General features: G+C 48.0%; 1 long non-coding RNA gene and 1 other non-coding gene across 2 annotated transcripts; one reads left to right on the top strand and one right to left on the bottom strand.

The window, feature by feature from the left end:
• The first annotated feature begins 37,275 nt into the window (after positions 1–37,275).
• On the top strand, positions 37,276–136,542 carry LOC144167261 (uncharacterized). Its single transcript, XR_013321910.1, has 5 exons — positions 37,276–37,408; positions 64,549–64,709; positions 92,069–92,151; positions 124,610–124,696; positions 136,105–136,542. It is a non-coding gene; the product is annotated as an uncharacterized LOC144167261 (long non-coding RNA).
• On the bottom strand, positions 113,749–113,820 carry Trnar-ucu (transfer RNA arginine (anticodon UCU)). The gene has a single exon. It is a non-coding gene; the product is annotated as a tRNA-Arg (tRNA).
• Positions 136,543–144,179: the final 7,637 nt, after the last annotated feature.

The raw sequence follows: 144,179 nt of genomic DNA, 5'->3' as shown, positions 1-144,179 counted from the left end.
TGTGGAACGGTAGACGTTACAATATTCAGGTCATGATCAGCGGTTGGAGGACTCTTACGATTTCTTTTTCTTATCTTGCTCTGCTCTTGGTGGGTCGTTTTGTTTGGGGGCAATTACTTAGTGTTCTTTTTGACGATGCCGAGTGTGGCACTACCGCTTGTCGCTAGAGGAACGTCCAGCTTTGTTACGCGGTTGTTTTGTGGGACGGCTTCTGTACTTATTTTTACAGCACTTTTTATCTTTACGCGTTGCGCCATCTGTCGTTTGCCAAACCGAGATTGCAGCGGAGAGGGAACTGCGTAAATATTGAAAAGCATTTTAAAAACTTATGTGATTAGACGCTATCCAGTGCGCTGAGTTTATCTTAGTTCTTCTATGGTTATAATCATGCCTACCTTGATTTCTGAGAGACCGGTGTTAATTCTTTTCTCCCTGCTTCACGCAATGTTAGGTGACGCAGTGTTGGTGCCGGCATAAGTCCCGTTGGAAAACATACCCAGGTGACTCATTGGGTAATGCGTTGAGCTAGTGATCGGAATGACGCGGGTTAAATTCCCGGGCAAGGGGGCTGTTTTCCTGTATTACGTAGAAAAAAAGAACGCCTGTCCGTCCAGATATTGGCGCGAGTTTAAGATCATACAGTGGCCTAAATTATTCCGGAGACATCCACTACGGCGTACCTCGTAGGCCACGTGAAGCCTCAGGGCATGAATTACCGGATATGTGTATTTTTTATTTTCTGGTGTAACGACGCTTTGGTGTGATGGCGCAGTTTCCCCGCACGGCAGGCGACCGTGTCTGCCGGGCATGCTACCGCGGAATGGGCTTAGAACAAACTTCAATTCACCGCGCAAGCGCGGGACCTGTTGAAAGCGCATGTCTTTTCGTTTGCACCCAACGTTGTGTCGTTGTCCTCCTTTTCGAACTTTTGCGACCGTGACGACAAATTTCGCATTCAGCGGAGCTTTTGAACCTTGCTGCATCAGTCGTACTTCCGTGTAGCAGCGGGGACGAATTTCCGTGGCCGCCTGATGAGCATGTCTGTTAGCCGACGGCTAGGAGCCACGGCGAAATCGAAAAATGAGCTTAATAACGCTACCTCGTTAATAATTTGCTAAAGTAAACCCAAGGTGGTTACCAATCACTTGAGTGTTCCTTAAACCAAGCACGTTATCTCTCGTGCCCTTGTATCAGTAGGTTTTGCTGTTTCTAAAACACTCCATCTTTCGGTCGGCATTTATGGATTGCCGTGAAATCTCTTGCGGTTGACAGCCTAAACTGTCTGACTTCTCAGTATTTATGTACAAAGGCCTGCATTTAACCCGTAAAAAGAAATTAAGTGACCACCAGTTTATGAAACTTTAGTAGTGCGTGAGCGGCGCGTGTGTCTCGCAAGTGATCTTGTAGCTCAGTGTAATACACATGCCACGCTCTGTGTTCAGAAGTCCACAAGGCAGCTTTTCTTACACGTCTCATGTGCACAATGTAACTAGTGCTTACTAGTATTTCTTTATCAGTGGTAACGTTTGCTCACTTTTTCAGCGGCATACGTAACCAATGACGCAGTTAAAACCTTTTGTTGATTTCAAGAAAGGGGAAAATGTTCCACTTCTTTTAGCAAGGGTTTTTTTTTTGGAGGGGGGGGGGGGGGTAGGGAGGCAGGGTAGGGCGCTTAATAAAAGAACAGTGCATCCAGCCAGAGGTAATTATTCCTTTGAGTAATGTTTTTGAGAACAACACACAATTTGTGGCTCTTAAACCCACGGAGGAAAGTACAACGTGCACCATGCATACGTACCGAAGCCGGTATACCTCTCGCTGCGGGCGACACAAAAGGCGGTATGTGGCGTAGTTGTTTTTGTTGCAGCAGCAGCAGCGATAATCATCTATCGTTTTATTGTGACACCTTTATTGGCTTGTGAAGCATCTTTGTGCTTTGCAGCGATTACTTCATTTGAAATGCCTGCAGCTTTTTCTTCACCATTTGCTTTTTAAGCCTCTCCAACGAAGACATCGACATGCGCAATAATAAAACCCCACCACAATCGTGAATTTTGGTAAATGTGTCGAATCAGTGCCGCCTAGTGTACACTGTGCCATCTTGCGTAGGGTAAATTTTTGGGTGCTGCCTATGATACTTTCATGTTATTTCTCTCTAAATATCTGCGTTGACGCAGCAAGTAGCTCTCTCGACGACAAGCAGAAAGCAAAATGCAGTCGTGCCATTTGGAAACTGCGACAGCAAGCAGCCTGACGCACTTATTCTACACGGCGCACAAAAGCAATCCTAAACAACATATCCATCGCTACGGTATGCCAGCCTTTAGCTCACGGTTATGATTGTTTCGTTGCAGGATTGCTCGAGGGTGTATAATAATGCGTTACTTTCATCGAGGGAGGTTAACACAACCGTCAGCATGACTGTGGGCTGTTTCCGAAAAAGTCACATTCTACAGCTGGTTTTACTCATCTGGCTAAAGACATGTTAAGCAGGCCGCTCAGCAGCTGTTAGATACGATGGCTGTCATTTTAATGTATTAACTGAATTCAGTGGAATCCACTTTGGCCTGGTTCAGGCAGGCCTGGTGAGTGAAGTATCCTAATACTAGGAGAAACCAAGGGGTCTGGCCACATCGTTTCTAGTGTTAGCAAAATTAAGCTTCGTTACAAGATCGCTGCGGTACATACAAGCGATAGCACTAAAAACACTTCAATCACAACCAAAACAGAAGAAACCTGACGATTTGTGGTAAGGCAAGTTTAGCATTTTTCATGGCTGCTGGGGTTTTGTATCGCCGGGGTGCACGCGGTTTCGTGACTTCACAACATTTTTCTGACCTCTAATAATACTAGTTCACGACCAGTCTATAATTAGCAGTGGTAGTGGTATAATTATAATTAGTAGTGGTATAATTAGCAACAAGAACAGGATAATTTGGTTTTTGCGGCTCTATAACAATAAATATATGATGGTCTTGCACTGGACCAGGGCAGCCTTTTGGAGATGATGGGGGTTATATTCTATGCGTTTTTCTAACTTAGGTCGGGAGATTGTTTACTTGCCCTCTAGCTTTAGAAGGAGTCTGCAAATACTCATACGTCATCAAAGTGATTCGAATTTGAAATAATGTAGAACGACTAGTTCAAATTCATTTCTTTCATGCAACAAACGTACATCGACAACATGGGAGAAGGGATGGTGATAGATGCGCTAATTTTTTATTCAATGGCGTCATCTGTGCACTGAAACTCCCCCAACAATTTTCGCAAAAATATAATCAGGTTTAGAGGTCATCTACAACGAGCTTCTTTTATGTATAGAAAAGGACGAACGTTTATTCAGACATCTCCATTTTGACTACCTTTGTGGCACACACAACCAAAATACAGGTCGAGAATACGGTAAGGAATAAAATATTTGAAGCCTTTCGTTCTAAATTAAGAGTTTTCTAAATTGGTATAAGTGCAACATTGTGGTTTATTCTTTTCAATTTTTAAGCACATAGTTTATGCAGTGTAAGGGATTCAACCGTGGAGGCGGTCTGGGATTTTTTCTAGAATGACTTACATATTTAAGGAATTTAACCGCTTTCCATGCTATAGTATTCGGTATATTTTCAGGTGCTTTCTTTTCCTATGCTCTGTGTAAAACAGCGTATAGAAATAAGATATATTTCACTCACATGTACTGGTTTTTAAAGTATCAACTTGGTTTTTTTTTTGTTTTTACCGCAAGTCTCATTTGCGGCGGCACTCCGTTTGCACGTTGCCGCAATTTCGTCGTCATCGTCGTGGTCGAAACAAGCGCCTAACCTAACACAGGTCTAGAAACTAGGCAATCTCCAAATGCCTACCTTTTAAAGCGAAGCTTTTAACCTCTACCCCCAGAGGGCTCCGCGTGACATTTGGTGAAAACAGAAAAGTGCAGCGAAAAAAATAAAGGTAGTTACTGGCACGGCCAGCAATCGAACCTTTAACGAATAGAGAAACGGAGCGAGATCCCGTTCTCTTACCGATTGAGCTACGAGCCCACGAGTAGACGGCGAAGGCAGGCGGTGCACTCAGCGAGGAAATCCGCGGGTTTACCCACTGTGTTCTCGTTAAAGGTCATAAGGTCGTGTGATAGTGTAACGTGATCTCTCGCGCCACTGTGCGCTCCGCCCATCTCACTTGTAGCAGCCGTGTGCTCGCCATGCGCATGCGCTTAGACAAAATTATAGGAAGCTCACGTAACCGCATGACATCGCACTTGTCCGTCTGTGTCAGCGATCTCGTTACCTCCGTCGGCGGAGCCAGAAACAGAGAAGTGACCTGTTCTCACACCTGGTTGGAGATTCCTTTAACTGTATAGAAAAAAGAGACTCCACTTATGTTCTTCACTATTACAACTCAACCAACAACAGTTAATGAATCATGCATTGATTTAACTCTAGAAGATAATGTGTTTGCCGCAATAAATAGTTTCGTTAAGGCCAATACACGTGTATCTGGTTTCACTCTTTGTGAGCCACGTGTGCGAATTCAAGTGACGTCGCCTGGTAATAGTTGAGGATGTCATTTACAGCTTTTCTTTCGAAGCACCTTCACAGGGTGGATTTGGGCGCATATTATCGGTTATCTTCTGAAGGTTTCTTTACCACTATTTATACGCTAGAGTTCTTAACACGTTCTCTTAATATTACCGCAGAAAACAAACCCCTCTCTACTATAAATTAAAACAGTGGTGTTTCTGTCAGTTACGTATGTACGTTTTGCCCCGAATTTGTCTAATGTTTGGTTTTTACTAAACTATGCTGATATCTATGAAGAATTTTGAAGTTTTTTAGTTGTTTTGAGAGTGTTGACTTTGATGCTGTTTATTTCCAAACATTCGTTAAACTTTTGGCCATGCACCTGCTTTGAGTGGCAGATAGAATGTTGAAAACTGTGTAGTTACAGTGTTAATGAACCACGGCCATCTTTAAAAAAACAATATGCTGATTTGAAACCCAGGTACATTCAAAAGTTTCTAGTTTATTCAGGACTGATTTGCTACCGTCAAATGTCTCAAAAATATCTAGGCGCGTTGTATTGGGCTCTCTTCAACACCATCACATTTCGCAAAAAAAATGGGAAAATTGGGAAAACACAATTAACTCCTGGTGCTGCAAATGGCTAATGTCGCTTATCTCTAAAACAAAGTGCATGACTTTAACGGTGACAAGTCTCGAATTGTAAATACTTACTTCATTAACAACAGCCTGATTACCTCTTGAGACAAAGCTGTTTTGGTAGGCCGGTAGGGGAGGGGGGATTGCGTGGTGGATTTCAAAAGCTAGATCGTTTGGGAAAACAAGACGTGTGATTATTATTTTCATTTGCACTCCAAAACTCGGTTTATTTCATATGTTTAACCCACTGCAGTGGCTAGGGTGGTGTGCTGTGGAGGCGAATGTCGGTTAGATACCGCTTGGTGTGGCCGGTTTTCAGATTTAGGCAACACGTAAAGACGCCCGTGTTTTTAAATTTCGGTGCGCACAAAAATACCCAGGTGGTCAAAATTAATGCAAAGACTTCCCCTACAGTGCTCCCCATATCCCAAGTGTAGCTTTGGCGTGTTAAACCACCGTTTGTTTATTTTCATGTTTTTGGAATATTACCTGCTGCTGTAGCAGGGCCAACATAAAGGTGAAATTATATATATTGTTTCCAAGAGCTAAATATAAAGGCCATATTGAAGTGCTTTTATGGGTCTATCTCATAGCAGTAGTGAAAGGTTATATACTCTAGTGCCGGTTGAGAACGGCAATGGCTCATGTAGTGTAGTCCAGTGTTTGACAAAATGCCGTGTAGGCAGGTAAAAGCATTATTACAATGATGAAACGTAGGTCACTGACCAAGTCAAGAAAGCCATTTAACGGTTTTGTGCTTGTTCACGGTGAGCATGTGTCGTAGAAAATGCAGCTATATATTGGGCATTACGCGCCGCAATGACTTTGCATAGATATGGTGCAGGTTGCCATCCATTATCTTGATAATGTTGGGCGTCGTCTGAAAGATGAGGCACTCGAGCAGTAATCGAGAAGATAAAATGCACTCAGTTGTCAGTAATTTCGCCTTGTTCCAGTCGACCACGTGTCTCATCCTCTCACGGTGCTCTGCCAGTGCACTTGTTATTGCCCGGACCTTGTTCACTTCGTTCCCGTGCTGCGTGAATCTTCTGTGCAGATTGCCCGTTTCGCCAATGTACACTGATTTGCATTCAGCGCACGGAATCTTATAAACAACACCCGGAAGCTTGGAGCGCGAGAGGGGGTCTTTCACGCTGACAATGTCAGAACGCAGCTTGCTAGTGGGCACATGCGCGATGTATGCACTTCGTTTCTTGAGAATGCGTGCGAGAGTTTCATTGATATGTGGGACGTAGGTAATTGCTGCACGTTTTGATGCAGTCCTTGTGGCTGCCTAAAACATTATAAGTAAAAAAGAAGCGAACAGGGCGGCTAGCAGGAATCCGTATTTACATTAGCAGGCAGAAGCGTCCACAAGGCCATGTCAAAACGTGCTGCAATTCTCGTCCTACACATCAATCAAGCTTTTGCAAGCATTTTCAAGAAACACAGTGTGCACATCGTGCACGTGCACACTAGCAAGCTACGTTTTGACATTGTCAGCGTGAAAGACCCTCTCTCACGCTTCAAGCTTCCGGGTGTTGTTTATTAGATTCCGTGCGCCGAATGCAAATCAGTGTACATTGGCGAAACGGGCAATCTGCACAGAAGAATTATGTAGCACCAGAACGAAGTGAACAAGGGCCATGCAAAAACAAAGGCTAAATCAGCCCTGACACCAGAGAAGGTCGCAGCCCTGAAAAGAGTTGCATGTGATATCTGGCATGAGAACTCATTGCTAACTCATAATTTAGCTAAAGCAAGAATCCCCTGATATGAAACTTCGGGCACAATAAATTGTCTCACATTGTGCCTGAATGCCATTCATGAATAATGGTTTGCTGCGGGCTCAGAATGTGTTAGCTTACAAGAAGAAAAGCTGCAGGGTGTTAGTTTATTCCCCATAGTGTTGCTTTTTACTGGCAACCTGTTCGGCAATATTTGTTACCCTTTTACCACATTGTCTTTTGTTCACAAGGTCATTGAACCCTTAATTATTCTCTCTATCTGCAGCTCTTTTTCAGATCTATGTGGTCAGGACTGCGTCTGCGGAGCCCATAAAGCCAGGCTAAAGGTGTTGTGAAAGCACCTTTCGCAAAAGCACGGCGACATGCAGCGCAAATAAATGAGTCAGCAGCACAAAACGAACTTCTTTATTTTTATTTTGCTAAAAGGCCTACATGCTTGCCAGACTTGTAAACCAGTTTCACACATCACAGCATGTGTCCCAAGTCAATCTTGTCATCGGACTTATAGGTTCACCAACAGACTACATTCAGACCCAACAGACTGCATTCAGACCAACAGACTGACATCAGACCAACAGACTGCCATCAGACTAACAGACTGCCATCATACCGACAGACTGCCATTAGACCCACAGACTGCCATCAGGCCAACAGGCTGCCATCAGACCAACAGACCAATATTGCCGAATTTCCGGATTGGCTGTCAGTCCAACAGCCTGAATGTCTGTTGGTATTTATCTTGGCGTATAGAAACATTCGGTTTCTATCCTCGATCGGTACAAAGAAGCGGAGCCAGCGTATGTTTGGATACTCCCACAACTGAAGGGCCGTGTTTGATGCGTTCTATTAGTTGATGCTTTACCATCCTGAATTACCTTGAAAAGTTGCTGCCGAAACCATACTTGTTTTCTTAGCAGCGCTGTTTTACAGCTCGCTCTCTGTTCCCACATCCTCTTTTGCGCCGACTAAAAGCATAATAACGTAAGTGTTTTCACTCAGTGACCTGTCATGCGCGTACAGAAGAAATAAAAGTAATACGAAGGATGCACACGGCCTCCGACGCATGCTCCACCGTTTGGCTGCAAAGTCAGTAAAACTGCTGCGTGCATGCGCAGTTCTTCTAGAGTGTTTCGCTGTGTGGCCAACTCTTAAAGGAAATGTTTGATGAAGAAGCGCGCCGGTTATTATTATAAGGCACCTTTTTACCCTCTGTCGCCACTGAGCAGGATTCGAGTGCCTGTTATGTACCATATTCGGGAGCTAAATGCCGAGCAGGCTGATTTCAGCTACCAAGCTGCCTTTTAATCATCATCCTTCACACTGGCGACGCAGCGTGAAAAGGCGCCTCAAACTAAAAGACCGGCGTTGGTTCTTGATCAAGAGGTTCCTATAAAAGGTGGCTGGACTCTTCACAACCTAGAAGAAGTGCGCATTTGCGCCGTTTACTAACGTTGCAGCGAGATGGTGCAGCATGCGACGGAGAATGTGCGCTCCGTTGTTCACATTTCTTTAATCCACCCTGTACGTTTCGAGATTAATGCTAATGCGTGTACAAAAGTCGTCTCGCCCACCGTCCACTCCACGTGAACAGTTTGACGACTTCTTGGGTCTGCGCTATGTGCTCTGCCGCAGGCCCCTGCGAAGATGGAGCTCGAAGTGATGCAGATACTTCGGTGTCGGAGTCCACGTGTGCTCATTTTACGCGGTCCAAGGAAACCACGTCGGGATGATAACCTCTGTCGATCGTAATGTGCTTGTCTCCCCGTTGCAACACCTTGAAAGGCCCGTCATATCGGGCCCGGAATGAACGCTTTACTGCGTCGTGCCTCAAAACCGCGTGAGAGCCGGAAGAAAGTTCACGGTGCACGTGGACAGGCCGGGCTGCTGGCAGACGCGGAGGAACAGAGCGTAGCTTGCTCATGATGTCTCGCAGTCGCACGGCGTAGTACGTGTTCGCGTACATTATCTCGTAATGACTGCCAGCCAAAAACTATTCTGGGGGCGAAGCGTTGTTCCGTACACCACTTCAGCAGAGCAGCATCGAATATCTGCTTTCAAAGGCGTCCTAACTCGCAACAGAACCAACGGCAGTGCCTCCACCCGATCGTGACTTGCAGTAGCCGTCAGGCTCGTCTTCAGCTACCATACCATTGCGTATCGGATGGTAGGCAGTTTTTGTCTGATACGTGAAGTACCCAAGAGCCGGGTGACGCTTGCGAATAGCGCGGACTCAAACTACATTCTGGGATCCGTAGTCACGGTTCCTGGCACTACGACGCGGGCCACCCAGTGGTAGATAAATGCGCGACCAATGGTATCAGCAGCCATGTCTGGGATGAACGCAGCCTCCGGCAATCGCGTAAAGCGATTGATCTAAGCTAGCAAGTAGATTTGCCCCTGACACGGGGCAGTGGTCCCACAATGTCCACATACACAAGGGCAAATCGAGAGTCCGGCAGAGAGCACGATCCCTAGGGAGTCACGTTATGTCGCTGAACATTTGAGCGCTGGCATCCGAGGCAATCTCGTCATCAGTTACGGACATGCCGGTTTGTTCCGGGCAACACGAACCTCGCTCTGTGTAGCCGTTTCGTGCCTGGAATTCTGGTACACGCCAGGCTGTGCAGCGAGTCAAAAATGCTGCGACGAAGGCTCGAGGGGACGAATAATAGGGCCCTGCCCGTAGACGTGTCGCAGCATATGGGCCTGTGGGTTCTGTGAACCATTGCCGCTTCAAGGCGTTGATTGAAAATGTCAGCAGACGCTTCAATTCACCGTCACTGCGTTGAGCCGTCGTTAGTGTGGTGAAGTCCACGCCGCTCGGCAGACTGATGATATTTACTGTACTGCACGAATGAGCGTCCGCAGCGGCACTATCCGCCCCGCTGACGTGGCGTACATCTTTCGTAAATTGTGTGATTTGGGACATTTGGCGGAACTCCCGTGTCACGTGCGCACCAAGATTGGAGTTCGTCCGCAATGCGCAGGGGAGCGTCGTGTGATCCGTGTGCACATAAAATTCTTGGCCTTTTACATCACGGCGTAAATGTCGGATAGCCGCGTATGTGGCCAGGAGTTCCGAACCAAAGGTGCTGTACGTTCGTTCGGACGGGCTACTTTTTTTGGAGAAGGAAATTGGTCGCCAAACTCCGCTCACCTTCTGCTGCAACACAGCTCCAAATCGCTGCGTCGGAGTCGTCCACCATTAACACCTGGTGGCGGGTACGTGAGCATGGTAGCTTTTGTAAGAGCTTCCTTAATCATACGGAGTGCTTTTATGGATTGGTCGTTGCACTGAATGGCAGTTGCCTTAGTTCCTGAGGCAACGAGTATCTGTGGAGAGGCTGAAGGATGTTGGTGCAATTCAGGATAAACCTACGATACAACTTTTTTTATTTATTTATTTATTCATTTTGTTTTTATTTTGTATTTCTTCATGTATTTATTTATTTAGTTATTTATTTATTTACTTATTTATTTATTTATTTATTTATTTATATTCATTATTTATTTCTTTTTTCTTTATTTTTATTTTTTTTATTTATTATTTATTTATTTATTTATTTTTACATACTGAACTGCAGCGCCCAATTTGGGGCTATGGCAGGAGTGAGCATTCACGGAACAAAAAATAGCAATTGAACAGATCGACAGACCAAGAAAACAAACGAACATTTAGCGCAAATCAGCAAGGGCAAGTAAAAAATTTCACGGGAAAATTTCACGGGAGTATCACGGGACAATCCTTTCCTGAGTTGGGCAGTGAAAGGGAAAAAACTAAATTTGAATACGTTGGTTCGACAATGGTAACGCTTGATATTAAGGTCGTGATTACTTCTAGTTATGGACGGCGAGGCAAGTGAGATGCAGGTATTGTCGGACATGCGATATACTGAATTAAGAAAAGAGTAAAGCAATTTCATAGAATCCTTTAGTCGGCACATGCGTAGGGTGGTGAGTTCAAGAGAAGACAAAGCAACGGAAGGTGAAAAGTTGCGATCATAGCGATTACAAATAAATCTGATTAGTTTTTTTGTGAATAGCGTCGATTCTATCGATTTCAGCCTGCTTGTGTGGGTTCCATACGGGGCATGCGTACTTAAGTACAGGACGAATCAGTGTTTAATACAATAGTAATTTAGTGCTTTTTGGGGACTGGGACAGTGTCCGTCTTAAATAACCTCATTTTTTAAAGATTTTGTGCAGATAAAGATAATATGCTGAGACCAAGATAGATCGCTGGAAATAACAACACCAAGATGTTTATATTCTGTTACTTTTTTAAAGGTGGATCAATTAAACGAGTACGTGCAGCAGGAAGGGGACTTGAAATACGTGAAATACATCTGCACGGATTTGTTAAAATTGATACTCCATTGCCAGGTTGCAGACCACTCACAAAATTTAGTAAACGAGTCATTTAGACGATGATGAGCTTCAGGAGACTCAATGGGTTCATACAAAACACGATCATCCGCGTACAGACGAATTTTAGAGGTGACGTTATTAGGCAAATCATTTATATACAGTAGAAACAGTAACAGGCCAAGCACATAACCTTGTGTAACGCCTGAACTAACACTAGCAATATCGGAGTCAGTGGAGTTATAACAAACGTATTGCGAGCGCTCAGAAAGAAAATTAGAAATCTAAGTAACTAGTACTGGGTTGTTTAAAATGGTGTTTAATTTTTTGGAGTGAAGTACAGTGTCGAACGCTTTCGAAAAGTTAATGAATAGTGCGTCAAATCTGGTTACCAATGTCCATGTTACTAGTATTGTCGTGCACAGGTTCGGTTAACTGCGTAACAGTACTATAACGCCATCTGAATCCATGTTGGAAGTTAGACAACAGATTGTTAGATTCGAGAAATGCAATAATGTGTTGGTATATAATATGCTCTTATCCTCGGTATTTAATTGCGTGGAATGCATGCAGGCAACCAAGCGTGCGCCGCCATATCTGTGGCCAAGCGCCTGTTGCTAGGCGACCATCGAGATAATATACTGACTCTAGAGGGAAAGCGCGCAGCTGAGCCAATGCATTGGAACCGTACGACACACAGTGGCAGACATGATACAACAATTTGAAGGTTGCCAGCTGAGCTTTTGCTTACTAAAAACGGCGAAAGCGATGGGTGGTAATCTGGCAACGTGCTACTGTGGAGTTTCCGCGTCCGGCTAGCAAAGCATGCCGGGATTAATTATAACATGGCGGACCGCTGGCCAGGCGGATTTTGTGTAGGCGGCGTCGACAGCATTGCGTAGTTTATATCCTGTGGGTAGGTAACCGACGTGCTTTCGGTTTAGCGTACGTGTGACTTATATATACTGAGACTATTTGAGCAAGATGTGGCAACGCTCACACAACACTTGCTCGCAAGATCGAATGGGACTAATCGCATGCGCGAGGACGCCAAGGAGTCAGATGATCCGTACTGGCCGCAGAGAAAAATGAATCTCCATATGATCTCCTTGCATTTTTGGCCTGTGCCGCATTATTTATCATTCTGTGACGTATTGCGAGTCGCTCAATGCTTTTCAAACGAAGTGAAGTGAATTGTGGCTTTAGCTCAATGTAAAACCTTTATTGACACACACACATACAAAAACATCGCATGGGCCAACGCTGATATTGCCGGTGAGTCGCGGCGCTTTGAAGCACAGGAACGAAAGAGCGCGGTCGATCGCAGGCCAACGGAGTGGAAGAATGCGAGCCAAGGGAGAATGCAAAATACAGTCCGAGGCGTGTCCCGTTTTCCTTTGTGTCTGTATTCGTCCAGTTCTAGCTGCTTTCCACCACTTCAAAGGGAAAGCTTGCGGGACTGAATGCGCAGTATTGAATGGGCAGTAATTTACCGCACAGAGCGCGCGAGGAGAGAACACGGACTTATTGATTTATTGTGACTGATTAAAAACGAAACTGCATTTTGTTACCTATTTTTTCGTTCTACCTTTACGAACGTTTGCGCGAAAGTTCGAAGCACGAAGAGCTGCAAGAAGTTCCATGAATAAAACAAGTGGAACCGAACGATTATAAAAGCTCCTTTCATTTCTCTTCGAACGGGAACGGGAACGTAGCCTGTAGTGAACTTGCGGTAGTCAAGGTAAGATCGGAATCACTGTTCCGGCGTCAGTTCAGGGGAAATAGGTAGGGTGCTTAACGTGAAGAAACGAATGAGAGCCTCGCAAGCGCCCGGGGAGGCACTTGCTCAGCGCGTGCATCCGAGTTGTATAACTTGTGTACGTTTTGCACGCGCGCAGATCTGAGCCGGAGACTGCACACACACACTGCGTAAGTCAGGTGCAAGGGCCTCGGCCCTTCCTAGCACACTTGAAAAAAATCGAAACCAAAACTGAACTACGCACTTACTCTTTCTCCGCTAATTAGAGCTTAGCTACACTAAAAGTTTTTTATGAAGCTAGTTTTAATTACCGAGGAAATTTTGCTTTGGTTCTTTGCTTTATTTGCTTTAACTATTTTGCTTTAGTTCTTTGTTTTAGTTAAATAATTACGGCAGAACGTTTTAGAAGGCTGAATACAATTGATCTGGAAACAATGGGAATTGTATCATGTCAGCGCCCACGATTCGTACGGTCTCAGGGGCCCTATTCTCGACTGCACAAATTGCCGGCAATTCAGGCAATTTTCCGGAAGTCTTTTCTGATTGGCTTTCAATTTTGGTCACGTGCTTCCGGTTGACAAAGCGGTTGTGTGTGCTGTCGTCATTTTGACGTTTCATGTCGTCTACGGACACAAGTTGTAAAGTTTGCCTTATTTCTCGTTACTAAAGGCGCATAATTCTTGGCCGGCAATTGAAAACCAGACTAAATGCAGCGGACATGACAACGTAAGCCTGTCTTTGCTATTCAACAACAATACTGCTTGTAATACACACCCCCTCTGTGATTGGCTGAGAAGGCGTGACGTAATTTAAACAGTTGGCGGGAACAATTACGTCATGCATTGGCAACTTCAGCCTGCGTAAAAGTGACGTAATGCTACGTAACAGCTTGAAAATGGAGGCTGTTTTTGTCGCAAAATACAAGCAAAATAGGGCACAATATTGCCCTGGCTTACGGCGCCGCGAAATGTGCGGCAATTTGCAGCAGGCGCAGTTTCGCATGCGCGCTGTTTAAAGCATGTTTCCTACCGAAACAAATTATGTTTCAACTGCTTCCAAGTCAGCGATCATGGAACATACAAATAACATGCAGTATTTTGCTTTTATGTTTGGCAATGAAATAAAAATTATTTCTTTGGCGTAACCGCAACATAAGAGGGCAGTACAAGCCTCTCCATGACAAAGAGAACCCAATGCATGGCATTTGTCCATACTTGTCCTAGTAAGCTGTTGGGTCACATGATCGAACTCAAGAGAAAAATAACAATGAAAAGTGACTATTTGGTTCATTACAGCGCTGATTGCAGTCGAGCTTGACGAATGAGTGAATCGGCGATATCGGTGCGCTCCGCGGTTATCAGGCGTAGCGCTTCGCTGCTGTTATGTGTCATAGAAGCGATGGTCGCGGCCGTCTTTTTCTGTGATCACGCCATAAACTTGTAACATAGCAGCAGACGATATGGCGTGGCGGCGGTGGCGGCAGGGAAGGTGATAACGCAACAAAGCTTGCAGTGAAGTAGAGAGCCCAGCTATGTCAATAAAAGCAATTGAAAGAAATAAATAGATACGGTAAAAAATTGTGTGATGTTCTTTAGCTCGACATCCGCCTTTCGCTCGCTTTTGGATCAACGTTACTCGATTCCCTTGTGGTGTTGGCACCAAATTTGACCTCCAGAAATGTGTTTTTCTTGTCAGCCTCAGCTACCGTCTTAATTTTTATAATGCCAAGTGTTTTTATATCTTTCTTGCACAATATTTGATACCTTGGTAGCGATCTTTATGAGTGACTCGTCAAATTACACTGCATGTCGTCATAGCTATAGGTGCAGTACGTCACTGATTGCTTACGTCGTGCTTACGCAAAAAAACATGGGCGAAATGCCGGCAATTTGTGCAGTCGAGAATAGGGCCCCAGAGCTCGCTTTACCCCCCTGTAGGCGACGTTGTGCGCACGGTCCGCAGATCAGGCACCCCTCTTCTCCTCCACGCAACCATGTGAGTGCGCCGTCACTTGTTACGTCGGGGTTCGCGGGACGGCGGCACTTGTCCAACTAAGCACGACTGTGAAACACATGACTGTTTCACGTTACGATCTCTTCGCCGAACACAAAGTATTGCGCCGAGTTCACTGTGGGTGCGATTAATAACATTTCTGTTGGCGCCACAGTTTAGAATCGGATTGGAACGGAGCAGATGACGCACGCCAGTGTTTTTTTTTTCTTCGGCGCGCGGCCGCAGTGGCCCAGGCTGCGCCGTGTCCGTGACGCATCGGCCTTGTCTGTGGCAGTTTCCAGAGTTGCAAGGCGACAAAATTGACCGCTAAACTTTTCAACGAATACCGTCTATAGCTTGCAGAAATGAGAGGTAAGAGAGATGGGCCTGTAATTGCTGAAAACGTGCTTGTCACTATATTTATGTAAAGGTACATTTTGCCATTTTTCCAAGATCTGGGAACGGTACCAAATTTTACGGATTTATTGAAAATTATTGTAAGGTATTGAGAGGTCCAAAGAGAGTAGTGAACGAGAAACATGTTAAGGACACCATCGGGTCCATAACATTTTTTAGTGTCCAAATTAGGTATAAGATTTGACACGCCCTCTTCAGTTATAACTACGTCGCGGATTGGAGACGTAGGATTTTAGGTGGAAAAAAAAGGAACAACAACATTGTCGACTGTAAAGACAGACTGAAAGAACGAGTTAAAAGTGTTCGAAATTTCCGCCGCATCATCAACGATTCAGTCGTTTATTTTGAACGAATTGCAGGAAGCATGGCGGAGCAGGACCTAGCGCCAGAACTTGCAAAGATTGTCCTATAAAAAACTTTGAAGTTGAATACGAAAAAAGAACTCTACCTATATATTGCTGCTCTGAAAGTTCCCCTCTTGGCCTCAGTAAACCTGATAATACTTTCTGGATTGCTAGACGATTTGCAGCGCCGAAGTCTCCGGACTTTACGAGATAAGTGTGAAAGAGCACGGTTCATCCAGGGAACATCTGTTTTTCTTTTTAGTCTTTGTAGGGATAAACTCTGAAATGCATGATTTTATTACCTTTTCAAAAGTGGTAGTTAAAGTGTCAATGCCACCTGAAGCGCTGAGTAGCCCAAAATCATAATACGCATCGGGCAAAGAGTCTAAAACAGAAATGTCATCCGCACGTTCAAAGTCAGGAAACGAAGTGAAATTATATCGCGGTTTATTGATTACGCATGCGAGGGAAACAAGAACAGTCTGATGCTGAGACAGGCTGTTGAATTTATTGCGTCCCATAGCAAAGTAACGGAGAGGAAGAAGAACACATGGCCCGAGGACGCTAGGGAAAAAAAGAAGATAAGAATGAAGAGAAACTTTCGGACACCAAGAAAGTAATGACAAGCAAGTCAATGTGATTTAAATACAGTTATTCTGTCGTTGCGTTTGCTTCGGACTCCATTCTACCGCAACACAGGCCATCAATTATTTCGAAGTTATAGCCATTATCCGAAAGGGCGGAGCATAAACATACGAGATCGAGAACGGAATTCAACCTTGTGGAACCATGAACAATTTGAGTTAAGCCGAAAGATACTGTAGAGTCTATAAGTTATTTGCAAATAATTATTCCGCAACCATCACACGTAAGGGAAGCCAAGTGGATTCCTGGGGCGTTAACATAACCTATGCAAATGAAGTTCGACGCACTAAAATTGCGCTCGTGCATGAAGTTATTAGGAATTTGTAATGTTTCACTAGTCGAGGCAGGAGGGCGATAGAAAACGCTAGTGACAATTGCACATTTTTCGAGGCAAATCTTGCACCAAACAGACTCGGTGTCGGCGGGGCCTGGAATTATAGCAAATTTTATGTCCGAACGGATGAGAAGAGCAACACCACCCACTTTCCCCTCGAGTCGGTAGGTGCGAACTGCTATGTACCCTGGGGGAGTGAACTCGGAATCGAGAATATCATCTTGTCGCCGCGTTTCGGTTATGCCGATGACGTGAGGACAATACACTGAAACAAGGAAGAGAAGGCTAGGTAATTTTTTTATTGCGTTTCTAGCGTTTAAATTTAGAAGGACGAAATTTGCATTCCTACCGGGACGACGTCAACCGGAGACAAAAGGCGCTGCTGCCGGGGAAGGTTCACCAGGAGAGGAACGGAGTTCCTAACCAGATGCAGCCGAGGAGGGCATCGCACCGGAATTATTTGGCAAACTAGGTGCTTTGATAAGAAAATTCAGTGTTTCATCCCAGCAGTACCGAGCTTTCTTTATTAGAATTTAATCAAACCTCAAGCTAGTAGAATACCCTATATCACGAAAAAGAGCAGCGGCGTCCCACATTTTTTTCCGCAGAGCACGAATTCGGGGAGATAAATCTTCGTTAATATAAATGTTTGTTCCTTTAAGCTTTGCAACGTTCTTAAATATGGTAATTTTATACCGATAATCAAGGAGCTTAAGAATACCATGAAGGGAACGATCTAGTCGCTGCCTGTCGAGTCTGTGACAACCTTAAATCTGATGACACTCGATCTGCAGCATTTCAGTAAAAAACGACGCAATCTTAGTTGCCAAACAATCACCGTCTTCGAAGGCTTCCTGTGTCAGCCCATAAATTACGATATTGTTGCGGCGTGAACGTTTCTCAAGATCATCAATCTTGGAAGTGAGTTCGGATATGCATGCGTTAGCCGACGCTATCTCGGAGCGGAATCCGACAGAAGCAGTTTTGCAGCTGTAACCTTTGAAAGCTTTTTCCAAAGCACATACTCGAGACTCGAGTGCATCAACTCGGTTGTCAAAACCGAGCTTAATTTCAGCAATATCACTTGCGATTCCCAGCTGAGTAGCCAGCAGTTGCGACAGCATAGCAGCGACATCAGGTTTGTCTGATATAGTGCAATCAGCTATTCGGGAACGTGCACCGGGCTCAGGGGTCGAAATAGAATTGCCAAAGGGATGACTAGCGGGGCGAGTGCTAGGTTGGCGGTTTTTAGTTTCAGACGCAGGTTTTCGGGGGCCGGGATTAAGTTCGACGTCACCACACAATAAAGGACTGTTAAAGAAAAACTGCATCACAACATGACAAAACACGTGTGGGCAGAGCAACAGCAATAAAAACGGTCATCGCTGCGGAGTAGGTACGAGTCAGGATAGTAACATACCTGCGTCAAAAAAGGCATCGTTTTAGCATAGTGTTCTCGTTGCTGCCACTATGCCCACTGAAGCTGAAGCCGATGGCCGGTTCCTTTATAGCTTCGCTGCGGGACGTCACATGCCGTGCGTTGGTGAGTACTGTATGATCGATGACTGCGTTGAAGGAGAGCATGGATTGGGAGCTTCGGTAAGTCACACGGATGGACACATCACAACTATCGCGCACGGGGGCGATAGGAAAGTCCAGGTGCGTGCCGCCACCGACGACCACATGACCTTCCAGGCAGAATGTCACGGCAGAAGGCGATTAAGCACTCAAACCAGGAACGGCACTTGCGCAGAGCGGGGATCCGATCAAGCTGACAAGGAGCTGCGTCAAAAAAGGCATCGTTTTATCATAGTGTCCTCGTTGCTGCCACTTTGCCTACTTCACGTATTCCAGGAACTTTCGAAGCTGGCGGATGTTTTTCGGCTGTGGAAGCAGCCGTACTGCGTCCACCTTGTCCTTCTGGGGCTGTACTCCGGCGCTTGAAATGATGCGGCTCGAAAATGATAACCTCGGTACTCCAAGCACGCACTTTGCCGAATTGATAACGATGCCGTTCTCTGCCAGTCGCTGAAGTAGGCAGCGCAGATGCCGCTTGTGCTCGTCAGGAGTGCTGCTAGCAATCAGAAGATCATCGAGGTGTACACTGCAGAAATCGAGGCCACGGATCACGCCATCTATGAACCGTTGAAAAGTTTGGCCGGCGTTGCATAAGCCGAGAAACCCATGTAGAAAATCGAACATTCCGAAGGGCGTTGTTATTGCGGTCGTTGGAATAACTCCGGTGCTACGGGTATCTGATAATATGCTCGTACTACATCTATTTTAAAGCAAATTGTAGCACTTTGCAGGGAGGAGGTCATGTCACGAATGTACGGCACTGGGTAACGGTCTGGTACGGTTACCCGGTTCAGCACTCGATAGTCCCCGTAAGGACGCCAATCACCGTCTGTTGATTTGTGACCATGTGAAGAGCTGACGCATATGGGCGGGATGAAGGACGTACTATTCGGAGTTCCATCATGTGGGCAAACACCTGTCGGGCCAGCCGCAGCTTCTCAGGTGACAAGCGCCGTGGTCGCGCATAGACCGGTGGGACTGTGGTTTCGATGTGATGCTGGACGCCGTACTTTACTTCAGAAAATGCATACGGGTTTTGCGTGAGCTCTGGGAACACTGGGAGTCGAGACATCGCCACACGCATCTCTTGAAGTTCGTCTCGAGACTGTTGCGCTTGAACGGCGGCTACGGGTGTGGGCGGGTATATCACTACCAGTTGGTCGACAAGCTCGGCGGCCGTGGGTAAACTTTTTTGCTCTAAGCCCGCGACGACCACGAGGATGCCTAAAGGCATTTTTTGCAAACAAAAATTTTGGGAGCAATGCTCCGTCTAGCGTGCTTGTTGTCTCGCCGAGCAACTGTTGCATGTGCCACAAAAGGTGCCTAGGAATATGGTCGCCGAATTCCGTGCCGCGAAGCCATTGCTGCAGTGCTTATCGTTCGGTTGGCCTAACTCGTCGAACAAGGGTTTTTTTAGCATTGCATACGCATTTTCGACAGGTGGTGCGAGCAAAAGATCCCTTACTTTACTGTGTATGGCGGACGGCAGACTGTTCATTACGTAGTGGCATTTCGTAAGGTTCGAGGTGAAGCTTCGGGCTGCCAACTGCGATTCCACTTGTATGAGCCAAAGTGGGTATCCGCAGTCCAAAAGGTGGTCATCTCTCAAAAGATGACTTTCCCTTGGGTGCGCATGGGCTCTTTGCACCACACACGGAAGCTCCGCTTTGCTTCACCACAATAGCGTCTTCCACTATCTCCTATTTTCCACGCCAGATTAACAAAATAAGGGGGAAGAAGTAAGGATTAGCTAGCACCGAAAGAGTCACCTGCTTTTATACTATGGGAGGGACAACTCATTTTCAGCGCTCTGGGCCGCCACGGCACGGGCAGAAATACCTACTGGCTAACATGCTCGCTTTCAAAAATCCAGCTGTCTAAAACATGGCCGCACTTAAGCGTGGTCCACCTGTTACAGGAAAAGTGCTATTACTCCAAATGCAATTCCAGAACCCGCATTGTTCGTTCAATGACTCGTGTAGTCGATCGGACGTTCAGACTCAGCGAAGGTCAATCCTGCACCTTGAGCGTTTCAGAAGTTAAAGCGTCTAATCGCTCGTACGTAACGCATACCCAGCTTTCTCGCTCAAAATTAGAACCACTCGGGAACCTAGAAAAACCGCTTTAGGAAAATTATATTTGGCATAAAGCTAGAAGTTAATATGAAGATTAAAACGCTACAAGAACATTTACGGTTTTTGAGTATGTTTTTGTGTAATTCGCTGTCAAATCTAACTCCCCGTGCATTTCTATGGGACAGTTCTCATGGCTCAGGAACCCAGTCGCGCAACGTGTGCGACTTGAAACTGTGCACAAAGCAAGTATTCACCTCAAATATTAGCTGTGCAAAAGAATATTTTCATGTCGCTAAAATATTGCAGAATAATCACTGTTGAAAGGACTGCCATGAGCGGGAAAGCTGCACATGGAGGCGCAGGTTAGCGGAGAGGTTTCTAGCAGGAAGACTCAGGTCTCGGGCCACCAGAAAAGTGTAAGGCATGCCCTCACTTGCGGCAAAAAGTGTGCACAGCACCACACGTGCAAGAATGCGCCCCGCAAAACGCCCTTTTGCGGCAAGACTCCTCTGCCACCCAAGGGATGAGCCTGGTACTAATTTTTGGCGGTGGAGCGCTTTGCGCCAAAGTCAACGCACCAGTCAACGCCCAGGTCACGTGAGCTGGAAGGTCAGTGCTTTCTCCAGGGAGCTCGGCCGGCGCGAACAGCCGCTGAGAGCGCAGACCCGTTTCACCCCTTCTCCTCGTCGGAGAGGGCGAGGTTCCCTTTGCTCCGCCGCTGCCACCACGTTTGCGCGCACGCGCGCTCCAAGTAGTGTGGCCTTCAAAATTTGGCGGAGTTTCTGAGCGCGGGGCGCAGCGCGAGATGATTACCGCAAGTGATAATGTATCTTTACACGGAAAACGTGACTGCACTTCAGATCGCTGCACCTGCGCGTTTGGAGCCTGACTGCGCAGAGAAATTCCTGTGTTGTATCTTGCTGGCAAGAGTATGCCCGTTCACGGTGCGCTCTGAGAGCAAAAATGCCGCTTTCGCGCAACCAATTCGCTTTAGTTATTACAACCACGGCGATTTTTATTCCTAGGTTGTTTCCGCGTACGCCAAAACGCGGTGTCCATTAGAGCTGACGCAGTTGCGACGAAACTGTGCTGAAGGGACCATGATAGTATTGAACTACCACAAGCACTGCGATAAATAATGAAAGCTGAGCCTCCGACCTGTCTTAGCAATGACCTGGACATTGAATGCGCCTTTCCCCAGTTTCTCCGCTTTGTGTGAACAATGCTGATTGCTTTCTGTAATTAGTGAATTAGTGAACTGCCTGTTTTCAGAATAGGTGGTCCCTTTGCGTCAGATATTTACGTGGTTTTTCGTTTTAGTTTTGACAATTTTGCAGTCTGGTTGGTTTGCGTGGCCTATATTTAGTTGGGGACAATACGAAGTCACCAGGCTCTAATTTAAAGTGGGCGCTGTGGGTGAAAATTATAAATGTAGACAATTTTTGTAGCTGAATTACCCAAATAAGGGAAGTGCGTTATTACAATAATTTACCCACAGTCGTCTGCACAAGCTATGCCGGAAATTTTGTAGCCTGGAACGAAGGCAAACTATTACAAATAAAGAATATCCTCGGACATTAGATATGTAGCAGTAAGGTCGTAATCAAAGTAAAAAATTTCATGCAGCAATAAATAAAAAATTTTTAATAGGTAGATCGATGTTTTAAAAAGGGGAAACGAGATTTAGGGAAAATCCCCAACGTGGAGTAAGTTTCCGCGAAGGAAAGTTCGATATCCACCAAAACGCAGCCCTACAGCTGCAGAGGAAAGCTAAACAGCTTTCTCGGAAGCTTCGCAGTTGAAGGAAACTTCGTCGTAGTCAAGGATTCGAACCCGGAAATTTCCGAGCAAGCTGTATAGCTTTCTTTTGTAGCCGTATAACTGCGTTGTGGTGGGTGTCCAACTTTCCTTCGCGGAAACTTACTCCACCTTGGAGATTTCTCCTAACTCTCGTCGATTAATGATAATGTTATGGCGTAAAGGGTTAATGTACACTGATAAATGGGCGCATGGGCATTGAAGGAGGCGTCCGCTGGTCCTGCGGTGATTCCGTGTGCGTTTCATACTATGCTTTCTCAACTCATCGCCTTGACACATACCTAGCATGGGGATTGGTTGTGAGCAGTTCAACAGTAGCGCTGCACGGTTTTTAGCGTAACATTTACCACTTCGCAGACGATGCCCCTCGGGTGAATGACAAAAATGTCACAGGTGAGAGTGGAATGTCATCAAGCGGGCGACGTGAGCAAGTTGAGTTTTGCGTCGAGGGTAATTAAGTGAGAGATAAGGTAGGTGGCATCACGTAAATGGTCGGCGACAGCGTATGGTCCTGCGTAATGAGATAGGAACTTCCTGCAAAAGCCCTGTTTACGGACAGGCGTCTACAACTATACCATTTTGTCTTTGACGCATGAAAGCCGTTTCGAGCGGCGTTGAGAGTCCCGGGTACGTCAACGAGTGAGGCGAAGAGCTTCTTCAGCGCGACACAGTGTGCGAGAAACAGATATGTTGTGAATCAAAGAGATGGAACAAATCGTATCCAAGCTAGGACGTGTAGTGGCGTAGAGCCAAAAGAACGGGCTACGCTGGTTGTTTCACGTTGGGCCGTGTTGTACGCGTATATGATGAACGCCAAAACCTCACCCTACCTTTTGTGGCGACGGGCAACATATTCCGAAATAATGTTGGCGAGTGTTCTCTTGGTACGCTCGGTTAAGCCGTTGGTTTTGGAATGCTAGGGAGCCAAGTGACGAAAGTGAGTCGAACAAAGGCGCAACATGTCTTCCAAAATATCACCGACGAATTGACATCCGCGGTCACTGATAATCAAACGTAGGAGCACCATTCTAATAGACGACGAGACGGCGCATGAAAGTAAAAACGACTGCTGCCTTCGCAGCTGCACAGCCGCAGGTTCTTTTTAGCGCATCAGATGATCAATGACGTAGTAATTACTGGTTGAAGAGCTTGGAAACGGATTCAAGAAATCAACGCCAACTTGTTCAAAATGAATACGAGAAGGTTGTATAGGTTGGCGCATCCCAGATGGAGAGCTCGTAGGACAGTTTTAGTGCACACATTGGAGGCAACTCGACACATATTATGGAACTTCACAGCGCATTTTGGGTAAGACGAATCTTTCTGGGGCACGGTGGAAAGGTGTTATGTAACCCATCTGAACGGAATTAGCATGATCATACATAGTACGTAGAAATGACGCATGCAGAGGTTTTGACACGACAAATAGAAAGCGTGCTCCCCAAGGCATGTAGTTAACATTTTATAGAAGCCCGTCATGAAACGAGTTCGGCTGGGGAACCGCAAAATATCTTGCAGCACCCAATAGGTGTTGGATGCTTGGACCTTTCTGCTGTTCTGAACAAAAAGCAGCAACATCTGGGAATTTTGTGTCCATTGCTGCCAAACAGTCGTCGAAGTGGTCTTCTTCATGAACAGACCGCGCATCTGGCAGCCGGCAAAGACACTAAGGAAATGCGTGCTGACACCAACTCTAGTACGGTACAACGAATTCGACTCTCGTAGCTTCAAGGCCCACCTTGCCAGTCCACCGTTAGCGTAACGCAGGCCACTCAACCAGCAGAGTGCGTGGTGGTCAGTGATTATTGTAAAAGAACGGTCGTACACATAAAAACTAAACCTATGGATCGCAAAGATAGCAGCCAAGCAATCGTGCTCTGTGACCTTGTGGTTTTTCTAAGCTTTGATGTGGTAGCGGCTGCCGTAAGCGACCTGATGCTCGGCAGTGCTATGCTGCTGATTGAGCCCTTCGCGAAGTCTAACGGGCTGCAGCCACTAGCGCCGGCATGTATTTCTGTTGGAGCGCTAGGGCCCAAGTGTTGAAGGATAGGGTCCGACTTGAGAAGACATTTAGGTGACAGTAAGAGGCTTCACACTCGGCGTTCCAGGTTCCGGCAACATCTTTGTGCAGAAGGCTATTGAGGGAAGACGCCGAATCTGTAAAGTAGGGCACAGACAGACTGAAATATGAACAAAGCCTCAAAAAGCTGTGTAGGTCTCGCACTGTTTGTGGTTGCCTAAAGCTCTCGACGGCGGCGATCCTCCGAGGGTCTACTTTAAAACTATTCTATCAACAAGGGGTCCGAGTACCCGCGTTTGACGCTAACCAAAATGACATGTATTGGGGTTGAGCCCTAATCTGGCACCTTTAAGGCAACTATGGGTGGTCTCTAGTCGTCCGTTTTGGTCGTGAAAATTGCGTCCGAGGACTACTAAGTCATCTAACTTACAAATAGTTATGTCTCATTTCAAATCATGCAGTATTCTTTCCATGAACAGTTCAAATCTCGCTGCGTCGCCGCACAGGCCGAATGGCATCGCGTTCACGACCAAAAGCCCATCCGAAGTGGCGAATGCTGTTTAAATCTCTGTGGTTTGTTTCATGAAAAATAAGAAACCCCAAGAAAATTTTGTCAGTTGCTTTAGCCGCACTGTCTCCCCGTGAAGCGCAAGATACCAGTGACTTACTCGCTCGCGGGCTGGCCACCAGGCTTATGTCGTTGGGAGTTCGACCGTTCGACCACTCGTTTTATAACTCGGGTATTTTTTTCCTGTGTGGGGAACAGAACTAGAAACCGCGCTGTCACCTTTTCAGTCATCGGCTACTTTGCCGGGTGAAGTCACAGTACGCATGCTGCGTAGGAAATGGATGCCCAAAATTACGTCATGGTTTGACTTGGCGAGAATAGCAAATTTTGCTCCGAGTCTCCGTCCTTTGATAAAAACATTGAGTGCCCAAACACCACGAGGGTGCACCACCCCCTGCCTACTTCTCGGAATCGAGATACCCTGGTCTCGTTTGAATATTAGTTTACGACCCAGGCGATGTTTAAAAGCGTTTCTCGTTACTGAAACGTTTGCCCCAGTGTCACATAAAGCCACTGTAGAAACACCCTTCACAAGCACATAAACTTTGTAGTCATAAAGACTGGGAAAGGTTGTTTATCTACCGAAGGCTGTCCTGCTACCTCCCCTCCATCCGCCGCGCTGCCTGTTTCCCGGCGAAGAGGAGGCTGTGCGGCGCCTAGGCGATGGGGTGCGGCGCTGCTGTCTAGCTGGTGGTGTTACGCCACGATCAGTGGTGACCGGAGAATCGCTGCTCGGCAAACTGGTTGTGTGTGGCCAGCGGGGTCTGAGACCAGTAACGTTCGACACTGTGGTTAGGAAGGGCGTACAGCAGTATACCGGAGATTCTGTGTTTGCTCTCCATGGTGGCGACGGCAAACTCACGCAATGCGGCCCGTGATTCCACACAAGGAGCACGCGGGTTGCCGGGCGATTCCTGTCAGGTTGATGAACCAGGTAGGTTGTGTTTAAGGTCTCAAGGCCCGTCGACCTTCTCTGTAATATTCGTCATCACAGCGTTACTACACACAGCGTGGTGAGGAGAAGTTGTTTACTTTGGCTGGGTCGAATGAGCAACGAAGGTTGTCGAAGATTTCATGGACGGGTGGAAACGGTGGTTGTGGGAGCTAGGAGAGTTCCCGGTAGGGTGGAACTCCGTAGCCGCCCATACACGCCGAGGAGTATCGTCTAGCGGCGGGTAGTCACCGACGGATGCATGGTGGCGGATCAGGGCGTCGTGTGGCGGGTTGCAGTCACTAGTGGTATCAATGCGACGCACCGATTCATCATGTAGACGGAGTTCTTCCCAAACTATTCGCTTTATATTTGATGACAAGTATATTACTACGGTGTCGTCTACGCTGAGTATAATGGTTACGTTTGACCAGCGGCCACACTTCGGTGTAGTGCGACGGGTCTTTAGGGCTGCGAATGTCTGAAAATGTCGCATGACGTCTGTTACTGTGTTGACGCTCTCCATACTGATGAGGAAAGGATACACGTCTTCGGCGATTCCCTTACGAATGTGTCTAACTCGGTCGCCCTCGGAAATTGCGGGATTCCCAATCCCACACAGTTTTGATGCCTATGCACTGTAGGTCGTACAAGACTTCCGAGGTAATTGTGCTGATTTATGTAGCGCCTGCTCCGCTTACTTTTTTTGCCTTCAAATTGCCAAAAAATTTCTATGTCCTTGTCGGGGAGAACCCCGAAGGTTCTTTGTAACTGAGTGGCGACTGGGACTTAGCTCAGTGCCAATAACTAGACGAGTGCTTTTGCAAAGAACTTACCAAAATATATATTGTTGAACAAACGCTCGCACGAAGCCAATTGCAAGTCAAAGCTAACCAACACGTGCATAACCCTAAAAAATGCCGAACCTAAAGAAAGCAAAATGAAAGTCCCAACCGACGTTCAGGGTGTTGAGGCGTTGTCCGCAGGGCATTTTGGGTTCTGGTGACTATGCGAGTCGATGCGTTGGGGGCTACGATGACGGCGTTAACGTGGTGGAGCGTCGACGAGGAAGACGCACCGTTCTCCTCGTAGACAACTGTGTGCACGGCACCCGCGCATGATACGGCATCATGAAAAAGCGGGCTCGATGCAACCAGCCACTGCCGGTCGACGACGAGCAGCACGCAGCGGGTTGTGCAAGAGCGGAGCATGCCGATGTTGTGCGCTTCCGCGTATCAGGAGTCAGGCCTCGGCCTTAGGATGCTAAGGCGCAAGGTAGACCCATCTCGTGAGTGGATCCCGAAAACCCGACGAGCTTCGAGTATTTAACATGGACATCGCGCTCCTCGAACTTGCGCCGTCCACTACCCCCGGCTTTGTCCTCCCGTTCCAACCTCCTCTGTCTATAAGGAGGGCAATCGCCGCAGCCAGCATTCACGCCACGAGCACTACGTGGGCATGTTCGCGCCAAGTTGTGGTTATCGTCGTCATCGTTGTCGTCGAGACAACGAGTTTTTCATCTTACAGTGCTGTACTAGTTGGTCCGATGTGGTTAGCGTTGCGTTGTGGTTTTTAAACCACGTCAAAGCTGTTCCCGACAAGAATAACCCGATGTTTGCCAGCGTGGCGGCCGCATCTCACTGGTTAAACTTGTTCACCTAGGCGTAGTAAACGGGCCATTCAGTGATGTCATCCCCATCGTTCCCAGTGTATGTGGCTGGCTCCCTGTATGGTTGCCAGTTGGCCGTTGGCATGGCTTTGAGTGTTTCGGTAGAACCGGTCAGGGGTACACGCTGAGGTGAGAGACCTGCGACTCGACGGCTTCCGCGAAGTTCAACTGGCCCCGCCGTCCCTGAAGGCTACCCTACAACTCAACCACAAACTGCTACGGTACAAAGAGTTTATATTGTCGCGAACCATACATTGGGTTTGTTTATTTGTGTTTTGCTTTTACGCCCGGCTGCGCCAGTCTGTGTTATCTCTGCGCCAAGGGAAGCGCGTGTTCCATTCTTTCTTTCTGTGCCGCATGTGTTATCTGTTGTGATAGGGAGAGCATTCCGATCTAACGTGAACAGCCCAGAATAATCTTCTTGGATCTACTATGTTCTCGATGCGAATCGACGTTTCGAGAACCACGCGTGCCGAAAGATAAAAAGCCTGCAGTGCGGACGCCGAGGCATTCGATTCGACGACACTCGCCTGTGCAAGTCACTTTGTTGACCACTGCTTCGCCGCCTCTGTATTCTTTTGAGTTGGTAGGGGAGCACAAGTTCGCTCCAATAAACGTGTTTCTCATTCAAGGCAACTGCATCGTCCTTGTCTTCGTGACATCTGGTGAAGGTGCTGCGTACGCACCCTTCATGCCCACTACAACCTCGGGAAGCCGCCAAGCCAGTCCAACAAGAACCAGCCTCCGCCTGCAAGATTTACCACCCGAGTTCGGTTTGATGCCAGAAGGGCCCAAGAAAAGGAACGCTGCAACCAACACCATGGTGCAGGAAACAACGTCGCCAATCGTCCTGCAGCCCCGGGAACCGCCATCGTTCCGGCGAGCTCCCGCTGAAGACCCCGAAGAATAGTTGGAGAAGCTGGAGCGCGACCGCATCTTCAACAGGTGGGACGACGAAGAAACTTTCCGGCATGTCTTCTTTTACTTAGAAGATGCTGCTCGAACTTGGTTCGAGAACCATGAGAGTTCTTTGACCGACTGGACTTACTTCAAAAGGGAGTTCCTTAAGACATTCACTACCGTTGTGAGAAAAGAGCGAGCTGCGCTTTTGCTTGAAACTCGGACACAACACCCCAACGAAGGGGTCGTGATGTTCGTTGAGGAGATGAAACAACTATTTCGCCGCGCGGACCGCGAAATGACGGAAGAAAAGAAGTTACGCTTCTTAATGCGCGGTGTGAAGGAGGAGCTGTTTGCTGGACTTGTCCGCAACCCGCCCAAAACCATCGCTGAATTCGTGACCGAAGCCAGCACGATTGAGAAGGCTCTAGAAATGCGTGCTAAGCAGTATGACCGGAACTTTGTTGGCGCGGCCAGTGCGAACTACGTCGACAACATGCGGATTCCGGCTGATAGCCTACGCGAGACCATCCGCGCAGTAGTGAGAGAGGAGCTGCGGAAACTTTTCCCGACGACGCCGCAACCCTAAGTCGCTTGCCTAACTGACGTGATCCGGGAACAGGTTCAAAATGCTTTGGGAACTTCTGTGGCATCCGACGTACACTGCGAGCCCCAAGCTATGACGTACTCCGCGGCTGTTCACCGACCCCGCCCTGCTCCAACACGTCGTCAAGAGGCCCCGCCCTACCGTCGCCCACTGTCGCCCGCCCGACCCCCGGTAGCACAAACCCAGACGCCGAGGAAGAGTGACGTATGGCGATCACTGGATAATCGTCCTCTGTGCTACCACTGCGGAGAGGCCGACCACATCTACCTTCGCTGCCCATACAAGAGACTCGGACTACGTGGTTTCTCCGTCGACACACCACGCCCCCGACCCGGCCAGCACCCATCTGAGATTGAAGAATACCTGTCGAACACCAGCCGTGGACCAGAACGTTTCAACCGTTCGCCGTCGCCCTACCCGTACCAGTCGCCGGACCGCCGTAGCCGTGCTGACTTCGCACGTGGAAGATCTCCCAGCCCACGCGGGGAAACTAAAGGCGGCAACTTCTGGAGGGGAAGTTGCTCTACGGCGAAAAACTGGAAACCCTTCAACGACGCAAGGACGCGCTGAAGACAGTGATTCACGACATGCCCTCATCCCGACGACCCGACCTAACCCTGACGAGACTCCCGAACACGACGACAGCTACACGGAGCGACGCGTACCCGACCTGACCGAGACGTCCGTTGAGAAGGCGACGACAACGACGATGCACAGTGCCCGACCATCAACACGTAAAAGCAGAGATACGACGCCCCGACAAACCCGGAACTCGAGGAAGACTGCATCTGACGTCAAGGTGTCCATCGACGGCTTTGACGTAGTCGCCCTCGTAGACACAGGAGCTGACTATTCGGTAATGAACAGACCATTTGCGTCTAAACTGAAGAAAGTTATGACCAGATGGGACGGTCCGCACATACGCACAGCAGGAGGCCACCTCGTGACGCCAAGTGGAACGTGCACATCGCGCGTCACCATAGACGGCACAACGTACCCTGCGGCGTTCGTAAGTTCTGCCTAACTGCTCCCGCGACGTAATTGTTGGAATGGACTTTTTGATGGACAACGGTGCAATAATTGATCTGCAGACTAAGTCAATAACTTTTTCCCCCCCATCACTCCATGACGCCGGAACTGAACCCCGAACGGCGTGCTCCTGTAAGGATTGCCGATGATCATGTCACCCTGCCACCCCGCGCAAGCTTGGTGGTCGCAGTCTACTGTGAAGATGCTGCTCTTGACGTCGACGCTATCATAGACACTGATCAAAGGGTAATTGTCGACCATGGTGTGTCTGTCGCAAGAGGCATTGCGCACTTCAAGGAACACCAATCCCACATTTTGGTTACTAATTTCACCGAGGAGTACCAGAATATAAACAAGGGCGCGCCAATTGCATTCCTCGAAGAAACGCAAGAAGCAGGTGACGTGATCGCGGTCACCGACTTTGAACGCACAACCGTAGAAACCTTCAAGCTCCCGCAGCCATTCGACGTGAATCCGGCGCTACCGCAAGAGCAACGGAGAAAATTATTGGCTTTGCTGCGTCGCTATAGCGAATGTTTTTCGATGAGCGCAAAACTACGTCAGACCCCTCTAGTGAAGCACCGAGTAATAACCGAAGATGGAGCCCGACCTACCCGACAGTCACCGTACCGCGTCTCTTCACACGAACGGAAAGCCATCCGCACTCAAGTCGACGACATGCTCAGCGACGACATTATACAGCCATCGAAAAGCCCCTGGGCTGCGCCCGTTGTACTCGTAAAGAAAAAAGACGGCGCATTAAGGTTTTGCGTTGACTACCGGCGACTGAACAAAATCACGAAAAAGAACGTGTACCCCCTCCCCCGAATCGACGACGCCCTCGACCACCTCTGCCACGTGAAGTACTTCTCATCGATGGACCTGAAGACCGGTTACTGGCAAATTGAAGCGGACGAGAGAGACCGAGAGAAGACTGCATTTATAACCCCAGACGGCCTATACGAGTTCAAGGTGAGGCCGTTTGGGCTGTGCACAGCACCAGCTACGTTTCAAAGAGTCATGGACACTGTGCTAGCTGGCCTTAAGTGGCACACCTGCCTCGTATACCTCGACGACGTAGTGGTATTCGCCCGGACTTTCGACAAACACCTTGAAAGGTTGGAGTCTGTACTCGAGGCCATTCGTTCGTCGGGGTTGACGCTGAAGCCTGAAAAGTGCAGTTTCGCATACGGGGAACTGAAGTTCTTGGGCCACGTCGTCAACTCCGTGGGAGTCCTACCTGACCCGGCAAAAACTTCAGCCATTGCGAACTTCCCAATGCCGAAAGACAAGAAGGGCGTGCGAAGATTTCTCGGGCTGTGCGCATACTACCGGCGCTTCGTCGCAAACTTCGCACGCATTGCAGAGCCACTCACGCACTTGACGAAACATAGCACCCCTTTCAGCTGGGAAAACGACCAAGAAAAAGCATTCTGCGAGCTACAAAAACGCCTGCAAAGCCCACCCGTGCTCGCTCATTTCGACGAAAATGCCGAAACGGAAATGCACACGGACGCCAGTGATATAGGCTTGGGTGCCGGCTTGTCAAAAAGCAAAGCGGCTGCGAAAGGGTAATCGCCTATGCCAGCCGTGGTCTGTAGAAGGAGGAGAAAAACTATCCTGCCTCTGAGAAAGAGTGCCTGGCTAGTATATGGGCGATTTCAAAATTTCGCCCATACGTGTATAGAAGGCCATGCAAGGTTGTAACAGACCACCATGCGCTGTGTTGGCTCGCCAATTGGAAAGACCCCTCTGGCCGTCTTGGGCGGTGGAGCTTGTGCCTGCAGGAGTTCGATGTTACAGTCGTTTATAAATCCGGCAGGAAACACGCCGACGGCGACTGCCTGTCCCGCGCCCCCGTCGACACACCACCACAAGACTATGATTAAGACAGCGCGTTTTTCGGGATCGTGGCGGACAGCGACCTAGCCGCCCAGCAGCGTGCCGACCCCGACATACGCGTCTTAATCGAGTACCTCGAGGGATGCAACGTTGCCGCTCGTAGGACCCTCAAACGCAGCTTACCAGCATTCAGCCTGAGAAACTCCGTCCTTGTGAAGAAGAATTTCAGCCCCAGAACAAGAGCGAATTACCTTCTCGTCATTCCCGCGGACTTTCGTGACGAATTTTTGGAAGCGTGCCACGACGACCCGTCTTCCGGACATCTGGGCACAGCCCGCACTATTGGAAAAATCAAGTCGAGGTACTACTGGCCCGGCCTTACCTCTGACGTCACCCACTCCGTCCGCAGCTGCCGTGACTGCCAGCGACGAAAAACGCCGCCGTTAAGACCCGCCGGACTTCTGCAACCGATCGCCGTCCCATAGAGACCATTTCAACAGATTGAAATGGACCTTTTAGGCCCATTCCCTACGTCACGATCACAGAACAAGTGGATTGTCGTAGCGACAGACTACATGACGCGCTACGCAGAGACCGCCGCTCTTCCGAGGGGGACTGCACAAGAAGTGGCGAAGTTCTTCATAAGCCAAGTTGTGCTGCGACATGGAGCCCCGGAAGTCCTAATCACAGACCGCGGAACGGCATTTACTGCGGAGCTGATGCAAGGAGTATTACGCTACAGCAACACGGATCGCCGAAGCACGACGGCGTACCACCCACAAACGAACGGACTAACAGAACATCTGAACAAGACAATCGCAGATATGCTGTCAATGTACGTTGACGTTGAACATAAGACTTGGGACGAAGTGCTCCCGTATGTCACGTTTGCGTACAACACGGCTATCCAGGAGACGACGCAGCTGACGCCGTTCGAGCTTGTCTACGGTAGAAGGCCGACTACGATGCTCGACGCCATGCTTCCGCACGTAGAAGACGACGACCTCAACGCCGACGTCCACGGATATCTTCAACGTCCGGAGGAGGCCCGCCAGCTCGCTCGAGTTCGTATAACGGACCAGCAGCTGGTTGATGCGGGCCGCTACAACCTCTGACGCTGAGACGCCGAGTACCAACCAGGGGATCGTTTGTGGGTTTGGACTCCCATCCGACGACGCGGACTCAGTGAGAAGCTCCTGCGACGGTATTTTGGACCCTACCAGATTCTACCACGTGTTGGCCAACTTACCTACGAAGTAATCCCCGATGGTGACTCCGGCACATCGCGACAACGCACGCGGCCTGAAGTCGTCCACGTGGTTCGCTCAAAACGTTTCTACGGACGATGACGAACTTTTATTTTCATTTGTTCGGACTATCGCTTATGTTAGCATCGGGTCGACGCACTCTTAGAGGGGGGGTAATATCGCGAACGATACATTCGGTTTGTTTATTTGTGTTTTACTTTTACCGCCCGGCTGCGCCGGTCTGTGTTATTTCTGCGCCAAGGGAAGCGCGTGTTCCATTCTTTCTTTCTGTGCCGCATGTGTTATCTGTTGTGATAGGGAGAGCATTCCGATCTAACGTGAACAGCCCAGAATAATCTTCTTGGATCTACTATGTTCTCGATGCGAATCGACGTTTCGAGAACCACGCACGCCGAAAGATAAAAAGCCTGCAGTGCGGACGCCGGGGCGTTCGATTCGACGACACTCGCCTGTGCAAGTCACTTTGTTGACCGCTGCTTCGCCGCCTCTGTATTCTTTTGAGTTGTTAGGGGAGCACAAGTTCGCTCCAATAAACGTGTTTCTTATTCAAGACAACTGCATCGTCCTTGTCTTCGTGACAATATACACTCATAAATGGCGACAAGAGCGTTAAAGGAGTAGGCTACTTGTCCTGCGTAAAGTACAAGTGCAGTGTGTCCTCTGCTTCCTCCTGAACCCATACCCTTGACCCATACCTTGCATGGGGATTGGTGGTTGGTAAGCAACAGTTAAACAGTAGCTCACCACTTTCAACTCTGACAGTATCATTTATATAGAGTGGAGTCGCAGTTAAAATAAATTTGCGAGAACGCTCACGCTTAAAGTAAAACCAGCTACAACAAAACGTCGTAAGGAAGAGTTTTTCTCAGTGACAGGTGATTCTCTGACTTCCAACCGAATACATTAAGACGGAGAGCTCAAGGATATATGTACTTTGAGACGGCGTACTCTTTCCTCTGCAACCCGCCGCGGTGGGTCAGTGGCTAAGGCATTGCACTGCTGACCCCGAGGTCGCGGCTTAGATTCTCGGCCGCGGCGACTGCTTTTCTGATAGAAGCGAAAAGCAAAAACGCCCGTGTGTACAAGATTTCGGTGCATGTTAAAGATCCCTAGGTGGTCGAAATTTATCTGGACCCCTCCACTACGGCGCGTCTCATCGCCTGCGTTGCGTCGGCACGTTAAACGTTACTATCAATCAATCAATCTTTCCTCTGCATCGCACATCGCTCATCATATCAACGTCGGCAAATTCACTAATATCAAGAAGATATTCAAATTGGTTTGAAAGCTAGTATGGACTTAAACATCGACATATTTCATCGTGTACCCGTCAAAAAAGGCCAGAACATCAAATGTCGCTGTTCAGTTCCCTACAAAGCAAAAACGGGGCAATGTTCTCGCACTGAAAGACATAAAATTAACCTAAGGGCTCCATCTCGGCGCAGAAGAAAACGGGCGTTGAATACGCTACTTTCTCAGGCAAGAGCACGAATACGCAAACCGGACTGACACAAAGCCTTATTACTAAGCGGCTGAACAATGACTATGGTAATTGCGAATTCGTATTGCTGAAAATAGTTCAAAAATCTTATATAAGCTCGGGTACACCGCATTCAAGCAAGCCCTTTTAGTATTTTGAAATTTGTTCCTTCTTCCAGATAAAAGTGCGGCTGCGCTAGAGTGATTTATTCTGTTGCTACAAACAGAGAGGGTAATTCTTATTTACTACCTGCTCTACGTTGTCATAGTGAAAAAAGCAAGGCAAACACAGGAATATTGAAGCATACTACGCTTAACCTATACACTGATAATGTTCCTTCATGTTGGTGAAGAACCGCCTCAAAACCATTTTAATTTAACATGGAGCGGTATGGAAACTGAGACACCGGAATTCCGGTGCCATCGGCCTCCCTCATTTCGAGCTATAAATCAGTCGCCCACTTGCACCGCAGAATACAAAAAAACACTATGTTCTCAGTAAATGATCTAACAAATATTCTGTGGGTGCAGCGTGCCCATAGGGGGTACCATGACATCAGGGCTGGGCTATAAGGCGAAGTATTGCGCCCTTCTTTTGATAAACACAGGATAGACATGACTGAGTGAAGTATTCGAGTGAAGAAAAAGAAAACAAGGCGGACTGGGGATATTTTGAACACATCTACGCGCTTTCGTCCTATGAGCCTGCCACAGGAGGGTTGTGTCTGCCCTTCACTCTTAAAGTGCGGCGACCAGCTGGTTTGCCTGCGAGCCAGCTAAGCGGTAACATTTATTTCGTGTTTGTTCGTGACTCTACTTACATATATATATATATATATATATATATATATATATATATATATATATATATATATATATATATATATATATATATATATATATATATACATTTATATATATTAAAAGTGTTCTGTATTTCGTTTTCTAAATTTTGAGATCTCAAAAAATATAGGTCACACATTGATGAGGTACAAAGCTTTTGGCCAATTCTCCGCGTGGGTACATTTCATGATCTGAGGAAACCAACCAACCAACATCTGGGTGTTCCCCAGCATACAGTCTTGTCCGTCAGAAGGGGAGAAAGAGGTGGAAAGGGTATAGATAACAGGGAAATGGGTCAGAAAAGGAACGAAAAAGAAGAAAGTTTCAGGCTTGCACGCAGGAGGCAGGCTACAATCGCAGTGTAAGGCCGTCCTCTTCCAAGTGGCCAGGATAATACACACGGATTCCCGACCGAATGCTTGGGGATCCGAAGGAACAGTATGTCCTCCATAATGCGATTTGGCAGACCCAAATGCTCATGTAAATTCTGTACCTGTGCCAATGGGGCGTGGTGCTGGCGGAAGGACCACGCAGGGCAAGTGTTCCAGCGTGCCGTTCTCAGAGAAGTAGGCGTATGTGGTGGATGGCCGGAGGCCGTGCTGGTGTAGAGAGGTCGCCGTGTTGCAGCAGTTCAGCGCATGCGCAGGAGGAATCACCGGGTGTCCCGTCAGATGCGCCATGACCGGGCCCACGCGGCCTGGCCCCAGTAGACTCTGGTGGTAGGGTACATCGCCTCCACTTCCCCGGCCTTCTGATAACGGGGCTACCCCTGAAATCAGTCGATTTATCATCGTGTGAACCAGGCATTGCTGTTGCCAGGGGAATATATCTGTGAAAGTGGCGTCCATGGTGGCGTGCAGAAGCAGAGAAGCGGTGCCGAGGAAACTGGCTCAGCAGGAAGGAGAACGGGGGAGGACGGAAAGAGTCAGACATATAAAGCTTCGTCGTATAAAACATATACAGCTTCGCCGTACAACTTCACTGTACCAAACTTACCCGACATTTACGGATCAGCGGTATCTCATTTATTGTGGCCTCCTGAAATTCGCGCAAATAAATCGTCCGCAAGCAGCAGTTTAGTGAAAACTATGTGCTAGGCGCACTGTTCTCACGGGGTAACTATTCTTCAAGTTTTGGATCAGATACCTTTTGTTGAGGGTTGTTGGCTATTTAATCAATTTACGGAGTTAAATTCGGAATTTTCCCATTTTTGATATCTACAGGCATTACAAACAGGTGCCAAATTTTTTCAAAGGCACTCGTATATTTGTTCTGGAGTCAACCAACACTTAGGTGCTTCAGTACTTCGGGAGCTTTGTAAATATGAACTCTTGATATTCCCACAGCTAGAATTTTCTAAGATTTACGTGTAATATAGGCACCATACGCCTACTATAGACACCATGTAGTACATACATTGCACGTTTATTACATTATCATGTGGAAGTGGAAAGCTTGTAGAACAATTGTGGGTTGCAATATACATGTCGAAAAAAATCTGAAACCGAAGCCTTGCAGGAAAAATGTGGTGCAAAAAAATGTGATGTTTTCCGACTGAAACCTTTGAAAGATACCACCCCGCCTACGCATGGTATTTTTGTTTAAAAGTAGATGACCTGACGGAAAGTAGTATGTTGTGTTATAGGTCGCACAAAAAATTCTTTGCTGCTCCCTGCTTACTATTTGAAGTCTGTGTAAAGGTTATAATCAAGTGAGGAATAAATATTTAAGGGTTTGGGGGGACAGTGTGAACTGCTACCGGCAAGTATGGTTTTTCAAACTCTAAATTTAACAGTTCACTAAACTTTTAAAAACTATTTCCTTTGTTGTTTTGGTTTCGATATTTAAGTGGCTGCTGCATTGCCTGATAAAGCTTGCAAATTTTCTTGTGAACCCGAAAAAGAATGTTCATTTTAAAGAGTAGCATCTTTTACCTTCTAGCTACAATCTCTTCCGCCACCCAGAGCAGCTACTCTGAAACTTCAGAAAAAAATTGTATTGCGAAAGAGTGCGTGAACGGCTGGCGAGTAAGTCACCATTATACTTTACACTTTCATTTCGGTGGTAAGCAGCCGTGTAAAATGTTTACCATAACGCAGCACAAAGTATCTTAGGCTACCAGCTAAAATATTGTCACGGGACGGGACAATACCCGCGCCGGCATGGCCGGTGCTATTTCGTACGTGACATCGGTGACTTGTCGGATGACACGGTAAGGACCAGAATAGGGGAAGAGGAGTTTTTCAGAAAGTCCCACGCGGCGCGACGGCGACCACAGCAGAACAAGTGATCCCGGCGGGAAGTAAAGGTTTCGGTGTCGCGAGTCGTAGCGCGCCTTTTGGGAGACTTGTGATGAGAGAAGGTTAGAGCGGGCAACTTGGCGAGCGTGGTCGGCACGGGCGATGGCGGCTTCGGCATACTCAGTTGTGGGCTGAGAAGGCGGTAAAAGGGTGTCGAGCGGCAAAGATGGCTCGCGGCCGTAGAGCAAGTAGAATGGGGACGAGCCTGCAGTGTCGTGACGGGACGAATTGTAAGCGAACGTGACGTAAGGCAACGCCACGTCCCAGTCGCGATGGTCGGTGGAGACGTACATCGACAACATGTCTGTAAGCGTCCTGTTGAGCCTCTCCGTGAGGCCGTTGGTTTGCGGATGGTAAGCAGTAGTGACCTTGTGTTGTGTTGCGCACGCACGAAGAAGGTCCTCAACAACTCGGGACAAGAAATACCGGCCTCGATCAGTAAGAAGCTGGGGAGGTGCTCCATGATGAAGAATTACATCGCGTAGAAGGAAGTCGGCAACGTCGGATGCGCAGCTGGTGGGGAGAGCACGGGTAATGGCATAGCGTGTCGCGTAATCGGTGGCGACTGCTACCCACTTGTTGCCCGAGGTAGACACCGGAAACGGACCGAGAAGATCAACACCAACACGATAAAAGGGCTCAGTGGGGATGTCTAACGGTTGTAGGAGACCGGGCGGTGACGCGGTGGGCTTCTTGCGGCGTTGGCATAGGTCGCATGTGGCCACATAACGTTGGACAGAACGGTAAAGGCCGGGCCAAAAAAATCGACGACGCACACGGTCGTACGTTCGGGAAACACCCAGGTGACCAGCCGTAGGTAGGTCGTGAAATTGTTTGAGGATGTCTAAACGAAGGTGGTTAGGGACAACAAGCAGGAGCTCAGCGCCATCTGGACGGAGATTCTGGCGGTAAAGGATGCCATCCTGGAGTCGAAACAGATGAGTGGTAGGTGCAGGAGAGCCGATGTTGAGACTGTCGATGATGGATTTCAAAGAGGGATCGCGACGCTGCTCATCACCGATGTGGAGTAATCCCGAAATGGACAACAAGCAGGATTGGGGCAGAGGCTCAGGAGGGTCAACCGGATAACGAGATAGACAGTCAGCGTCCCGATGAAGGCGACCAGACTTGTAGACGACGGAGAAAGAATAGTCTTGAAGGCGTAGTGCCCAGCGACCCAAGCGTCCGGTGGGATCTTTCAATGAAGAGAGCCAACATAACGCATGATGATCGGTAACAACAGTGAAGGGCCGTCCGTACAGGTAGGGGCGAAATTTTCCAACGGCCCACACAAGTGCAAGGCATTCCCGTTCGGTGATAGAATAGTTGCGTTCCGCAGGCGAGAGGAGGCGACTGGCGTACGCGATAACGCGATCGTGACCGTCCTGGCGTTGAGCCAGTACGGCGCCGATCCCGTGACCGCTGGCATCGGTTCGCACTTCGGTAGGAGCGGCTGCGTTGAAGTGGGCTAAAATTGGGGATGATGTAAGGAGGGATATTAGGGTGTGAAAAGCCTAATCTTGCTCGATACCCCAGAAGAACTTAACGTCTTTCTTCAGAAGGTCAGTGAGAGGATGGGCGATATCAGCAAAGCTTTTGATGAAACGTCGAAAATAAGAACAAAGTCCGACAAAGCTCCGCACGGCGTCTGTAAAACACGGAACCGGGAAGTTCTTCACGGCGTTGACTTTGTCTGGGTCAGGCTGAACTCCTTCAGCGCCGACGAGATGGCCGAGGATCGTAATGCGGCGGCGAGCAAACCGACATTTAGAAGAGTTTAGTTGCAGGCCAGCATGTCGGAAAAGGGAAAGGATGTCCGCAAGGTGAGATAGGTGAGTTTCGAATGATGGGGAAAACACAATGACGTCATCCAAGTAACACAAGCACGTCGACCATTTGAATCCACGAAGTAGAGAATCCATCATTCTTTCGAAGGTCGCTGGCGCATTGCACAACCCAAATGGCATGACCTTGAATTGGTAAAGGCCATCGGGTGTGACAAAGGCGGTCTTTTCCCGGTCCATCTCGTCGACAGAGATCTGCCAATAGCCCGAGCGGAGGTCAATTGAGGAAAAGAACTTAGCCCCATGAAGGCAGTCGAGGGCGGCGTCTATTCTTGGCAGTGGGTATACGTCCTTCTTGGTTATTTTATTGAGGTGGCGGTAATCGACGCAGAAGCGCCAGCTGCCGTCTTTCTTTTTTACCAGAACCACTGGGGACGCCCACGGACTGCAGGAAGGCTCGATGATGTCTTTGTCGAGCATTTTTTCTACTTCTTTTTGGATTACGTCGCGTTCCGCATGGGACACTCGATAAGGTCGCCTGTAAATTGGCCTGGCATCGCCTGTGTCAATCCGGTGCTTCACTGCATGTGTTTGACCCAAGGGGCGGTTCTGGAAGTCAAAAATGTCAGAATATGATAGAAGAAGCTGGCGTAGTTGTTGGGCTTGTGGTCCTGAAAGTTCGGAGCTGATCATTGCGCCAAATTTCTCCGCTAAGTTCGGGGTATATATGAGGTCACGAGAGGAAGCCGGTAGAGAAGTGTCTACGGTTAGCGCAGAAATGTCAATGTCGTGCAGTGGAGAAACTGAGGCGAGGGAAATTCCTTGGGGAAGTACTTGGGGATGCAATCCAAAATTCAGAATTGGAAGGATGGTGTGGTTGTTTTTGATGGTTACCACAGAGTTCGGCAGGATCACATTGTGCGTTAGGAGAACGTTGGTTGCAGGGGACACGAGGTACGCACCGTCGGGGAGAGGGTGGCGAGAGGACAAGGGAACATGGGTGACGGCTTCAGGGCGGAGACGGATGAACTCAGCTGAACATAACGACGGTGAAACTGAGGCGTCTGGAGCATCGGGCGAAAGCGGTACCTCGAGGCGTAGTAAACTCGTCGCGCAATCTATTAGTGCAGAATGTTCCGACAAAAAGTCAAGGCCCAGAATCAATGTCACGGGACGGGACAATACCCGCGCCGGCATGGCCCACCACTAATAACGACAAGGAAGAAGATGGGTACGGGGCGCAGCGAGCCCGGGCTCGGAATGGCTGCCTGTAAATAGTCGTGTAAATACACCGCTTCGTCGCCTCATGGTTCGTGTCATCTGCCGCCACGTTACATTTGGTGGAGTGTGCGGGTTCGTCATCCCCATCCTGGCCCCAGCACCGCATCGCATCGACGTGGACGCAGCCGCCAAGGACAATGAAGCCGCGCCGGGCCGCCCCAGCCCAGTCGAGACCAGAACAAGACGATGTCCCCCACCCCGTGTCCCCAGCCCGAAAGACCCGAGTCAAGACCAGCCGAGACGAGCCGACCTAGACACGCCGACGATGTGTTCCCCCGCCCTTCCGTCCGACGTGGCTCAAGGACCTTAGGTGCTTCGTCACCGCTGACGCCATTGCTGTTGCTGGGCCAGGCATCACCAACGTCGTCATCTTCATCCGTGGCGGCAAGTGATTCGTCACTGCATTTTTCATCTCATCCGCATTTAATCGCCAATTTGCCTCGTCGTCGACCGGGACGGTCTTCATCGACCGGGGAGGTGATGTCACGGGACGGGACAATACCCGCGCCGGCATGGCCCACCACTAATAACGACAAGGAAGAAGATGGGTACGGGGCGCAGCGAGCCCGGGCTCGGAATGGCGGCCTGTAAATAGTCGTGTAAATACACCGCTTCGTCGCCTCATGGTTCGTGTCATCTGCCGCCACGTTACAATATTTATAAAATCGATATTTTCAGGATTCAAACACAAAAACACATGTAATATTAGTAGAGATAGACCAATAGAACAAATTCGTACTCTTACAGTGCACTTATTCAGGGCCATGGGTGCGATAGCCAGATTTTTGGAAAGGTAGCCCTTTGTACCACGAGTACTACGCAATCGGGGAACCTGGATCTTTCGCCCGCCTATTAAAAACAATAGTGTTTCTTTAGCTAATTGGAACCCATAATTTTGGTATGCATATCTGTATGTTGATTTGTGAGTCTATCTGTCTATCTTTTTGAATACGTTTTTTTTACAAAACACTCAAAAATTTCCTGTTTAAACTTGGGACAACGAACATTCATGAACAATGCATAGACGTATAAAGATACGCTGATAATGTTGAGCACGATCATTGAAGTGTGCAACTATGTGCACTAATAAGAATGATTCTGTAGACCTTTAAAGCCTGTCACATGTGTGTGTGACAGCCTGTATCAGGCACCTGTGGTCAGCTGCTTCCCCGTGACGTGCTTACGATATTCTTGCCTGTTGCTGTGGCGTGTACTTTTATTTTTTATTTAAATAATACTGTCAAGCCCCCATGGGTATTGCTATAGGAGTGAGCGTTTACATTCAATGTTACAGAAAGATGCGCCATTTGCTCGGGCAGCACTGCAGTGCAATACTACAGTGCAGTACTACTATAGCAGTCCTACAGTGCAGATTCAGAGTAGGCATAACCAAAATATCACATTAAAAAAAGTAAGTGTACATAATCAAAGAATAAAGACACCAAGATGCATACAAGCAATACAATAGCAAGATTTCAAGGTATTCAGGTGATTCACACATTGATAAAGCACTCTAATATCATACAAGGTAAGTACGTACACCATCCATCAAGAAACAACAACCTATCACAGTTTCTTCAGCAAGTTGGAAAACTTTTTTATGGTTGGAAGTTGATTAATAACCGTGCCTAATGCACTTCATTCCGGAATGCTGCTGGAAAAAAGGAATAGCAAAAATATTGTTAATTAATTATATCTTTTCATTCCAAGAATGGCGTTCCTTGTCGTTCTAGCATTGCGAAAGGTCACGAAGAAATCAAGGGTTTATTCTCCATTATTTGTGAATTATTTGATCTAGAAACTTCAGTCCAGGAAGCTGTGCTCACCTTGAAAGGGTCAGTAGACCTGCCCAAGGTAATGTTCAGTTGGCGAGTCAGTGCGCCCATATCGGTTGTAGATAAACCGCACTGTCTGTGCGTGCAACCTTCTCTACAGTTCTAATCTTAACGCCGTGTAAGGGAACCAGACAACAATTGAATATTCAAAGATATGCCATTTGAACGTGACGTATGCCAGAAGTTTGGTTTCGTGGGTAGAAATATAAAGCGCCCTCCTGATAAAAATATTTTGTTTATTGCTTTATTTGTGAGCTGATTGACATGCTCCGACCAGCCAAGATCTGTAGATATTGTTACCCCCAGGTATTTGCGTGTGGTTTAGACTTGAAATGCCACTTTATTTAAAATGTGTGAGAACACGTACTAGTTCATCGCCGCGGTTCAGCTCGCGATTGCTTCGAAGAAGACGTAGTTCGCGGATACCTTTTGCGTGGGGCTCAACTTTGTCGTAATATATGCTATCTACGAATTTACGTACATGTATAACATCAAAGCCATTGCAGCTAAACTGTTAGGGCTTGGACCAGAAGAAAACTGCGGGCGTCAACAACATGTCTTCTGGGAACATTAGCTTTAGGTTACTACTCTCCAGCTCTCAATCTGAGGCATCTAAAAAAAAGCAGTATCAAATTTGCCTATAGTGCAATAAAATGGATAAATTACAGACTGTGATCACTGAAGCCCATTTTCACGGCCCTGAACAGAACTGAAGGAAAATCGGGACGGTTTCATGCATGGCAAGTATGCCAGTTCACACCGAAGGTTTTGCTTGTGAATACAAGAAGACCGACCTAATCGAAATGGCGGAACAGACACTTCGTCTTCGTAGAAAAATTGGCAAAAAATCAGTGCCTTTTACTGTGTAAAAATTGATGTCCAGCGGAGCGTGTGACCATACACGTGCAGGATACAAACATGCCTGTAAAATGCACTGAAGCGTATTTCCTAGTATTTATCTTATTGACCCTTGGATGGAGTAGAGTATAATTCTAGCGTAGAAATATGGTGCTGTCCGTTTTCTTCCCATGAAAGTCCTTATAATGATAGCTGACAGACATTCCCTAATATTTACAAATGCCCTGTGAACATCCTATTTATTAAACGTGAATGATACTCAATGGCAAAAACTGGAGTGAACCTAGTGGACAACTTTAGAAAAACTTTGTTCAAGATACCTACACTAGATTAGAGCTACAGAGCACTCGCCACAAAGGTGACTTTGACGAAACAAACCTTGCCAATGTTCGCATCATAACCTATAATGGTACCGCTGTAATTACTTTAACGTTCGACCACCACATAACTTCATTGAAAGACTATATTCAGACAAAAGTTTTTCCGCGGAAAAGCCAGCCGCAAGCTACGTGTTTATTTTTTTGCGCCAATCACGATCAAGCCCACGAAGGTGGCCACACAGTTCCGGAGGGTCACCCACGAATATCTTAATCACATCACGAGGAAGCGGGTGAACAGAGATGCCATCTAAGGAAATAAGAACAGGCATGCACAAAGCGAACCTGGCGAGCAAGTTTCTTGACCCTCGACTCGGCAATCAGTGGCTGCAGATGGTACAGAAATGGAGATTTCGGCTGCTCTACCATGCACTCCACCTCCCGGAAACATTTGAGGCTCGCAGTACCGAAGGAATTGAAGGTTGTGTTACGGAAGAAAATCACCTATGCCACACTGATTCGAGTGTATGAGCTGCTATCAGTCCCTGTGCAGAAACGACAGCACAAAGCCATTGTCTGAGGAACTCTTCCTCAGCAACAAAGAAACGCCCCTTCAAACCACAAGGGAGAACTTCCCGTCACATGCGGCCTAAAATAGGCCATACAGCCAGAAGAGGCTGGTCACTCGTGACCTGTGTGGGGTGGTCAGGGTTCACAACGCCAAAGCGCCAACCACTATAAGCATCCCCGCAAAGCGGACTCTAGGTCATAAGCTTCCGCTTATATACCACCAGATTCCGAGTCCTTGAAATCCGCAGTGCACACCACGCCTGAACGACGATGCGCTATCGAATTTTTCAACCATATATTTGGTATTTTGTAGTAGTGGGCCTTTGGGGCACACCGCTAGAGAGAGAGAACTCCGTAATGTGGGGTTGCAAGCTGGGCTAGTTGAAAATTTGACATTCTTCGATAAAACCGGCGCTAGTTCAGACGAAGACGAAGAGAGTATACCACAAGGACAGCCGCTGTCCAGCGGCTGTCCTTGTGGTATATTTTCTTTGTCTTTGTCTTTAATGTTGGCTGGGCAGGTCAGCTCTGCTAGCGGCAGTGCTTGTTACGCCAAATGGGGGTGATTACAATGCAGTGAAGTTAATGTGAGAGATCGGGAAAGCAAAAATAAACAAAAAATGGCACGCAATGAAGGCAAGAAAAAAACTCTGCATAAAGTTAAGTAAAAAAAAATAGAACGAATTCAGCCCAGGAAGCGCAGAGCGCCTAATAAGAAAAAGCGGGCAAAGTGTACATGACGACGCAAACACGTACAGATGTAGCCATGCGCAGAATGGAAAAATTACAAACTGAGCTGCGCGTTACACCCCAGCTCTGACGTATATCCCATGTTGAGTCAGCACCCCATTCCAGGAGCCACATAAGTTCTAGCAAGTCAGCAGGTAAGAAGGAAGTGGTTAATGTACCTCAACTTGTCCTACTGATTTGGTTGTGCCTAGAGCGGAAACAGTGTTATTTATGAGAGTGGCCATGAGGCCTACCAAGAGGTCTTCCAATATATTTCATCTTGTGCTGGGCATACCGTTTATAAGTGCCTACGAAAGTCACACATACATTATAATTGCCAGCGTGCCGAGAGCCGGTGCCCCACGGAACATACCTACTTCGGCCATGAGTATGCACTCTGTGCGCTGCGGGACAACTTTGCGAAAACCCGTTCGGGGCAAGCCGCTCCTTAAAGTATATCAGCAGACACCACAACAAAAACACAAAGAAGAAGAGTTTCAGAGGGGAATGCGAGCCCCCTGCGATACCGCGGTTGTCCGTGGAATGGTTGAGAGACCACTGCTGAGCTACCTTCCCATATAAAGAAACCGACAAAGCACTGAATGCTAATTAGGTCTTTTAAAAATGGTTGGGGTACCAGGGATCGCGCTATATCTTTCCACAAAATGCTGGCTGCGCTAGATAGCATCTCTCGAACAACGGCAAATCAAAAGTCTCCTCGTTATAGATATCTCGACGAATTCTTTCGAGAATCACGTGCCACATGTACATTGACACCCCGGAGTTTGATTTTCTTTAGGAACACTAATTTTGGACTGTGTCTGTATTGTTAAAATATCGTATAAAATTGGAGTAGGCGAGCCTACGGACAGGTACTCCCTATTGACCAATTCTACAGAGCTCCAGACGAGTTGCCATATTTAGGAGAAATGTTTAATGAATGTCGCCAACTGTCTTCACTGGGAACATGCAAATGGCATCATCAGATAAAGCTATAATTTTACCATAATAGTTCCCAGCAGTAGAAAGCGTTTCACATTTCTGTGCCTCTGTTCCGCCTCCAAAAAAGAGTGTAGGGACAAAATACACAACAGGTAATAGCGCACAATATTGAAGGAGGCCACGCATAATGAAGACTTTTCCGCTCTATGCGCCATCTAGAAACACAGGGCTTCTCATACCGGTGTGCATACTGCGAAGCAGACATACAACAGATGCTGGAAATCTGAATGCTTCAAGGGTGCCAAATAGGCCCTCATGATCCAGGCGAAAAAATTCTTTTCTTTGGTCTTAGAAAGTACTCTCCCCTAACCATGTCGTATAGACGCACTCAATGAGGCAACCTCTCACATAGGACACGCTGTGTATGCGGCACCCGGTAACAGGTGAGGCCAGCTGACAAGAAACTAACTGCGCTATCAATGGTTGCATGCGTCAGACTATGAGTTCAGCAAAAACCTTGTAATCTGTGTTAGGAAGATTGATAGGCTGCCATTCCTCTTATTGATGGGACGAGATACCCTTCTTTGGAATTAAGACGACCCGTGCAACATAGAATGAGCGTAGAAATTTATTGTGTAGAAATCTGTGCGAAAACGCTGTCATTGGGTACATTGCGATTAAATCCCATAGGTTCCGGTACAATCTTGCAGACAGACCATAAGACCGAGGTGCGGAACCGCACTTTATGCTCTTAAATCTCTCATTGACTTCAATAATGGTCGGTGGAACTGTGCCTTCAGGATACCACTCTACGGACACTTGTGCAGCTGTTTAAACAAAGGCTCAGACAAAACACAACCTTCACCTACATCAGACGTAGACTGCACAAACCTGCGAAAGCAATTACAAAGGTTGGGATACAGGCGTCTACGGCGGGAGGTCAGGTAATATCCCGGTAGGATAAAACATGACTTCCGCGCACAGCACGCCGACGGTGTCGCCAAAATCAAGCTGAAGGGGAAGGATCGTGAAGCGAAGTCATACCAACCAAGCAGATCTTATAGCCAGGCGTTCATTAGAGTTGCTTGCAGCGTAGCTCCAAATTCAGTGCAGAATTTCGCAAAAGCGTCCTTATGTTCCTGTGAAAGCTGACGGTAGAGATTATGGCCGTTGACTTTGCAAAGTAAGTGCCGTTATTTTTTAAGTGACGCCCAGCAACTCGCCTTCAGACCCACTAGTGATGCCGGCACCACCCGTTCGCCTTAGTGTTGTGAAGCACAGCAATGTATAACTTCCAAGGTCTTTGTTGTGTCAGCAAAGAGTCTCTTCCTAGATTGAGCCATCAGCCCAAAAGTGCAGAACAATTCTTTAACAAGTAGATTACATAACCAAAACGTTGTGAACGCCTCATCTGAGAAGAAACATTAAAATTGTCAACATTATGAAGCAAAAAGCAAACAAAAGGCATTAATATAAACATGAATGCAACTCTTGTACTTGAAGGCACCTTTTAGCTCAACAAATGTGTGCTTGATAGTCCCGACAGCAAAATATTAATGAGCAATGAACGATATTGTCACCAAGCCAAAGATGACGGAGTTGGCCTAAAGGAGAAACAAGTTTATTGGAGAGAACTTGTGCTCTCCTAACAAAAAAAAATCACACAGGCAGCGAAGCAGCAGTCACCAAAGTGATGTGTGCAGGCGACTTTAAAAGTATTGGTGACCGCGCCATATGCTCTGCGAGCGTTCATCTTTCGGCGCGAGTATTTATCGAACCGCCGAATTACATCCAGAACACTGTAGATCAAAGAGAAGTATTCTATACGTTGGCATTACTTGGCAACGCGCTCCCTCTGAAAAGAAACAACACGTACGGCATAAAAATAAAAAATAGCAAAAGCCCTTCACCTCGCACACGGATAACCCGCCGCATCCGGGCGGTAAAAACAAAACTAAACAAACAAACCCAATGCAAGCTGCGCGGCATTACCCCCCTCTAAGAGTGCATCCACCCGATGCAAAAATAAAACTGCACTCCGAATAAACAAAAACAGTTATGTTGCGTAGTAAGGTTACATGGACAGATTCAGGCAGCCTGCGTCGTCGTGATGTTCGGGAATCACCGTCAGGGATCACATCGTAGGTTCCTTGAGCAACACGCCGTACAATCAGGTAGGGTCCAGAACACCGCCGCAGAAGCTTCTCGCTACTTCCGTGTCGTCGGATGGGAGTCCATACACACATGCGATGACCTGGGTATTATCGGCGTCTCGGCGTCGAAGATTGTAGCGTCCGGCATTCACTAGCTGGTGCATTGTTGTAGGAATTTGAGCGAGCTGGCGGGCCTTCTTCACACACTGAATGTATCATTGGGCATCGGCGTTGAGGTTGGCGTCTTCTACGTGCGTCAGCATGGCGTCAAGCATTGTAGTTGGCCGTCTTCCGTTGACAAGCGCGAACGGTGACATATTTCGTGGTTTCTTGGATAGCCGTGTTATACGCAAACGTGACATACGGGAGCACTTTGTTCCAGGTTAACTTTGTGCTACAACTTCGCGCAATAAACTTCGCGCTACAAGGACGCGGCAAAAGAAGAGGACACAACACACACCACAGACTAACAAACTGTGCAGATTCCACGCACATATGTACTGCTATCGCGTAGACATGTGGAACCAAGAAAAGTTTAAAAAATAGAAAAAATAAAAAACCACACCCTAACCATGACACATGCCGTTTCAACCAGATTATACACCATCAAGAAACGCGATTTCCTTGCCCAACAGCGATATTGAAACAACACTAGCTAATGCAACTATCCCCCGCACGCACAATTTCCCGATCCTCCATTATCTCCCGCGTAAGCGTGTAACGGCTCCTAGCGAGCAGCTTTCTTTTTTCAAAAAATGGGACACACCTGCAGTCACGGCATTGAGTGCCAAGGTGCCCGCTTATCGCGTTTCAAACATTATTGTTGTGCTCACGGAGCCTATCAATAATACATCTGCCAGTTTGGCCAGTGTGTTTTGACGATAAGACGTTTATTCAGAGGAACGGCATATGCATTGGGTCATGTATAGCGCCAGTAAGTGACTTGTACCTCGCAAAACTCGACAGAAAATTCATGAGCATCTGGATGATTCGAAAGTGTTAAAAGTATTCCGATACGTCGACGATTATCTTGTTGTTTTAGACTTTGTAGCTTAGAGCCTGGAAGCCCCAACAGAGCGTGTCAGTTCTCTTTTTAGCGAGCACCTGATGCCGTTGCTTATTACTAGCGAGTTAACCCACGAAGGCCACATCAGGTTTTTAGAACTGGACCTTCATTTCACCAGGAACCACGTCTGCTGGTCTTACGCTCCTAGGGAGAACAGACCACTCCTTCTTTTTGGGTCTTCTCTCTCCAATCATTTCGGGAGAGCCATTGCTACCCGGTTCGTCAGGATTGCATTACCAAAATCATGCCCGCACATGATGACGGCTAGCCTGGCTCAGCAAGCTGAGCGACTATCGAGTTCCGGCTACCCCACACACCTGGTTGTGTCAGTAGCCGAAAAGATACTCAAAAAGGCTAAGCTGGCAGAGCGAGACACGAGGCCAGTAGGTGACGAGAATCCCCAGGACAAACAAAATATTGCGGTGATTCTGTACATCCACCAGCTGAGCCTCAACCTCAAGCGTATCGCTCGACGTACAGGGACGAATGTGGTTTTTCTGCGCCCGACAAGCTTGCAAAGCTTTGTCGACAGGTCAAAGCTGCTCGAAAAGAACAGAATGGGTGCCGCACGGAGCACCAAATTAAGTTCGTTGCCTGGATTGAGGGAGTGGTGTACCTGATTCCGTTGAGCTGCAAAAAGGTATATATCGACCAATGTGGTAGATTTTTAAATATAGCCTCCGTAAGCACGAAAATAATGTTAGCAACGGGATAAGCGGGCATCTTGCTACTCATTGCTACTCAAAAAAACAAAGGTGCTCGCTAGGAGCCGTGACGCGCTCACGCGGGAGATACTGGAGGCGCAGAAAATTGTGCGCAGGGGGGATAGATGCATTAGTGTTGCTTCAATATCGCTGTTGGGCAAGGAAATCACGTCTCTTGATGGTGTAAAATCTTGTTGAGATGGCATGTGTAGTGGTGAAGGTGTGGTTTTTTATTTTTATTTCTTTTTCTTTTTCTTTATTTTTTAAAGTTTTCTTGGTTCCACATGTCTACGAGATAGTATTACATATGTGCGTAGAATCTGCACAGTTTGTTAGTCTGCGCTGTCTGGTGTGTCCTCTTCTTTCATCCCGTTCTTGTAGAGCGAAGTTTTTTTCAATTATGTGAGTGGCTCTAGAATTCGGGCGAAGTTTGTGACGAAACGGCGGTGGTATGCGCACAGTCCGAGAAATATTCGCACGCCCTTCTTGTCTTTCAGTGTTGGGATGTCCGCAATGGCTGAAGTTTCCGATCGGTCAGGCAGGACTCCCGAGGCATTAAGTTTCTGTTACGCGAAGCGGCCCTTCTCAGGCTTCAGCGTTAGCCCTGACGTAAGGTTGGTCTCGAGTACAGACTCCAGTCTTGCAAGGTGTTCGTCGAAAGTCCAGGCAAATACGACAACGCGGACGAGGTATACGAGGCAGGTGTTCCACTTCAGGGAAGCACAATGTTCGTGACTGAAACGTTGCTGGCGCCGTGCACAGTCCAACCGTCGTGACCTTGAACTTATATAATCCATCCGGAATTATGACTGCAGTCTTCTCTTGATATCTCTCGTCCACTTCAGTTTGCCTGCAACATTTTATCAGATGCATTGATGAGAAGTACTTCGCATTGCAGAGGTGTCGAAATACCGTCTTTTTTCTTCACGAGTACGACTGGAGAGCCCAGGGTCTTTTCGATGGCTGTATAATGTCGTCGCTGAGCATGCCTTCGACTGGTGTCGAGATGGCTTCCCGCTCGTATGAAGACACGCGGTACGGTGACTGTTGGGTAGATCGGGCTCCATTTTCGGTTATAATTCGGAGCTTCGCAAAGGGTGTTCGAATTAATTTTCAGTTGTACGAAAAACACTCGTGGTAGCGGCACTGCAAATCCAATAATTTGTCCTGGTTTTCTTGTGGCAGCGCCGGGTTCACGTCGAAAGGATGCGGCAGCTTGAAAGCATTTCCCCGCACGGGGCACCTTGAGTAATCTAGTTGACTGTATTGGCGACGCCGCCGACCTCGAGCCCCCATACTCACACTGTAACCGATCGTGGTAATGAGCTTTAAGGTGAAGGGTAGAAACCTCACACGGTGGCCGTCGGAGCCCAGGTTAAGCTCCGGCGGACGGGCTCTCGGTCTGTTTACCAGGCAGGGAGCTCTGGGACCTCTCTAGCTAACAGGGTAAGGCTCGAAAAGAAAGTACCCCCATTCCCTGCTGGAGACTGTAGCGTATGGTATATTCTAACCCCCCCCCCAACGAAACGATCGAGTTCTGAGGAGGGCTCGCACCGAAGTAATTGCTTTCCCACCACTTTCTGCTCCATTGTTTACAAGACCTGACAACTTCCCTCTTTTCCTGATAATACAGTCCGTTGAGAAAGATGCACCAATTATCAGTAAATCAGTCGTTTTGGTAGCTAAGTTCATAGAGAGTGTTGTTGGTGCGAACTACAACACGGAAAAGCTAACCTCAGGTGACATTCTTGTTGAAGTGCAAACCAAAGAACAATCCAATAAACCCTTGAGTAAGACTGAGATGCATGATATCAAGGTATCTGTCACCCCACACCAAAACTTGAACAGCTCGCGAAGTGTAATTTCTGAACCTTACGTCTTGATAGAGACCAAATCTGTCATCTTAGATGGCATGCGTTACCAAGGGGGTACTGCAGTCAAGAGAATAACGATAACGTGTGATAGAAATTAAATACCCACGAAGCACGGGATTCCAACTTTTGATCGGAGCACTCTTCCTAAGTCAGTCACTGCAGGCATCTTGCATTGTGAAGTTCGACATTACATCTCCCACCACGCCGATGCTTCAAAGCTAACGGTAAGGGCACAGTACAACCTCCTGCCGCGGACGTCTGACGCGCCCGATGTGTGCAGCGCACGATCACCCGTCCGAAAACTGTACATCTGATGAGCTGAAATGTGCCAACTGTGAACAAACGCACGCAGCCTATTCCCGAAAATGTGAAAAGTTCAAAGCAGAAAAACAAATACCCAATCTCAAAGTAACACAAAAATCACCTACTAGGAAGCGCGCAGCAAACATACCGCGGAGAAAACATACTCCTAGGTGTGCCAAGTCGGCTCGCCGGGGGGCGGATCCCTGTCTGGTGTCGGTGGCGACCTAGTACAGCCGCGCTGACTTGGTCCCATCCTCGCCCCACGCTGTGGTGCCCTCCGCAGCCCAAACCATCGTCACACTACCTGTGACTGCAGCAGCAGTGGTGACAAATACTGCTGGATATGCTGTGGCCACTCCGGTGTTTGATGCACCCACCTTCAGTGTTCTTGAGAGGTTGGGGGACATGGACTCTGGAGACCGGCTCCACCCTCCACGTTTGCCGTGCTGCGTTCTATGCCTCCAGCACGCGCGGCCAACAAAGACACCAACCCTCTTTGAGCACGCCCGAAAGAGCCTGACCCATCAGCTGCTCTTGGGGCGCCCACTGAGGAATAGAACGCAACGCCGTCCCCGGTGGCACCAGAGCCGTCGAGGAAGCGGCGCCCCTCAGTTGAGCGTAGAAAACAAATAACAAGATTTACAGGTCCACCACACAATAAATACCAAAACTGAAGTAACCAAACAAGCACAATCTTCCCAAAAACGAAATTTATGTTGCAAAACATTATACAGTGGAATTGTAGGGGCCTGTTGAAAAACCTTGACGACATTTACGAAGTATTGCAGAACACAAGCTAGAGGCAATTTGCCTCCAGGAAACACATCTGAATGCAAAACACACACACTTTCTGACAGAGTATACGGTTTTTTTAAAGGATAGAGATGGCTGCACTCACTCCTCCAGAGGTGTTGCCTTAGTCGTTCAAAAGTCGATTGCTCGTCATCACATAAGCCTGCAAACTAACCTGGAAGCAGCTGCCATGAGGGCAATAATCTTTAATAAGCTAATAACGGTTTCTTCGTTGTATATACCCCCAGATTACCATCTCAGTATAATGAATTTGAAACTTTAGTTGACCAACTCCAGCAGCCTTTTATACTCATGGGTGATTTTAATGCTCATCATCAACTCAGCGGTTCTGCACGTGCCAATACACGATGAAGACTTATAGAAAAATTCTTGCTTTCTTCTGACTACTTCCAATTTAACAACAAAAAAACCGCCGACTTATTACAACGTAACCCACAACAATTACTCCGCGATCGATCTCGCAATAGGTTCTACAACTCTCTTTTCCTTAGTAGAGTGGAGTGTAGCACCAAATCCCTACAGTAGGTACTGACCAGTTTTCTGTTGCATTACCCGTAATAGACAGCCCCACAATTCCAACAGACACACAACGATTTCGTGAAGAGGAAGCCGACTGGAGAAAAATCAGGGTAATGTCCCAACTGTCGTATGCCTCAAAAGAAAATTTACATATTGATGAAGCGACCGATATAATTACTGCACACATAATAGAGGGAGCACACTCCTCAATTCCCTAAACCTCCGTAGAAACAAGAACAACCCGAGGCCTTGGTGGAACGAGACGTGCAAGATAACTCAAAAACAACAAAAAAAAGCCTAGGCAGTCCTGATAAGGTACCCAAATACTGAAAATTTTGTTGCCTTCAGGCGCGCAAAGGCAAATGGCCGCCAAATTAGACGAGAGGCTAAAACTGACAGCTTGAAAACATTTTTTTCTTCCATCAACTCTTACACTGATACTCACAAAGTTTGGAAAAGAATTAGTGCATTACAAGGAAGAAAGAAACACCCTACCACTTGTTAGCCCAGCTGGAGACACGCTTGAAGATCAAGCTAACGTCCTTTGGCGACACTTTGAGAGTGTCTCCAGCTCTTCTCACCACACTGGACAATTCGTGGAAGAAAAACGTTTATGAAACAGAAGCCTCTGCGGAAAAAGAAATACCTCAAGGGCTAGAACTGACCGTTCACCAAACATGAATTTGCAGTTGTACTTTCGACCTGTAGAAAAACTGCTCCAGGGGCTGACAAAATAACTTATGAAATGTTAAAACATGTTCATCAAGACACTCAAGAAGCAATTCTTTGTTATTCAAATATATGGCAAGCAGGACGTCTTCCCAAATCTTGAAATAAATTTAGTGTAGTTACAATATTAAAAGAAGAAAATGATACCTGTTTACCTGCCAGCTACAGGCTGATTGCATTAACAAGCTGTTCCTGCAAGCTTTTGCAGAAAATGATAGAGAGACACCACGTTTATTTTTAAAGCATAACGGGATTTTAGACAAGTGTCAAGCGGGCTTTCGCTCGGGAAGGTGTACAACGGATGCCCTTGTGGCCTTTGAGGCATAGGCACGTGACGCCTTCGTGCATAAACAACACTGTATGTCTATATTTTTTGACCTAGAAAAAGCCTATGATACTACGTGGCGTTATGGTATTCTACTCTATCTTTGTTCATTCGGAATCTGTGGCAACGTGTTAAATGTCATAGAAGACTATCTGACCCACAGGACACTCCGAGTGAGAATTTGCCACGTTTTATCAGGCGCTTTCATCCAAGAAAACGGTGTCACTCAGGGAGGTGTCTTGAGTTGTCCACTTTTCATTGTAAAAATGAATTCTTTAAAGAACAGTCTACCCCGCACTCTCTTCTACACGGTATATGTATATGATGTTCAGATTAGTTTTAAATCTTGCAATACGGCCGAACAGCTCCAACTTGGAGTGAACAGCCTCTCAAGGTGGGCATATGCGAACGGTTTTAAATTTAACTGTGACAAAAGCAAGTGCGGATTTTTTTATTTAGCTACGGGCATGCAGGCAGACTCATGTGTGACTGTTGAAGGGAAGCCCATCCCGATAGCAAAAGAGCACAAATTTTTGGGAGTGCTACTGGATAAAAAATTATCCTTTATTCCTCACACAAAACAATCACGAATAAAATGCACGGTAGCACTCAATATTCTAAAGATACTGTCACGTTAGTCATATGGCACAAACATAGCATGATTAGTGAAAAATTTCAACAGCCTAGTAAGATCAAAGCTTGATTATGGTAGCCTAGTGTACCAGTCAGCTGCAAAAGCTGCTCTGAAACTACTGGATCCTCTGTACCACTAAGGCCTGTGGTTGGTGACAGGTGCTTTTTGTACGAGCCCGATCGAAAGTTTGTATGTAGAATCTGACATGTGGTAATTGAAAAACCAGCGTGCTTATACCTCTTTGTTATATAATGTAAAAACAAGTTTAGTCATAAAGCACCCATCTAACCTCTTAATTCATGACACATCCACTCTATCTTTGTTCGTTAAGCGGCCATCACTTACGCAGCCGTATGCAATAGCATTAAATACTGTAGGCTCCAACTTGGGCATTTTCTTCAAATACACGTACAAAACCTTTTTAGCTGATGTTATAGCCCCATGGAAGCTATCGCGTGTAGCATGCGATATGTCTCTTGCAAGCATAAACAAAAACAAAGCGCCTAGTGCCTTAAGTTAACAGCACGTTTGAAGTCTTCCGCATAAATATCAATGTGCAGAGTTCTACACAGACGCGTCGAAAACAAATTCTGCAGTGTCATGTGCCGTACTTACACGAAACCTCTGCGCTTCAAAAATCCTACATCCTTGCAGTAGCATCTTCACAGGTTAAGCCCAAGCAATTGCACTGGCTATAGAACACATAATAAAGAATAAAATAGTTTGCTAGGTCATATATTTTGATTCTCTCAGTGTGGTGACAGCCCTGTTCTTAGTGAAGCGGCATAAGAACGCAGTCTTCTATTCGCTAATATACTCTATCATGACAACAGATTCTATGGGGCTCATATTAACGTCTGCTGGGTTCCTGGTCAATGTAGACTAGCAGAAAATGAGGCTACTGATGGGGAGGCAGATGTCGCTGCTCTTCGTAGAGATGTGGACATAATGTCAGTGCCTTACTTTGACGTCAAATGGCTCATTAAAAGAAAACTCCAGGAACGCCGGCAGTAACGCTGGGACATGCAAACAGAAAACACACTCCATACAATTAAACCACAAATAGGTAGACACACAACTGAAAAACTCCACTGTTCTGTAGAAGTTGCTCTGTGTCGTTTAAGGATAGGGCACACACATGGATAGCTCTTAAATGGAACATCACGTCGTCTAGTGACAAATATGGAGGAGATCTTTCTGTACTCCATATCCTAATTGAATGTAGGTCACTCGAAACAATCAGACAAGTATATAAACACGACACTTACCACTGCACCCTCCGCACGTTCTCTCGGGTAAAGGAATATTCAGTTTCAAAAATGTGTTAGACTACTTGGCCGAGGTTGATTTTTAATAAAAATTTCTTATCGCACATGACCCCAGCTTGCCCGTCAGTAATGAGGACACTGCTGAGGTACGTTTCCGTGACACTCAGCTGCGTCATCCTTTTTGTCCTAGGCAAAAACTTTTATACTCTCACAATTGGTTTTATTTACTTTTTACTGACAATTATTGGCCCCATACACCAATTTTACATAACCAGCTTTTAACGAAAGCATTCAGCATATAACTAACCTGCGACCTAAACACACCCTTGTTTTGTTGATCTTTGGCCTAGATGCCCTTGCGCCATTAGGCAAAATCATCATCAGCTTGAAAACATTTGCGCGTGCGCGTTCAACGTTCGCGAACATGATCATTTGTCTTGTTCGTTGCGTTTGTCGAGGAACGCAATTGGAGCGCCTTTTTAGTTGCTGGTACTCCTGCTTGAAATTAGTCAACAAGACATTGGAATTGCATTGCTTAAACCGCGCAATGCCTCTTGCGACGGAGACACCGCTGTAGAGAAGCAAAGTTTGGTCACTCTCTACGATACCGTCAACGTCAGAAGCAGCGTTCTCACAGTAGACGGCGACCATCAAGCTTGCGGGGGGTGGCAGGGTGACGTGAGCGCCGGCGATTCTTACAGCAGCACGGTGTGCTGGCTTCGGTTGCTGCGTCACGGAGTGATCGAAGAAAAATGTTATCTACCTTGCCTGTAGATCAATTATTGCACCGATATCAGTCAAAAAGTTCACTCCCTAAATACGTCGCGGGAGCAGTTAGGCAAAACGACGAACGCAGCTCGGTACGTGGTGCCGTCTATGGTAACGCGCGATGTGCATGCTACAGTTGGCGTTATAAGATGGCCTCCTGCTGTGCGTACGTGCGGACCATCCCATCCGGTCGTACATGTCTTCAGCTTAGATGCGAATGATCCGCTCATTACTCAGTAGTCGGCTCCCCTGTCTCTGAGGGCGACTACATCAAAGCCGTTGAACAACAACGGGACTTCGGAGAGCGCTTTCCTAGGGTTTCGGGTGCGTGGGGGCGTCGTATCTCGACTTGTGCATGTTGCCGGTTTGGCATTGTGCATCGTCCATATCGTCGTCTTCTCAGCGGCCGGCTGGGTCTTGTCTAGTACGCGTTACGCCGAATCGTTGTCGTAGAGTTCGGGATTCACTTTCGTGTTACATTGGTTTTCCTGGCTTAGGGCATGTCGTCAAACATGGTCTTCGACGAGTCGTTGCGTCGTTCAAGGGTTTTTATTTTTCCGCCATCGTACAACTTTACTTCCAGAACTTACTGCTTTTAGTTCCCTTACGTGGGATCGGGTACATCCCACGTGCGAAATCAGCATTGCTACGGCAACTTGGCGATTGGTAGGGGTAGGGCGGCGGCGAACGGTAGAATCGTGATGGGCCAAGGCTGATTTGAAGTAGGTTGTTGTCGATCTCACGTTTCCGTTGGCCAGGGAGAAAGCCGGTTGCGTCGAGGGAGAAACCATGCAGTCCTAGTCTCTTGTATGCGCGTTGAGGGTAGATGTCATCGGCTTCTCCGCTGTGCAAGCACAGCGGACGATTATATGCGGTTCGCGAAACACCGCTCTTCCTCGGCGTCGCAATTTCGGCTGTGGACGGCGGTACGCTCGACGGTGGCGGCAGTGAGGACGGGGACGAGAATCGACGGCGGTACGGCGGAGCTTCTCGCCGACGGGTTGGAGCAGAGCGGGGTCGACAAACAGCCATGGAGTAGGTCATAGCCTGTGGCTTGCGGTGTGCTTCGGATGGCATAGAAGTGCCCCAAGCGTGTTGAACTTCTTCCCGGATAACGTCAGTCAGAGAAGCGACATGACGTTACGGCGTCGTCGGGATAAGTTTCCGCTGCTCCTCCCGCACCACTGCACGAATGGTCTCGCATAGTCTGTCGGGGCTAATAGCCCTCGCACTAGTTTTCTTTGAAACCAGCTCATTGATTGGGCGGTCGCACTTCCTTGTTCGTATTTCAAGCGAATTCTCCTACGCGCCATCTCAGAGGCGCATTCGGCCACGGTCTTCGGGGGGTTGCGGACAAGGCATGCGAAGAGCTCTTTCTTAACCCCTCGAATGAGAAACCTTAGTTTCTTTTCTTCGCTTATTTCTGGGTCCACATGGCCTACATTGGAATTCTGGGTGCGCATCTGCAGCAGCTGCTCGGCCCGTTGCTTGCGTATTAGAGTCGTGAACGTTTTCGAAAGTCGGTCTTGAATAACTCCCAGGTCGTCAGCGTAGGTTCATGGTTTTCGAAGCAAATCCGTAATATGTCTTCAAGGAAGAAAAATACTTGCCTGAGTGTTTCGTCGTCATCCCATCCATTAAACGTTCTCACCTTTCGACATGCTGTAGCCATTCCTCAGGATCTTCCGTAGGTGACCCGTGAAATGAGGGTGGCTCTCGGGGTTGCTAGAGAACATCAAAAGTGCTCGTGCGTTGGCTATCGTGGATACGTGGTTCATGGCACCAGTCGAGACGTCTTCCGTGTTCAATTTATCCGCCAATATTCCAAGCTCCGGCTGTAGGCCTTGCTGTCGGCGGCTGGAACGAGTTGGACTTGGCTGACGACTTGAAAAAGGTTTGGGGTGCATGTACCCCGCATCTCACCACGTGTTACGAAGCCAAAGAAGACACGCCGGTCTTGAAGGAAAAAGAAGCTTATTATAGCGTACGTGTGCTCCCCTAACAACTCAAAGAATACGCAGGCAGCGAAGCAGTACTCAACTAAGTTACATGCTAATCGACCAGATTTAGGGGAAATCCCAAAGGTGGAGTAAGTTTCTGTGAAGGAAAGTTTGACATCCACTTAAATGCAGCCATACGGCTACAAAGGAAAGCTATACATATTTCTCGAAAACTTCGCAGTTGAAGAAAAATTCGTCCCTGTCGAGGATTCAAACCCGGGACCAATGCTTAACCGGAGCAGTCGCTCTACCAACTGAGCTAACCAGGAGGCTAGTCGTTAGTAGCGCGAAAGCGAATTGATCGACAACTCGAAGTGAAGCACAGGTGTTAATCGACCAGATTTAGGGGAAATCCCTAAGGTGGAGTAAGTTTCTGTGAAGCAAAGTTTTAACGTTTGGCTGCATTTAGGTGGATGTCAAACTTTCCATCACAGAAACTTACTCCACCTTGGGGATTTCCCCTAAATCTGGTCGATTAACACCTGTCCTTCACTTCGAGTTGTCCATGAATTCACTTTCGCGCTACTAACGACTAGCCTCCTGGTTAGCTCAGTTGGTAGAGCGACTGCTCCGGTTAAGCAGTGGTCCCGGGTTCGAATCCTGGACCAGGACAAATTTTTCTTCAACTGCGAAGTTTTCGAGAAAGCTGTATAGCTTTCCTTTGTAGCCGTATGGCTGCATTTAGGTTACGTGTGCAGGCGAGTGTCGGGGAATCAAATACCGCGGCTCTGCTCTGCGGGCTCTTATCTTTCGGCGGGAGTATTTCTTGAACCGTCTAATTACATCGAGAACACTGTAGATCAAAGATTAGTCTAGACTGTTGATGTTACTTCGAAACGCTCTCCCTATCACAAGGATTAACATGCGCGGCATAAAAAAAGGATAGAACAAGCGTTTCGCTTGGCGCACTAAACACAGATCGGTGCAGCCTGGTGGTAAAAACAATACTAAACAAACAAACAAACCGCAATTTCGGGGCAATATCCTGACCACAAAATATAAATTGAGCTTGGGCGAGCCTCAACCTCGTGGCCATTTTCCAACTTCAACAGTAAATAAACGACCCAGTAGATGTCGTGAGTAGTAAAACTCGGGGGAACATTGAATTGGCGTGAGGGCAACCTCCTCGGCGTTTGTCGTGGATGCACCGCAAGGCAGGAAGGAGGAAGGCAGCAGATGTGGAAGGTGGAGAGATTACAGGCCTTTACCTAACAGGGGCGATACAGTTATATCGTCTTTCAACGTCACGTGGAGCGAAGTTACCATGCACGTGCATTGTTTTCTGAGAGGTTTTTCATGCACTTTGTTCCCCACAAAATATTGTCACGAATAAAGATAGAAAAGCAGTATTTACTGGGTTTAAAAGACCTACAGATGGCGCCTAAGCTCACTCACAACCAGAGATACCTTGGTAAGCCTCCTCTTCTTCTCAGACCCAACGTTCCAAAAGACACATAACCAAGCAGGAAGATTGTCCCAGGCGTGCGGTCATATTCTGGTAGACGGCGCTTACAACGAATACCAGGTGAAAAAGAGGAACTTGGGTACTCGCCTGTGACAAATATAGTCGTGGTGTCCCTTCAACTTGAACTTCAGTCTTTGTTATCGGCATCAAACACCACATTCAGAATATACAGTGTATTTACAATATACAGACCATGAAACGTATTCCAAAGAAAACACAAGAGTCCCGAGATGAGGTAATCCTAGCTCTGTCAGCGTATCGATTTTCTCCTCTGGAAACTGGTCACTCACCCGCACAACCGCTGCAAGGTCGCCGCGTCCCGGTAACTTCTTTAGAAGAAAACGTCGTCGGAGGATTCCTGCATTGAAACAACGTCAATACTCCCGAGGAAGGCCTGTACCCTTCTTGCAACCCAGAAACGTGGCTTATGTCAAACATGGGAGCTTGTCACGCCGAGCGAAAGGGGTTAAAGGGACCGCACCACAATGATACGGATTCCGAAGGGAAGACCACGGGCTCCTGAGACGGAGCCGACAGCACGTGCGCCAAACGGACGAAAACTGCGACAGCGAGGTCAGCCGCAATGGTAACAGGCACAATTACGCAAAGCCCTCGACGGAGCGCGTTGATAGGCACCGAGGCAACATCCCTCCCATCAACCAACCAGGCGGCAACCAGGAGCAAGAATCTTATGATCATTTTAACGGCACGACTTTTCCACCGACCCCGGGCAGCACACATGACTACCCAAATCAGTAGGCTAGCGCACAGAACAGAAGCGCCTGCAATAAGGCCATCCTTCCATCAACTAATGATTGATATAGAAATCAGTTTTGAAGCTTTTGGCCATTCACGCTGGGTGGTATCACGCCATTTTTATCTCCAACCACCTGTCTATTTTACCTTCTTCTCTTCCTTTCCCGCCGTGAACACGGCTACTTCAACGGAACAAATAAACGACCGGAGGTTTTTCGGCTTGGCGAGGCCCAGACAAATGTTGATCATTGCCCTGTCTGACAACTAAACGATACACCTTTTTCTAGTAAAACCAACCCAGTAGTAGCATATGCCTGTATGTAAAATACTCATTGTTTCAAAATATTACTCTGAAGTGCAAGAAAACATGTCATGAGAAATCATCAGAGCTATCACAAAGCCTACGGAGCACGAATACAAAGTAGGGGTGGTGGACTGAGGGGCGTCTCTGTGCTCTTTGGTAAGGTCCAACTCACCCAAGCGCACTTTGGCACAGCCTCCTGTCGTTCTTTGTTTGCTTTCTGCTCAATGGCAGTGTTTAGAGACTACGCAGTTTTGGCATAACGAATATTCTATTTTTAAACAACATTTTTAAAAAATTTTAACACAATGCTAAGGCTTGCCGATAACAAAGAGTTTAAAAATGAGATTAGCCTCTAAGTACGACAAAATAATTTGGGACAGTGAGAAAAAAAGTGCTTTCTCTAACTTTCCTGCATAAAAGTTCCAGCCTAGCTCAGGACGACAGATTCTACGTTGAATTTTTTGGGGCCTGCGCACTTTCAGCTTGGCCTAGATAATTTTGACGAAGACTGTACATACATGGCTCTTCTAAATCATTCGTAACGCCACAAAACATACAGTGCAGAGCAAAGAACATGCAAGAAAAAAAAACACCAGTCAATTCACAAGAGTGAATGCAATCCTTCCAGTCCAACGTACTCCATGGAATTTTTCAGTACGCCTCCCCGCAGACAAAGCCATACGCCACACAAAGCCATACGCAGACAAAGCCATACGTTTCCATACCTACCTGTCACCTACGTCTTGCCATCCCCACACACAACTGTAAGCGTCAGTGGGACTCGATACCAATATTTAGAAACACATAGAGCTGAGTGCCGGTGGTTCCCGTGGGTATCATATAGATATCATAGTGTATTGTGAATAAAACCTGGCTTCTCTAATCAGAAGGAGGATGTCGAAGTGGTAGCGGGATTGAAATAAACGTCTTTGAGAGAGAGAAGTAGGTTTGTGCAGTGTTTATTCACTGGTATAAAAAATACACACGTGCTTTACATCCTTGCACAAAGGAGCAGACGCGATTCGTTGTTTGAGAATTAGGTTCTCAGTAATAAAACAAACCGCTTTGAAGATACTTTTATCTCGAAGAGGGATCAAGCTTCTGCTTGTCTGGGTTTTTCTTGTAAGGCGAAAGACCATTTGAAGCATTGTGCAGAAAAGAGGCATTATTTTGGTGCACCACAAAATGGCCCACATCCTGTGGGACTGTGCAGTGCATCCTGTAGTAGCAGCCGACCTCTACGGCCGGTTGCCGGACACCATCGTCAGTGCCGCGAACTCACCGGACCTGACATCACAAACCTTCGCCGTCCAGCAGCTCGAGGCTGCTCTCGCCAGGCAGAGGCGGAGAGAGGCACCGACGGGGGGGAAAGGGACGAGTTCCCGAGTACCTTTCGCGCGCCGCTCTCGCCGACGCCGGTGGGGCCTAGTCCCGAGGGCGACGTAAACGCGTCGGGGGGAGGGAGCGGCTCTGTGTAGCCCGGACCTCCCCTCTGCTGGCATTTAATAAAGCCTTTCTCTCTCTCTCTCTCTCTCTCTCTCTCTCTCTCTCTCTCTCTCTCTCTCAATTCTTCCTTGCTGTAAAACGCGAAAAAAATGTGAGATCGCCCAATATATTAAGCTTCGTATACAGACTAGTATTTCAGTGCCTTCCGCCTGCTATGCTTCATCACGCTTTCTCCTTGTGAACAAGAGTTAGAAGAGGGTATGCAGAGCTCTGATGATATTTGGGGACCGGACATGGAGTGTCAGAAGGACACATCTATTAAAGTTAAAGGGGACGTATTTTTAGGTTGGTGTGCGGCATGTCGGCAGTATTTTGGTACCGTTAGTCCAAAACAGGGGAAACAGAAAGTGAAGAAAGGGACAAAAACTGAATACAGCTATATAGGTGTCCATAATAAGTTCCCCAGGGAAAGGAGCAATTCTTTCTCCTTCGGTCGAAGTGAGGAGGCTTAAATGTCAGGAAAGAATTTTGCTTCTCGATAAATTTTGTTTCAACATTTTTTCACGTGTGAATGGAGACCTAAGCCATCATGTCCATAATATGTGTGCCACTACTTCCTGAAAAAAAGCTGCGGAGCTGTTCTGGTGTCTACGTAGGATGCATTCAACTCTGGAGAGCCGGTTTTGTTCTTGACAGAGACCTTCCAAGCTCACTAAGGGCAAAGTAAGTCTTCACTTGGATTTATCTTTCTTGGTCGCGTTCTTCACTACTTGGAAAGCGCAGTTTATCTCAGTAATCAAGCCTGTTTGAATTTTTTTTTGCCTGTACAGCGAAGGGCCGTGCCACTTTGTCCTTCCATTAAAATTCATTTCAAATTTAATCAGCAATTGGCATGCATAGATTGACCGCGTGATCAGGCGAGCTTCACCTCGAAAAGCAAGTGTGCTGGAGATACAAGTAAAAAAAAAAAAACTTTTGCAATGTGGAAGGCCGATTGCTCTACGTCTTTTAACCTGGCACATTTTTTCAACTAAGCCGCTCTTTCATTCTACTACTTTATGTTTGCATACAATCTTAAAGTCTATGGACTAATTGAAATACATGTGTAGTATGTTGTTATTGTGTTGGCTACGGTAAAAATTTGAATGCAGTATTACATTATTGATCTCACCAAAAGCTGATGTTTTCAATGAGAACCACCTTCAGACGGCTGCCTAATAAACAATACAGCCGATAAAGTGTAGATAAAAATACCTGTGCCGCCAGCAAGGTAGGTACTCATAGAGCTACTAAGTTTTATAAATATTTCAAAGTGCTTGTGCTCCACTTGTGTTTGTGTCCGCCTTTTTACAGTTGTCTTTGTTGACGCCCGACAGTGTCCTAGTGTGCCTTCTCAAGAAGAATACAATGTTTTTACCTTCTAGTTTTTGGAAAAAGACCAAGTTTACATTATGAAGAGGAAAAATTTTGAATTCAGCGCGCCAAACGAAACTTTGTGTTTTAGTTCTAAAACTATTCATAAAAATGACACAAATCATCAGGCAATTCAACATGTTCGATATTACAACAGTACTAACCAAACCTGGTAAGTTTAAAAAATCCAACCAATGTATGGTTAAATAAACTGCTGTGGCTTAGCTTTGGTTAATCTAGTTGATAGCGAAAGCTACACAGCCAAAGTCAAGCTATACTGGCTAGGCCCATTGTCTAGGTGTGGTTTTCAACGATATACAGACCTTCTTGCAATGAGTACACTGGTTATTCATGCCCTTTTGTTGTTTCGCTGCGTTTTTTAAGCCTCACGTCTGTACTAGCGACCACAGCTTGATGTTCCGTCTTCCTCCATCGCACACAGCTCTGAGCCGCACGTGGCCTCCAAACCTTTCTTTGTGGCGCGCGCTTATTGCTGTGGCGGCGGTCTCCTTGTCTTCCTCCGCCTGGTGGTGACACGGGTTCCGCGCACGTCTGCGTTCCATTTTCGACTGTCTATACTCTGTCACCTATCTCCCCCCGCTATCGGCCCGCTGCTCCATGCCTGGGGCTCCGCTAGGTGGCGGAGCGCCAGGCATGGAGCAGACAGCAGTGGGCCCGGACGGATTACCAATGCAACGATAAACCTGCTTTGACATAAAAGTAAGGCATCGTTTTTGATTGCAATAGATAAGGTGATACATAAGGTGATTGGGCAATTGATATGGTGATTCCCCCCAGATAGCACTAGGCTCGGACGGAATTCCAATGCAACTGATAAACCTGCTCGGACCTAAAAGTAAGGCATCGTTTATTAGGGCGATAGATAAGGTTATACAAACCAAACAAATACCGGAGGACTGGCTAGAAAGTAGGATGACTTTCATATATCAAGGCAGATGCAAAAGATTACACCATGTTCTCGTAGGGGAACCCTGAGTAGTATGCGAAGCAGCCATGGGGTTGACTGAAGTTCCCATTGGTTTTCAGTTCGTCGTTTTCGTGGACGTCCAGCTTCGCGTGCTTTCGTTGTATCAGTAGCTTCTTGCGTAGTTTAAATGAGTGAATGACATCAGGCGCGTTCGTAGCACATGCTACCGTCTCGGTTTGTGGTGCAGTGGGAAGAGCACCACGTACCTCCCGTTGCGACCAGAGAGTCGTGGGTTCGAAACCGGGCGCGGCCTAACTATTTCTTTTAGAGGCGAAGCTTCTCTTGCTCGGGCCCTGTCCCGTCCCTCGTTGCTGCTGTATACGGCACGACACATTAATGATGATTGTGGCAGGATCCCCCTAGGGATTGGCCAACCAAAGATTGGCCGAAGCGGACAAAACGTTCAACGTGTTCGTTGCTACCCAACAAGGATAAGAGGAAGAAGAAGAGGTTGTCGTTCGTCGCCTGTGAGCTCAAGACACGTACCGCGGGTACACGACACAAGACGCTCTGCAGAAGGCGACGGCCAAGGTGGTTAAAATGTCCCACACTGAATTCGCCAACTTACCCATGGAGATTCTCATCGTCCAAAACAACCCCTACATAACCACCACAAACATCGACGTCGTCGACGGGCTTCTGAACGGAGCGTTGGAAAGCTTGACGTGTCGAGTGTTTATAGGCTGTGCGGGCGAATGTTTCACGGTTTTGCCGATACGCATTTTTGCTTCGCCCCTGTCGTCATCATTCACTTCGTGGAGATGGCTGAATTTTTTTATAGTGGACTGCGCTGACGTCAGCCCAAACGCTGACGGCGCTGAAGAGACGCGCATGCGCAGTAGAGTGCGGACGGCGGACGGCGGACAACGACAACGAGGGAGAGAGGGACACAGCCCAAAGCATGAGATGCTTCGCATATAAAACGCCAGTATTGATTCATACAGACCACTCAGAGTAACGTTAGTTATGTATAAATTCGTAACGCAGGTGATAAAATCAGAAATTCAATCATGGATGGAAGATAATGATATCTTTGGGGAACTGCAGAATTAAATTAGGCAAGACAGGTGATGGGATGATCATTTGTTCGGGATAACACAATGCGCTGAAATTGCGAAAGCGAAGAATACACCATTATGGATTACGTTCTCCGACCTCCAAGGGGCATATGACAACGTAAACAGAGAATTGCTTTGGAGAATGCTAAAACTCCAGGGATTAGATGACGACCTAATACCGTTCCTTATAGCAATCTATAAAGATAATGGAGTGCACCTTACATGGGAAGGACAGAAGTGCTCCCAGCAGGTCAACACCCATAGGGGACTCAAACAGGGATGCCCTTTGAACACAATACTGTTTATGATTTACATGCAGGGTTACAAAAGAAACTGATGATGATCATGATGGTTGCGTTTTTATGGCGCAAGGCCGACTAAGGGTAAAGAGCGCCAAAGAAGAAGTTGACGGCCGATGAGGCGGTGCGGCCGAGCCCACGTTTATTTCGGTTGCGTTGGTCGTACAATGGTGAGGACGAGGCGTGTTGAAACGGGGTGCCGTTCCAGACCGGGTGCCAAGTGCTGCGTGTCCTCCGCTGTGCCAGCTGGCCAATCTGCTGATGATGATGGTGGCGCTTAAGAAGATGATGATGGTGGCGCTACAGTAAAATTAAATATGAATGGGTGTCTTATGTGTGTCTGACAGAGCGACCTTGAGTGTAGAAGCCTCCTCCCTTTATCTGAGAGAGAAAGGTAAGGAGATAGATGGTTTGTTTCAAAAGAGTTGTAAATTCGAGGTATAATTCATGACAGGATCAAAAGGAAGGTTGGTGAGAGATACGATCTTAGATGCATACAGCAAGTCAACATACTTCGCTGGTGCCCGAGGCGCCATTGTCACACTCGGCGTACAGACTCTCGACAGGGCTTGTGCGGAAAGCACAGCATAAGAGGCGAAAGCCAAGATGCAGCACTGGGTCAACCACTTTAAGGGCTGTTTCTGCCGCTGACCCATATACGACGCTGCCGTAGTCAAGCGGATACCGTAAGAAGGCCTTGTAGAGGTGCAGCAGGAGATGTTTGTTGGTCCCATAGGATTGCTGTGAGAGGACCTTGAATCTTCATCGTTTTTAAGCATTTGCATTTGAGCTGTCTGATATGACAAACGAATGTAAGCTTTTCATCGATTCAAACACATAAAAACGTGTGCTCCTTGTTCACAGGAATCGGCAAGTTCTTAAGAATGATGTCTGGGTCTGGGTGGACCCCACGCTTCCTTGAGAACACAACACAAGAAATTTCTCCGGGATTCAGTTTAAAATCATTCTTGCCAGCTCAGCTGGAAAGTCTGTTGTAACCAAGCTGGACTTGACATTAGCAGATGGATATACAGTGGAATCTCGGTCATACGAATCTCAAGGGGTGGGAAAAATATTCGTATCACCCGAAAATTCGTATCATCAGAAAACGAGAAAAAATGGGATAAGGCCACGCATGTGACAGGCGGTGGCAACATGGCGTCGGGTCTTGCCGTGAAGAGGTGCAAGTAGCTTCAGCGACCTCTTGTAACCTTTTGTTAAAACGACGATCAAGGTGTACACTCAATTGCTCATGCGGCAAAGCAGAAATGCCATCCACACCAAATATCCGCCACGGAGGTGGCCCAGCCAGCTGCTGCGAGCGCTTCGAAATTGCCGCCATGAGGCACACGTCTCCCCATTGGCGCAAGTCGTGAGGCTCCTCCCACTGCCGTTTGCGGCAACCGAGGCAGGAGCTGGCGCCGGGGTGCCGACCCGAATCGTCAAGGTGGGGGTCAAAAGAACGCGTGCTCATCGCTGACGCGACGTGCGCACACAAACCACATGCGATTCATGCGAGTCGGCGTTGCACGCGCGTTTTCGCCTCGCTCGGAAAATGATGCCCGACGCACGCGGCAGTGGGAGGAACCTGCCGACTTGCGCCAATGGCGAGGCGCGGTCTTCATGGCCGCAGTTGGAAAACGCTCGGGACAGCCTGCTGGTTCCGCCGGAGATGCTTACGCTTACCACGGTTGCGGATATTTGATTGCCGCTTTTCCTAGCCGCGCGGACGATGCTTTATAGTGTCGTTTTCGCCCACATTATCAGCTCCTTTGCTGTACAATGAAATTCATTTGTTCCTTAAGTGGCATCTAAAGAGCGGTCAGAAGTGGTCGGTCGAGCTACCCGCACCACTTTGCGGCCGGTGACGCCGCCATGTTGCCGCCACTTGCCGCGCCGCGCGCAGCATGCAGGTGGTATTCGCGGCGGCGCGGTTTCGGGAGCAGAAAACGCTCCATGCAATTCACACTTCAACATAATCGACGCGCAGTTGGCGCAGGCAACACGGCTAGGCGACAACAGGCTAACTAGAGCATGGAGCATAGACCTCAGAAGCGACGAATGCGGGGAAGGCAAAACGCCGAAGGTGTTCACCGTCAGAAATGAGGGAACGCTTGATTGCCGTGGTTTATTCAAAAAGTGTAATACTAAAAAGGAAGCGAGAGGCACCCGAGCTGCAGCCAGCGGAAACTAAAGGTACAGAGAGAAGAGATTGTAGCGGGAGATAAAAGAAGGGAGGGAGAAAGACTAGGCGTCGAGAGGGCGAAACGTTCTGTTCGTGCGGAACAGCACCTCTCCTTCCACGAAGAGGATTACCGTCAGCGGGGGACGACTAATGCTTTTGTGCCCGCGCGCAACCAAGGCCACACGGCTGCACCAACACTCCCGCCTACCGTCTACGCCGCAGTCGTCTGCTCGCGGCTCGCGTGTTCGTATCACCCGCACCAGCGTGATAAATGCGTACGGATCATCCGAATTTTCTACATTGCATACAATGCATTTTCGCCGGGGAATTTTGAAAATTCGTATCACAATAAAATTTGTATCAACCGAATTTGTATCACCGAGATTCCACTGTATTACAAGATTTAAAGGATATCTGGACGTCGTCTACATACATGAAATAGGATATTGTAGGTGGCAATGCGTTTCCAAGAGCGTTCGTCCTAACTACGAAAAGAGTGCAGCTCAACACTCCACCTTATGGCACGCCATTTTCTTGCACGTGATCCCTTGAGAGTGAACTACCCACTCACACGCGAAATTTTCTCTCGGACAACTAACTAACAGGGGTGTTTAACATGTTACCCGAGACACCAAACAACTTGAGGTCATTAAGATTGCCGTAACGCCAAGCGGTGTCATACGCCTTCGCCATGTCGCAAAACACAGTAAGACAGAATTATTTATGCAGGAAGGCATCCCTTATATATGAGTCAAGTGTCACGAGTTGGTCGTTCGTGGATCGCCCCACCCTGAAGTCTGCCTGGCAGCTCACAAGAAGACCATTGTACTCAAGAAAATGTATCAGACTCCTGTTTACCATTTTCTCGAAGAGCTTGCACGCGCAGCCTGTAAGGGCATGGGACGGTAACTTGAGGGGGATGAAGGGTCCTTTCCTTTTTATAGGAAAGCAAATACAATGGGCTCCCGCCAAGACTTTCGAACCGGCCCCGCAAGACATATTTTGTTGTATAGATGTAGGAGTGTTTCAAGAGTGTCTGCGTGTATGTGCTGTATCATTGTATGTGATGTTGTCTGGGCCTGGAGCTGAGGGTTTACAGGTGCTCAGAGCACCCCTCAGTTGATGAAGCGAAAACTGGTAGTTATATGACATGGTTGATCTGTCATCGTCATGGAAAGGCTTCTTTTCGGCCAAGAGTTTGTGTTTTATGAAAGTGTTTGTGTAGTGTGCTGAACTGGACACGTGTTCGAAGTGTAGTGCAAGTGAGTTAGCCTGGACTTCCAGGATCTGTCACATAGCCTGCCCCTGTTGTACTAATTAGGGGCAGGCTGTGTGTCTGCTGTCCTTTTAGTTTGCGTATTCGGGTCCATACTCTTCGTGTGTCTGTGTAGGAGTTTTGTGATGGTATGAATGAGCGCCAACTATCATGTTTTGCCTGACGGCGCACATGTTTTCCAAACGCATTTGCCATTTTGAACAAAAGGAGGTTTACCGACGTGGGGTACCGACGAAGGATACCCCACGGCTTGTTCTGGGCCTCTAGCGCCCGCTTACAGTCCTCATTCCACCACGGCCTCATCTGGTTGGGCAGGGCACCAAAAGTGGGATGGACTTTTCGGCAGCGTCGAGGATGTGCGCCGTGAGTAGTTGGGAAGCTTCTTCAATTTGTAGGTGTCTTATGGTTGTGTAGTGTAATTTCCATGTCTCTGTAAATGTATTCCAGTTAGTGCTTGATTGATTGAACCTGTTCTGGGAAGATGGACAGCATGGGCCTTTACCTTTATTTGTTAGTGAAGTAGGATAGGGGTCACTGCCGTATAGGTCAGTGCCCACACACCACTCGAGACAAGGACAGAGAACTGTTGGGCCAATAGCCAAGTCAAGAAACGAATGTGTGTTGTGTCCAATCTCATGGTATCTGGACTTTCTTGTTTAAAACGCACGCTCCAGAGGATGTTAAAAAATTCTCAATCAGACGACATCGGGCATCCCTTAGGTAGGAGCCCCCAAAGAGAGTTGTGCGCATTAAGGTCGCCTGTGAAGATGTATGGTTCGGGTAGCTGGCCAACCACCACCTCGACGTCGGAGATCGAAAGCGCGAAATTGGGAGGAAGGTAGAGGGAGCATACCATTATTAACCTATTATATAATATTGTGCGAATCGCTCCAGCCTCAAGAACAGTGTTCAGAGTGATAGAACAATGGTCAGGATTTCCGAGCGGTTATTGTCACACCGCTCGAAGAGTTCGTGCAGCCATCCCTATCCTTCCTGAATACATTATAACTATTTAAGAAATACGTGTGATTAGAATTTAAAAGTGTCCCTTCGACACACATTACACTTGGCTGATGAGCATGCAGGATCTCGTACATATCGACACGAATAATAAGAAGGCCTCTGAGGTTCCATTGAACAATATTTTCTCTTCCAATTATCATGTGTTACAGCTACTGGAGTGTGACTATTTACGTAAGGTGTTTCGGGGCTCGCACTTTGGGGAGGGTTTTTTTACCTTCTTTGGAGGTTTAAATGGAGGGACCCACTCCTTCCGCTGCGAAGCAGACAGGAAAGTTCCCAAATACCTCTCATCATCAGTTTTGGAAGGGGTACCCGGCGGACCAGGCCCCGCGGACTTAGCACCCTTTCCGGTGCCCTTCGTTCGAGCCGCGACAGCCGAGGGCGTGAGAAGCGCGCCGGGTGGCACAGGCGGTCCTGCGGGGGTGGGAATTACTGCGGTTTCCTCTGTCTCCATCTCCTAAGTGTTCTCGCGTGTGCTTCAGGATGGTGGAGAGGAAACAGTGGATGCAGCAGCATCCCCAAAGGATATGGTTGCCAGCTGACTGCTGACTAAGCAGGCGGTCTGGTGACGGACTAGGCCCCGGAGGCAACCCTAGGGGGTGCGGGAATGGAACCAGATCCGACTCGCGGTACTGGGTCCCCACCGAATCCAGACGCCGCTCCGCCCCCCCTCCCCCGCGAGCCGCGTCAGCGTATCTGTCAAGGGGGAAAGAGGCAAACCTCTTTCGTCCCTTAAGTGAAGGTGAGGATTTCTGTGAACTTGATGTTTATTATTTTCTTTTCAAGTTGGAACTTCTCGCATTTCCTGGAGTAGGCCGCGTGTGGGCTGTGACGGTTAATTCAGAGGAGTTGTAGTAAACTACATTTATCTGGGGGATGCTCGTGTTGGGCGCACATGGCACGGTTTATTTGGCCCCGAGACTAGTTATAACATGCCCGAACCGCTGCCACTTAAAACAGCGCCGAGGATTCGGGATGTACGCTCGGACGGAGCACCGGAGGAAACCAGCATTGATGTGGTCTGAAACGACGGAATGGTGAAATGTTAGGATGGTATGCGTAGTGGGTACTACCTTATCGTCTTTTCTTATCGGTTATGCGCCTGACAGCCGTCACACCTTGACTTTCAGGCCTTCGAGAAGATCTGCCTCTTTCTCGTTTGCTAGATTAGGCTCCGAGATCACGCCCTGCGAGCTATTGAGGCTGCGGTTGGGCGTGACCTTGATGTACACATCGGCAATTCGGGTCTGCTTCAGGAGTTGTTTGTGCTAGGCCACCTTACAAAACGCAGCGTTACAAAACAGTAAAATGCTTACGATACGGGATGGACACAGCATCCAGCTTTGCAGGTCATCCTGCTTCACAGAGTGGAAGGACACTAGTTTTTTATAAGTCCGGGTTCAGACTCTTGCCGCAACTGCCGTAATGACATTAAAGACTGTCGTCATTTTACGTCTCAGTCAACCGAACTCCGTGACATGGCATTTTTACGTCCATAGATTACCATACGGGTTTTGTGTCGGTACACTGAACATAGCCTAACACACAAACCCAATCCGTTCTACCACTAAAAACTACGGCTGGTCCCATTGGGTTGTTTAACGTCCGCATTTAAACCTCGCACCAGCACAAACGGATATGTCTTCCATCAATACGGGCATGAAACCTATAGCTGCGCGTGCACGCCTCCGCTCCTCCCTCCCACTATTCTACATTATAAACCTGCGCCCGCATAAACCGGCAACCGGTCATGTCAGCGTGCTTAGAAGTGGCAGACGCGGTCGAATATACAACCCGAAAGCCCTCAGATGAAGTGATATTGGCTCACGCCAACATTTAAAGCGGGCAATTCGCTGTTCATCGGGGAGGCATGCGCCGCTACTCGTCGTGCTGAACTTGCGGCGGTAACGGCGGTGCCAGCAGCTTTCCTTTGTTTTTGCACCCATTACCGCTTGTTTTCGGCCCAAAGTTAAATTTCTCGCTGTTGTTCTCCAAAACGAACAGCATGCATTTGTCCCATTACAGTTTAAATCCTCGAAGTCCGAGACCTCTATTCTCGCGTACAAACGCGTGGCTATCCTTTTCCTTTTTCCCTCGTCGACATCTTACTGTCTGTGTAACACCACAACCAACACCCCAGCCACTCGATTGAAGGGGGCACCTGACTAACGGCATTGAGCCATGTAATTTTAACATCTAAATCTCCCTCCAGGACAACCGGCACTTTATCAGTAGCAGCATGAAGCCTAGCTGTGCGTGCACACCCCCCCTCATTTTTTCTACCTACCCGCCAACCTTGCACGCATAAACCGGCAACTGGGGATGGCGCATACTTAGGCGTGAAAGACACCGGCGAAAATGTCGCTCGGAAGGTCTTCCAAGCTGAAAAGAAATATTGGCTCAAGCCACCGTTCCAACTGGGCAAGTTTCTCTTCAACCGGGAGGGATTCGCAGTTACTTGACGAATTAACTGCGAATCCGAAGTAACTGCGAAGTTACTTGACGCTCCGTGCCCTGCACGGACGTTTTTACAGTAGCGTAGGATGAACACAAGGCACATTTTCGTGTGTCGATAAGAACTGTGCGCTGGCAGTGTGAGCGAATCTTGTCGATGAGTTTCCGAGCGAATCTCTTGCGACGCGTTCCACGCGGCCATCGTGGAGGAAGTGATCTCTGCGCTTGGCTTTCGCGAAGCGAAAGTTTCACTAAAGCGTTGGAAGCCACCTCACCACCGATAGCCCCCCATTTGACAAAAGATGTGTGCATCTAGTGCCAGTGTAGCTGTAAGGATGCGGTAGGCTGACTTTACCATCTACTTTTCGAACCTGAACCCGCAAAAGAAGCCCCTGTGAAACATACAGCTGCATGTAGGTCCCCCACAATAAAACTACAGCCCTTCGAAGTCTCTGTGTGGTAATTAACGCGGAGGAACGTAAATTGCAAAGTGGAATTAATCATGTTTTTTCTGTGCACCAACGTCATATAATTATCCAAAGTGCAGTGGACGTAGCCTTTATTGCGCAATAGCATTTTCGTTGGTGGTTTAATAAATTCCGTGAGCAATAAGGTGGATGCAACATCAGTGTCAACCAATGTTTTTTTTTTGCCTTCTGATTAGACCAGATATTGCTTGCGCCAAACCCGCTAAGCCCGAATATTATGTGCTGGGCCTCTGGAGCCATGCATGTGCGCAACCGTAAGCAGCTCCCTTTGGAATGCACACTGCCCCAATTCATGGAAATGGAAGCATGTGCTCGTCTCTTGTTTTCAAAAGCCAGTGCCCCTTCCTTTCTCCATATATTAGGGAGGCAAAAATAAACACCAAAATGTGAGATTTAGTTATAAAATGTACTTTTATGGTGCAGCGGCACGATTACATATATTCTACATAAACATCCACATGTAGGCCACGTGTTTATTTATGCGTTATCGTTTGAATGGCTTCATTTTGTCCCGAGATATTACGTCCAATGAACTAATGTATTTAGCAGGGTACCTGCTGAATGCTTCGTGGTTTCTAATCAGCTAAGTGTTGATTGTCGTATTTGCCACATTAGTAGGCGAATACAATTGTTCGGCACGATCATTTTTACCTTTATATTATGGTTGACGGTGAATGAATGGGGCAGCCTGGTAGCTCGGTGAAGACCATGGTATCTACGAAAATATTTTCAAGCCCTGTGACTCAGTAAAAGGAAACGAAAAAGAGATACAGAAGAGAAATTACCGTTGATTGAATACCCTAGTGAAACCTGTATATGTCCCAGGAAGTACTATGAAATTTTGAAATGTTTGGTGCCGGTTATATTGACTGCATTTTTTACATACTTTTAAGTATACCAATAATTCTCAGTAGTTTTGCATGAGGGCTGGCATGGGTTGCCCCTTTTATCTAAACATGGCAAATATAGCTACGCCACTATTTTTATGAAACAATTCATCTTTACCTGTGTTATTGATGTTCACCGTTGTCTGATAGAAAGCGCCCAGCAAAGCGAGAGAAGAGGGAGGTAGAAGAAGTAATTTTAATGAATTGATAGGAAAGCCAGAGGGATCAGCCAGATCAAAGAGGCGGTGGCCTGATACACTGTTGTGCGTTAGAAGGCGTGTACAGCTTAACCAATATGAGTTAGAGGTGAGGTTATAACAATAAAAAAAAGAAAGGAGTTCAGGGTTATATCAAATATCCGCGTTAGACTGGTACACAAAAAGGCAGCGGAAACGAGAGCGCGGGAAGGGGAGCGAGAAGAAGATGTGAATGAATATTGAATTAAAATTCTAATTGAAGCGAACCACCCGAAAGAGCTTAACACAGCAAGTGGTGTTTCCGGCGTAGGTTTATTTTGGAGTGAGAGCGGTAAAAAAACAAAGAATAACATGCCTAAAATCTTATACCAATCTGAACCCCATCTCCGAACCAGCCGTCTAAACTCGGCGATTTTTTTTTTAAACTCTTCAGCCATTGGAGCGGATTATCATAATTTCTATCTATTCGATTTTACAAAAAAAGGTGAGAACGTAGTAGCAGCTCTTGAGACAAAAAACGAAAATTTCCCTGTGTCCAGATGTCGGCCGACGTTGAAGATCTTCAGGTGGTCAAAATTAATCCGGAGCCCTCCGCTACCGTACGCCTAATAACCCCGGTATACCTTCGTCGCCTTATATCCCACAATCAGTCAATCGATCACTGAACGTACTAGTTAGGAATGCGTTGCGTTCGTAGTACGTTTAAAGCGCTGACTCACGTCAAAGTTCTGTTTCATACGAAAAAGCGGAATGTTTAATCTAGCAGCGCAATAAATTTGTAGCGTTTCCATGCACGCTTTTCTTTTTTTGTTCGTCTGCCGTTGTCACGTGATTAGGTATACTGCCAGCTATTACACCTAGGGCAGAAAGTTCCCGCCCCCCCCTCCCCCAAAAAAAAGAAAATTTCCGAAAGAAAGCGCATATTAACGTCCCAAATAAAAAAACAGAATTTCGTAATGAATGCAACACTAACCAAATAAAAACGCAATATAAGGTAATGGTTGGATAATTACTTCCCCCAGTATTCACCAGTGGAATAGTGGAGTGAAAGAACGATCTGAAAAATTCCGCACGCCCAAGCCGCGCCTCCTTGGCGCGTGCTTTCTTGGCTGGTTATGCCACCCCAATTTTAAGCAAATCGCATGAAACTGCCCTTTTCAGTCATTTCGCTCACACCTCAAAATATTACCATAGGGGCAGCACGAGATGCCAGAGCTCGTCATTACCTCTTGAGCGAGGTTTCTGTTCTCGCCATGAGTAGGAAGGAAGGGTTTGCGGCAGCGCTAAACAGCAGGGCTGCGGAAGCCCGGGGGTGCTATGAAAGGTGTTTGCGGCACTTTAAGTAACGGGAGATGAGGTAGTGTACTCCATGGCAAAGCTGATTGGCGCTAGCAAAAACTGAAACAAATCACCGTGTATCTGCCCCTTTCGTCGAAAATGTCGACGGAAGACGATATTCTACTGGCGAACCCTGGAAAGTAAACGCCTCCCTTCTCTTTCCAGCTCCTTCCTCATACTGTTACTCTCCCGTCGATTTCCTCACAAAATAACACGCTATAGGTTTGTTCAAGGCACTTTAAATTCACCGCGTTCCACTGTTCCAAGTCAGGTGCCTAGAAAACAGCGCTGCCGTATGGCGGAAACACGCCTGAGTCGAGGTACCCTGCTAAAACGTTCACAGAACCACGTTGTTCTACTCCACGAGCGTTCCAAGCGGACCGTGGAACTTATCTAGTGGAACCTTTCGTCAGTACTGCCGTTTGACCTTTTGAAATGCCGCCAGGTAGCGCGAGCAACAGCAGGCAACGGTTTTCTGCAGTGGATGTAGTATTTGATTTGCTATCGCAAAAAACACGCATCCGTGAATTTTTAATAGAGTAACGGTGCAAATACCACTGATAAATTAGCTTTCTGCCTTATATTTGCGTAATGACTTCACCTTGTTCAACAGTTTTGACAAGTGCGAGCATTAACACCGGACTTAGACGTTTAGAGTTGGCTGTGTGTATATAAGACTATTGCGCAGTCGACTTCAACTTGGCTAAGTGACTGGATCGAGCCACATACAGACGGACAGAAATACAGATAGACAGACAGACCGAAATTTCATCGTTTAAGTAACCCAATAAAGACTATCGTCGTGAAGATCTGTGATTCCCCTCTTTGGTCGGCGGAAATAGCCAAGATGACTCGTTTCGTCGTGACGACAAGCACATAACGCGCAAAAGCTACCATGCTTTAAAACACCGTGCATGCTTTAAAAGAAGCGTGCCAAGGTAGATTTGTGTGCGCTACACTACGCTTGTCGGTAGACTTCCGTCACGGTCTCAAGAAGTAAGCCTTGCCGATGAGCTTGGAACACAATTCGTCCATTGAAAAATGGCGACCCAACACTGCCTGGTGTCCCTGTCGCGATCAGAGTGCGGAAAGCGGTGCATGACAAAACTCCGCAGAAACGGTATTTTTGAAGTTTCGGCCACTGAGACTGGAATATTATTTAGTGGCGCACATTGAGGTCCCGACCGCAGCTGCCCAATCCGACAACAGCACGAGTTTTCCCCCTTGGACTCCGCATTTGGTTTTGGCGAACTTCGCTGCCCAACATCGCAGCTTAGCGGAAACCAAAACCACCCCGTGCCGAAAGCCAGTCATGGCAAGTGCGGCGCTCATGTTTCCTGTTGGTCAGCCCAACTGCTCGCTGTAAGCGGTGTCTACGTTCTCCTCCAGGGACATAATCAGGTGTTCACGCTGGCTTTAGCATAAACTTAACCCTTACCTCATAGTTTGGGTATTCATAGCTTAGAAGAAATAAACAGCTGTGAGCCTTAGCGTCGTCGGACGTCGAACTGATCCGAATGTCTTGTAGCGTTGTGCTACCGCGGTAGACGCAACTAATGCTCTAAGCCCCTTTGCTCTTGAGTAGTCTTCCAGCTTTTGTTTTGTAATTGAATGCGAACATTTAAAAGATCCGCTGTTTATTTTGAAATGTATTAACTTCGCAGATACGCTACAAGGCCAATCACTTTGTTCTTATAGCCTTGGTGCACAACACTAGCTTACTGAATCCATAGTTGTCCCGCAATTTTTGGACTAGCGGGGTTACAGTAAACTGAGACCTGAGAGCGAGTCGAAGACGTCTCAATAACAGTCTAGAGGGTATCACTACAGGTGAAGCGCTGCATCGCCCGAGAAAATGTGTTAAAAATATGGGTGAATGGCGACCGTACCAAATGTATTGTTTCAACAGGGGTTGCCAATGAATTGATACTCTTCAGGGTCCTCGCTGTCTTCCTACTACGCCTCCAGCGTCCTTGGAGCAGTTGGTTTCAAATTCACTGGCGGCTGCATGTACACATGTTGTTCGCATTCCGTCGAAGCTTTCATGTTTCTAATTTTTGCTGGGTATTTTCTAGGTAGGCTATTCACACGACATCCTCGTTCAGGTTTAGTGGCATGCGCGGGCATCTGTCGCATTCATTTTGGCATTGTTTACTTTTAAAAGCGAAAGGCTTAGTGATATGCCGGATCAAACACAAGAAGCGTTCGTCTGTCATCCATTGTTTTGGGAAAGGGTCGTCCTTGTAAAAAACATACAACGCATTCCGGGACTCCAGAGCAGAAGCCCACCGCACTAACCACAGCGCTGACCTTGCACTTTCTACAATAGAACAATAATTGCCGAAATCCATGCCCGGGACAGGTGAACGTTACAGCAGGTAGATATAATAGGCACATTCAGGGGATACCTCTTACTGTTGGGAAGGTACTGCGTGAACTCCGGGGAATCTACCGGCGTAGACAATTGCTGTCAAAACAGGAAGAAACGAAACCGAAGAGAACCAAGCGCTAGGTACCAAAAAAGACGTTCGATAATTGGTAGCTTTTTGCGTGTAAAGAACGTTATGGAGACTTATGCTTCCTAACTATTTTATCAGCAAAGCTCTTTGAACTTTTAGTTCCGCCGTCGACCGTTAACAGGAAACTCAGCACAGCCTGCAGCGCAGGGGAGTGCGTCTCCTGAGGAGCGCCCGGCTTTGTCCGTCTCGGCGGGGAGGGCGGCCACGGGCGGCGCTGCGAAGCGCGCCGCCGTGACATCGGCTTAGAGATTCTCGCATTTGTCGTCTGCTTCACTCGCGCTCCCTCTGCCTGCTGTTTCTTTGCGCTGTGTTGACGTCTGAAGCTTGTCCGCACCAGAGTTTGCGTGTGGGTAAGTTTTTATTATTATATTAAAGTTAAAATCGCATACACTAGCTCAACCTACGAGTTCTAGTATAGTTTTTGATAGCGCTACGGCAGAAACGCCAGCGACGCCCTATTCCTTTCGAAGCCGGTCCTGTGCGGAGCGCGTAGACTCGGAGCTAGGCGTCAGCATCTATATTAACCAATGTTTCGAGCAAAGGGAACAGCCAGCTGCTAGTAACCGACAACAGCGAAAATACATGTCCAAAACAAATTCCTGGCCTTCAGGACTGTTGCCTTTCGCAGAAAGAGTTACGATTCCCGATAATCATATGTACAGTAAAACAGTTTTTGCAACCTTGCCGAATGCTTGAAAGGGTTGTGCCGTATGACTTTGCGTTTTAATCACATGACAGTGTGCCGACTTGTACTATCGGTTGCAAAAACTGTAGATTGAATTCCAGATAACCCACTGTATCTGGATAACCCACTGTACCCAGATAACCCACTGTGTATAGGCGCCTGCTAGTTTTTATACCAGGCTTCTAACCAGTATGGAAGTTTATTGAGCCTGATGTGTCACGTCTACGGTAAATATACAGTAACAATATGGTTGTTCAGACCGGAAGGGATAGTTCGGTACATTCCCCACTGCCATATCTTCCCAATATTCAGATATGCGTTAGAGGAAAAATGCACTCAAGAGGCGGAGAAGGATATATAGGGGGAGGAAACTTTATTTAACAGTAAAATTGAGGTGATTAGTGGGCCGGGTCCTCAGTCTACGACAAGAGTAAAAGAGTAATTTTATTCAATTCATAGCATGCTATGCTGAGTAAACTAGGATTGGTTCGTTACTCCTGAAGGGTTGGAAAACAATAAAGGGCTGCCTTCAAACATTCATCGTTTCCGATTTTTGTAATATATGCACGTGTACTACTTATTTCGTTCCTAGCCCGTATATCAAGCCCTCAGCTCCGTAATCGTGTCATAATTGTTCTGGGTGAGAGCCACTTCGCTTTGATAAAGATGGGTACGATAAAAATGCAGAGCATGAAAGCCGCCTTCGAGTACTCTGGACCACGGTGTCTTGGGCGCGATCGCGGTGGTGTAGCACACGCCTTCTCATTGTATTTGTATGTGAAAAAACAACGCACGCTGCGGATATGCAGCTTCTTGCACGCAGCCATAACGAAAGCCAATTTTTGTCGAAGGAAATGTGTGCCATACAGCCTGAAGAAAATATCCGCACGGTATTTGTGAGCCTCCCAAACATCCACAAACATAACAATAAGACTTTTGTGACAGCGGAGGGAAATTAATGCGTTGTGCACAAAAAAATAAAACATTCGTCTCATACAAGTGCACAACAACAACAAAACAAATGGAAGGCAGGCGCATTGTTTTCTGGTGTACGATGCTCGTGTAGGGGCCCGCTGCTTTGTGCGCCGCATTGGATTGTTGAGTCTTCATAAAATCATCTGAAAAATACAGTGGGGAAGGAAGACTTCGCATTTTGAATACTTAGGATGAGCTCTGAGCGCTGAACCTCGCAAATAAGCCAGAAATGACGAGTTACACTAAATATTCTGACCGATGCTCCAAAGGAAGTTGTTTTCTCTCTCCTCGTGTGTTGTAAACCGGTGCGGCATACAGCTTGATATTATTCAGATGTGTCAGAAGCTGAAAAAAAAACTAAATAACCTTAAATACACTTGTTAATGCCCTCAAGCATCAAAGCGGGTGATTTTCAAGCATGGGCACTGCTGCCCCTCACAAGCGGAGTGTAGCAGACGATAGCGGCGCGAGTCCCTAAGCGGACGTCAGAGCCACGGTGCGCCACCCAATCATCTCACCGCCAATACTAGCGTGTCGTCTTGCGCCCCGTCGGGACCTCGCAAAAAATACCAAGAAAACTTCCGGGCGCTCGTGAGCCTTCGCCTCGGGAGGGCGCGCAGCGTAGGCGAGCTCAACCTTTAAAGAAGCCATGAAGACAAAATACAAGTTGGGTTTATTAGAAAGACTGCTTAGTCTCGATAACACTGACACCAATATTATCGCAATCTTCGAACAAATAACGTTGATATTAAAGAAAAGGTGTGAAGCAGTCGGACCCCCTAGCCAATTTCCCGCCACTTTTCTATGACGTCACGGAACCTTGTTTGTCGCGACGACACATGACTGAGCGTCAGTAATGCAGCCTCTAGTTCCATTTAACCGCATCACTTGAATGGTAACGTGCAGTTAACGCACTGAAAATTATGTTTTATTGTTGGCCCGTATGACGTCATTCTTGCTCATAACTCGTCACTGTGGGGCACAATTTGAAAGTTTTGAAATACTTAATGCTTTTTTTGTTAAAAATACATCCTTTGGGCCTGCAATGGAGTTCAGTGAGATACTGAATCCTAGTTCTTTCAAATTACACGAAGTTGTATTTTCTCTTCATGGCTCCTTTAAGAACACTCTCCCGAGAGCTCGTAGCGTAATCACTCGCGCGTTGTTCTCCTCGCGAGATCACGTTCGTACGCGCCTGAAGGGTGGCCGCTGACGCCCAATTCAATCTACTAACGTCTAGTTTGCGAAGGCGGTTGCCACGCGTTGTAGCGCGTGCGAATGAGGTTCACTTTCCCAGGGATGTGAAAGCCTGCGAAAAAAATGGTCCGCCGGGATTGCCAGTCATGGAGAACATTCAGCGGCAAGTTCAGAAATCGACGTGTGGCGCAACAGTTGGGTCTCCGGTGAAAGGAGAATGGCCGCCAGCTATGCTGTTTCTCAAGCAATGCATGACTAGCGCATGCTGCGCAATTTTTTGTTTTTGTTTTAACAACACAGCTGTTTAAGGTTTTATCACGGGGCGGCCTCTCTAGCATCCACCGTGGTCCCGCGTAAATCGCAACAACAGCGCCAAATCCTCCCCTAGTGGTACGTGGAGTCTGAAAAACGTTGCACTTATCGTCATGGCAACGAGTGGCGAGGGAAGAAAGGAGGTTGGGGACGTCGCGGGTTCTGTTGACGTCATTTTTTCCGCAAACGCCAGGCCGGGACGCCGCGCGCCAGCCCCTAAAACCGACGCTCGCCCAACTGTCGCGCCTGCCGCCGGTCGCTGCCTCATGGGCCGCTCGGCAATGGCACCAGGCGCGAAAGTTGGACGAACGGCGGCGATGACTTGAAATGGCCGCCGCCCGTCGTTTGTTATGTGCGCAGTAACGTGTTTAATAATTGAACGAAGAAAACATGTAGGTAATATTATGTTTTCTGGGGCCGAATTGTTGTCTTTGTGGTGATAATAATTGGAGTGTTACACAAACATTCTTTTTGCTTTGCGTTTATTAAAATGTATATGAAGACGTCTTTGATTCGAAGTCATGAAAACACATGTACTGCACATACACTTTATGTACACAGTATTGGACTGAGCAAAAATGACATATGCAAATTTAGGTATACAATATTGTACAATAGGGAAAAAAACGTGCTACATACACATTTACAATAACACGGTTAGGCGGGCTAGTTGGTATTCTGAATTTATGGCTGTAAATTTTGTTCGACTTTAGACGGAGAGAGATACAGGTCTTCGTGTCCCTTTTTGTATCTGTCTCCGTGTAAAGTTTCGCAAAAGTTACAGCCATGAATATACATTTAGGTACACAGTACTTGATTACGAAAGAAGAATTTGGAAAGTTCTAGTCCCTACACAGATTTTTTTTCGCGCACACCGGGGGGGGGGGGGGGGGGGGGCAGAAGAAAAGAACTTGAAAGTTCCACTCAATGTAAACTTATTTCTTGGGCTCACCTCGAGACAGGAATGTTCCTTAGACATTACAAAAATTCGTTCGAGTACAGAGACACAATAATTGGGAATTAAAAGAAAGCACGCACACGTATGCTTCAAGCCCTGCCTTTTGGGCGAGTTAACGCAAACTCTGAAAGAAAGCGTTGACCCGCCCATTTACATGCATACACTTCCAAGAAATCATGTTCACAACAACAAAATGTAGCCATAAAAAACTGTTGCACCAGAATGACCGCACTACACACACTCATTGCTGGATTAGGTCTACGTACAAAAACAATGCGCAACCATGTGCACCTCGTACAACACAGAACACAAATCGAACGCACCCGTTTTTTCTTTTGATGGCGCGTAAATTAAGTCTGCTTACCGGGGGTGGGAGGGAAGGGGGGGGGGACAAGACACCCCCCAAAAAAAGCTTTTCTGTATTGTAAGCCGCAGATATCGGCCATGTTGTTACAAGCTACCCTCTAGCTCATGTCTGGGCAGCGCCTCTTATCGCATCCTGTCAGATACGGCATGGCCATTCTAACTTCAGAACTATGGAACACCAAACCCACTTGCGATAAGATGAGAAGGCGCGGGCGCGCAGTATAGATTAAACGGGAATGCCGGCAATGCTGCTTGGTTTTATTTATTTATTTTTTAATGAGCGAAACGCTTGCAATGGTGGCTGCAGACAACAATTGTATTTCGGTTTGGCCTTCCACAGCTTCATGTAAAAATCGACTTGCATTGAACTCCGCGGTATTACGTCAGATTTTTCGGAGCACTGAAGCAACGCTTGGCAGTAGTTTCGCCGCAAATATCCGCTTTTGGAGCAAGACGGCGGAGGGAAAAATGCTTAGGGCGCAGCACCTCCACGCAATAAACGCTGTGGTAGTAGGTACGCCGTGAAAGGCAAGAAGCGCGTACAGTTGAGCTAGCCTTGTTTGTGAGCAGGTGCGTCGTGATGACATTGGATGGATTGAGGAGAGTCACCGGAGGAAACGTCCAATGATGTCGCAAACCGTCCTTGACTTGGGGCCCAAACCTAGACTCATATCTGCGGCACGAAACAACAAAAAATTCCTTGATAACCATACTGAATCGACGTTCCAGCAGTTACTAAGGCAATCAAAAAACGGCAATGCCACCACAAATTGTTCTTACGAGCAAGATTGTGCGTGCCAAAGACGCGTTTACTTCTAATAAAACTTTGCGTACCTGCACAGCTGGGATATATTTGCATATTAGTTTCCACTCCAAGACGAGTGACATGTCTCATTAACTTCACGTTACAGGCGCGAAGTATTTTGAAAACAGAAGATTGCAATCGGTCGGCTTTTAAGGAATTCACTATAACATGTACAAAGCTAATTTGCTTACCTGTTGTCTTTGGAGAAAGCGAGAAACGGCCGAACTGTACCGCCCTGAGTTGCTGCACCATAGAGGTGTGCAGGAGTGGTAACGCTCTTTCCTCCGATGCCCCATATTTAGAATACAATCGAATGTATTTTATAATGCCGCGAAACGTTCAGCCCGTGGAGGCGTTTAGACAACCCGCGAAACCCTTCGCACGCCGGCTCGCTCACGCACGTACCGAACTGGCCCGCCGTGCGCGCCTAGAGAGAAAAAAAAAAAAATATTGGCGCCGGTGAGCTGTTGCGCATGCGTGAGGAGGCGCGGATGCGTTGACGGTGTGGAAAGGGCCACGCCGCAGCACCGTGCCGCTAAGATCGCCACAATTTCGAAAACCGAAACTAGCAAAAGTCGCCGAGCAGTGGTTTTATTGCCGCGGCGAGCGTTTCCAGAAAAATGAGCGTGGCCAAGCGCGCCTAAGCGCCCACCCGGTGAGAAGTTTTAAAAATTACCAAGAAAAACTAAAGAGCGCCCGTGAGCATGCGCCTTGTGATGTGTGCCAGGCGTCGGCCAGCTCAACTTTAGAGAACAATCCCAAGGTAAATATAAATGGTAGCGAAGGTTCGGGCAAAAAGCGGTTCAGAACCTATTGCCAGCGACATCAGCATGGGGGCTTATGGGAGTGGCGATTGAAGCGCGACTAGGTGAGGAGGGAACAAACACTAGTAACAAAAAACCAAGTTTTGTTCAACAATAAAACAACAATTATATTTTACGAACTATATTTATTTCTGAATCACATTTATGTAGGCACAGTGTATAAATAATTTATGAAAATGCCGTTCATTCTCAAAAACCTTTTTTTGTAGCGCCCTCTGAAGAATGGCACATGTTGATGCTTTGTGATGCAGTCCATGTAGTGATCGGAAAGGCGCTCCTAAAGTTCGTCTGCTAGGAAACGCCCCTCGCGTGTTTTGGTGGTGCGCATTTGCATTCGTTTTTCCTTGTTAATTTGGTGTGCACTTAATTTTTGCTGTGCGTGGAGTTGCGAGGTGCGTTGTATCGTCGGTGAACACGTGTAGTACCGTGCCCGGCAGGCACGGTGAACTACGGGACGATGCTGCCAACGGTTGGAGCGGAGCGCTTTCGTCGGTACCTACAGAAACGATGTGCTGTACAAGTTGCAACAGCAACTCCCGTACACCTGGCGTTTTACTGCACCATTACCTCTCATTTCCACAGGTAACGCGAAACTATTGTACTGTTAATATGTGCACGGGGGTTGTGTAAGGGGACCTGGTGGTGCTTCGAAAAAAAAATGGGTCTAAAGCTTTGTTATGTCGCAGTTATCTCTTGATTTCACCTCCGGCTGGCTCAGAGCAAGTTGTGTCAATTACTCTAGGACTTCTCGGCGTAGTACCACTCGAATTTAAACGAGTCGCTTTAATTGTCTATCTCAGTGTCTTCTCTATTGCATTACAACGCTTTTGTGCTCGTTAATTGCTTCCCGAAATTGTATGCGCAAGCATTATTTCCATCGCAGTACTGTGTTGTGCTGCTCCGTGCTGCGCTGCTGCCAGATCTTTCCTGCTATGTGCTTTTACATACTGCCGTCGCTTTCGTTTGCATTGATCCATTTTTCCTCTTTTTACTTATCTGTTGCGACACTTGCCTAATAATGCAACCAGGAAATTGCAGGCGTGAATGCTGAGTGAACTTCTGTAGAAACCCTTGTTTACTTGATAAGACGCCGGGACAGCTGCAGTGTGCTCGCTGCACTTTCGTGAATCGGCATTCCTGCGGCCCGGTTTTCTACGTCAAGATGCAGTGCCTAGTTCTTCTCTCTTGTTTCGAAGTAGTTCTGGCTAAAGTAAATTTTTGGGCGCGTAAGGAAAATCATAATGCATGTAGTGCCCACGAACATTTTGTACTTATTGTATACGTGCTCATTTTGTGCAGTGTGGTAAATTTGTTTTATGTTCATCGTGGAATAAAATTCAAATGTCTTGATTATAGCATGACGATGCGTTATTTCTTCTCTTAGAACAGAAGTACACAAACTGAGCAAGCATTATATAACCTTGATCTATACTTAAGGCACGCACGCCTACCTGCGTATGTGCGACGCAATTAAACCCAGCAGTGGCGTTGGTAAAAATTGGTATCGGGGTAAGGAGTGGGCACGTTTTTTATATAAAAAAGGGGCCGAGGAGAGTGGTCAAGTGTCATTTTGGGCTCTGTATCCCAAGGCAGAAAAAAAAATCCGGTCGGGGAGGGGGGGCAGGGGGTACGTGCCCGGTTCCCGGTTCGCCACCAACTGCAATCAAAATAAAAAACTGATTGCTTTTATACAGCAGTGGAAGGCATGAATACAGAATAAAGGTTCAGAGAAGACGCAAGATGCTTTTATAAACACCGAGGCGAATCATACGACAGTATGCTAAAGTGCGTTTCTCTAGTCACGAGTATAAGCTGGCGTTGACTTGAAGCACACACGCCAAGGGCTCGCCAACTTGCGTCCGATGGCAATGACATGAGCCCTCAGGAATCAGAGTCCTGCTAAGGCTATTTTGAAATCAAATTTTCCCGCTAATGCCACCAAAATGACGTCACTTTCTGACCGGATCTTGCGTCACATCCTGTTTATTTTTTGTTCCGCCGGAAGTGTTCCCTCCTCACACAGATGGCGCTAAGCCCCATGAGCAGCTTAAGAGCCGCCATTTTCTGAACGTATGGGCTTCTGTGGAAGCTTCGCTACCAGTTATATTTACCTTGACAATCCGCCCTCTGTTCGTAGCGTGATATCGCTGTTGCTGCTCCCCTCGCCAGTTCACGTGCGTTCGTGCCTGAAGTTGACCCCAGACGCCGAGGTCAAGCAACAGACGTCTAGTTTGCGAAGCCGCCTATCCCGGCTTATCGTGCGTGCTCATGCGGTTCACTTTGGGAGGTGTGAGAGCATGTAGACGAAACGATCCGAGCCGTCCAGTCATTGAGAACTTTCAGCGGCAAGTTCAGAAATCCACATCAGTTGCTACAGCCCGGTCTCCGACGTAGGGAGAAGGGCAGCAAGCTCTGGTGTTTATCCAGCCTTTCGCCACTGCTGCTATCTACCCCAGATTTTTTTTTTCATTTCGAGGCTCGTAGGTGGTTGTGACCGGGCAACGCTCTTGCCGTCTACTTTGCACAGCGAAGCTGTATATGGGTATCAGTCAAGGGTCTCGCAAAAGCGGCAGCAACTTTCTCTGCGGCTTTTGTATCGTAAGCTACACTGGCTGAGGTTGAACAGTTTCGCGTGGTCCTTGAAAGGCCGTGTTATGCAAGAGCCAGGAGCCTTAAATTGAATTGGATTGGATTGTATTCGGATTAGATTAGGTTGGATTGGATTGAATTGGATTTTTAGGATTGAGTACGGGTGTGCAGAGAATTGGGTCTCCGCATTCGCCGGTCTCCGCCTTCCAGAGGAGTGAAGTCGAAGCCGCGGCAGACGCACTGGCGCCGGCGCATGCCCAGCTACGCGTCTCTGCTGCGCAGTGGCCAAGTCTGACGGTGCGCCGGAGTCTCTTGATAGCTGTGTCGCGTGGCTCCTGGTGAGCCGTGCTGCGAATGCGCGAGGAGCAGTGACTGGACTGGACTGGACTGGACTGGACTGGACTGGACCGGACTGGACTAAATTGGACTGGACTGGACTAAACTGGATTGGGATGGATTAGTTTGGAAATCGTTTTAGCAGTAGCAGTAAGCGTGATAATCAACTACTCCTAGACAACCAGGAAACCTAAGAATAACCAGCTGAACCTTAGCTCACGCTACGTATATCCTTGCTTAGCCGAGCTAATCCACTGCTAATTTTTGTTCATCCAATGAAAAACTTCGCAAAAATAAGAACCGGCCTAGAGCCTTCACTTCTCTGCGTAAGATAAGTTCTCCTGACTCTGTAGAAATTTTTTCCCAGCAATGCATTTTTGTTTAAAGGTTAGGTCAACATTTATAGAACTATTGTAAGTCTGGTCTTTTTAAGCTCGTTCTCCCGCATTGTATTCTGCGCAATGAAGCCTTAACATCTACGGAAGAAATTTGGTTAGAGTATCACTTTATACTAAATTCTGCCGTCCCCGATCCTCCCCGATTTATGTATACTCAGCGACACGCTTGCCTGCTGTTTTCCCCCTGACATTTGGTAATGTCGCGCGCTCTTCGGCAGCCACCTGTGCTGTGCAGTACAGGCCACACTGTGATTGGAGTATTGACACTACATACAATCAAACATCATTGTCCCTACCGACCAAACGCGTATGTCTTTGATCGTTCCGTAGACATTGGGCCACTCTCCTTCATTTCAAAATAGCGAATCCCGTATATAGCTACACCCGAACATAGCAGATTCAACCACAGTGGTTCCTTTGCTTGAATTTCCTCTTCTAAGTGTAGAGGCCTGGATGTTTTTTTTTTTCGTTTCTTTCTCTATGGAGAGGCTCACCTTTACCTACTTTGGGCTCCCACATGCACGTGGATGTAAAACAAAATCCCAAGCAAAGAGCAAATGACAGCTTAGCTGTAGGAACCGCAAAGGTTCCAGACGCTTGAATAGTTTTTCACGTAAGCGTATCGGCGCTTTCTTTGAAAAGTTACTTCAACGCTCTGTTGAGTCGCTGAGTTAGAAAATAGGTGCGCGCTAAACAAAAATGCAAATGCCGCTTTCGAGCAGATTCTTTATTTGAAGTAGCTAAATTGCGAAATTTACATAAATAAACAGTCAGCTAAGCAATCATATAGAATTTTACTTTTTTTGGAAAAACATTTGCGGGAGAAATAAGAAACACTAAGTTTCCGTGTGATCCGGCTCCACTGCTTAAGCGATACATTTTGTTTTGTTTTTGCTCATGTAACTTACTGCGGCAGAGCTAACGAATCATAAAAAATAGTATATATAAGAACAATTTTTTAGGCTACCGAAGAATTCCTATTACGGGTTTAGTATATGACCGCATAAAGTATTGCAAATAGATGTTTTATCCAAAGTAGTGTGAGTAGTGTGAGGGCAGCTGGCGAGAAGTCAAGGAGCCGACGAGCCCGTACTGCGAGTGGCTTCGCGGCACAGATGTTCGGGTAGGGAGCTGTGCCTGGTGTCGCTCAAAACTTGGCGCAGTAAGCTGGAGAGAAGGAAAATGCTTGACCAAGGAGTATGAAGGGAAGGGACATGGAGGTAGCGAGCAGGTGTGGCAATTCTGCGTCGCAGCGCCGAAGCTCGGGTTAGGTGGCGCTCATTGAGTATTGGCGCGGCTTAGTAGTTACCTAAGCTCTAACGGGCAGATGTTCTCCTAGTTGAGACAGCCGGCAGAGGCTCGGCGGCGTCAGGGACCGAATTGCCGGGAAGATGGGCAGACCTAGGAAAATGCTCTCAGAAAACCCAAATAAAGCTACGGAAAAAGCCAAGTTACAGCCTGTAATGACAACAGGCACCAATGTTTTCTCGGACTTCGCATGTCAATTGGGAAGGTGGCCGCATGTTTCTATTTTGAGGCCATTCGCGTTCCAGGACAGGCTTCCGTGTGCTTCTGTTTTCTGATATTATTGCATCGTTACTTGCTCTCTGGCGCTGTCGTTGCTTCGTATCCGCAAGCTCATGTTCGCCATTTGCAATATGGCACAACTTCTCTTGCAATCAAAGACGAGATTACAATCAGCGGTGGCCTGCGGCAAACACCACCGGTGGAGAGCAGGCGTACTATGAAGAGCGTGAACAGAGGGACGAACGGCGTAGACGGATTAAAGGAAAATATATTGATCGATTGATTGTAGAGTTTAACACGCCGACGCAACGCAGGCGATGAGGCGCACCGTAGTGGAGGGCTCCGGATTAATTTTGATCACCTGGGGATCTTTACCGTGCACCGAAATCTCGTACACACGGGCGTTTTTGCTTTTCGCCTCCAATAAAAGGAAAAATATATGCTGATATTTATCATTTATATTTTTGCGACCTCTATGTCGTGAAGCAAATATCTTTCCTGGCCCTCCACCCTGGCAAAGTGAGATGTTTTATGATTTTTAATTACCTTAACCTTCACAGCAAACACCACTTTGCACAGGTGACACATAGGCGTACACATATGCGTTATAAACACGTTGTCATAAGCTCAGAAAAACTATCAAGGCAGTTTAGTGTTTACGTTTTTGTGTAACGAAGTAATTTTTGCCCAGCAGCGCCTGTGTGTTTTCCTACTGTCCCCATTTCTGTTTCGATAGTAATCATGTCTTATGAAATGGGTCTAAATGTAGTTGCGCGAGATACAAGGTAAAAAGCTTTTGTTTTCATTTCGCGTCTCAAAAGTTCGTGGATGCAACGAGCTCATGAGGTGCGCGCAAGACCAGCTAGACACACTTGACGCGCCTCTGGCACCCCGACATTGGCTCCGCACGGGTTTATGCGACGCTTTCTTTGCACAGCCGACGCGCATACTCCGCCAAATACTAAATTGTTGTGTCGGCTGTGCTAGCACAGACGCACGAGTCCTTAATATGGGAAAAGAGCTTTTAAGGCCAGATAGGGTGGCTGGAAACACAACATGCTTGTTCGCGACAATAAAGCAAGATTTTAAGCAATGACTGGCGCTGTCGCAGCTTACAGGTCCCTGCGAGGCTTCTGCGTGCAGAAAAGGCGTAGTATTCCCTCAGTTATTTGGTCACAGTTTTATAAAACTGCACCGACGATGGTCTGGAGCGGAATCTTTCTCCTTACTGTCTTCCGTTTTCAAGCATTCCTAAACTCATTTTCAGCTATAGTCATGCCCTTGCGGGCGGTGAACAATTTTTGCTGCGGTGGTGTGCGCGTATTCATGCGCGATCTTGGCCAACAGTGCAGTAGATGCTTGCACGGTCGCGCTCGTAGTGCTTCCGCCTGCAGAAGACGCTCCGGCTTTTCAGCGTTATTCATATCTTGCAAACTACGCGCTATATCAACGCTCAGCTAAGCTCGTGTGACAGATGGCGACGGTTGTCATTCGCCGAGTATAACTGCCGGGTGACCTCCGAGCAGCAAATGCTCACTGCCAGCAGGAATTGGTAGACCCAGGGAATAGCGGCAAGGTAATCGTCAGCGCCAGAGTTGTCCCAGAGGCTACGTTATACGCGAAATGCTGCTTCGTGCTTCTTGGTATGCCGACATGACTTCATACCTAAAAAAGGAAAAGAAAACGTAATCAAGCAATGGTGCGCTTGAAATCGGGACCTATTACCGTTTCAATTGTATGCGCCTTTTGTCATTTCTTGACTATACTGTTTGTTCAAAATGTGTGTATCAATGCGGAAACATTTTATACAGTCGGGTAAAACGGTATTTTTGTGTTTTTCTACATAGGTGGATTTTCAACCAAACGTTGCAGTTCTTCGCTATAAATAAAAGCAGTGAATTTAATTTTGTAAACACATCGGAAGATAGTGGTAAGTTGCAGACACGTAATGAGTTTCACTAGTGAATATTTAACATTCATAACTTACAAAAAGGTAATAGACATATAGCAACACACGCTCAACCCTGAATATAAATACCTGAGTTTTCTGGCGAATGAGTACGGCATTTTTATTATACGGAAACTTGTATAGCATTTTGACGATTTCACAGGGTCTTGTTCATCAAGGACGAAGAGATAAGAAAGCGATCAGGGGACAGTGCAGCGCGGGCGCGTAGAGTCAGCCAATGAGCTTTGGCAGTGCGTTAGTGGTACCTGCGATAATCTTATATGTGAAAGGGGACTTCCTGTGAATGTCTCATTCCTGAGACTTCGAGACTTGGTGCTAGGACGTGGGTACTATGTTCGGCACCCAACGTAGGGCTTACCATGGTTTCGAGGGAAAACATCCCGGTCTTTTTTCTGCTGATGTTCTCCAGCGGGCGCTGAAATGCGTCGTTCATTTCTTTGGCACTCGTTGGTATTTTTTGGAGTGGGGATTTTACTATCGCAATAATTGTCGATAGGGACACTTTTTTTTTACTCTGATAACGCAGGTTCAGGGCCACTGTTATGTTTTTTTTTTCATATCGTGGCGTATATGAGATCGTCATGAAGCTCAGCCCTCGCCGGAGCGCCGCTACTTCTACTGCTCTATAGAGCCTCTCGGCTCTTCCTCAAGATTCTTCACCCGATGAGACATTTCGGAGTTTCTCGATATGGTTTCTGAGTTTGTCGATACTGAGTTTCTCAATACGGCGGCGCCCACCGCATGCGCCACCCGTCCCGCGCGACCTCGAGTCAACGCACAGCATGCCGTCGTTCCCCCAGAGCCCCGGAGTGCCACGGTTCGCGGGTAACCACGACAGCAAGTTCGTGCCGGACTTCCTGTGAGACCTGAAGTTTGCAAGACGACATTCGATGCCCCAAAGGAATTCGTCTTGGCCGGCGTCTGTCCTGTTCAACTGAAGGCCTCTGTCGGTCATTGGTGAAGTCTCCAGCACTTTTGCGTCCTAGGCCGACTTCGAGGCGCATTTCGGTATCGAGTTCCTGCCCCTCGACGACGAGTACCGCATCCGCAGTAAGTTGGAGGGCCCCCCACCGCACCCCCGTTAGGGGTTGCTGAAATACATTTGAGCTATTCAGAAGCTCCTCAAACGAGCTATTCAAGGTGTGCCTCACGCACTTCTGGTTATGCATGTCTTACGCAGATGCCACCAGCGCTGTCGACCTTCTTTGTACGGTCATTATTACTTGAGCCTGGAGCAAATGGAACCATCTGCCTGGGCAATCGCGCATGCTTTGATATCGGAGCTCGGTTATGTAAACCCTCCCATACTAGGGGAGGCAACCAAGCCAGCTGGCGCATAGACAGAGAGCTTTGAGACTTCGCCACAGTGAAGTCGACAACCACGGGTGACAGCGGCTGGTTTGAGTTCCCCCAGCGCACAAAGTCCATCTGACTTCGGCGATAGGTATTTTGAGCATGTAAGGCCAGTAGATCGTGCAGCCCACGGCGGGAACAAGGGTGAAGCGCAGGCACTGTTCATAGCATAACATGTTTCTGTTCGAGTTGTTCGAATGCATGTTTCTGCATTGGTTGAAACTAGCGAAAGTTCGTCGCTAATCCGTGATGCAGTCCTTGGACACTGCCGAGCATGTAGTGTCAAGTTGCGCAAAGGCAGCCCCATTCACGAGTGACCTACGGTGCTGTTGTTCAAGCACGCGGTGCTTTGCACATACACATGTTTTACCCAAGCACAAGGAGTCCGCAGTGATTTACATACTTCCCTCACGTGTTGGAAGCCATGAACTTGGGAAGGAAGATCATTATCCCAGAGGGTTTACTGCTTTCTCGGCTGGAGGAGGTTCCAGATTTGTAATGATTCAAAATTAACGCCTTTTGTTGCGTGAAACTACACCTGCAGCACGCCAATGTCAGCTGCAATCGCAACAGAAACTGTGTTACCTGTAGGAATCAGGGCATTGCTTTATAAATGCCCATGCGATGATTGCAAGCGAGAGCAGCTCGACCATGTGCTAGATCTGTTCGCTGATACGCCCTTGCAGGCCCCTGGACAGACAACAACCATCGAACATTGCAGTGACACGGGGGGCGCCGAAATGCGAAACTGCACGCCGTTCACGAGAAGATAGTGAACATGGATGTTGTGACACCGTGGCAGAGCGCTCACGCGTCACCGGTCGTGTTTCCGACAGAGAAATACGACAGCGTGCGTCTCTGCGTGGACCACCATAGTCTCTACGACGTAACTGTGGGATACGCGTATCCATTCCCTACCGTAGAATCGATCGTTTTCTCGCTTGGTGGTGCACCTGTGTTTACCAGTATGAATTACTAAAGTGGCTTTTTGCCAATTTAAATACAGCTGGATGATATTCCTAAAACTGTCTTTACGTGTTACTGAGGTGTTTTCGGGTTTGTTCGTATGCCGTTAGGGCTAACATCTCCTGATTCCTGGAGCCCGTTACAAACATTAGGGACATTGTTCTCGTCTATGCACGTTTTATGTACGCAATTCCCTATATGCGCGACGAGGTCATTTTTTCACGTACCATTGACGAGAATCTCGTGCATCTCAGCGACATGCTTGATGGCACGAAGCGCGCAGGTTTCACCAATTATACCTGAAAGAAGCCACTCGCGAAAGGCATTGTTCACTTGGTCGGCCTCGTTGTAGACAAGCAGGAGCTTGGTCCTCACGATACCAAGCTGAAGGCAATTACAAAGTATCCGTTTTCACGTAACGTTAGGACTTGTACTTCTTGGACACGATAGGCTTTTACCGCACCATGATTCCTTTTTTTCCGGACCCATGACGTCCGCTCAACCGTCTTCTTTGCAAAGGCGTGAAACGGCATTGGGCGGAGGCTGAAGAACAATCGTTTTAGGCACTGTAATGCGCGATAGCGGCAACGGCTGCGTTAACAATACTATATTATTTACATGCTCTTTGTCTTTCCTTAAAATGCTACTGACTATGGCCTGGTCCGAGCGCTGATGCAGGAGTTAGAGGGCGTTCTTTATGTGGTCATATTCGCTAGCCATACACGCTAGAGCGCTCCACTGGCTTGGGCCAACCCGCCCAGCCTGGCCTTCTGACCTGCCTGAATCGGCGATCGGTAGGCCAGGGCTTGACCGTGGCCCGGGCCCGACTACGTGGGTGTGGGCCAGGGTTGGGTCTGAATTTTCCACCTGGCCGTTATTATTGCCGACGTGAAGTGTAAAAAACAGCATTAGGAATATTCTGAGTTTATAATTTCCACGCGCTTCTTGATGTTAGCTCTCTGCGTAGTTCCAAAATGGTGTTTTGCCAGGTCTGATAATCAGCGTACTCCAATTGTAATGGAATTTGCTGTACTACATTGAAATTTTGTATTGTTGTGTATAACTGTAACAAGGATGCCATAACAAACAATGCCGTAACAAGGAAGGGAAGGATTCAGACTACCTCAAGCTCGGAACCTGTCTATGTTTTACATGTGTTTTACATGTGGAACCCACCGAAATGCGGCAGCGGTACAAGAATTTGAAGTTTCGTGCTAGAGAAAGAGGACCGCTGAGCAACCACTGTCGGTAAAACATTCCAATGCACCTACATAGTTGATGATTTAAACGAGGCATCAAAAATTTCGGCATAATAGCTTGTGGCCCAGACAACCACGTGACGTTGCTAAGAATCTGTTTGTCAAAGGTGATGGTGTCTCTCATGTAAGATGGTCTCTGATGGTGTATCTCTGATACGTCCTGCGTGCTGATTAGTCGGTTTCATGAAGTTTAGTTCAGTGATCGTTTTTAATTCTATAAATGATAGATCTATGAGGCTTTGAAAGATTATTATGCTGTACTCCTGGCTCTGATCGTTACTTAAGGGCTTGTAGTGGCAAGGGTTGATAAGGTGCCTATAAGATTCATCTTTGAATTTCCTATTGGTAAAACAACTACGCTACCACTTCTGTCTGCTGTCGTTAGGACTATGTTGGTTCTTCTTCTGACGGAGTTACGTTTTAGCGCTTCTTTGACTGCTTAGTTGTTGTCAATGTTTCTGTAGCTACTGATTTTAGGCACGACTTCACTCTCTGGTGTTAGAGGACAGCCGCCAAACCCCCTGGACTCCTACCAGGGGCGTTCCTCAGGGATCTGTCCGTTCCCCTCTTTTTTTCAACTTGGCGCTTGGACACCTGCCTCGCCTGCTTCATTCCGTTACTACTCTCTCCTTTGGACTGTACGCTGACGATATAACCCTATGGTGTTCTACAGGTGGCCCAGCTGAACTGTTCGATACACTTCAGGCTGGTATTGATGCTGTCTACTCTTTCGGGTCAAGCGTAAGTCTCACACTATCTCCCCAGAAATCTGAGCACTTCGTGGTCACTGACGAGCGTTCGTGGGCTAAAGCTAGCCACCAACGTTCTCAAGTAGAACTCACGATTGATGCCACCCCTGTCACACGTAAGGCCTGGCTGCGCGTCCTGGGCTTTGACCTGCACGATGATGGGAAGGCCTCTGAGTAGCCCAATCGATGTAAGGTTCAAATCACCCAATTCACTAACATAATCGGCCGGCCGACCCGACGTCGCCAAGGCCTACAAGAGCACGATATTACGAGCCTTGTGAATTCACTAATATATACTACCATTCTTTACGCCCTGCCATACGTAAAATTAACGTAATCGCAGCGATCCTAGCTCGAGCGGCTCCTCAGATCTGCCACACGCCTGGCTTTAGGGGAACCTAGATACACCCCCCTCGCTAAATTAGAGGCTGCTCAGTCGTTCACGTCACTGTCAGATCAGGTTGATCTTCATTTGCGGCACAACACACTCGTCTCCAGCTTACTTGGCAGGGCCGTCTTCTGCTATCCTTATTTCATTACGAAGTATCGTCCTTACCCGACATTACACCGGCATACTCCCCTTGGTATCCCCTCCCTCGAGTAACAGTTCCTACCATTCCAATCAACGTATCCGAAACCTCACATCCCGTATGTCGTCGAGCTCGAATATGCACTCTTCGCTACCGCTACGGTGATCTAACAACCGTTACGTACACAGATGCCTCCTTCTCTACCAAAGACGCACGCGGGGTCGCAGTAGTTGTTCGTCCTGCCCACCCGCCATTGCAGAAAAGATACTCGGGCGTTCCTTCCGCCCTGTCTCTCGAGGCTCAAGCAATCACTGACGCCATCCTATCCTTCAACACTCCCGGTAACCACGTGATTCTCAGCGACAGTTAGGATGCTCTCCGCTTGTTTCAGCAGCAGTTGCTTCCCATCAATATGACGCGTGCACTTCACTCTCATCTGGCCAAACACACTGGTACTAGCTACGTGCTGGACTGGGTTGCTGGTCACGCAGGCGTACCGGGCAACGAGCTGGCGCATCAGCTCTCCCGTGATCCGTCCCAACCGGGAGACTCGGAGACGCCCTGGCCAACCCCTGTCCACCCACCCAGGCAGGCACGACAAGCCCGTCTACATCGACACGAGACTGGGCACGAGTTATTCAGCAATAGGCAGACTCTAACCTCTCCATCTCACCTCTTACCCCGGGCAGATGCTTGTCTTATACGGCAAGCGCAAATGGACAGCCTTCCAACCCCACACATACTACATCGATTAGAAGGCCATCGCAGCCCTGCACGGTGCTATAAGTGTTCTGGCTTTCCCAGCACGCCGCATGTCCTTTGGGTCTTCGCAACCATCACTCTCCAATCATCTTAAATCCCTTTCATCTCCTCCCTCTTCTCTCCAAGACTGGCTCGCGCCGCCGGAGGGACCGGACCGTGCGGCCTGGTGGCGACCTCTGGTGGCTCACATTCGTCAGGTCCTCCCGTGTGTATAGATAATTATTTTCCCCTTCAGAACCGCGGACTTCGGGGGTATTTTTTTGTGTGTGTGTCAATAAAGTTTACCAACAACAACAACAAGTACAGATCTAATTTGAGAGAATGATCTGCCTCTGAAGTCCAAGTGCTAGATGGGTGGAGGGTGTGCTCATCAATGTCAGGTTGGTGATGTTTTTCCGCAAAAAACTCTCTTGATTTCATTCTTCGAGAAAAAAAGCTAATCTCAAAAGGGACGACTTGCTCCGAAAACAGCGACAAAACAAAAGCGCCAGGCCGCCTTCCCTAATAACCAAATTTTGACACACCCCCCCAGAGGTAAAAAATATCCTGCGGAAATACTACCCTATTTTAGCTTGTAACGACAGACTTAAAAGACGTTCCTGGAAGCACCAAGTGTTGCCTACCGGAGAAATAGGAATTTAAAAGATATTTTATTGCAGGCTAAAAGAGGGCCTTCAAAGCAACCAGTCATAGCCAGCAGTTCCCGTCCCAGATGCAAGACTTGCAGGCTCATGCAGACAGACTGCATTGTAAAAGGCACAGCCAGCAATAACGTTGACAAATATAATTCAACTTTTACGTGCACTTCAGCCAACCTTGTGTATATGTTACAATACTGTATCTGTCACAAACAGTATATAGGAGAAACGAGTAAACCTTGTGAGCTTACGTCTAAACGGCCACCCGGGCGGATACTTATAGCAAGGCCTCCATACCTGTAGCGCAGCATTTCCACCAACCAGGTCACAATTTTGATGACCTTAAGTTGTATATACTTCACTCAAACTTTAAGTTTCCTAGTGACAGAAAAAACAGAGGATCCTATTAAATTGAGAAATTCAACTTCGTAGAACCTGCTGGAATAATGCGTCTAGGGGCAACTTGGAATCATTGCGATGTTCACAGGGAATACAGCATTAGGCAATGCCTTGCTTGTACCTTATGCTAAGAATAAGAGCCCCTCCCTCTGCTGCTTATGTGGTCACGTAATTACTTTTGTTTTCATTCCGTAACTTCCTGCTTACTATGCACAGGCATCTCTACAAGCTTTGCTCCGGAATTTCATTGTTTTGTTTAATGTTTTATGTGTTTTCTTCTGTCTTTTTGCTTCGCTTTGTATTGTGCCCCGTACGTCTTTGGAACTTTATATCTTCGTTTATGAGTTTCAGAAAAGGCCTGTACCAAGAATGTCGCTGTTGGCGAAACGTGCCATTTTAGTTGTGTCGTCATTGCTCTCTTTTGTGTGTGTGCGCATGGTTTTTTATTGACGTAGTTGTTTTCCCCCTTTCCTTCCTTTTCTTTTCCCCAGGGCTTGCAGATACCTTTTGATAAGAACTTCTCTTACCACCAGTTCTGCTTCCGGCGTTTCTGAGAACCTTGCTGTAGGCCACGCGGCGTGCCAACAAACACCCTCTCACCCTTTCCATCCAAGAATTTCACGGAATATAGGCCTCACTTGATTGATTGATTGTATGGTTTAACGCGCCGTCGCAACGCAGGCGATGATGCTCGCGGTAGTGGAGGCTCCGGATTAATTTCGACCATTTGGGCGATCTTTACGTGCGCTGAAATTTTGTACGCACGGGTGTTTTTGCTTTTCGCCTCCATCAGAAAGCGGCCACCGCTGCCGGGAATCGAACCCGCGACATCGTGCTCAGCAGCGCAACGCCTTAGCCACTGAGCCACCGCGACGGGTATCCTCCGCACCTGACTTTTCTCTCACCAACCAACTTTGTGACTAAAACTTTCAAACCTTCTTTCCTCGTCAATATCTCCCGCCGCGCACGCGCAGATCAATCGGTTTCCTACATTCCACTTCCTCTCCTGTTCTCTCCTGGGGACCTACGCCTACATAGAGCGTGTCCAGCCCGGCATATATATATATATATATATATATATATAAAAATATAGTCGGGAAGTAGAGTCTTTAGTTGCTGCAGTAATACACACAACGAAGAAGTACGCTCTTCGGAGACTTATTTTTTACTTTTCGACATGAGACAGGTCTTCCTCAGGAATGCAAGCTTTGGGAAAATTAGACTCAGAGTGGGGGCGGCGCCCTGAAACACAAGCCACATGGGAAACAAACACACAAACGACCACACACACCATACAGAGCTCATACTGCCAAAGGCAAGCGAAAAAGACCCTCAAGAAAGAAAAAAAAAGACGAAAGAACGGGGGGAAAACAAGGTGGCAAGAAGAAGGCAAGAAAAAGGCAAGGAGCAACGCACTGCATGAGCGCGAGTGGTGGGGATAACAGGAAATGCGACGAATTCATGGGTGGCGAAAGGCCGAAAAACATCCGGTGTCTCCGAGAGGGGATAACTACAAAGCTCACGCTGCCACGAGCAGTGATTTTACATGCGCGTCACCGGTAACAAGGATTAACTACCGACCCTCTTCAGGGGCAAGGTAAAGAATGCAAGCGGGGCCAATTACTGTATCTGAAGTGCAGGCAGCCTCCGCAACTTTGGGGGGTCCCACAAAAGCCAATGGGGGAGCCCATTTGAGGCGTCCCCTTCCCTACCGACGCCTTCCTTTGTACACGGCATCGCTTCGTGGTTCTGATCCCCGTGACTTCGCTCCGGCAGAGTCTTCGTGCCGTGCTACACCCGCATTGCAGGCCCGGCTAGCCCTAGCCGGGGCATTGGACCATCGACATGTGCGACGGTTCCCCTCCACTCGGGCATGTGATGACTGGCCTACTCAGCAGTCGCAGCCCACACCGTTTCCCCTGCCGGAAAGCTGCTGCAGTCCCATACGGCCGTACTTGCGTTGACGACGCTTCGTGGCTTCCTGAGCCACGGAGTGGCCGGCAGCGAGCGACCTTCGACAACGAGTCCGAGATTCCCTTGCTGATCTCGCAGCAGAGGCACGGGATGATCTCTTACGCGACGTGGGATGGAGCGTGGGGTACACGCTTCCAAACATGACCTCGTACGGGCGACTCAACCCCTATCCCAACCGACCCAGCGACGAAGCTACCGCGGGCGACAAAGAAGGAAAAATCGGCCCGGAAACCGGTATGGCGACGGACAACACCCCCGAGCAAGAAAGTCCCTCACGCGGCGCCACAAACGCGCCTCATCACCCAGACAGAAGGTACGGGGCCCAGCTACGCCGCCATTGCGGTGCGCGCGGGGAGTGACGCAGAGGACCCAGAAAAAATGGCGGAGAACAGACGATGCGAGGAAGCACATGAGGCCCGCGTGCGCCGACAGCAGCGGCGCTCCGAGCTGCGCCGTGGTCTTGAAGCAATCGAGATGGCGCGGGCTGCCGCTGCTCCCCTCGAGCATACTGCGACCGGGCGTACGCCGACACAAGTGCTGCCGGCTGTCGACGGCACCGAACCCCACCCTGCACGACAGAACGAAAGCAACATGGCTGCGCCCAGGCCTGACGCCACTCCTACCCCACCACCTCTGACTCCCCAATCCATCGCCGTAGATTCAAGGGAGACGACGGCGCGGCCGCCCCCTGGCAGATTCAGAGCAAGCGACGGCGGCGCCGTCAACGGCAGACACCGCTTTTGTTACCGGCCAGGGAAACTGCGGGGCCCGTCTTGTTTCGGCCAGCGGGAGGTACCTCTTTCCTCTCCGCATCCCCAGACGCGATTTCGCGTCAACTCGCGGTGATAGCGGGACTGCTCGAGGTGCGGGTGAACGTTCAGGGAATTGTGGTGGCCACCAATACCTCATCTCCTGAGTGTCTCGCCAGACTCCTGGATGTGACCTCGCTGTGTGGCTTGACAGTCCGCGCACGAGAACCCATCGGCCGCAACTTCAGCCGCGGGACCATCTACGGCGTTGATGTGAACATATCCACAGCGGATCTCCTTGCTGTGATCGAGACGACAGTCCCTTTGATCTCCGCCGGGAGAGCCGGACAGAGTACCCTTTGCCTGCAGTTCGCCGGGCCGTCCCCTCCACAGCAAGTGAGACTCTTCAAGAGGCCTGTCTGGGTGAGAGCTTGTCGCCCTCGTCCTCTGCAGTGCAAACGTTGCGGGCTGTTGGACCATGCGACGGCCTCCTGCCCACGCCCCGCGAGGTGTGCGCGCTGTGGGGGACCGCATCGGCCCGTCGACTGCGGGGCCAGAGTTCCCACCTGCACAAACTGCCGTAGCCCCCACTCTGTCAATGACCCTCAGTGCCCCCGTTGGCAACATGCACGACGGGTGACGACAGAGCTGGTGTGGGCTACACAACCTGTTTCACGAGTGGCCCTCCAGACCTCACTCCGCCAAACTACAATCCGTCGTCCTGCAGCCCGCCTCAGCCTCCCAGGCAGAGCCAGGCTCCTCCACCCTGACACATGGCCAGCTCTAACGGACCAAGACCACGCGTTATCCAGTGGAACGTTCACTCACTACGAAGACGCAGTTTGGAGCTGGCCGACCGCCTCCTACGGGCTGACTTCGATGTACTGGCCCTGCAGGAGGTTATGGTGAGGGGGGAGCCACTCCGGCTTCCTGGATACGTAGGCTACCTCAGCCGCACCTCGTGTGAGCTAGAGTCCTGCACTACGACCCCCTGCCTGGATCTCAGTCACCCACAGGGACCGTCCCAGGCGGCCCTGTACGTGAGACGGGACCTATCAAGCCTGGCTTTGAACCTGGATGTATCATGGCCCTGGATGAATCATATTGTCGCTGAAGAAGAAAGTGTATTACAGCTGCATCTTACCGGTACTCACCTACGGGGCAGAAACTTGGAGGCGCACTAAGAGGGTTCAACGTAAATTGAGAACGACTCAGCGGGCAATGGAGCGGAAAATGATAGGTGTAGCATTAAGGGGCAAGAAGAGAGCGGAGTGGGTCAGGGAACAAACACGTGTTAAGGACATATTAGTAGAGATTAAGAAGAAGAAATGGACGTGGGCAGGGCATGTAATGCGAAGGCAAGATAACCGCTGGTCATTAAGGGTAACACAGTGGATCCCTAGAGAAGGCAAGCGCTGCAGGGGGCGGCAGAAAGTTAGATGGGCAGATGAGATCAAGAAGTTTGCGGGAATAAATTGGTCACAGTTGGCACAGGACCGAGGTAATTGGAGAATAATGGGAGAGGCCTTTGCCCTGCAGTGGGCGTAGATAGGCTGGTGATGATGATGATGATGATGAATCATGGCCCTATGGAGTGCGTCGGCGCTACAGTACGTATGGGCGGCACATGCACCTCGGTTGTCAGTATTTACATCAGGCCAGGAAAACCTTGGGACGCCAGCCAACTGGGCCGACTGCGGAGCCTTCTGGGTCGTGACTGCCTTATCTGCGGGGACTTCAACGCCCACCACCAGCACTGGGGAAGTCGCCGGAGCAACATACGGGGTAGGGACATCCTAGATGCGTTGGTCGCTACAGCACTGCTGATAATCAACACTGGCAGCCCAAACTTTGTCCGCCCAGCCTGCCAGACGTGCATTGACCTCGCAATGGTGTCCGAGCGCTGTACCTACAACTGGGAGACGGCAAACGATACCTGGTGCTCCGACCATTTCCCAATACTCCACCCCGTCCTCCCTGTACCGGCGTTTTGACACCAGACGCTGCAGAGTGATCAACTGGACCATCTTCAGGCAAAAACTGAGCGAACGGCTGGAAACAGCAGACGACAGCACCCTGCTGAAGGAACTTGCTCCCTGAACTGAAGCTGACACTACCTACACCGAAGTGACCCGGGGAAAGCCGATGCCTGATATTAAGGCACTCAACCTTCGGGCCGCCAGGACCAGAGCCCAGAAGCAGGCCATCTGCCACAACAGCCCTGCCCTTTGGACGACCTTCAGACTACTAGACGCAGCAGCCAGACGGCACGCCAGGCAGCAGCGCCAGAGATGCTGGCAAAGCCTCTGCTGCTCCCTTGACAGCAGCCGGGACCCTGCCCGGGCGTGGAAGCTGTTCAATTCTATCACACAGCCGGTCTGCGCTCTGCGCCCAATACACTCAGTGGCCATAGGGCCAGGGATAAGGGAGCAGTAGCTGGCTGAGCTCCTTGCAGAGCAGTTTGCCCCTTGCGCCAACCCGATACACCCACTTCCAACGCAGGTCCCTATGGCCACTATCTTCAGGCTGGCCCACACGAGAGCAGGCTGCTACCATACAGAGTCCCCCTCGCCGAGCCGGCACGGAGACCAGCTGACCCTCGGGCAGAAGCGGCCTGCAACGCAGACATCACACTGGCTGACCTCATGACGGCTGTGCGGCGCTGCCCCCGGGGGCACAGCACCCCCTGCGCCGACGGCATCACCTATGCCATGCTGCGAAACGTGGACACCGACCAGCAGCTGCGACTACTGGACCTTTTTTCAACCATATCTGGAGGACCGGCACCATCCCTGAGGACTGGAGGACGGCTATTGTGAGAGCAGTGCTGAAGACTGGCAAACCACCTAGCGAGCCTTCCTCGTATCGTCCCATCTCTCAGACCTCAGCGATGGGGAAACTCATGGAGACGGTGGTCCTGGGCAGACTAGAATGGCTAACAGGGCTACGAAATGCGCTTGATGAAAAGCAGAGTGGCTTCCGAAGGTCTTGCTGCACCGATGACGCCCTCGCGGATGTGGTGTCGTTTCTAGAGCAGGCCCGACACGAGAAAGAGCGGCGTACCTCCTGCTCCTGAACGTCAAGTCAGCTTTTGACACGCTACCGCACCAGACCATCCACGATGATCTTGACCGACTGGGAGCAGAAGGAAGGCTCAGAAGTTACGTAAGTGGCTTTCTCAGAGACCGCAAACTGCGTGTACGCGTAGTCAAGACCCTGAGCGGCCATCGCGGAGTGGGGACTGGTGTCCCGCAGGGCAGCGTCTTGATCCCAGTACTCTTCAACCTTTCCATGGCGGACCTACCCAGCTGTCAACCGGAATCCCTGGAGTACCCGGTAGAGATGGCCATTTATGCCGACGACGTGGCACTCTGTACCCGGGGCCCCACCAAATTTGGAAGGCGGGTTTGCGCAACCCTACAGGCGGCCCTCGACGCAGTGGCGAATCACTTGACGAGTCAGAGACAGACTCTCCGAGGCCAAAACGGAGGCCATCGCAATCCAGCCGCGCCCAGCTCAAGTCCGACGCACTGCTCCACTGCATCTCGACGGAAGACCCCTCCCCTGTCCACGCAAAGTCGTCTACCTTGGCCTGGCCATCGACGAAACCCTCTCATGGAAGTCCGCCGTTGGGGCACAACTGGACCAAATGACCCGCGCCGTTAGGGGCATCAACCATGTCGTGGCACAGGGTAGAGGGTGCTCGCTCCAGCGGGCGCTCCGGATCTACAGAGCCTGCACTGTCTCGCGTGTTCTTTACGCATTCCCCCTGGTGAACCTCAGGGACGCCCAATGGAAGACCCTGGAGCTGGCCCATCGAAAGGCCCTTCGGCGCTGCGTCGGCCTCCCAAGACTCCCCAGTGGCCAGCACCCTGACGGAAACTGGAAGCTGGCGCATCCAGCTGCTCGCCACGCAGACAGCGCTGCGACATGTGCACCGAGCTGCACCGAGCACCTGGAGGTGACCACCTCCTCGCCAGGCTCCACTCGTGAGGCCAATCCCGCATGGGCAGCATGGCCGCTCTATTCGAGGACTATGTCGAAGTCCCTCAGAGGGCGTGCCTTCTGCCCCCACCGCCACCGGCAGCTGCGCCCCTAGACATAAATACCACGCTGCCAGGAGTGGGGTCCCGGGCGAGACTGCCAGAGGTCGGGATTCGCCAGGAAGCGGCTGCCCTCATAGACCTGGAACCGCCGGGACAACTGCTGGTGCACAGAGATGGCTCGGTCCTTCCAAGTGAGGGACGAGGTGCTGCTGCCTGCACTGCCCCGGCCATGGGAGCTAATCGGCAATGCCAGCTGCCATTCCCCACCAGCTCCACAGCGGCCGAGCTGGCAGGCCTACACTTTGCCGCGGACATGCTGCGAGAAGACCCACCGCCAGCGGCCACCATCTTCTGCGACTCCCGGCCGGCGCTACTTCGCCTAAGGGAGGCATCTGCACCACGGGGGCGAGGTGGCCACCTCGAGATATCCCTGGTTGCCAAGCTGCGCCACCTACAGAAACAAGGCTGCACCCCCGACATCAGTGGCTTCCTGCCCACGTCTGTATACCGGGGAACGAGGCTGCAGACGATTTAGCCAAAGCATCCCACCACTCCCCAACGGCCCCAGTTTCCGCGTCCCTGGTGCGCTATGATGTTGCCAGGGACGTCATCAGGCGTGAGATGGCCGCCTGCCACCCCTGCAAACCAGTGGCCACCGGCGAGGCCCCGCACTCCTCCCCACCAGAGGGATAACCCAGACTGAGTGGTCCCTCCTCCTCCGCCTCCGGACCGGCTGCTACAACACAGCAGCACGCCTCCACAGGCAGGGCCGCAAGGCCACACCCACCTGTGCCCACTGCCCCGACCCCGAGACACTGGATCACGTCCTCCGCTCCTGCCCTGCGTACGCTGGTGCCCGGAACAAAGTGGTGTCTGGATACCGGCGGCTGGGGCTACCATCAAGCACCGCAGATGACATCCTGCGTCCTAGGGGGCCCTTCATGCTGCACCGGGAGGCATTCAGGCTGCTTCTCTCGTACCTCGACGAGTCAGGCCTGAACACCCGCCCATGAACTGTAAAAACCAGATCTCACCGGCCATACACCCCCTGTTAGCCCTCTTATGTGCGTGGCTATGTATGTGTGAGTGCGTGTGCGTGTAAATAGGCTGTAGGTAAACTGAGAGCGTATGTATATAGTCTGTACACAGCCTTTTGTACATAGTCTGTGCATAGCCTGTTATCATACTTAATTAACAATTCCATCTCACTCCTTCTTCCCCCGGCGATACCTGTGCCCTCTACCGAGAGGCAAAACTTCGCCCTGTAAATATCGTCATATTAATAAACAATTTCTCTCTCTCTCTCTCGTCGTGTCACGCCAGGTCAATGCACGGCAATCGGCCTGTCGCCGGCACGCGTGGACCCCTGGGCCCAATGGAAAATATCGCGGAGCGTGGCAATTTGTAAAAACATGAAAACAAGAAGAGAGAGGCGACCGTAGGTATGTGCCGTGCCTCAGGGGCAACCAAAAAATAGAAAAAAGAGGGAAACAATGAAAAAGAGAAGCAAAGCAAAACACGAGTGAAAAGACAGGAAGGACGCGCGCACTCCGTGAACACCAGCATTGGGGATCACAATGGGAATACAAGACACCCGAGGCATAGGCCACAACAGACACCAAAATAAAATACTCCTTACACGCTCGGTTGGAGTTAAAAGCGTCAATATTCCATTTCACATTTCTCAAGGATCAAATCGGAATGACATATTCATTCATTCATTCATTCATTTTTATTTCCTTAAGGACCCCACTGGGGGGTATTACATAAGGGGTGGATATACAGAAAAATACACATTTGAACGCATTAGTTCTATGAACACAGGTGACTACTGACATTTGCTATGAAATTTAATGGGCAGGTGGTTGAAACAATGGAGCAGGGAAGGTCATTCCAATCTTTGGCTGCACGGGGAAAAAAAGAAGCGGAAAAGGTGACAGTTCTGGTACGATAACGGGACACTTGAAGTGGATGGCCGGTGCGGTGTGAAATGTATGTCGGTGTGAAATGTATGTATATATGGTGACATAAACAGGCAATGGGTACAATCTGGCTATTAATGAGGCGTGTTATGCTTGCTAAGCGTTGAGACAAGGAAATAAGAGAGAAGAAAAATAAAAAAATAGCGGGGGCGGGAAGAGAAGTGTTCGTAGGGGTCGGGAGAGGACGAGATAATTATAGTGGCTGCGGAACGTAACGGTGGATTGTTAGTGTTACAATGTACAACCTCACACCTGCAGCAACAGGCGGCCTGTAAACCTCAGACCGTGCAATGCCCTGCGCGGGAAAGGCTGATGCACACGAAGGGCTTATTGTGAGCATAGCAAAAGGACAACAAAACTACAAGGTCTCGTATGTCCCGGGGTCACAATGCTTCAATGGCCATGCAGAGTACGAATTACAGTCATAGTTCCAGGACTCTGATTGAGACCCCCCTTTAGGGTATTAAATTTGTAGATTAAGTAAGACTCACATTGTTCTCGGTCCCTACAGCTAGAAAAAGTGCTCCGTAGAAACGTTACTTTAATGTCATCGAAGAGTGATTTTGCATCGCTAGGTGTCTGGACAAGGGAAGGTTTGGGAGTGCCTTAGTGTGATAGCGGTGATTGTTAAACCGCATTCGAAAAAGTCCATCCGTCTGTCCTATGTACTGCATATTACATCCGCCACACTCCAATAAGTGAACCAAATTGGACGAGTCACAAGCAAATGACCCACGTATAGAATATCGGAAGTCCGAATGTGTGCTAATTGCCACCCTCACGGTCTGCGCGTGTTTACACACCAAACATCTGTTTTTGCCACACGGTCGGCAGCCTTATTGCTGGGCGTCCCCGTCTTTGGCATGAACAAGACAGTCCCCTATGCCTTTTGCGCGCCTGTACATTACACGCAGAGGATCACTGAAAATTTTGGAAAGTCGCTCGCTCGTCTGGAGAATGTTGATGTGCTTTCTTTAAATTTTATTGACGTTTGGCGGGCTACTAGTAAAAGTGAAGACTAAATTAGCGCGGGAAATATTCCCATCATTGACGTGCGACCCCCGTGTTACGATTTCAACTTGCCGCCCTAGAAATGGCGTCGTCAACAAGGGCCGGCGGGTAACGCTGTTTGACGAGGACGCCCCGCATTCGGCTGGCATTCGAACAAAAGTCTTCATCGCTGGAGCAAATTCTTCTAAATTTATGTGCCTGGGAATAAGGGATAGCCGTTCAGCAATGGCGTCGGTGGAAGCTGTTGAAGTGCAGGTACTGTTGGCGGTCTGTAGGTTTCCTGTACACACTCGTCTCCAGTGACCCCGCCCGCACATGAACCTTAACGTCCAAGAAACTAATTTCGGTGCGAGAGTACTCGTAGGTGAATGAGATATTAGGAAGAACTGTGTTGAATTCTTCTATAAAGGCCATTAGTCATTGCTCACTGTCTGTCCAGATCATGAAAATGTCGTCAAGGAATCGCTTGTACAATGCAGGTAACTCTCTGAAGTAGAGAGGAATTTGGTTTCAATATTGTGCATGAATAATGTGACATAATAGGGCGCCATTTTTGTTCCCATCGCAGTACCACTTGTTTCGAGAAAGTATTTGTTTTCCAATTTAAAACTGTTGATTTCTAGTACGAGGTGCGTTAATACCTCAACAACCCTCGGGCTTGAGAGACTTCTTCGCGGTGTTCATTGTACGACTGAATGAGGGCATTGATTCCATCGCTGTGCGGTACGTTGCTGTAAAGGGTGGTCACGTCCAATGTTAGTAGAAATGCCCTGTCCAGCAGAACCATGCCATAGATTTCTTGGAGAAAATGGTTTGTGTCCCGTGAGTATGACGGAAATTGAGGGGGTACATCGCGAATGAGGTAATCTATATAACTTGAAATTGGCTCTGTGATGGTGCCTATTCCCGATGTAATTGGGCCGTCGGGATTTCCAATTTTGTGTAATTTTGGAAGCATTTGAAAGCGGCCAACCAATGGGTGACCCGATGTGAGTGCCGTGGCAAGTTTTCTATCAATTTCTCGGGCTCCAGCACGTTATTTACATTTTTTTTGTGTTCTTTACTAGGGTCTGATAGAAAGGGCTTATAGAATTTTCGGTCGCCTAATTGCCGATCCCCTTCTTTAACGTAATCATTCCGGTCGACAATAATAATCCCGCCCTTGTCAGCTGACGTGCGACAAAAAAAGTTCCTGCGTTTTTGCAGCCGCCCCATTCCATAGGGGCGATTTCCCGTGCAAGCCGGGTGAACTTCCCAAGCGTTGTAGTGCCACACAAGGGCCGAGCGCCAGGCCGGGATGTCGCTTGTACCTATTTTACCGGTAGGTGCCCGGCGCTACCAAGGAACACGAATTCACATGGTGCCTTCCACAGTCACGATGGACGCTCAACTTGCTACCGCCTGTGGGAGGACAAGCCGCCAGACTCTTTCACCCCCGGCAATGGCGCAACGCGGCATGATCGCCGGGGGCCCCGCCAGATGGACAAGGGTCAGGGGCCCCTCGATAGGGTAAAGGCAGCTTTCTAGACGTGGATTCCCCTTTCAAGGGTCCGCACTCGACCAGGGACGCCTGTACCCATTAAAGAAACCGGTGAGTGCCCGGCGGCACCAGGTTTCGAACCCAGTATCTTCCGCATACGAGGCGAGTGCTGTACCTATGAGCCACCGCTGCACTCTTCTGGTATGCGGAAAGTACTGGGTTCGAATCCTGGTGCCGCCGGGCACCCACCGGTTTCTCTATTGGGTACAGGCGTCCCTGGCCGAGTGCGGACCCTTGAAAGGGGAATCCACGTCTAGAAAGCTGCCTTTACCCTATCGAGGGGCCCCTGACCCTTGTCCATCTGGCGGGGCCCCCGGCCATCATGCCGCGTTGCGCCATTTCCGGGGGTGAAAGAGTCTGGCGGCTTGTCCTCCCACAGGCGGTAGCGAGTTGAGCGTCCATCGTGGCTGTGGAAGGCACCATGTGAATTCGTGTTCCTTGGTAGCGCCGGGCACCTACCGGTAAAATAGGTACAAGCGACACCCCGGCCTGGCGCTCGGCCCTTGTGTGGCACTACAACGCTTGGGAAGTTCACCCGGCTTGCACGGGAAATCGGCCCTATGAAATGGGGCGGCTGCAAAAACGCAGGAACCTTTTTTTTTATAACAATGTCCTGTCGGTTACTCAATGCATTAAGAGCATCCTGTTCGTTTTTTGTGATGTGATGACGGGTTCAGCGTGATCGGTATGCCTGGAAAACGTCTCTCCGAACTGCACGAATATACAAGTCGAGATTTTCCTCTCTTTGTGCACTGGGGGTCCAGTGGTGCTTGGCGACGAAAGAAGGTATGGCGTTCTCGCCATCACTTCTATCGAACAAGTACTCTCGTAAACGCAGAGTACGAGCAAAATTATCTATATCTTTCAGGAGTGTTAATTCTGAGTACTACCCGTTGCTCGGGCAAAATGTGAGACCCAGGGACAGAACAGATATCTCAGTGGCGCGTAATTTTTTCTTGAAAAATTAACGACTTGTCCGCCCCCATTGCCGCCTTCAACCCCTAGCCGTGGTTCCCCCGGCATGCTGCCAACACCCTCCTCGCCGCCAACCGCACACACAAGAGGCAGACACGGTTGTTGTCTGACGCCCCACGCATACTACCTGCCATGCCCCGGGACATTATCCCTGGCGAGATTTTTTAAGTTGTTTTTGAAACCTCGAAGGTTTTTTTGGCCTCAAACAAATTCAGCTCCTCGAGTTCCGGCGGTGAAACTAAGGCACTTTCCCAGACTCCACGTTCCTCTCCCACAAGTGACGTTAATATTTTTTCAGAGTGCTTCATTGTGACCTGGAGTAATTCTAGAGAAGCGGTATTTAGTATTCGATTCCATTTTTCTACATTCTCGTTAGATAGGTTCTTCATTGAAGGAGGCAGTGAAATACGAAGCCCTTTTGGTAGAATACCTTCAAGAATATATGTTTAAAGGGTACGAACATGAAGGTCATGGCGTACGCGCTTGTCTACAAGTTTCCTGACTAATATGAATTCTTTGGATTTTAGTGTTACGGCACCAGAGGAAGAGGAAGTCGGATGGGGCTCGGGGCCAACACGTCAATCACACTGCACTCGGCGCGCCGATCCAGGGCATTTCCTTAGGTTGTACCTTGGAGCTGGAGTTTTCACAGCGTCCTCACTGTCCCCCGTGGAAAGTGTGTGCAGCGCTGCGCAATCTTGCGGTGCTATCCTCGACAGGGGTTGCTGCGGTGTTGTCTGGTGGGTGCTCGTTGTGGATAACTCGGGTGACGTGCGTCCATTTCCCCGTCGGAACTCAGCGGTGGGGCAAGGGCTATAACACTTTCGTCGTCGGAGGCGTAGGAAGGGTTACTCGGGTACTGGTGTCGGGTCCACTTTATGGGCTTCAGGGCTGGCACTCTGCTTTCGTTGTCGGCGTGGGGGAAGTACCTCCGGTGGTGGAGCTGGACCGTCAGGAAGGGCAGTTGCACCTCCGGAGGGCGTTGCGACAAGGGAGTGGTGAGGGCGAAGACTGGTAGCTGGAATCGGGGCAGTCACACGGGTTAGTGGGGGCCAGTCCAAGTCCAAATGCCGACTTGGTTCAGTTTGCAGTGTGGCCTGTGCGAACGTAGGCTCCTGTTGCGTTTCACGAGCAGGTGATGGTTACGCATAATCCTGCCAGTCTGCAAACATAGGCCGTAGGAGTTTTAGGAGGAAGGTGTACAAGTTCCACGCCATAACCGACACACCACAAAAACTGGGGTGTAGACCATAGGCTGCCAGCACCATTTTGGGGGGGAAGTGATGCAGACAGTGTTCAAAGAAAAAGACATTTTCACGGTTTTTGCACAACTCGACCAAGAGGCAGTTGAAGGCGTTAGCTTCTCTGTTGAATCTCGCTGCACCGCACCAATCATGGGGGTTCCGTCGACGGTTTAGCGACAGTGGGAGCAGCAGAGTTAATAATGTTGCCTGGATATCAGGTCTTTCCATTGCAATGTGGTCGAGAAGATTCGAGTATCTCTCCTTCGCGACTTGGCCGTTTGTGTTGGCTACGTCGTTTGTCCCAACGTGTAGGATGAGTTCTGTCACACCTCGTGGCACGAAGTCCAACAAGTTCACAACGTCGCGGATGCCGGCTCCCGGTAGCGTGATAAACGCTGTTGAATAAGGACTAGATGGGTTGAAGTTCTTGTGTAAATATTTGGTTTGCGAATCCCCAACGATATTGCACGTGGCGGCATGAGAAGGGAATTTCCAGATGAGTCTCGAAGAGGCGCACGTGGCAGACAATTTAGAAAAAGTGGTGAAGTAGAGTCCTTAGTTGCTGCAGGAATGCGCACAAAGTAGATGTACGCTCTTCGGAGACTTTATTTCCAACGTTTCGACCTCAGGCAGCTCGACTCTCGGTGACACCGGATGTTTTTCGGCCTGTAACTAGATGTATGCTCTTCGGAAACTTTATTTCCAACGTTTCGACCTCAGGCAGCTCGACTCTCGGTGACACCGGATGTTTTTCGGCCTTTCGCCACCCATGAACTCGTCGCATTTCCTGTTATCCCCACCACTCGCCTTCATACAGTGTGTTCCTCCTTGCCTCTTTCTTGCCTCCTCCTTGCCAACTTGTTTCCCCACTCGTTCTTTCGCCTTTTTTTGGGTCTTTTTCGCTTGCCTTTGGCAGAATAAGCTCTGTATGGTGTGTGTGATCGTTTGTGTGTATGTTTCCCATGTGGCTTGTGTTTCGGGGCGCCACCCCCACTCTGAGTCCATAACGATTTCTCCCAAAGCTTTCATTCCTGAGGAAGACCTGTCTCAGGTCGAAATGTTGGAAATAAAGCCTGCGAAGAGCGTACGTCTACTTTCTAGATATATATATATATATATATATACATATATATATATATCTAGATATATATATATATATATATATCTATATCTAGATATATATATATATATCTATATATATATATATATATATATACGGTTTGGAAATGAGGGGCTCGTTAGGAAATACAGAAAGAAATGCCGGCAGTCTACAACGCCAAAGAAGGCATAGGGGAAGGTTAGACTATTTTTTTACAGTTAGTGACGTTACATTATTATTAATGTTTATTAATTACGTGAGAAAGAAAGAAAGAAAAACACACGCCCAGAGTGGGGACCGAACCCACGCCTTTCGATTAGATGTCGAATGCCTTACCAATTCGGCTATCTGGGCGAGTGTGTTCTGCTTCACTTTCTGGGGTATTTATATTTACTACAACTGTATATGACGCTTGAGAGAACTGTAGTCAGAGTGGCGCTGGCTACCACCCTCAAGCGTCATATACAGTTGTAGTAAAGATAAATACCCCAGAAAGTGAAGCAGAACACAGTCGCCCAGATAGCCGAATTGGTAAGGCATTCGAGATCTAATCGAAAGGCGTGGGTTCGGTCCCCACTCTGGGCGCGTGTTTTTCTGTCTTTCTTTCTCACCTGATTAATAAATATTAATAATAATGTAACGTCACTAACTGTAAAAAAATAGTCTAACCTTCCCCTATGCCTTCTTTGGCGTTGTAGACTGCCGGCATTTCTTTCTGTATATATATATATATATATATATATAAATATATATATATATACAAGAGAAGAAAAACTTCGAACAAGGTAAAAGCACGATTGTGGCCTACGTTTCAGCAAAGAGAACTTGCTTTCCTCAGGGCAATCTCTCGCCTGGCAGGCAGGGTTTATATAGGGGTAGGACCCCTGGTGAAAGGAGAGGGAAAGGTGGAAGGGAAATTGAGCAAGCTGATTGGTTTCGGAGTGTGTCGGGGGAGAGATTGAGGGCTCAAGAAGGTTGTCTAGTTTAAGCCGCGAAGTAGGTCACACGGAAGTCAGCTGGTGGTTGATATTCGTAGAATTTTTGGACAGACAGGATGAGAGGGTGCTTATTGACCCGCCGCGGGGTATAGGGAAAGGATCTCAGAACCGCCGGAAGCAGACCAGGCGGTGAGGGTGGGGTCCTTATCAGAAACTCTCTGCAAGCCTCCGGTCAAAAGAAAAGATAGAGACGGGGGGGAAACTAACTAGGTCAAGAAAAAAAGAAAAAAAACGAGAAAAAAGAAAAAAACAAAACAGAGAGGGAAACCACATAAACCCACACACAAAAGAAATAGCAATGACCCGGCAACTGAAATGGCACGTGTCACCCACGGCAACATTCCTGGAACAGGCCTGTCCTGAAACTCAAAAACGAAAAGATAAAGTTAGTGACGTACGGGGCACAAGACCACGCGGAGTAAAAAAAACAGGAGAAATTAAATCAATAAAATTGAATGCCAAAAGCAAAGGTTGGAGGGATGAGGGCGAGTATTAAGCTAGACGCTAAGGAATGAAAAAAAAGGGAAAAGAAATTATGTGACCAGGTACAGAGCAGAGTGAACGGTCATAGTCTTTGGATGAGGTATATGCACGAAAATGCCTAATGCTGCATTCCCGGTGAATATCGCAAGGATTCCAAGTTGCCCTTAGACGCATTAATTCCAGCAGGTTCCATGGAGTTGAATTTGTGAATTAAGTAGGATTCTCGGTATTTCCTGTCCCTAGGAGACTTAAAATTTGACTGAAGTATATATAACTTAAGGTCATCAAAATTGTGGCCTGGTTGGTTGAAATGCTGCGCTACAGCTATGGAGGATTTGCTAAGAGTATCTGCTCGGTGACCATTAAGCCGTAGGCTCATAGGTTGGCTCGTTTCGCCTATATACTGTTTGTGGCACATTGAGCATTCCAACATATACACAATGTTGGATGAAGTGTACGTAAAACTTGAATTAATCTTGTGGACATAATTACAGGCTGTGCTTTTTACAACGCACTTTGTTTGCAGGTGCCTACAAGTCTTGCATCTGGGGCGGGAGCAGCTGGCTATGACTGGTTGCTTTGAAGGCCCTGTTTTAGCATGCACTAAAATATCTTTTAGATTCCTGTTTCTCCGGTAGGTAACCCTTGGTGCTTCCGGGAAAGTCTTTTTAAGTCGGTCGTTACTGGCTAAAATGGGGTAGTATTTGCGCAGTATATTGTTTACGTTTGGGAGGGCGTTTGAAAATTTAGTTATTAGGGCAGGTGGCCTGGCGCTTTCGTTTTGCCGCTGTTTGTTGAGAACGTCATCCCTTTTGAGATTAGACACACGTTGGTACGCCTGATCGAGCGAGCTTTTGGGGTGGTTCCTGTTCATAAGGGTGGCCTTGAGTTCGTCTAGGTGCTCTACGTAGTCACTGTCATCACTGCATACTCTTCTAAGCCTAGTGGCTTGTCCTACAAAAATCCCTTGTTTGCAGTGTCTGGAGTGATGGCTTTTATAATCTAGGTACTGCTGCCTGTCTGTTGGCTTTCTAAAAAGCGTGGTTTTAAGTTTACCGTTGTCTAGAATGACGGTAGTATCTAGGTAGTTCACTTCTTTTTCAGAATATTGGCAGGAGAATTTAATAGTCGGATGCGAAGAATTGAGATGGGATATAAACGTTTCTAGAGTCGTGCGACCGTGTTCCCAAATCATAAAGATGTCGTCTATGTAGCGGAGGTAAACCTGAGGTTTATGCGGAAAAGAGCTTATAGGGTAGCTTCAAGTTGCCCCATGAAAAAGTTGGCATAGGTCGGTGCGAATGGAGTACCCATGCTAGTTCCAAAAACTTGCAAAAAGTAAGAAGAGTCAAATTCAAAATAATTTAGAGTTAGAACTATTTTTAACAAAGTTATGTACACTTCTGGTGCATGTTGGTGCGGGTTCACTGATAGAGATTTTGAAATCGCTTCAATTCCTTCGGCGAACGGAATGCTTGTATACAATGCAGCAACGTCAAGAGTAACAAGGAGGGTTCCACTGGGTAGGCGCCCGCCCATATTTATCTCTTCTATTATGCGGAGGAAGTGGGGGGTGTCCTGAACGAATGAAGGAAGAAGAGCCGGAATTTCGGATAGGTGATGATTCAGAAACAGAGATAGTGCTTCGGTTGGGGTATTGTTATTCGAAACTATGGGTCTGCCAGGAATGTCGGCAGTCAACAATAATTCTACGGGGACTTTATGGACTTTTGGGAGGAGGTAAAAACGTCCGGCATGCTTATTATTCGGTTTCATGTAATTTAAGTCAGTAGTCGTTATTAATTCTCTAGATCGTAGATCTGTGAGGGTCTGAAGGATTTTTAGGCTGTATTCCTGGCTCGGATCGTTATCTAAGGGCTTGTAGTGGCAAGGGTTATCGAGCTGCCTATAAGCTTCAACTTTGTATTTTCCCATAGGTAAAACAACTACACTGCCACCTTTGTCGGCTGGCTTTATGACTATGTCGGATCTGGCTGATAAGCAATTCAGGGTAACTTCTTCCGACGGAGTTAGGTTCTTGCGCTTGTTTGATCGCTTAGTTGTTGCCAAAATTTCTCTTGATACTGATTTTAAGTACAGATCCAATTCTGGAGATTGATCTACATCTGGAGTCCAAGTGCTAGGAGGGTGGAGGGTGCGTTCGTTAATGTCAGGTTGGTCCTGCTTCTCCGAAAAAAACTCGCTTAGTCTCATTCTCCGAGAAAATTCAGTGAGACCTTTGTGTAACTCGTATTCATTCACAATGTTATTTGTGGGACAGAAAGTTAGACCTCGTTCTAGAAAACCTTTTTCGTCGGCCGTTAGTGTTTTGGAAATGTCAATAACGTTGCTGGGGCAGGTAGCGAGAGAGCTCGTTTTTTCGATAGGATTATTGGCTCCCCCAGCCAATAATCCTATCGAAAAAACGAGCTCTCTCGCTACCTAACGAGCTCTCTCGCTATATATATATATATATATATATATATATATATATATATATATATATTGTCGCGAAGACAAGGACGATGCAGTTGTCTTGAATGAGAAACACGTTTATTGGAGCGAACTTGTGCTCCCCTAACAACTCAAAAGAATACAGAGGGGGCGAAGCAGTGGTCAACAAAGTTAATTGCACAGGCGAGTGTCGTCGAATCGAATGCCCCGGCATCCGCACTGCAGGCTTTTTATCTTTTGGCGCGCGTGGTTCTCGAAACGTCGATTCGCATCGAGAACATAGTAGATCCAAGAAGATTATTCTGGGCTGTTCAGGTTAGATCGGAATCCTCTACCTATCACAACAGATAACACATGCGGCACAGAAAGAAAGAATGGAACACGCGCTTCCCTTGGCGCAGAGATAACACAGACCGGCGCAGCCGGGCGGTAAAAGCAAAACACAAATAAACAAACCCAATGTATGGTTCGCGGCATTACCCCTCTCTAAGAGTGCATCGACCCGATGCTAACATAAGCGACAGTCCGAACAAATGAAAATAAAAGTTCGTCATCGTTCGTAGAAAGGTTTTAAGCGAACCACGTGGACGACTTCAGGCCGCGTGCGTTGTCGTGATGTGCCGGAGTCACCATCGGGGATCACTTCGTAGGTAAGTTGTCCAACACGTCGTAGAATCTGGTAGGGTCCGAAATACCGTCACAGGAGCTTCTCACTCAGTCCGCGTCGTCGGATGGGAGTCCAAACCCACACACGATCCCCTGGTTGGTACTCGGCGTCTCGGCGTCGGAGGTTGTAGCAGCCCGCATCCACCAGCTGCTGGTCCGTTATACGAACTCGAGCGAGCTGGCGGGCCTCCTCCGCACGTTGAAGATATCCGTGGACGTCGGCGTTGAGGTCGTCGTCTTCTACATGCGGAAGCATGGCGTCGAGCATCGTAGTCGGCCTTCTACCATAGACAAGATCGAACGGCGTCAGCTGCGTCGTCTCCTGGATAGCCGTATTGTACGCAAACGTGACATACGGGAGCACTTCGTCCCAAGTCTTATGTTCAACGTCAAAGTACATTGACAGCATATCTGCGATTGTCTTGTTCAGACGTTCTGTTAGTCCGTTCGTTTGGGGGTGGTACGCCGTCGTTCTTCGGTGATCCGTGTTGCTGTAGCGTAATACTCCTTGCATCAGCTCCGCAGTAAATGCCGTTCCGCGGTCAGTGATTAGGACTTCCCGGGCTCCATGTCGCAGCGCAACTTGGCTTATAAAGAACTTTGCCACTTCTTGTGCAGTCCCCCTCGGAAGAGCGGCGGTCTCTGCGTAGCGCGTCATGTAGTCTGTCGCTACGACAATCCACTTGTTCTGTGATCGTGACGTAGGGAACGGGACTAAAAGGTCCATTCCAATCTGTTGAAATGGTCTCGAAGGGACGGCGATCGGTTGCAGAAGTACGGCGGGTCTTGTCGGCGGCGTTTTTCGTCGCTGGCAGTCACGGCAGCTCCGGACGTAGTGGGTGACGTCAGAGGTAAGGCCGGGCCAGTAGTACCTCCCCTTGATTTTTCCAATAGTGCGGGCTGTGCCGAGATGTCCAGAAGACGCGTCGTCGTGGCACGCTTCCAAAATTTCGTCACGAAGGTCTGCGGGGATGACGAGGAGGTAATTCGCTCTTGTTCCGGGGCTGAAATTCTTCTTCACGAGAACGGAGTTTCTGAGGCTGAATGCTGGTAAGCTGCGTTTGAAGGTCCTAGGAACGGCAACGTTGAATCCCTCGAGGTAGTCGATTATGACGCGTAAGTCGTGGTCGGCACGCTACAGGGCGGCTAGGTCTCTCTCCGTCACGATCCCGAAGAACGCGCTGTCTTCATCAGCGTCTTGTGGTGGTGGGTCGACGGGGGCGCGGGACAGGCAGTCGGCGTCGGAGTGTTTCCTGCCGGATTTATAAACGACTGCAACGTCGAACTCCTGCAGGCGCAAGCTCCGCCGCCCAAGACGGCCGGAGGGGTCCTTCAAATTGGCGAGCCAACACAGCGCATGGTGGTCTGTTACAACCTTGAATGGCCTTCCATACACGTATGGGCGAAATTTTGAAATCGCCCATATAATAGCCAGGCCCTCTTTCTCAGAGGCAGAATAGTTTTTCTCCTCCTTCGACAGACCACGGCTGGCATAGGCGATTACCCTTTCGCAGCCGCTTTGCTTTTGGACAAGGACGGCACCCAAGCCTATATCACTGGCGTCCGTGTGCATTTCCGTTTCGGCATTTTCGTCGAAATGAGCGAGCACGGGCGGGCTTAGCAGGCGTTTTTGCAGCTCGCAGAATGCTTTTTCTTGGTCGCTTTCCCAGCTGAAAGGGGTGCTATCTTTCGTCAAGCGCGTGAGTGGCTCTGCAATGCGTGCGAAGTTTGCGACGAATCGCCGGTAGTATGCGCACAGCCCGAGACATCTTCGCACGCCCTTCTTGTCTTTCGGCCTTGGGAAGTTCGCAATGGCTGAAGTTTTTGCCGGGTCAGGTAGGACTCCCGCCGCGTTGACGACATGGCCCAAGAACTTGAGTTCCCTGTATGCGAATCGGCACTTTTCAGGCTTCAGCGTCAACCCCGACGTACGAATGGCCTCGAGTACAGACTCCAACCTTGCAAGGTGTTCGTCGAAAGTCCGGGCGAATACCACTACGTCGTCGAGGTATACGAGGCAGGTGTGCCACTTAAGGCCAGCTAGCACAGTGTCCATGACTCTGTGAAACGTCGCTGGTGCTGTGCACAGCCCAAACGGCATCACCTTAAACTCGTATAGGCCGTCTGGGGTTATAAATGCAGTCTTCTCTCGGTCTCTCTCGTCCACTTCAATTTGCCAGTAGCAGGTCTTCAGGTCCATCGATGAGAAGTACTTCGCGTGGCAGAGGTGGTCGAGGGCGTCGTCGATTCGGGGGAGGGGGTACACGTCCTTTTTCGTGATTTTGTTCAGTCGCCGGTAGTCAACACAAAACCTTAATGTGCCGTCTTTTTTCTTTACGAGTACGACGGGCGCAGCCCAGGGGCTTTTCAATGGCTGTATAATCTCGTCGCTGAGCATGTCGTCGACTTGAGCCCGGATGGATTCCCGTTCGTGTGAAGAGACGCGGTACGGTGACTGTCGGGTAGGTCGGGCTCCATCTTCGGTTATTATTCGGTGCTTCGCTAGAGGGGTCTGACGTAGTTTTGCGCTCGACGAAAAACATGCGCTATAGCGACGCAGCAAAGCCAATAATTTTTTCCGTTGTTCTTGCGGTAGCGCCGGATTCACGTCGAAGGGCTGCGGGAGCTTGAAGGTTTCTACGGGTGTGCGGTCAAAGTCGGCCACCGCGATCACGTCACTTGCGTCTTGCGCTTCTTCGAGAAATGCAATTGCCGCGCCCTTGTTTAAATGCTGGTACTCCTCGGTGAAATTAGTAACCAGAATGTGGGATTGGTGTTCCTTGAAGCGCGCAATGCCTCTTGCGACCGACACACCACGGTCGAGAAGCACCCTTCGATCACTCTCTACGATAGCGTCGACGTCAGGAGCAGCATCTTCACAGTAGACTACGACCATCAAGCTTGCGCGGGGTGGCAGGGTGACATGATCATCGGCAATCCTCACAGCAGCCCGTCGTTCGGGGTTCGGTTCCGGCGTCATGGAGTGATTGGTAGAAAAAGTTATTCACTTGGTCTGCAGATCTATTATTGCACCGTTGTCCATCAAAAAGTCCATTCCAAGAATTACGTCGCGGGAGCAGTTAGGCAGAATGACGAAGGCCGCAGAGTACGTTGTGCCGTCTATGGTGACGCGCGATGTGCAGGTTCCACTTGGCGTCACGTGGTGGCCTCCTGCTGTGCGTATGTGCGGACCGTCCAATCTGGTCATAACTTTTTCAGTTTAGACGCAAATGGTCCGCTCATTACCGAATAGTCAGCTCCCGTGTCTACGAGGGCGACTACGCCAAAGCCGTCGATGGACACCTTGACGTCAGATGCAGCCTTCCTCGAGTTCCAGGTTCGTCGGGGCGTCGTATCTCTGCTTGTACGTGTTGACGGTCGGTCAGTGTGCATCGTCGTTGTCGTCGTCTTCTCAACGGACGTCTCGGTCAGGTCGGGTACGTGTCGCGCCGTGTAGCTGTCGTCGTGTTCAGGAGTCTCGTTATGTTTAGGTCGGGTCGTCGGGATGAGGGCATGTCGTGAATGATGGTCTTCAGCGAGTCGCTGCGTCGTTCGAGGGTTTTCATTTTTCCGCCGTTGTGCAACTTTACCTCCCGACGTTGCTGCTTTTAGTTTCCCCCGCGTGGGCTGGGGGACCTTCCACGTGAGAAGTCAGCAGTGCTGCGGCGGTTCGGTGACTGAGACGGGTAGGGCGACGGTGACCGGTTGAAGCGGGCTGGTCCTCGGTTAGTGTTGGCGAGGTATTCTTCGATCTCAGCAGGGCGCTGGCCGTATCGGGGGCGTGGGGCGTCGACGGAGAACCCTCGCAAACCGAGCCTCTTGTAGGGACAGCGACGGTATATGTGGTCGGCCTCTCCGTAGTGGTAGCACAGCGGGCGATTATCGGGCGTTCGCCACACGTCGGTCTTCCTTGGCGTCTGGTACTGGTCTACAGGGCGTCGGGCGCGCGGCGTTGGACGGCGGTATGGCTCGGCCTCTTGACGATGGGTTGGAGCAGGGCGGGGTTGACTAACAGCCGAGGAGTAGGTCATGGCTTGTGGTTCGCGGGGTGCTTCCAACGGCGTAGAAGTTGCCAGTGCGTTTTGGACTTCTTCTCGGATTACGTCGGTCAGGGAAGCCACTTGAGGTTGCGGCGTCGTTGGAAAAAGCTTCCGAAGCTCCTCCCTGACCACTGCTCGGATGGTCTCTCGCAATGTATTGGAGCTTCCATTTGCAGCACCGATGGTCTCCGAGAACAGCGCGTTGACAGGGCGGTCGTACTGCCTCGTTCGAATTTTCAGCGTCTTCTCCATCGCGGCCGCCTCATACGCGAATTCGGCCACTGTCTTCGGAGGGTTACGGACTAGACAAGCGAAAAGCTCTTGCTTCACTTCTCGCATTAGAAACCTGAGCTTCTTTTCCTCGGTCATTTCAGGGTCCGCACGACGAAAAAGTCGCTTCATCTCCTCAACGAAAATCACGACTCCTTCGTTGGGGTGCTGCGTTCGAGTTTCAAGCAAAAGCGCAGCTCGCTCTTTTCTCACCATGGTAGTGAAGGTCTTAAGGAACTCCCTCTTGAATTGAGTCCAGTCGGTCAAAGAGCTCTCATGGTTCTCGAACCAAGTTCGAGCAGCATCTTCTAAGTAAAAGAAGACATGCCGGAAAGTTTCTTCGTCGTCCCACCTGTTGAAGATGCGGACGCGCTCCAGCTTCTCCAACCATTCTTCGGGGTCTTCAGCGGGGGCTCCCCGGAAGGATGGCGGTTCTCGGGGCTGCTGCAGGATGATTGGCGACATTGTTTCTTGCACCATGGTGTTGGTTGCAGCGTTCCTTCTCTTGGGCCCTTCTGGAAGAAGACCGAACTCGGGTAGCAATCCTTGCAGTCGGGGGCTTTCTCTGGTTGGACCGGCTTGGCGGCTTCGAGATGTCGTAGAGGGCATAAAGGCTTAGTACCCAGCACCTCCACCAGATGTCGCGAAGACAAGGACGATGCAGTTGTCTTGAATGAGAAACACGTTTACTGGAGCGAACTTGTGCTCCCCTAACAACTCAAAAGAATACAGAGGCGACGAAGCAGTGGTCAACAAAGTGACTTGCACAGGCGAGTGTCGTCGAATCGAATGCCCTGGCATCCGCACTGCAGGCTTTTTATCTTTTGGCGCGCGTGGTTCTCGAAACGTCGATTCGCATCGAGAACATAGTAGATCCAAGAAGATTATTCTGGGCTGTTCAGGTTAGATCGGAATGCTCTCCCTATCACAACAGATAACACATGCGGCAAAGAAAGAAAGAATGGAACACGCGCTTCCCTTGGCGCAGAGATAACACAGACCGGCGCAGCCGGGCGGTAAAAGCAAAACACTAATAAACAAACCCAATGTATGGTTCGCGGCAATATTTCTTTGTGTGTGTGTGTGTTTGTGTGTCTATGGATTAAAACTAGGCAGACAGGATTTTAAAATTAGGCACTTAGGTATACCTAAAAACCACCTCTACAGAGAGGTTATGCGCCCAGCGGGACACAGCATTATGTGGTAACTATTTTGGTCGGTGCCTTAATGAGCTAAAATTGAATAATTAACTGTTTAGTGTCTGCACTAAGCAGGCATGTTTGAATGGAAATGTTAGACGCAGTCCTATTTCTAGTCGCTTGCATTTTCCAGAATTCTACTATGGCCTCCGTACTCCGAGATGTCCAACCACGACGTTGAATTGCGGTTCGCTTCATTACGCCTGCTAGACACTCAAGACCGGTGCAAAGCTCAGCCCTTCTGCTGTGTTCCGACAGCGGTTTCCAATAATGCATACTGCGATAACCACCCCAAAGACTGAAAGGGTGCCAGTTATTTTTGCCTACGACGCCACCACGTTGTCAAACTAAACACCGTACACAGCAGGCACGTTACAAAAGAGAGGAGCTTTGCGCCAGACCACACTGTCTTGCGTACGCAATCGTGCGAATGGCACTCAAACTTCGAAGTTCGAAATCTGGGAGTAAGGATGCGCTAGAAGAATTCTGCCAAATGAAACTGCGTAGAAACACGAATGTGTTGAACGTTTCAAAACAAACATGGCTGCTCAGAATATGTGTCCCCGTGGGAGCCTAACCTCGCTGTAGAGGTGTTCTTGACGTACATCTGAGCGCCAAGTTTAAAAAACCCTCCACTTAGCTTTGATCACCATATATATAGATAATAATATATATATATATATATATGTGTGTGTGTGTGTGTATGAGTGTGTGTGTGTGGGTGTGTTATTTAGAACCTCTTATGATATCGCGTTGCCATGCATGTGCATTTGCCAATATAACTTCTATGTTTTTTGATGTCAACCAAACAAAGTGTGACTATCACCATTGTATCTGCATAGCGACGACGTCCCCCGCTGAGCATGCATGTTAAAAATCGTCACAACGCCCAAGTATTACACGTAAAGAACATTTTCCCTATTCACAGAATACAGTGCATGTTACGATAGAGCCCAATCTTTATGATTTTTTGGCAGTTATTTGCGCACTATTCATTTTATTTCATTATTGTGTGACTGTAATTTTATTTCAGAGGGCCCGAAGTTTTCTTATAATTTTTTGTATACTGGACCGAACTGCAGTGTTGTGGATGTCATCTTTATCGGACGCTCTAAGGAAGGTTCGTATGCTACGTGCAGCTCTGTAGCGTTGTGCGACGCCTAAACCACAAGCCCAGCCCGCCATATAATTTGTAACTGAAAGTTCCCCCCCAAATTTCTTAACACACATAGATGATATGACAAACCGTTTTCCTCAAAGGTTCCAAAATGCTTAAAGTAATTTTGAAGTTATGTAAGTCAACAAGCATTATAAAAAAAAAGCGGTTGCAAAGTATTATAGCTCTTGCAAAAGGTTACAATTATTACCTTCTTATTTCTATGTGTTCAATATTGTATCAGATTCTCTCCTGTTAACACCCACAACAATTGCGGTTTCCGGTAAACAGTTATAATAACATTTAGGCAATTTCCGTACGGAACGGTAAATCATAAATAAATTGCAGTCCGTACTATGTCAAATTCATTAATTGATTTTGATTGTACAGAAATGACGACAAGAGCTGAAAATATTGCAGGCATTTTTGCCTCACCAATTACCTTACGAAGTCTCTATAGTAACGGAGCGGCATCAAAAGGTGTACCGGGAAATATAACTGTGATTGTTTCCTCTAGCTTGATGCAAGTAGTCCCCGCAAAACCTATAAATTATTTCTGGTTCAATCCTTTAACTTCCACTTTTCGAAAACAGATTGCGCACTTGAACCATTGTAAACGCTTATCAACCCAATTTCACTCTGTCTAAACCTTGCTTCCAGCAATTTCTTGCATCCCGTTTTCAACGTTTATTGTTTGCCTTCTCACTGTTGTACCCGTGATGCCCAGCATTTACCACTCATCACTTAAGTCATCCTGCATCCGGTCTAGCAAGCCCAATCATTAGCAGGACAAAGCCTACCCAGTTCACATTAAAGAGATCTGTCTCTGTGTGTCTTGCTCATAACCACAGGCATCAATTGTCTCTAAAATGTATTTGTGCATACCCAGTAAGCATGTGCTGCATAAGTACGCACGTTTCTTGCGTGGAGTGATGAGTGAATGAATAAACTTTATTTTCACGAACGTTAGGTGCTTACGGCTGGGATCCCGCCCAGGGGGTTGCAGAGGTTCCTTCATATTACAAATCCCGGGTTCTAAACTTGCGGCTACGCAAAACGTATTCCTTTATTACGCCTTTTGCCCACGTAGAGGAAACATTCTAGCTCGAAACAATGGAAAACGAGTGTCCCAGTGTTTTATTACCGTGACTACATGTGGCCACGACACGAGACAACGACGTCAGAAGACGCCGACAGCCCTAGCCCGTGAGGGGTACTCCGCCCCTAAAACAAAGCCATTTGAATCATTCTTTTCTCCCGGTGGATAAGGTGTTCGCTCGGAAGGCTTGAAGCGTTAGGTAAACAACGCACTCTAAGAAATGTGGGCTTACCTCGAGAGAGGAACAGCTTCTCTATTCCTATCGACGTGGTTTCATTCCACCTTAAAACAGGCGGGGTCTAAGATGCGTTGTTCCCTCCAGGAGCAAAGCATAATTAAACTCCTCGAGAAATCCCTATACGTTAGATGGAGTTGAACAAGGTATTGGTTTAACGGCGGTTGCATCGTTTCCGCGGGAGAGAATAAAACAGCGAAGGAACCCTCAACCGTGATAAAAAAATAACTGCAGAAACAACCACCCCGGAGCAAAGTCGGTGATGTTGCTATCCACCAAAAGCGGTCCTGCAAGAGCAGTGGTCAGGCGGTGGTACCTAAATACGGAGAAACGAGAAAAAAGATAGTTCTAGCGTTCTCTATGCTCCGTCTATTCCGCTCGGGCCGTCTTGACGGGGACCCGTCTGTGCACTTACGCATTCGTTGCGGTACGGCGGATTAGTTTTGTGGGTCGGCCCGGCCATACTTGCGCCTTGGTTACGGGTGGTGGGGGAGGTGGGTGTACTCCTCACTCTTACCACGCGTGCAGGCACAGTGGAGTCCCACTCAACACAGTAACTATGGAAAAAACGGTTTGTCATCATCATCATCATCACCAGCCTGTTTGCGCCCACTGAAGGGCAAAGGCCTCTCCTATTTTTCTCCAATTTCCTTGGTCCTGCCCGGACTGCGACCAATTTATCCCCGCAAACTTCTTCATCTCATCTGCCCATCTAAATTCTGCCGCCCCTGCTACGCTTGCCTTTTCTAGGGATCCACTCTGCTACTCTTAATGACCAACGGTCATCTTGCTTTCGCATTACATGCCCTGCCCACGTCCGTTTTTCTTCTTCTTAATTTCTACTTATATGTTTTTAACACGCGTTTGTTCCCTGACCCACTCCGCTCTCTTCTTGTCCCTTAATGTTACGCCTATCATCTTTCGTTCCATTGCGCGCTGAGTCGTCCTCAATTTAAGTTGAACCCTATCAGTGAGCCTCCAAGTTTCTGCCTGGCAGGTGAGCACCCGTAAGATGCAGATGCCATACACTTTCTTCTTCAGGGACAATGGTAGGCTGCTATTCATTATCTGAGAATGCCTGCCCAATGCACTTCACTCCATTCGCATCCTTCTAAATATCTCTGCCTCATCGTTCGGATCCGCCGTCACAACTTGGCCTAAGTAGATATATTCGCCTACACTTCCAAGGTCTCGCAACCTATCTCAAACCGCTCTACTGTACCGAGGTTATTTATCATTACTTTAGTTTTCTGGATACTGATTTTCAGGCGCACGGTTCTACTCTGTTTCTCCAGTGCGGTAAGCTTGCTTTGCAATTCCTCCCCCGAGTTACTTAACAAAGCAACGTCATCAGCAAATCTGAGGTCACTGAGGTCACTGAGGTATTCTTCATTACCCCTACTCCCACCTGTTCCCAATCCAGTGTGCTGAATACTTCTTGTAAACATGCTGTGAATAACACCAGAGAGATTGTGTCTCCTTGCATGACGCCCTTTCTTACAGCTATTTTACTGTTCTCCTCATGGGGGATAATGGTAGCTGTGGACCCATTGTAATTATCCTCTAGTATTCTTACATAATGCTCCTCTACACCCTGGTTCCGTAATGCCTAAATGACTGCTGAGGTTTCCACCGAGTCAAATGCTTTCTCATAGTCTATGAAGGCTATATATAGGTTTTCAGTAAACTCCGCGTACTTCTCTATAACCTGACTGATCGTGTGAATATGGTCCATTGTTGAATAGCCATCATACTGAGTGCTAAAACTGTCTAATAAGTAGGGTTCGAGGAGGACCTGTAGGACTTTGGCCGGGGAACCCTTCGTTCCCACCGGCTTTCAGTCAACATTTTGCAGTGCTAGCGTGGCTTAGTGGCTTGTCCGCATATCTGCTCTGTGAAAGAAGTTACAAAGAATTTGTTTGCAAAAAAAGTGCTTCATATACCTCGGGGAAGTGTCGCCAGCAACCAGTTAAGTTACTGAAGCTGTAATACAAGAAACAAAAGTGGTCCGGATTACAATCATTTTTACGTGACGGCCGGCTCATCCAGTGCCGAAAAATCACGGTGCTTCTATTTATTTGCACTTCGATGAGAGCGTATACAACAAATTTTACTGCCCGGGTGGTTTACACATGCGATGTGCGTCGATAACAGCTTGCAATCAGCACGACCCCTGCTTTATTTCGGCATGTACCGTGCGTGCGCACTCGTCGAGACTGCGCAGCGATACAGTTCTGGGCGGTTTATCATGGCAGGCTAGCGTTCCTAGCCTGCAGTACGGAAGTGTTGTCGACGAATGAAGATTCGCGAAGGCAATAAATCAAGCTAAGTATTGACTTTCCATGTAACTTCTGACGCTCTTGTTCATAATTGAAATACGTCGAAGATATGTTTGCGCACCTGTGTTTAGTCCGACGGAATATAACGAGCTAATGGTTGAGCCCTTTCGTATCAATGCCAATTGAATATATATTTATCCACCAGAATACATTTACTTTCAAGAGGAGTGCACTGATACACAAATGCAGTTAGCAATTCGAAATCAGCGGAATATATTGGCCAATTGATCCTGACGGCATTTTGAAGCACTGCTTACGTTTTCGTAAAAAAAGGGGGACATTTTTTTCTCTTAGGAACCATGTTTGTTGGAAATAATATGGCGATTAAGAAAAAAAAACCCTAGTGCAAGCATCGGACACCCATGCGGTGGAGATATCGTGGTCTCTGGCTTGCTCCAGCGTAACGTTCCAGCTCGTGTAGTTATTGTAGAACTGGCAGTGGAGGCACAAAAAAAACAGTTCCCGAACGCCTTGCAGTGAGTTCAGCAACGCTGCTTTAAAGAAATATTATGATTATCAGAAAAGGTAAGGTAACCCTTCTTGGGAATGTATAGCAGGACTCCAATCCAGCGTTCCATAACTCCGTGGCCGATATAATTCCTAAACTCGGGTTGGGAGCTGTTCGACGCTGTTTGAGAGGGCCCCTGGCCACTCCACTAGGAAGACTTTGACCCCCTCCCCAGTAGAATCAGCGACTCCCGGTTGCAAGGTATGGTTATACTGGGGCAAAAGGACTTACATGAAGCTTGGAAAAGCAATTTTATAGGGCAAGCATTGCAACGCATTTGAAGAGTTACCCGGAATCCTTCACTTGTTGGAGTGCATCTGCCGAAAATTTCTTTCGCGGCGAAAGCAGCGGTATAAAGGAGTACTGACGCTAAATTTCTCACTTTCGCTTTTGATGGTGTAAAGAATTCCCATTCAACCAGTCATTACAAAATCGAACCAAAAGTGGTCAGCTAGCAGCATAGAAATAACTATAATGAATTTATTACAAGCAGTTTCAATTTCGCTATCGGCGCTCCAAATGTCCATTCAAATACACGCGAGACAGCATTACGTGATGATCTTATGGCTGCAAAACTGCTGGTGCTAACGTGCATCGCAAAATGGCAGAATCTCCATTCCGTGAACGACGGCGAGAGTGCGGAGTACGGGGTACTCGAAATAACATCCTAGTTGCGCCCCAAGTGCCGTCCGGTTTGCGCCCCGACCGACATTCGGGTTGAACCGTGAGTTGCACCTTGATTATTCCCTCGACGAAACTACAACTCAAGGCTCAAATCGAATTTCGCCTGATGGTGGTGTGCGCACGGATGAACGCGGAGGGAAATTGGGAGGCCCAAGGTACTCCGCACCGTTACAGACGAGGGAGTAAGCCGATTGACGCTCGGGTACTAATTGAGGGCAGTAGCAAAATGGGAAAGATGACTGACACTAACTCTATCTGGCCTACCAGACACAGGCTCGAATCCTCCTGGCGCCTGTGTGATTTTTTTGCGATTGTAAATGCTATGCGCATGGACGCGAACGGACATTGTGCGGTCCTAAGGTACTCCGCACCTAAAATGCGGGTGGCAGTGACTCATTCAAGTCTGGCGATTGAGAGACGTCGACTGAGCGCGCGAGTGCGGACCTTGTAAAATCGTAGCAGACGATGCGGGAAACGTGCTTGACGCAAAGGGTGATTAGGTGCATAATAACGTAAGTCCGCAGAATGTCCGTGCGCGTCCGAGCACCGAGCATTTACAACGGCAAAAAATCAGAAAGGCACCGGCAGGATTCGAGCCTGTGCCTGGTAGACCAGATAGAGTTAGTGTCAGTCGTCTTTCCAATAGGGCTACTACCGCGAGTTAGTGACCGAGAGTCAAACGGCTTACTCCCTCGTCTGTAACGATCCGGAGTACATTAGGACCTACCACTGTCGGTCTGCGTCCATCTGTGTGCACACCACGATCAAGCGAAAATCAAGCGAAATTCTCTTTGCGGCGTGATTTGCAGTTTACTTTAGAGAATAATCAATGTAACCAAAAATGCCCGTGTGTACGAGATTTCGGCGCCCGTTAAAGATCCCCAGGTGGTCAAAACTAATCCGGAGCCCTCCACTACGGCGCGCTTCATCGCCTGCGTTGCGTCGGCGCATTAAACCCTACAATCAATCAAGAATCATCAATGTGCAACTTACCCCTCAAATCCAATGACGGTCGGGGCGCAAATCGGATGTCACTCTCGGCGCAACTGGAACGTTATTTCGAGTCCCCGTACTCCGCACCCTCGCCATCATCCACGGAGTGGAGATGCTGCCGTTTTTTTCTTGTCGGTGCGGCCGGAACCGGCTCAGAAAGCACGAGCAACATCTTCTGCCATTTTTCCGAATCAATCTGATCGCTAAAAAAGAAGTTCCACATTCGAGACAGTAGGTGTGAGTGGGGTGAAAGATTGGGCTAAAGAGTGTGATCAACGCTGATTTTAAAAGCGGCGATCAGATATCTGCCGGGATGCTAACTTAAGCTGACCAAGCGCCGCAGTTCGACGGCCCTACCATGCATCGCGGCGTGTGGTGCGGCGACAGAAGTGTCCGAGAAGTGTCCAAGAATTGTAGCGAGCAAATTCTGTCGCGCGCTTCGGCGGCCAATTCTTGCAGCCGCCAGCGCTCACGAGCTCAGCCCACGTTTTGCGCTCCGTGTCTTCACGTGGAAAGAAATCCATGTTGGCGCCGTCCGTCGATTTGTTGGGGCATGCTTCCGCTGAGAAGTACTTGGCATCCCGTGAGGTCGCCATAGTAAAACTGTGGCGAGCTCGGCGACGCGCACGGGCCGCTTTGCCACGACATCACATAGTTTCGGCTCCAGTGCAGTGGGATACCATGAGCGGGCCATGCACTGAAGAGCAAAGACGTCGAAAACTTCCTCACAGAGGTATCCCGGGAATCACACCCACGCCTCCTGCCGAAACGAGCCTACCGGCAACAGTTGCGCAGTCTATCGTTTCCGGTTCCGAAAACGGCTATATAAGGTCAAACTGATCCTGGCAGAAATACTGAAAGACAAAATCGTAACGCCGATAGAGATTTCGCTAGTGGTGCTGATTTGTAATACCTCGCGGCCGGAACAATTAAAATCAATTTTTTCCGTGGTTCCAGCCTGGAATCGCTGCACAATTTTCTGTACCACATCCGTACAATCTACTGAAGCCAATCATATTGATTTAGGCCTCTGAGTTTGGTGTCAGTGCTCCTTTGAGATCGGTTTACAAATACCAATTTTGCGGCTTTTATTGAAGCTTTCGAAATGCAACAGGTGGTCCCTAATTCTTTTAATTTAGAAAGCCTACTTCCTTTCGAATTTACAACCCGATTTTTATTATCGATTGCTATCTCCAAGCAGGAATCGTGCCATTAGGTATAGGTATTGGGTGAACTGCATGTTGCCCATTTGTCGTCGGAACTGTGGAGGCAAGAGCGGGGATCCTTCCCAGGCGCCCTGCGGCCGCCCGCTCACACCGTGAGTTAAGTGCGTCACGCCGCTTCCTCCCACGTAACCGGTTTGTCTGGAAAACTGGGGAGCTCGTCGAGCTCCGGCGGCCGTACTCGGCCGCTTTTAGCTCCGGACGTCCTGCGGTGCAGGCGTAATTACGGCCGCTTCTATTTTGCTTCCTGTTATGTGCCCCTCACTCCTTACTGCTGATGTGGCGAGGCAACTTTGTCAGGTGGAGCGACGCCCCCGGCTTACGTTAGTGGAGTGCAATAAACGTGGGTTTTCGCTCTTCTAGTGTTGTTGTGCCTTTCTGGCGGCACTCCAACGCGACCCCCGACGGCGGTGCATAGGGCAGTTCCGCTGACCTTGCATGGTGGCTTAGTCTTGAGTTCGGGCTAGGTCGCAGAGTGAACCCTAAACCCCACAACAGCTGTGAACCCCTCTTACAACAAGCCCAAAAAGGCGGTTACAGCCATCTATGATCTTTGGTTTCCTATACCATGGTGACTGCAGGGCTTTTTCTCTGCTTTCAAGTCGTTCAGTAAAACATTATCTGGCACAGTGTTTTAGTAATCTGAACCACACCTGGCAACTCGAAAGTACAGCAATAAATTTTGGTTCGGACGCGTTATATTTCCCATTCTTGGGGTTCTATCTAGAATGATGGAAGCATTGGAAGCAAAATGCGCAAGCACTTAATTACGATACTTGATAATTTCATGCATGCTGAGTGAAAACTTGCAAAGTACTGACATTTCCCTGAAGGCTAAGAAAACTGCGAGGTCAAAAGCAATTTTTTACACAATACTGTCAATCCCCAAGGGGGATTACTACAGGAGTTAGCATATACATTCCAAGTTACAAAAAAGATGCGGAACTTGCGCAGGCAAAGCACGAAGATTATTGCACTACTACAGGGCGCATTCATACTAGGCATAATCAAAATAATACAACAAAAAAGCAAGTATGTATGCTCAAATAATACAGACACCAAGATGTACCAAGCATCCCGTTAGATAGATTTTAAGGTATTCAGGGAATACACACAGTAATAACGCACCCAAATTACATACAAGGTAAGTATGAACACCATCCATCAATACACACAATCTAGCAGACTTTTTTCAGCAAGTTGCAAAAATTTTTCAATGGTTGGCTCTTGATTGATAACGGCCTAATGAATTCCATTCCCCAATGCTGCGTGGAAAAAAGGAATAAATAAAGTGCTATTAATAGCTAAATACTCTTCTGACGCCCAAGAATGGTGTTGCTTTGTCGGTATAGCGTCGCGAAAGGTCAAGAAGCAGTCAGGGTTTATTCTCAATGATTTGTGGATTACCTGATATGGAAACTTCATTCTAGGGAGCTGTACGCGCCTTGGAAGGGTGGGTAGCCCTGCCCGATTTAATAGCAGTAATAGTTCAGTTGGCGAGTCACTGCGCCCATATCTGTTGTAGATAAAGCGCACTGCTTTGCGTTGAACCCTCTCCAGAGTTGTAATGTTAGATGCGTTGTGAGGGAACCAGACAACAGTTGCATATTCCACGAAAGGGTGCATGAACGTGACATATGCCAGAAGCTTGGTTTTGTGTGTGGAAAAATAAAGTTCCCTTTTGATAAAAATAATTTGTTTCATGCTTTTTTTGTGACGTAGCGGACATGATCCGTCCAGCCAAGATATGAAGATATCCTTACGCCTAGGTATTTATAGTGGTTTACACTTTGAATTTCCTCATTATTAAAGCGTACGAGAAAATTAATTTCGAAGTTTTCTTGGTAATTAAAATGCACACTGTTTTGTCGATGTTGATCTTCATTTGCCAATCGTCGCACCACTGGGCTATGTTTTTTAACGACTTTTTTAGTTGCAACTGTTATTCGGGGTGTTTTACTTCGTTGTAGAGAATGCAGTCGGCTGCAAAGAGCCTGAATGGAACATTTAATTGGTAAGCTAACCCCCTTATTCACAATCGTAACTTCAGCGGAACTTTTCCCTTCGGACACTTTTCGGCGCCTTTACGCGTTTCAAGAACTAAATTTATGCTCAAAGGGCGCGTTTTCGCGAACTTATCGGGCAAAAAAGTAAGCGCTACTTAAGTTGGCTCCCACCTTCCTTAAGTGCGCCTTTTCACGACCAACATTGCAGACTACTACGATAGCTTTTCTCAGGTGTTCGATGTCGCGCGTCGTACGCGAGGAATTGATAAAACTGTAAACAATAAAGCGCTTTCCGCGAGCAACAACCATCCGCACATACGCCTGTCGCCCTGACGCGTTCATGCGCACACCACTCACCTCACAACGGCCCTCCGGCCCGGCCGGCGCACGATGTGGCCAGCGCCGGCACAATGCCGCTGCCTTACTCGTAGAACGACGCCGGCAGGTGCAGTTACAGTTTGCTGCCGGTTGCCCGAATGGAACTAATGGCGCAAACGAAGTTACGCATGCGAGAAAGGGGATGATGCAGTGGTGAAAATTCAGGGAATAGATAATGATGCGCGGCAGTAGCGCAAGCGGCGATCAGTAATTTGCCGCGATGTTAAGCCAAAAGCTCTAAGCGGGTACCGGCTACGGAGGGAGCTGGCTCATCCGAGTGCTTCCTTGTGGCATACGTTCACTATGCTTTCTAAATACGGGGATAAGTCGTTGATAAAAATGAAAAAAAAAAGAAACAACGCAGCTAGTACAGAACCTTGGGGTTCCCCTGACACAACTGGAACCAAACCGGAATGATTATAATTTTTTTATCCTATTACAAAGCGTTTCGCTCCTAAAAAAGTTTCCTGTTTAAAATTCGCAAATAACGCCACATAAAACAATTGCATCAGCTTTGTTCCTGGATACCATACAACAAGTCAAGCAAAATGTATTTCTACGCGATGGTAATGCATGCCTCTGTTACGAATTTCAACCTTCACGTGGTGACCTACAACAATATATTGTTCGTACACTTACCACCACTTGCACTTTAGAAGAGTAAACATCGTGGAAGAGTATACGATGTTTTAGCTGGCTGTATTTATTTATTTGAGAAGTAGGATAACAAAAATTGCAGGCATTGAAAGAATTGTCTACGAATGCGCAGGATTCTTATGCCAGTAGTCTTCAGTGTGAGTCATTTAGGCCACTTTTCTTTTTAGGTTCTTCTAAATCCTGTCCTACCCATTATCTCTGTTTAAGCGATTAGAAACAATTGCAAGAGTTTAATGCGCGAAGTCTGCTGCATCTTTTAAAGTAAAGTACCTTGCAGAGTTGAGTATTTCCCATATTTATTATATTTTTTTGTTATTTTACAATTTAATTTTTTTAATACAAGTTATCTCTATTTTCGCTACTATAACAACTACAGGTGGAACTTCGGCGAATGCGTTATTGTAGAAATGCAGGTCACTACATGTTATCTCATAATCAGTCATTTTCAAAATTGTGCTTTTTCATGTTTTTTTCAAAATTGTACTCGTCCAATTATCTCTATTACGCTGTTGTAACGATTACAGGTGAAACTTCCGCAAAATCCCTACTGTTGTAATGCAGGGTGTTACACGACTGGCCGTTTTTTGTAATTTCTTCGAATTTTTCTATTTCTTAGTTTCTCAAAGTTTTGTTATCTCCAATTATCTCCATTTACGCTAATATAGAGTTTATAGGTGGGCCATTGACTAAATATTCATTATTGTGGAAACGCAGGGCGTTAAAAGTTTCTGCAATTTTAGTACTTTTTGTTATATGTATATATGCTTGTTATATATTTATTATCGTTTTTTTTCGAAATATCGCTCGACTGATTTTCTTCATTTACTCTATTATAACGATTTATGGTTAAACGTCCACAAAATATGAATTTTTATGAGAGGCAGAGCGTGGAAGGGCTCAGCATTTTCGTAATTTTCATTTATTGCTATTGTTATTTTTTCAAAAATTCGTTCGACCAATTATCTCCAGTTGCGCTGTTATAACAATTACAGGTAGAACATCGGCGAGCTTGGTTTCATTGTAGAAATGGAGGGTTTGATTTTTCCAAAACTTTTCGACGAGTTACTTCCGGTTAGGGTAGTTTAACAATTACACGTGCAACTTTCCCGGATAATCGCTTTTGTGTGTAAATGCAGGACATTACACGGTCCTTGCTGCAGGGTGCTTGGCAAAAAAGGCTACGCATAAAATATACCGTTTAAACTTTGTTATACAATAAGATGACTCGTTCACCCTCTTCCTCTTTGCAGATTATGAAGAAAACGTACCTGAACACATATGTCAAAGCCAGCGGAACCAGACAAGGTGCATCCAGTGGGTAAAAGCAAATACGACTAACGTGACAGACCCTTGCTGCGACAAAATATTTGAAGACCACTGCGGCAATTCTCAAACAGTCTCAACTTTCGACAAAACAAATTGCGAAACTCTGAGCAACCTAGCACAACCAGGAAATCAGGATAGTTGCCAAATAAAAACATAGAACGGATCGCGGTATAGAGTATTTATAAACGAGCACCAGTTCTTAAAAATAACTGAAGTTTTTGAAACGAATGTATTTTGTGTTTTTGCTGGCCAAAAGATCCACTGTGATATAAAGTGAGTCAGTGAGTAAACTCTTCTTCGGAGTATTTTACACCTCGCGGTAATAAATACTTCTAATAAAACACAAATAAAATTGTAAGCCATCAACTCGTACACCTCATTTCCTCGTTGAAAGTATAGCCCAGTAGCTTTTTTTGCAAAAAATATTGTTCCAAGCACCCAATTAAAATCGTACTTCAATGTTCGTACGTACCAGTACACTCAGAGGAACTTATGAAGGGCTACGAACACGCACACAAACCTAGCGTAGCTCTATTCAGGTAGATATTAAAATATCCTTCGTACGTTGACATGTTTGTGAAAAATGATCAAAAAATAACCATCAGGAGTAAATTATAATACTTTTAAATGTAAAGTAAAAAACGTTCAACACCAGAGCCGTTTAAACTTTTAGTTTGAACCCTAAACGCCAGCGCAGTAGAGCTCACGTACGCTTGCTCCGCGGGATGATTTTCCGCCGTCCTACAGCCTTCCGCGAGGGCTTGAGCCAGGTGAGGAGCTCGGAAAATTCCCATAAAAAATATCATGCGCACGTGAGCATGCGCCTCGTGAGGAGGGCCCGGAGTATCCCAGCTTGACCTACGAGAAAACTCCGTAAGCGTTCGTGGCATTCTCTCTCGCGGGGTGTTCCTGTCGCCAGTTCACGTGCGTCCGCGCCTGAAGGGGAAGCACAGATGTAGCTGTACAGACGGCGAATTCGCGGTCAATTGGCGCGGGTGCTAGAGCATGCTAGCGCGGCCCACTTTCGGAGGGATGCGACAGCCTGCGGACGAAACCACCCATGCCTTCCAGTCACGGTGAACTTTCAGCGGCAAGTAAGAAAATCCATGTGATGTGAGAAGTCGGATCTTCGTCGAAAAGACACTGGCCACCACCTGTACTGTTCCTGCAGCGTTGCCACACTACAAAGCAAACCGCGTTTTTTCAAATTTTCAGTGTACATCTCTGCCGTTTAAACACTTTTTAAAGGGGAACTGCTTCTTGTAAATCACTAAAATAATGACTAGGATAAGGAAACCTTTTTAGCGGTGACATATTGTGTTGTATTTAAAAGCCCCAATCAACAAAGGCACGTGTATAAAGCAAAGGCGCACTACTAGAGCGCAGTAAATATAACAAGAATTCTGAGTTATGCATGAAGTCGTGGCACAGTTGCCTTTCAAAGATAATGCAAAGCCGAATGGGTTTTTCTTTTAAAGTATTTCGTATGAAATGGAGTTAGTTGTTTAAAGATTTCGTGAGATAATTTGGAACCAATGTGGAACAAGGCATCTGTCGCGGCTGCGCCTGCCCGTAGTATTATAGGGTAAGATTTTCTGAAACATTAAAGATCGGTTAATAGTTTTGTTTCAGGAAAAGTGAAAATGAGGCAACATGAAGTCGACTAGACGTTTTGCTCTGATGGCTTAAGATCTATGAGAAAATGTAATTTCCTGATACGGTACATTGGCGAAGCGGCAGATTTTCTTCTCTTATTAAAGAGCAAGGTTTGTTTTTCGAAATAGTGCAGCCCAAAGAATGCCACAATAGTTAAAGACGCCATAACAAGAAAATTCAAGTTTGCTTCATTAGGAATCTGCTTTGGCCCAACTACAGTTATACCAATTTTATCGAAAGCCTCAAACGTAAAATCGAGATTCTGAGCAAAAATAATGCATTAGTTCCACACCACTTCCGAAAATTTCTCTATCATGCCACAGAAATTGTTTGCGATTAGCCGCGGCCGGCCGATGTTACAGCCAGGAAAAATAACTGGCAATTGTGCTTGGAGGCGTCGGTGGGGGCGTTATTAGTTCTCTAGTGCTGTTTGATATCATTCATTCGAATTCAGACATGGAGTTAGGTGACTGATAACTACGTTTTTATTGCAGGCAAAAATGAAGGCACTCTCGCTCACATTACGTCCACGTAGAGGGACCATTGAACGTTCTTCAATGTTTCTTGCTTGTTTTCAGTAAATACGTGCCCTGGTGCTCGAACAGGGCTAAGTGAGTAACAAATGATAGATGTTAAAATGCAACAGTGCAGAGTTGTTTCGTAATTACTTCATTACTAGGGATACTAATATAGGAGGATGGGTTTCAAGTTTAGTTTTTCTTGGGAGCAAATTACGACACCACAACCGTGCACACAAAACTATTACGAGAGTCTTTGTCAGAAGTTTATTCGGGATAGTTAATGACAAGAGAAACAAAGTGACTGAGTGTATTTGATTTGCGGGCAAGAGGTTCGTGTCACGTGGCTGTACACAAACGGTCTATTTACTACGATGCGCATAGAAATCGATCCAGAACGCGCTCATGGATTTTGCTAGGGGTAATTCGGTCAGCACTCAAAGATTACCACTATTTTATTTGTTGCAAGAAACTGCACTAACGTGCTGCGGCACCGACAAAGGTGGAGGTTGCATAAAACAAGATTTTATAGCAACCCACGTACTAGATTCTATTTGCACAGCTGAGCGGTCAGCTTATTTTCGGAGTCGTCAATTACTGTTCTGACTCAGTTATTTTCAAGCATACCTTGGTTACCGCCAAGGGCACGAATCCGATTACGTTGTTTCGTTCAATCCACCGCACCACTCCTTCGAGGAAGGAAGGAAGGAACAGTACAGGGAAGCAGGGAGGTTAACCAGGGTACTCTCCGGTTGGCTGCCCTACTCAGGGGACCAGGGAAACGGCAAATGAAAGGGAACGAAAAGACCACGGCAGATATTAAAAAGAAGAAAAAAGAAGAAAATTAGAAAAACACAAAGAATGGCCATGGCAACTAAAAAATCAGTGTAAAGCACGCACACAAAACAAAAAATGCACAAATCTAAGGCAGTATTCTGCTAAATAAAATTGGCCATCTGAGAACGCATCACTGTAGTAATTTCCCTGCAATCTTTCTCTTAGGCCCGTCTCCTTCAAAAAGCGAAATAGGGTTTTGTAGCATTTTCGGCATGTTACGGACGCCTTGACACAGAATAGTCGGTGCTCTAATGGTCGTCGAGTCGGTGAAGTGTGCTGGAGAGCTGTTGCCTCGGAATTATGAATCTATCACAAATGCACAGCTTCCGCGGCGCGCACATCACAGACAGGGCTGTAGGCCATGCGAATGCTGAAGGACTAAACACTGGTGAAGGAAACACCTAGTCACAGGCGACAAAGTAGGGTGACGTCCGATCATGGCATGTTAGTAGGTAGGTGGCACTGCCAATCGGGGTCGAGCGAGTAAAGACGAGTGTTAGAAAACTGTTGTGTGTTCCACTTAGCCATAAGGACTTCGCCCGCAATGGACAGCAGTAAACTTGATGGTGTTCATGCTGCTATCAAGAGGTCTGCTGTTATCTGATCTTCACCAGGTGCTTTGCCCCGTTTCATTTCTTTCAAAGCCTTCGTTACTTCTTTTGTCGTTACTGGTGAAATTTCTATCTCCTCTGAACTAATTCCTCGTTCGGCCTTCGCCTGGATGTCCCGGCTACTGTACAAATTTCTATAGAAGTACTCGGCTACTGTGGCTATTTTTCCCTATTTGTGATGACATTGCCTTGGTTGTCTTTAATTGCATACATCTGATTTTTCCCCACGCCAAGACGCCTCTTCACTGCTTTCAGGCTACCTCCGTTCTTTACAGGGTATTCGAGCCTCTCCATAATATACTTCCGTATGTCAGCTGTCTTAAGCTTAGTGATTACCTTCCAAAGCTCCGCTAGTTCTCTTCTGGCAGTTCGGGTGGAGATTGTCATGGTTTGCCGTTTCTTAATTAGATATTTCGTCTCCTGGGAAACTTTACCAGTATCCTGTCTAGCCGTCGTGCCCCAGACTACTACTGCCCACTCCGTGATAATGCGCGTAAGGTTTGTGCTAACTTCTTGTACCGTAAACTCTGCTTCCTCGGTAAGAGCTGAATATCGGTTCTGCAACGTGGTTTTGAATTCTTAAAATTTATGTCTTAATATTACCTCATTCCTCGGCTCCTTTTGTACTAGCTTGTTACGGGCCCTCCTCAAATCTAGCCTAATTAATAGGGTGGTCACTACACCTTACCCTTCCGAGCACTTCCATATCCTTCATGACGCCAGGGTTATCGCATAATATGAAGTCTATTTTACTTTTATGCTCCCCAGTTGGGCTCCTCCGCGTCCACTTCTAACTCTCCCATTTGCAGAAGGAGGTATTCATCTGCGTAGATTATTCCGTTCTACGAACTCGACTAGCGGGTCTCCCCTTCTATTTCTACAGATCAAACCATAATTTTCAACTGTCTTGTCACCAGAGTAATTGTTGCTTACTTTAGCATTTAGGTCTCCCGTAGCTACGGTATACTGGGATTTTACTTTACCGATTGCCGATTCCACATGTTCGTAGAAGCGTTGAACTAGTTAGTCGTCATAGCTGGATCTAGGTCGCGCAGCACTGGACCACCTTCAGTTTTTACCTCTTATTAGCGTAATCACAAGACCTGCTACCCTTTCGTTAACGCTATTGTATTCGTCTAGATTTCCAGCTATGCGTTTATGCCCTAGAAATCCCACTCCCAGTTTTCTTCTGTTCACTATACCTCGGTAACAAAGCGCATGCCTATTTTTAAGCACCGTAAGAGGTTTACCTGTCCTCCTAACCTTGATAAGCCCTATGATATCCCATTTATTGCGCTCTAATTCCTCGAACAACACCTCTAGATTCGCCTCGGTAGATAAAGTTCTCGCGTTCAACGTTGCCAGGCTCAGATTGAAATGGGGGCCTCTCCGGCTCCAGGGGTTCTTAGCACCCTCTGCTTGGTCACAGGTCTGACGCCGCCGTGGCCACGTACTTCACAGCCAGTGGGAACTGAAGGCCATGGGTTAATTGGCATATTCACGGGGAGTTCATGGGACGTGGCATTTTGATGGCTCACGTATTTCCAGTTTATTCTTTATCCTGTGTGTTCCCAGTCAAGCTTTGTAAATTCCACCTTCAACCATGAGGGGAATAGTTTTGGCGAGAGTGGATCTCCCTCTCGGATCGGGAATTTATCCGATTGGTTGCGGAGGGTTATCCGGCACGTGGCTTCTTAATGTGTGTATTCCAAATAAGTGCTGCAGGTCTCCTCTATTCCCTAGATGTCTAGTTCTTCTTTCACGGCTGCTGTGAGTACACAATCAAACGTTTTTACCGCAAAGCGGTATATGTCTGACCGCCCAGTTTTAATTCCGGTGTCATCAATTTCTTTGGCGCCGCTTCGGGGCTCCTCATCACCACCGAGGACAAATCTTTCACAAAACTTTGGCCCCTCGCGTCCTCTGGTGGCCCATTGGCAAGTTGCGCAGTCACCAGGCAATAGCGGTAGAGCTGTTATCAGATGTTCGCGAGAAATAAACAGAAGCACCACAGAAGGGTGCAAAAAATGCACTGACAAAACCTACACCACCCTAATATAAAATTTGTGCGCAGAGTGAGCTGCAGTCTTCTTGGTCCCGGGGCCTTTATGCTGCATCTCATGAAGTGTTCGCGTGATCAGCGAACGTACGGCAACGTGCGCCACTCTGCCACTCTGCTGCTATCTCGCAATGCACCACCACCGCTGGCCTTAATGTTGCAAATCGTCTTTGAACCTCCCGCGCCAATGTCACGTGACTCGGATTAGCCCCGCACAAGGTAGCAGCGAGCACGTTGTTGCATATCGTGTTTGAACCTCCCGCGCAAACGTCTGGTAGTTTAGATAAGCTGAGAATGGAACCGCGTTTGAGGAGTGTATGGGGAGGGCGCTCCTTGGTGGCGATGCATGAGACATTTTTGAGTGAAATGCAGTGAGAGTGATAACGGCGTAGCCTCACTTGTCGTACTCCACTTCACCTTTCAATAGACGCTCCTCTGCGTTTTCCTTCTTTCGTCGCGTCTGCGTTCGCTCACTCGGTTATGCGGACGTAAACAGATGTTTCTCCTGCGAAGCCTAGGCAACGGCTGCGAAAGGGCTGCCCCCTAAAATGACCGAAACCTGCCGTCGCCGTTTACGCTCAAATTCGCTTAGCCTGGGAACACAAATCCCTCCAGATTTTAGAGAAACGCCCCTTGAGTACATTGGAAGGCCTTCTGAGCGACATTTTCACCGGTGTCTTTCGCGCCTTAGTATGCGCCATCAGCGGGTGCCGGTTTATGCGTGCACGGTTTGCGGGTAAAAAAGGGGGCACACCCGCACAGCAAGGCATCAGCCGCTACAGACGAAATGCAGGTTGTGCTGTTGGGAGATTTAGATTTCTAATTGCATGGCTCAGTCCGGTTATTCGGCGGTGCTTCTTAATCGAGTGCTTCGGGTGTGGGTTGTTGTGTTACAAAGACATCTTACACCCACATTAAGATTAATACGAGGGGGTAAGAAAATGGAAAGCCACATTTTTGTTCCAGATAATAGAGTTTAAGGGCTTCCAGGTTTTATATCACTAGGGGACGGATGCATGCCGCTCGTTTGAAGGAAGGACAGCAAGAATTGAAGCGTTGGCCCGACCAGAAGTGCGAATGGGCGCAAAAACTACGGAAAGCTGCTGGCGCCGCCGTTACCGCATCATGTTCAGCTCGTCGAGTAGCGGCGAATCCCTCTCGGATGAACAGCAACTTGCCCGCTGGGAACGCCGGCATGAGCCAATATCACTTCTTCAGAGGGCTTTCAGGGGATATTTTCGATGGCGTTTGTCACTGCTAAGCACGCGGACATGACCGGTGTGCGCGTGCATGACTGAAGTGTGAACATCTGTTATTTTTACACTCTCTCAGAACTTTGCTTTTTGTGCCTTGAGTATGCATTTGTTGCTTTCAGCGAACTTTGTGCCTTCAGCATACCTGTCGAGGAAGGCCTGCTTGAGATGTTTACGAGAGTTGTTATCCCTCAAGAGATCCTCTAAGATAGAAAGATGTGCGTCGCGTCACCCAGGCAGCACAAAAAACGTGGCCAGCCTTTGGCTTATTTTTGGCCGATGCTTGGCCTGTTTGGTCATTGGCAAAGTTTGGGCTGCCAGAGAATTTATGTTCTTTGGCTTGCATTTGGTCACAGAATACTTGTTGTCTGTTCGGCCAGCCAGGTCTTTACGCCAAAGGCAAACATCTGGCCACAGAGAACATGTTTTTTCATTGGTCACCACACGTCCGACGACGAACAGCAGGCGTCCAGCCATAAATTACTTGTTTCCTTTTTGGCCAGCTGAGGTCGGAAGACGAACTGCAAGCGACTGGCCACGGGGGCCGCGTTCTCTGTTTCGCCAGTTTAGGTCCCCAGATGAACCGCAAGCATGTGCCCACGGAGTACACACTTTCTCCATGGCCACCATACGTCTGACGATGAACAAAGAGCGTCGTCTGGCCACGCATTAATCGTTTCCCATTTAGCCAGCGGAACGCGGAACACAAACGGCAACAGTCTGCCCACGAATTACTTCTTTCCTGTTTGGCCAACAAAGGTCCGAAGATGAACGACAAGCATCTGGACGCGGAATACTCGTTTTCTCTGCGGCCACCCATGTAGAAAAGATCTCTGGACAGAGAATTGCGTGTATGTACGTGACGACCTCTGGAAGGAGGGGTCGCGGTGGACGGGAAGTACAATGGTGCGGGACAACGAGCCGCTTGTCCTCGGGGACTCTATGGCATGCAGTAGCATGGTATGTAGCTTCGCGAGGGCCTGGCGGTGGCAGTAACCTCTACGGCGAATCTCCCTTTCTGTGAGTCAGCTAATGAAGGCCATTGTAGGCCGAAAAATCTGTCCT

The sequence above is a fragment of the Haemaphysalis longicornis genome, unplaced genomic scaffold (genome assembly GCF_048455015.1).
Source record: "Haemaphysalis longicornis isolate Haplotype H1 unplaced genomic scaffold, Haemaphysalis longicornis Haplotype H1 scaffold_2, whole genome shotgun sequence".
NCBI classification, from domain to species: domain Eukaryota; kingdom Metazoa; phylum Arthropoda; class Arachnida; order Ixodida; family Ixodidae; genus Haemaphysalis; species Haemaphysalis longicornis.
This window is presented reverse-complemented; position numbering and strand designations above follow the sequence as displayed.